The sequence below is a fragment of the Neoarius graeffei genome, chromosome 23, assembly GCF_027579695.1.
Source record: "Neoarius graeffei isolate fNeoGra1 chromosome 23, fNeoGra1.pri, whole genome shotgun sequence".
In the NCBI taxonomy this organism is placed as follows: domain Eukaryota; kingdom Metazoa; phylum Chordata; class Actinopteri; order Siluriformes; family Ariidae; genus Neoarius; species Neoarius graeffei.
The window spans coordinates 48,672,532-48,775,608 of record NC_083591.1 but is presented as its reverse complement, the minus strand read 5'-3'; the positions used below and the strand labels follow the sequence as shown (position 1 = coordinate 48,775,608).

The 103,077-nt window shown below is 42.0% G+C and overlaps 1 protein-coding gene and 1 pseudogene across 1 annotated transcript; one reads left to right on the top strand and one right to left on the bottom strand.

Moving 5' to 3' along the window:
• The first annotated feature begins 10,155 nt into the window (after nt 1–10,155).
• Nucleotides 10,156–69,624, top strand: LOC132871798 (homer protein homolog 3). The gene is made up of 10 exons (XM_060906309.1): nt 10,156–10,836; nt 16,855–16,904; nt 40,866–41,022; nt 46,532–46,663; nt 47,530–47,637; nt 59,771–59,904; nt 61,986–62,142; nt 65,855–65,962; nt 66,098–66,178; nt 68,336–69,624. The coding sequence occupies exons 2-10, from the start codon at nt 16,882–16,884 to the stop codon at nt 68,519–68,521; spliced, it is 1,086 nt and encodes a 361-aa protein (XP_060762292.1). The 5' UTR covers nt 10,156–10,836; nt 16,855–16,881; the 3' UTR covers nt 68,522–69,624.
• A 355-nt stretch (nt 69,625–69,979) lies between these two features.
• On the bottom strand, nt 69,980–71,145 carry LOC132871797 (ubiquitin-ribosomal protein eL40 fusion protein-like; annotated as a pseudogene).
• Between the last annotated feature and the right edge of the window lie 31,932 nt (nt 71,146–103,077).

Here is a 103,077-nt window from a genome sequence, read left to right as displayed (position 1 = left end):
AACTACGGGGGTACTCGGGGGATCCGAGATCCCCTGAAACAGACATGAGATCCCTTGAAAACATGACTTGGGAAATGTTGTGGGGTCTCTAAAATATTGTCAAAATGATGTTTATTGACATAGCAATCGTGTGTAGCGGGAAGCATTTGCATATCCGAAGTGAGCGCGCGATGGAGAGCCGCGCTCTGAGACAAGCGCAAGCATACCCCCCCCCAAGGGAATAAAGGGACCCCCCGAAAATATCGGCATAGTTCGAACACTGGTTGTACCAATGGTTTTTTTTTTTTTATTGCAGAGCATAACACGTCACAGCCACTGCAAAGTGGGGCTGGAGCCGCCGATGGGAAAACGAAACCTAAGCCGAACACCGTGGCTCTTCGGGGGAGGGCAGAGGACTCTGGCTGTGCGGGGCGTGGCATCATGTCACAGAGCGTTAATCTCGCGATAAAAAAAATTATCGCCGTTAAAATTGTCAAGTTAACGCGTTAATAACGTGGCATTTTTGACAGCACTAGTTTCAATGCATTCAAGTTGTGAAAGAAACGATAAAAAGTAAAATGTTTTGCCACTTCTATCAGCCCTCCTGCATAAACTGAGCCGAGCCGCCATTTTGAATCTTAATTCAAGGCTGTAATGCAAATTGCTTCCTTTTCAGTATACAAGTGCACTTCCATGGCAGGGAAAAACACTACGTTTTGCCACCTATGTAGTCCCCTATTTATACAAATAGGAGTCATTCAGGATTCAGCCATGTTTTTGCTCGACCCAAGTTCTACAGTAGGGTAGGCTAGGCCGTCTGCTTTTAATGGAAGTAGCCTAGCCTAGGACGTTATTTTCACGTTATTTCTTGATAAGGTGTTTTCACGTTATTACATGAAAATATCATGAAATATCGCTTCCGTAGATCATAACTCGAACTCTTGCGATATATTTTTTTTATTCGTTTAAAGATTTAAAACACTTATTTTATTATGATGTGTGGTATAAAGGATTCTGTGCCAAAATACTATTTTGTAAGATGTTTACTTGTGTTAATTTTTTCGAACAAAATAAAAAAAAAATTAAGAAAAAAAAAAACTGTCCTACCTACCAACCTTATTTTAGTATTTCATGTTACCGGAAACACTTTTTTTTTTTTTTTTTTTTTTTGGGCCTTATCAGTCAGACTCCAACTTTCTTGTATAGCAGTTGACAGATCAGCTTTGCAGGATGGAGCTGCGTCATGGACTTTTTTTTTTTTTTAATTTCCATCATAAATTTTCAATTGGATTGAGAGCCGGACTGTTTGCTGGCTGTGTCATTGAGTTGATCTGCCTTTCCTGAAGAAAAGTTTTAATGCTTTTTGTGCTGTGGCAAGGTGCGTTATCCTGAAAAATGACTACTTCATCACCAAAAGTACTTTCAATGGATGGAATGAGAAAAGTGTCCAAAAACTTCAATCTACACCTGTGCATTTACTGTAGAGGTAATTAATGACTGCAATCTCCCCGGGTCCTTTACCTGACATCCAACCTCATATCATCAGTGACTGGAAATTTGCTTGCTTTTTTTTTTTCCAGACAGTTATCTTTTATATATTTCGTTGGAACGGCACCAAACAAAACTTCCAGCATTATCTCCTCGGCCAATGCAGATTCGTGATTCATCACCGAATATCACTTTCATCCGATCATCCACAGTCCATGACTGTTTCTCTTTAGCCCACTGGAACCTTGTTTTCTTCTGTTTTAGGTGTTGATAATTTACATTTGGCTTTTCTGCCAAACGTAAACCATGTTTGGCGGCACGGTGGTGTCGTGGTTAGCACGGTCGCCTCACAGCAAGAAGGTTCTGGGTTCAAGGCTGACGGGGGCCTTTCTGTGTGGAGTTTGCATGTTCTCCCCGTGTCTGCGTGGGTTTCTTCCAGGTGCTCTGGTTTCCCCAACGGTTCAAAGACATGCCGTTAGGTTAATATGGGACGGCCTTGAGCGAGGCGCCTAACTTCCAACTGCTCCCCGGGCGCTGTTAGCATGGCTGCCCACTGCTCTGGGTATGTGTGCGCTCACTGCTTCAGATGGGTTAAATGCAGAGAGGAATTTCACAAGCGTGTGATGAATAAAGGCCCGTTTACACGAGGACGCTGTCGGGTAAAAACGACTAAATATTTTATCGGAAGTGCCTTTCGTCTACACGGGGACGGCGTTTCCGAGGCTGAAAAACGGAAAAAATTGAAAACGCCTTCCAGAGTGGATAAGTTAAAAACAGCCCCCGTTGCATATTCGTCTAAACTACCCAATACGCGAAACTCCGCTCGGATCTGCTCACATCGGGTACGCGTTTACGTCATACATATGTCATATACTGTACATGCCAGCCCGGGAAGTAAGAAAGTAAGTAAAAAAGTAAGAGCATGTCTGATTACATCGATCCAACGGACCTTCAAGCTGCTCTGGCAGCTTTAATAAACGTCCAGGAGTCCTTCGAACATCTATACCGAATCTGCACATATACCGTTAATGAACAGAGGCGGGTATAGTATGCTCTTACTTTTTTACTTGCTTTCTTACTTACCATAGCCAGAGTAGTCAAAGTTTTCGTGGCGCAGATGTGCAGATCAGACAAGACGGAAGACGTTGCGCATGCGTACAGACAGCGGAGGTCTTTCACAGCACCACCTAGCCGCCTGGCATGCACATCCAATTGAATTCCACACATTTATGCGTCACCGTATAGACGCAGATTTCCTCCTTGAAAACGGTCGTGTAGACGTGGAAAAAAGTGAGAACGAAAACGGACTTTTGCGTTTTTGTTTCAGACCATCCCCGTGTAAAGTGGGCCTAAAGTTGTTCTTTTCTGTATATAAATCCCCATTTCCTTCAGCCGATTTCTTACACTTCGGTCACAAACGTTTATTCCCGTTTGTGCATTTTGTATTTTCAAGCATATTGCTTTGAGTTTCCTGTCCTGACGATTTGATGTCTTCCTTGGTCTACCTGTGTGTTTCCGTTTTACAACCTTCCCATTTTGTTTGTACTCGCTCCAATTTTTAGACACAGCTGCCTGGGAACAACCAACATCTTTTATCACACTCTGTGTTGAATTACCTTCTTTTAAGGAGTTTTATAATCCTTTCCATTGTTTCAACTGACCGCTCTCTTGTTGGGGCCATGTTTCCTGTCAATCAGCCAGATGCAACAGTTTGTTAAGGTCTACAAGCGCACGCTTTTAACTGCAGACTAACTTGGATATTTAGGCTTGTGCGGGTATTTGTTTTAGAAATGCAAGTTCTAGGGTGAATTCATCATTGAGTGATTTCCATAATTTTTTTTTTTTTTTGGTAATTTCATTACATTTTTGAGGTATATTTTACAAAGCGGGCGGTACGGTGGTGTAGTGGTTAGCGCTGTCGCCTCACAGCAAGAAGGTCCGGGTTCGAGCCCCGTGGCCGGCGAGGGCCTTTCTGTGCGGAGTTTGCATGTTCTCCCCGTGTCCGCGTGGGTTTCCTCCGGGGTGCTCCGGTTTCCCCCACAGTCCAAAGACATGCAGGTTAGGTTAACTGGTGACTCTAAATTGACCGTAGGTGTGAATGTGAGTGTGAATGGTTGTCTGTGTCTATGTGTCAGCCCTGTGATGACCTGGCGACTTGTCCAGGGTGTACCCCGCCTTTCGCCCGTAGTCAGCTGGGATAGGCTCCAGCTTGCCTGCGACCCTGTAGAACAGGATAAAGCGGCTAGAGATGATATGAGATTTTACAAAGCCAGAATGTCCAGCTGTTAAAATAATTGTCATATCTGTTTTTTGCTACAAAGTAAAACAGCTGAATGATCATCTTCCAAAAGTAGTGATTTCCATATTTTTTTTTTTGATCGGGGTTGTAATATGTCAGATGGTGTTTTGATTAATTTTATTTAAATATTAGCAGCCTGACACAAGTTCCACCTGAAACGCAAGTCACAGGTTTATATTAACATGCTCATTCTAATACATTATCGTTTCAACAGTAACAGCATACACGCAAAGGATTTTTTTTTTTTTTTTTTTTAATTTGTAATTGTTATGGTGAAAAATTTTCCGTGGAGCAAAGTTTTGTTTTTTTTTTATTTAAGTGCGTCGGCTCGTAACAATAAGAAGTAAAGCTGTAACTTCTCTGACAGACTTTTCTCTTTGCAGTTTCTCAGTAATGACAAGCTGCGGTTTTTTTTCTTAACGTTGAGAGAAAAATACATACCGTAGGCTGCCGAAGGAATGACTATTTATAGCTGCTATAACGCAAGTGATAACAAGAACTAACTTGTCTTGTGAACTTCCCCCAGCATTAAATATAACTATCGGTGAACTGATGTTGTCATTCTTTATTTAATAAAAATTTTAATTGTCAATTTGATGTGGTAGAAGAAGAATACAATACTTCAGGACTTGTTTTTCAATCCTTGTCCTGGAGTACCTCTGCGCTGCACATTTTGGAGTTTTCCCTTAACCCAAGGACCTTGTGTTTTATTACTTACTTGATGAATGTCGGATTGATATGAAGAGGACACTAGAGGGCAGGACACATCCAAAACCACATAATAAATACTGTGTCAGTAAATAATGTCATATGCCAAATTTATCCATGGTGGTATTGAATTTCACCATGAGCCATGTTGTATGGTGGGAAAACCTTGTATCCAGAATTATGCTATACTCTGTTCCCTACAAGAAACAAAAAGCAGGTATGGTAGAATCCTCTCGAGTGCACAGGTTCCTTGAGTAAATGGTTAATAAACACTAAAATGAGCATGACAAGGGGTATTGTGTCCAGGGACTTGCAGAGGTGGACAGTAACAAAGTACATTTACTTGAGTACTGTACTTAAGTACACTTTTTGAGTATCTTTACTGTACTTTATAGGGACATGAACATGACCTGACCTGTATCTGGATGTTTATGCGCTGCTGCAGCATTCTATGTCAACTTGACAGACTCTTGTATTTGAAAATCGCAGAATATCACCAGTTCCTCAGATTTCTCAAACCTGGCCACACTCAGTCACATAATCAGTTCACACTGTTTCTGCATTCTGATGTTTGATAGGGAGAAGAACATGACCTGATCTGGATGATGTTTATGTGTTGCTGCACCATTCTATGTCAACTCGACAGACTCTTGTATTTGAAAATCCCAGAATATCACCAGTTCCTCAGATTTCTCAAACCCGGCCACACTCAAAGTCACATCATGAGTTCTACATTCTGATGTTTGATGGGGACATGAACATGACCTGTATCTGGATGATGTTTATGCGCTGCTGCACCATTCTACGTCAACTCGACAGACTCTTTGTATTTGAAAATCCCAGAATATCACCAGTTCCTCAGATTTCTGGAACCTGGCCACACTCAGTCACATCATGAGTTCTACATTCTGATGTTTGATCGGGACATGAACATGACCTGACCTGTATCTGGATGATGTTTATGCGCTGCTGCACAATTCTACGTCAACTCGACAGACTCTTTGTATTTGAAAGTCCCAGAATATCACCAGTTCCTCAGATTTCTGGAACCCGGCCACACTCAAAGTCACATCATGAGTTCTACATTCTGATGTTTGATCGGGACATGAACATGACCTGACCTGTATCTGGATGATGTTTATGCGCTGCTGCACCATTCTAGGTCAACTCGACAGACTCTTTGTATTTGAAAATCCTAGAATATCACCAGTTCCTCAGATTTCTCAAACCTGGCCACACTCAAAGTCACATCATGAGTTCTACATTCTCATGTTTGATCGGGACATGAACATGACCTGATCTGTATCTGGATGATGTTTATGCGCTGCTGCACCATTCTACGTCAACTCGACAGACTCTTTGTATTTGAAAATCCCAGAATATCACCAGTTCCTCAGATTTCTGGAACCTGGCCACACTCAAAGTCACATCATGAGTTCTACATTCTGATGTTTGATCGAGACATGAACATGACCTGACCTGTATCTGGATGATGTTTATGCGCTGCTGCACCATTCTACGTCAACTCGACAGACTCTTTGTATTTGAAAATCGCAGAATATCACCAGTTCCTCAGATTTCTGGAACCTGGCCACACTCAAAGTGACATCATGAGTTCTACATTCTGATGTTTGATCGGGACATGAACATGACCTGACCTGTATCTGGATGATGTTTATGCGCTGCTGCACCATTCTACGTCAACTCGACAGACTCTTTGTATTTGAAAATCCCAGAATATCACCAGTTCCTTAGATTTCTCAAACCCGGCCACACTCAAAGTCACATCATGAGTTCTACATTCTGATGTTTGATCGGGACATGAACATGACCTGACCTGTATCTGGATGATGTTTATGCGCTGCTGCACCATTCTACGTCAACTCGACAGACTCTTGTATTTGAAAATCCCAGAATATCAACAGTTCCTCAGATTTCTGGAACCTGGCCACACTCAAAGTCACATCATGAGTTCTACATTCTGATGTTTGATCGGGACATGAACATGACCTGACCTGTATCTGGATGATGTTTATGCGCTGCTGCACCATTCTACATCAACTCGACAGACTTTTTGTATTTGAAAATCGCAGAATATCACCAGTTCCTCAGATTTCTGGAACCTGGCCACACTCAAAGTGACATCATGAGTTCTACATTCTGATGTTTGATCGGGACATGAACATGACCTGACCTGTATCTGGATGATGTTTATGCGCTGCTGCATCATTCTACGTCAACTCAACAGACTCTTTGTATTTGAAAATCCCAGAATATCACCAGTTCCTCAGATTTCTGGAACTCGGCCACACTCAAAGTCACATCATGAGTTCTACATTCTGATGTTTGATCGGGACATGAACATGACCTGACCTGTATCTGGATGATGTTTATGCGCTGTTGCACCATTCTATGTCAACTCAACAGACTCTTTGTATTTGAAAGTCCCAGAATATCACCAGTTCCTCAGATTTCTCAAACCCGGCCACACTCAAAGTCACATCATGAGTTCTACATTCTCATGTTTGATCGGGACATGAACATGACCTGATCTGTATCTGGATGATGTTTATGCGCTGCTGCACCATTCTACATCAACTCTACGGACTCTTTGTATTTGAAAATCCCAGAATATCACCAGTTCCTTAGATTTCTGAAACCCGGCCACACTCAAAGTCACATCATGAGTTCTACATTCTGATGTTTGATCGGGACATGAACATGACCTGATCTGTTTCTGGATGATGTTTATGCGCTGCTTCACCATTCTACGTCAACTCGACAGACTCTTTGTATTTGAAAATCGCAGAATATCACCAGTTCCTCAGATTTCTGGAACCCGGCCACACTCAGTCACATCATGAGTTCTACATTCTGATGTTTGATTGGGACATGAACATGACCTGACCTGTATCTGGATGATGTTTATGCGCTGCTGCACCATTCTACGTCAACTCAACAGACTCTTTGTATTTGAAAATCCCAGAATATCACCAGTTCCTCAGATTTCTGGAACCCGGCCACACTCAAAGTCACATCATGAGTTCTACATTCTGATGTTTGATCGGGACATGAACATGACCTGACCTGTATCTGGATGATGTTTATGCGCTGCTGCACCATTCTACGTCAACTCGACAGACTCTTTGTATTTGAAAATCCCAGAATATCACCAGTTCCTTAGATTTCTCAAACCCGGCCACACTCAAAGTCACATCATGAGTTCTACATTCTGATGTTTGATCGGGACATGAACATGACCTGACCTGTATCTGGATGATGTTTATGCGCTGCTGCACCATTCTACGTCAACTCGACAGACTCTTGTATTTGAAAATCCCAGAATATCACCAGTTCCTCAGATTTCTGGAACCCGGCCACACTCAAAGTCACATCATGAGTTCTACATTCTGATGTTTGATCGGGACATGAACATGACCTGACCTGTATCTGGATGATGTTTATGCGCTGCTGCACCATTCTACGTCAACTCGACAGACTCTTTGTATTTGAAAATCGCAGAATATCACCAGTTCCTCAGATTTCTCAAACCCGGCCACACTCAGTCACATCATGAGTTCTACATTCTGATGTTTGATCGAGACATGAACATGACCTGACCTGTATCTGGATGATGTTTATGCGCTGCTGCACCATTCTACGTCAACTCGACAGACTCTTTGTATTTGAAAATCGCAGAATATCACCAGTTCCTCAGATTTCTGGAACCCGGCCACACTCAAAGTCACATCATGAGTTCTACATTCTGATGTTTGATCGGGACATGAACATGACCTGACCTGTATCTGGATGATGTTTATGCGCTGCTGCACCATTCTACGTCAACTCGACAGACTCTTGTATTTGAAAATCCCAGAATATCACCAGTTCCTCAGATTTCTCAAACCCGGCCACACTCAGTCACATCATGAGTTCTACATTCTGATGTTTGATCGAGACATGAACATGACCTGACCTGTATCTGGATGATGTTTATGCGCTGCTGCACCATTCTACGTCAACTCGACAGACTCTTGTATTTGAAAATCCCAGAATATCACCAGTTCCTCAGATTTCTGGAACCTGGCCACACTCAAAGTGACATCATGAGTTCTACATTCTGATGTTTGATCGGGACATGAACATGACCTGACCTGTATCTGGATGATGTTTATGCGCTGCTGCACCATTCTACGTCAACTCGACAGACTCTTTGTATTTGAAAATCGCAGAATATCACCAGTTCCTCAGATTTCTGGAACCCGGCCACACTCAAAGTCACATCATGAGTTCTACATTCTGATGTTTGATCGGGACATGAACATGACCTGACCTGTATCTGGATGATGTTTATGCGCTGCTGCACCATTCTACGTCAACTCGACAGACTCTTTGTATTTGAAAATCGCAGAATATCACCAGTTCCTCAGATTTCTCAAACCCGGCCACACTCAGTCACATCATGAGTTCTACATTCTGATGTTTGATCGAGACATGAACATGACCTGACCTGTATCTGGATGATGTTTATGCGCTGCTGCACCATTCTACGTCAACTCGACAGACTCTTTGTATTTGAAAATCGCAGAATATCACCAGTTCCTCAGATTTCTGGAACCTGGCCACACTCAAAGTGACATCATGAGTTCTACATTCTGATGTTTGATCGGGACATGAACATGACCTGACCTGTATCTGGATGATGTTTATGCGCTGCTGCACCATTCTACATCAACTCAACAGACTCTTTGTATTTGAAAATCGCAGAATATCACCAGTTCCTCAGATTTCTGGAACCCGGCCACACTCAGTCACATCATGAGTTCTACATTCTGATGTTTGATCGGGACATGAACATGACCTGACCTGTATCTGGATGATGTTTATGCGCTGCTGCACCATTCTACATCAACTCGACAGACTCTTTGTATTTGAAAATCCCAGAATATCACCAGTTCCTCAGATTTCTCAAACCTGGCCACACTCAGTCACATCATGAGTTCTACATTCTGATGTTTGATCGGGACATGAACATGACCTGACCTGTATCTGGATGATGTTTATGCGCTGCTGCACCATTCTACATCAACTCGACAGACTCTTTGTATTTGAAAATCGCAGAATATCACCAGTTCCTCAGATTTCTGGAACCCGGCCACACTCAAAGTGACATCATGAGTTCTACATTCTGATGTTTGATCGGGACATGAACATGACCTGACCTGTATCTGGATGATCTTTATGCGCTGCTGCACCATTCTACATCAACTTGACAGACTCTTTGTATTTGAAAATCCCAGAATATCACCAGTTCCTCAGATTTCTCAAACCCGGCCACACTCAAAGTCACATCATGAGTTCTACATTCTGATGTTTGATCGAGACATGAACATGACCTGACCTGTATCTGGATGATGTTTATGCGCTGCTGCACCATTCTACGTCAACTCGACAGACTCTTTGTATTTGAAAATCGCAGAATATCACCAGTTCCTCAGATTTCTGGAACCTGGCCACACTCAAAGTGACATCATGAGTTCTACATTCTGATGTTTGATCGGGACATGAACATGACCTGACCTGTATCTGGATGATGTTTATGCGCTGCTGCTACATGATTGGCTGATTAGATAGATGCATGAATTTGCAGGTGCAGCCTACAGGTAGTTTTTAATGTGCAAGGTCAAGTGTGTGAGTGTATATTGAGAAGGTTAGTACAGTATGTTTATTGTCTAGGGCGAGATTTGGGACGCAGCCCGGTCGCGTGTCCTCGTGCTGCCTGGGCTCGCGCCCTTGACGGCAGCAGGTGGCGCACGCGAGCACCTTTTAAAAAGCCCAGAGAGTCCGGCGGCGGCGCGTGACACCGGTGCTGTGTTGTCCAGCGGCGGCTCGGGTTCGCCTCGGCGACGGAAAGCGCGAGCTCAAACCGACGCCTTCTTGTTTAACGAGTTCTGGCGCTCGTGAGTGAGGAGTTTTTGCGCGCGAGCGAGGCGCGTGCGCGCTGAGAGAGTGAGTTTTGCTGCTGTCCGCAAGGTTACTGAAGTGCAGCCAAAGAAAGAAAGAAAGCAGGCAGGAGTGCGCCGGGAGGGGAAACCGGACAGAAAACTCCGTTCAGGATGGTCAGTCTCCATCTGTCCCGTGTTTGCGGTCGAGGTTTAACGGTTTTAGTTTAAAGTCTCGTTTGGAGCTGGCGCGAGCAGGCTTTCCCTTCGTCTCGCGGTAATTCCGGCTGCTAATTGGGACGCGTCCGGATTCGACTCCCGGGATTCAGGAGTCTCTGCGGTTTCTGCAGTTCCCTCCGTGAGAAGGGAGCAATGAGAGACTGTTAGTTCCTGTCTTTTTTACATTAACAACGAAATGGGGTGAGTGAAGTGTGTATTCAGTGTGTGTGTACTGTGTGTGTGTGTAGGAAAGCTGTATCTAGGCAGATGTGTTCCAACAACTTCTTGTTGCTGTACAGTATTTACAGTCTCTACAGTATTCCTCTCACCAACACACCTGTGTGTGTGTGTAACCTGAGAGACCTTATGCATTAAGGATGCACAATATATCACTTATTAACCATATCGTGATATATATATTTTTTTATCAGGTTATGGAACAAACCTGCCTCAAGTTCAAAGTGTTTATTGTCATATGCACAGTAAGGACGGGTCTTCTTGCACAATGAAATTCTTAGTTTGCTGTCCATCATGAATGCCAATTAGAAATAAATAAATAGGCGGAAGAAGTAATACAAAGTAAAGGCAATCTAGTGCAAAAAGAAAAGCAAAAGCAGCAAAATACAAACAAACGCCCAGGATGGTACAAAATAAAGGTAAATGTAGTGCAATGCAAAAATAAGGCAACGTAGCAGCAGACGGGCGGTAATGTGCAAACAGTGTAACCAGTCAAGGGAACAGCAGCGAAATGGGCAGTAATGTGCAAATATGTGCAAACAATGTAACCAGTCAAGGGAACAGCAGCAAAAAGGGCAGTAATGTGCAAACAATGTAACCAGTCAAGGGAACAGCAGCAAAATGGGCAGTAATGTGCAAATATGTGCAAACAGTGTAACCAGTCAAGGGAACAGCAGCAAGAGGGGCAGTAATGTGCAAACAATGTAAACAGTCAAGGGAACAGCAGCAAAAAGGGCAGTAATGTGCAAACAATGTAACCAGTCAAGGGAACAGCAGCAAAATGGGCAGTAATGTGCAAATATGTGCAAACAGTGTAACCAGTCAAGGGAACAGCAGCAAGAGGGGCGGTAATGTGCAAACAATGTAAACAGTCAAGGAACAGCAGCAAAAAGGGCAGTAATGTGCAAATATGTGCAAACAATGTAAACAGTCAAGGGAACAGCAGCAAAAAGGGCAGTAATGTGCAAACAATGTAAATGGTCACGTAACAGCAGCAAGAGGGGCAGTAATGTGCAAATGATGTAAACAGTCAAGGAACAGCAGCAAAAAGGCAGTAATGTGCAAACAATGTAACCAGTCAAGGGAACAGCAGCAAGAGGGGCAGTAATGTGCAAATGATGTAAACAGTCAAGTAACAGCAGCAAAATGGCAGTAATGTGCAAACAATGTCAAGGGAACAGCAGCAAAAAGGGCAGTAATATGCTATGTAACCAGTCAAGGGAACAGCAGCAAAAAGGGCAGTAATGTGCAAATATGTGCAAACAGTGTAACCAGTCAAGGGAACAGCAGCAAGAGGGGCAGTAATGTGCAAACAATGTAAACAGTCAAGGGAACAGCAGCAAAAAGGCAGTAATGTGCAAACAATGTAACCAGTCAAGGGAACAGCAGCAAGAGGGGCAGTAATGTGCAAATGATGTAAACAGTCAAGTAACAGCAGCAAAATGGCAGTAATGTGCAAACAATGTCAAGGGAACAGCAGCAAAAAGGGCAGTAATATGCTATGTAACCAGTCAAGGGAACAGCAGCAAAAAGGGCAGTAATGTGCAAATATGTGCAAACAGTGTAACCAGTCAAGGGAACAGCAGCAAGAGGGGCAGTAATGTGCAAACAATGTAAACAGTCAAGGGAACAGCAGCAAAAAGGCAGTAATGTGCAAACAATGTAACCAGTCAAGGGAACAGCAGCAAGAGGGGCAGTAATGTGCAAATGATGTAAACAGTCAAGTAACAGCAGCAAAATGGCAGTAATGTGCAAACAATGTCAAGGGAACAGCAGCAAAAAGGGCAGTAATATGCTATGTAACCAGTCAAGGGAACAGCAGCAAAAAGGGCAGTAATGTGCAAATATGTGCAAACAGTGTAACCAGTCAAGGGAACAGCAGCAAGAGGGGCAGTAATGTGCAAACAATGTAAACAGTCAAGGGAACAGCAGCAAAAAGGCAGTAATGTGCAAATATGTGCAAACAGTGTAACCAGTCAAGGGAACAGCAGCAAGAGGGGCAGTAATGTGCAAACAATGTAAACAGTCAAGGGAACAGCAGCAAAAAGGCAGTAATGTGCAAATATGTGCAAACAGTGTAACCAGTCAAGGGAACAGCAGCAAGAGGGGCAGTAATGTGCAAACAATGTAAACAGTCAAGGGAACAGCAGCAAAAAGGCAGTAATGTGCAAACAATGTAAACGGTCACGTAACAGCAGCAAGAGGGGCAGTAATGTGCAAATGATGTAAACAGTCAAGGAACAGCAGCAAAATGGCAGTAATGTGCAAACAATGTAACCAGTCAAGGGAACAGCAGCAAGAGGGGCAGTAATGTGCAAATGATGTAAACAGTCAAGTAACAGCAGCAAAATGGCAGTAATGTGCAAACGATGTAAACAGTCAAGGAACAGCAGCAAAAAGGGCAGTAATGTGCAAACAATGTAAACAGTCAAGGAACAGCAGCAAGAGGGGCAGTAATATGCAAATGATGTAAACAGTCAAGGAACAGCAGCAAAAGGGCAGTAATGTGCAAATATGTGCAAACAATGTAAATAGTGAAGGAACAGCAGCAAAAAGGGCAGTAATGAGCAAATATGCGTAAACAGTCAAGGGAACAGCAGCAAAAAGGCAGTAATGAGCAAACAATGTCAAGGGAACAGCAGCAAAATGGCAGTAATGTGCAAACAATGTAATCAGATGTAAACAGTCACGGAACAGCAGCAAAAAGGGCAGTAATGTGCAAACGGATGCAAACAGTCAAGGACTGTTTACAGGGAGGTAGTCCATGGTTATAGACTCCTGTCAGCTGTTCAGGAGTATGATGGCGGTGGGAAAGAAAGAGTTCTTTAGTCTGACAGTGTTACATTTCACACTCTATGTATTGATCTCTAACATGACTGTATTTGTATTGAACCAGTTTTATTCAAAAAAATTTTCATTCAGCACTTTGGCTGACACTTGTTGACTTGAAGTGTGCTTTCTATGGGAATCAATAAAAAAAAGAATTAATTCATTCTCTAGATCCCGTATCCATTGTGGGTATGCTGGAGTCAATCCCAGCTGAAATTGGGCGAGAGGTGTGATAGACTATATATCACGGAAAGACAGACAGCAGCACGGTGGTGTAGTTAGCACTGTCACCTCACAGCAAGAAGGTTCCGGGTTCGAACTTCATGGCTGCCAGGGGCCTTTCTGTGTAGAGGTTGCATGTTCTATCCATGTCTGCGTCGGTTTTCCCAACATGCAGATTAGGTTAAATACCCAGCCACTGGGGTTGTACAAGACAGTGCATATTTAGCGCTGGTCCCAAGGGCATGGAAGGGCATCTGGTGTGAAACCTGTACCAGATCAAATATGTGGAACTGATCTGTTGTGGCGACCCTGAACGTATAGCCAAAAGAAGACTATTCACAGCTATGGGCAACTTGGAGCAGCCAATCAATTTTAAACTCCATGTCTTTGGACTGTCTAAGGAAACCCAAACAGGTATAAGGAGAACATGAGAACTCCACACAAAACTGCACTGGTTGATGGGTTTGAACCTGGAACCTGCTGGCTGTGAGGCAGCAGCACTAACCGTTACACCACCGTGTCAACCAAGTGCAATTCAGTGAGCAGTAAACATTGCCACAAGGCAGCTTTATGGTAAATTCGTCTCCCTAATGAGACAAGACTGCTGGTGGTGGTGGTGGAAAAGCTCCCTGAAATTACCATGAAGAAACCTTGAGAAGAACCAGACTCCTGCCGAATCATTACTGTTCTACAGAGTACAGCGTACTAAGTGTGTTGAAAGGATGTTCAGAGTCTTGGGATGATGACTCCACAGGGTTTGATTACAGCAACAGTTCTTCAGTACAGTGAATAATCTAGGTGAGATTATTCTGAAGAATGGTGAATGCTGGGATCAGGCTACACAAATACAGACCGATTTTTGCCACAATATTGTCATGGCTGACAAATTTCCAGCATCGGGCCTTAATACGAACGTAGGGAATGATAAACAGGACTTGTAAGTGAAGAACAGAGATGTGGCATCTGTGACGCCCTGGGAAGAAGGTCTAGCATTTCAGATTATTTTTGGGGGGGGGTGTTTCTTGCCAAGTTTGTCAACTCCGGCAACGTTTCTTGATGTTCCTTCTGTAGCCATGATTGACAATTTCTTGACCCTCCTCCTGGACAACATGTGAACAATGATTGGGTGGGTTAAAAGTCAAGTTTATTTGTACAGCGCTTTTAACAATATTGTCGCAAAGCAGCTTTACAAAATTTGAATGACTTAAAACATGAGCTAATTTTATGCCTAATCTATCCCCAATGAGCAAGCCTGTGGTGATGGTGGCAAGGAAAAACTCCCTCAGACGACATGAGGAAGAAACCTCAAGAGGAACCAGACTCAAAAGGGAACCCATCCTCATTTGGGCAACAACAGACATGACGATAACATTAACAGTTTTAACTGTTTTTGTTGATAACTCGTCATTGATGGAAACTTGAGTGCAAAACTGTTCATGACAACTGCAGTCCTAATGTTGGCAAGTCAACTGTAGTCCTCAGCCATAAAAGCATTACTGTAAGAGTCCAGAGCGTCTTCCAAGTGTGACTTTCAACTGTCCATATGGGGCCGTCCTCCACATGAGCGATGTGATGAGACTCTGACCAGACATAGGGCACCAGGAACCAGGGCTTTGAACCGGTTCAAGGAACGAAAACGAAAACCGGGAACTTTTTCTATTTCACATGGAACAGAAACAAAACCAGAAACTTTATTATTTTTTATGTTCCGGAACAGAAACGCTTATTAAAAATAATGGTAACCGGTTAATACCGGTTTTTATTTCGTTCCTCAAAGTTTCCGTAGCCTACAAATAAAGTCATTCTTCTCCTGCGCAAGTTTCTATGACCCGCTGGGGTTCACGTCCTGTGTGACGTTCGCTGACTGAATGGAGAGAGCGGGAGGGTGGACTACTATCACGTCTCCACATCTTAAATAAGAGGTAAATATTGCAGTCTATCGTTATTCAAAAACGTCAATTTCAAACACGATATCAATATATTTGTTCACGTTAATGAGAGGCTCGCGAACATTAAATGACGTTAACCTCTGTTAGCCTATCAATGCATAGGGCCTGACTAGCCTTTGGTAACGCACTAAACGAATTATCTTTCATTTTTGGCCCTTTTTCTGTTTGTGTAGATGGGAAGACATACTGAGAATCCAAATCGTCAACATTTGAAATAATAATTGTTTTGAATTATTTCTTGTCTTATTTAATGAAGGTTGTAATAGAATTAGCCTACATTTGGCTTAAGCTGGATGAGACCGAGACATAATTTTATAGCCGTTTGTTAAACAGCTGACAGGGAACGTAATTAACCGTTCCAGGAACGAAATTTTTTTTTGTTCTAACTGGTTCAGGAATGTCTATTTAATGGTGGAACCCAAAACCGGAAACGTTAAAATTCCGTTTCTGTTCGGAACGAACCAATAGGAAAAAAAATTCTGGTTCAAAGCCCTGCCAGGAACATATAGAGTTGCCAGTCTTCCAACCAACACATGGCAAGAATTGATGGCACTGTGATTGCTTAATCTGACATGGTGTCCATCATGTAGTTAAATCCCAGCATAACAGGCTTCTGAATATTGGTTTTAGGATAAAGGTGCACTCGGGGATGTTTTTTCTTTTGAATGACTATATCGTACCTTGTTTTTAATGAGTAATGTAGTCGGTCTTTATTATGTCTTAATTACATTGGTGGACACACAATGAGTGTGTGTAATTGTGTCATAAAGAGGGGATGGGGTTATAAGCATGTGTTAAATGGTAGCTGTTGGCTTAAGGGCTCTTGAGTGAATTATACAACGTGACAATATGACGTATTTCAAAGTGATGATATGAGCAATCCTGTTTTCCACAAACGCTCAAAGCAATCACACTACATTTTCAAATTGTGTATAATGCCTTTTTTTTTTCTTAATCATGGCTCTTTTTTTTACAATTGCAGAAAAAGGTCCTCATCTGTCCAGTAAGGATGTTTCCGTCCCACAGAGAAAGGTAAGCTGTGCCAGATGCCCAATAATCATCTCTCCAGCTCCTTACAACAAGAATCCAACAAGATTCAGGTCACATTACATCCCTTTTTTCCACACGATTGAACTCTTGGCCCTGAAGCAAAGTGTGATGTATTTATAAAATATTCACAGGTATGCCATTTCCACTTTGCATTTGACACGAGTTTCATTTCTCAGATCTGTTTTTAACTGTGCTGTAGCACTTAATTAAGCTCCTCCAGAAGACCTGCGGTATGAATGGGTGGGGGTGGGGGAGACTCGCACCAAACATTTTATTTTATTTTTTTCACAGAGCACCACCAAAAGGTCATGGGATTTGCTCGGAAAAGCCAAGTCAGCCATGTTTGCTGTCAGCATCGACTAGAGCTTTCTGAAATGCCTGCTTCATGAGTTTATCAGCTCTAGTGTTCTATAGACTCGACCTTGCCTTGGGGAGTTCAGACGAACTTAACGTTGGTCTGTATAATAGCAAGAGAGCATCGGGTTAATTAGATCATGCTTTCTCGAAGCTCTCAAGGTGAGAGGACGGCTTGCTTGGCCTCGTTTCAAACTCGATGGCGCCGCTTGTCCTTCAAATGACCTCATGTGTCTAAACGCAGAGCCTCAGACAAATTATTCTAACATGGCAGATTTGGGAAAGTGTTCTCTCGTCTGTCTCTCCCCCACACTTTAGATGGTTGACATGATTGAGGTATTATAGCCAACATGGAAGTGGAGCAGTTCAGTGGAAGATGTGCTGTAGTAATGCAGTGCCGTCGCGGTCACATTTGAAATATAGTTTGTATGCTATCACGCTACTTGTAAACAAATGCTAATTTGCTTTAGAGGATTGGATCTGTCATACACATGATGTATACTGTCAATATAACCCCCCAAATACACACACACACACACACCCTCTTTATGCAGTGCTTCAGTTCAGTTTTGTCTTTCTGCTTTCTAGCAGTGCCAAGCAGTTTGATCAAGAGACTGTGTTGCTCAATAGCATTTGGCAGTAATTGCTTCATTAGGACTGTATATTATTATCTGACAATAAATCAATGGAATTTGTAGGCAGTCAGAGTAAAACTTGTCTCTTGACGGTTACATCAGCACACGCACAGATACACACTAACATGTCCACACAGGATGTAGCACGCTGTTCAGAGAAGTTTCATTTGCATTTTTTGTGTAGTAAGCGTAGTTCCTTGGCTGTTTGTTTATGGGTGTAAGTGTTTTATTGTCGTATTTAGATTTGTGTTGATGTCTGCGCATCCTATATTTTCTGCCCCAGTTTCTGAGGAACGCTGGAAACCGGTGTCAATTCTGGAACTAGTGGAAATGAAGCGCTTCTTTTGGTTGTCTCTGTCGCTAGGTTTACATGCACAAAATTATTATATTCCGTCCTTATTCTGAAAAGGAGAACATTCCATCTAAGCTGTTCACACAGCTAAAAATTAATATTGAAGTTATTCCATGAAATTGAGTCGTACGTGAGCTGATCACCGACGAGGCGCATAGCACTGAGTTGGTTATAAGCCATGTACGACGAGATTGAATGGAATAACTGTTTTATTCTATCTACATTCACTGGATTTTGAGAAACGGAGCCTTTTTTGCAAATTCAATAAATGAAGAAAACTTTATACAGAACGGCCAGCAAAATCATTTCCGCTTAGAATGTAAACAAACCGGTGAAATGACGGGAGCAATTTGTGAAAAATGCTGCTATGATGATTCTTGAAAATTAAAAAAAAAAAAAAGTTTATTCCATATTTTGCTGCTTTTTTGGGGGGTTTGTTTTTGAGTAGAGCTTTTATTTCGTTCTCGGGTGGTTCAGCAACAAGCGCCGCCATTTTGTTTTTCTCTACTCATGATATATGAACTGATAGTTTAGTAGTAGAGTAAGCAATCAGAGCATGCGATTGCTCATATCCAGTGAATGTCGAGAGTCTTTTATTCTAATATTCCCGCTTGCATGTAGCCATGCATACTCCAAAAGTCTAGTTGGGTTTGTGTACGACACCCAGAGTTGACTGTAAACAGGTAAGAGGCTGTGTGTCTCAAACCGCCATAAAAACCCTAATTGACACTCCGAATGTGCTGTAGAATGTTCCTGAAACCTGAGTAATATCGGCTTAATCAGAAAATGCTAAATTCGGAATAAGGCCACATTCAGAATAACCAAACGGAATCATCATCATCCACAGGCTGTTCCTGTTGGGGGTCGCCACAGCGGATAATGTCCCTCCATCTCCTTCTGTCCTCCGTATCTCTTTTTTTTTTTTTTTTTGGTAGCACAAACCATCCTCGTGTCCTCTTTCACCACATCCATAAATCTCATCTTTGGTTTTCTTCTTTTCCTTCTACCTGGCAACTCCATGTCCAGCATTCTTCTCCCAGTATAGAGATCTTGCAGTCACGTGACCGGAAAGTACACAGCCGCCATCTTGTCGGTAAAACCCGCCCGCTGAATACTGCTGCACTCGTGTACAAAATGAATAAATTTCAACCGACGGACTACACGGCTCATTTTTCTAATGAACAGATAACTAGATATATGTCTAAAATAAACGGCCTACAGATTAGTGACCCTTATGGCTTACCGGACATAGTTTTCACGACCGTGTCAGTGGATATTGAACTGCCAGAGGTGGAATACCCAGACGCGTATAATTACCTCATTAACTTTCCCTCGCTGTTCAGTGGTGAAGCACTGCATGCTTATAAATCTCTGGACAGTTATCTTTACAGAAATTCAGGATTTGTCAGCGACTCAGATGTGGCATCTTGTAAACAAGAAAATAACAATCCTCATTGGACGGGTAAGTCACTTAAGTATTACTAGTACTGATACTAGATATATCAGTAGTATCTGGTATAGCACTGACCAGCCGATAATAGAATAAGGTAATTCCAGCTGTAATTCCAAATCGTCCGTCTTGTTTACCATGGATCTGACGTTGGAGAGGTAGAGGCTTGGCAGTGGAGGTTTGAGTGGTTGTTTTCTGAGCTTAGTCAACAGGCCGGCTCTGCAGCCTCGCTTTTGCTTCCTCTCCCGACGCCGCCTCCTTCGCCTGCCAGACCCGATAACAATCCACGGAGACCCCGCTGGTCTCGCTATCTCGTCCGGAATGTTGTGCATGCGATGGAAATCGCTACAAACCGTCATTTTCTGCTGGAAACCAATGTCCAGTAAGTCCATACGGTTGTAGTGGATATTGAAGTCCGGTACAGACGAACAACACGCAAAAATACACACAAAAAACATAAACGTGCACAGGTAGGGAGAGCTTGTAGCCGCAGCCGTTGTAGTAGAATTGTATATAGTAGGGTTTTCCAGAAGAAAAGGTAGAAGTAGAACCAGAAGTAGAAGTAGAAGGCGGAAATATGGCGTTTGACCGACAAGATGGCGTCTGTTACAATCTGGATCGTCTGTGACGTCACATGCAAGATCTCTATACCCTGGATCTATCCTCCGTATGTATGTAAGTAAGTAAAATTTATTTCTAAAGCACAGTTTACACTGACCAAAGTGCTGTACAGAGTGTAAAAATAAATAGATATAAAATATATAAAGAAACAAAAACAACTGATTTAAACATCAGCAGCAAAAGACAAACACTTAATTTCTGACATGACAAAACAAAAACAGTTAAAATGTAGGGAATGCTAATGTGAAAAGGTGTGTCTTGAGCTTGGATTTAAAAACAGTAATAGAGGGGGCATTTCTAATGTCAAGAGGCAGAAGGTTCCACAGCCAAGGACCAGCGACCGCAAAAGCTCTGTCACTTTTTAGCTTAAGACGAGTTCGGGGAACATGGAGGAGACCTCTGCTTGAAGATCTAAGAGACATGGGAGCCTCCGGGGGATGAATAGCAGCAGCTAAGTAGTTGGGAGCCAAGCCATGAAGAGCTTTAAAAAACATTAACAGGATCTTAAATTGAATCCTAGACTGGACAGGAAGCCAGTGCAATGAGGCTAGGACAGGTGTGATGTGCTCATGTTTTTTTGTGTTAGTAAGCAACCTAGCAGCCGCATTTTGGACAATTTGAAGCCGTGACACCAGTGTTTGAGGGAGACCAAAATAAAGGGAGTTACAGTAATCTAAGCGTGAAGTTATAAAGGGATGGATGACTTTTTCCAGGTCATTGTATGACAGAACAGATTTAAGTTTTGCAATGATCCTTAATTGGTAGAAACTAGTCTTAACAACAGAAGAGATTTGTTTGTCAAGGCTGAGTTGGGAGTCTAGAATAACACCCAGATTTCTTGCATGGGTTTTGACAAATGGAGTAAGAGAGCCAAGGTTGCCAAAGATGGAATTTCTGGATTTTGGGGGGCCAAAGATTATGACCTCAGTTTTGCCTTCATTTAACTGGAGGAAGTTATTGGCCATCCAGTTTTTAATTTCTTTAAGGCAGTTCAGAAGAGGCTGCAAGGAATTTCCAGATTTTAGAGGGAGGTACAATTGGGAATCGTCAGCATAAAAGTGGAATGTAATATTAAATTTCCTAATGATGTTACCCAGTGGGAGCATATAAAGTCAAAAAAGAACAGGACCCAGGATGGACCCCTGGGGGACACCGCAAGACACGGGCAGGGGGCGAGGAGTATTGGCCTATGGACACTGAAAAGGTTCTTTGCTGGAGGTATGAGTGGAACCATTTTAGAGCAGAACCCTTAATCCCAACCCACTGTTCAAGCCAGGCCAGCAGGGTTGTGTGGTCTACAGTGTCAAATGCAACACTAAGGTCTAACAGGATAAGAATGGCATTATCACCAGAGTCGAGGGTGAGCAGCAGGTTGTTTGTTACCTTTAACAGGGCTGTCTCAGTGCTATGTCGGGCCTTAAAGCCAGATTGAAATGGCTCTAGGATTTCTGCTGAATTAAGTACGGGAAGCAACTGTGTTAAAACAACCTTTTCCATAATTTTTGAAATGAATGGGAGTTTAGAGATGGGCCTGAAGTTTTTTAAACATTTTGGATCAAGGTTATGCTTTTTAAGCAGAGGCCGGACTACCGCGTGCTTAAAACAGGTGGGAACACTACCGGTGGCAAGGCAGGAATTTAGAATGATTTGAATGCTTGGACCAATAACATCAAATACATCTTTAATAATCAGGGAAGGGATAGGGTCATGAGGGGCTGTTGAAGTTTTCATGTGTTTTACAGTGTCCCACAGCTCAGTGTATGAAACTGCCTGAAAGTGGTCAAAGGTAGCTGTGGCACTGGGGAGGTATGGGGGGGGTTTAAGATACAACCAAACGATGTGTCCAAACCATCTCAATCTCGCCTCTCTCACTCAGTGCGTTTACATGCACATCCAAATCGAGCTACTGTCGGTAATCGAGCTAAGGATCCCAGCAGGGGTGCCAGAGAAATCCAATCCTACATGCACACAAGGAAATCGGGCTATTGTGTGAGGTACATCGTGCACCCGAGCCACAGGTGGCGCTACACGCCCCATCGTGTTGGTACACTTCCGGTTGTCGTCATGAAGAAGAGCTATTCAAGAGTATAAACAAAGTTATCAGCAGTGTTGCCAGATACTGCTGACGTTTTCCAGCCCAAAACATGTTCAAATCTGCCAAAATGCACTTAAAACCGCCCAATCTGGCAACACTGGCAGTTCCGTGTTCACAAGTTCCATGCTCAAGCTGTTAGGCTTGGGCCGAATCCCATTTCACCCCTTGGACCAACCCCTCCATTTTGCGCGTTCACGTGAAGGGGGCTCTAACAGACTGTATGGCTACAAACTGTCCTGCGCAGACCACGGTTTTGTAAGACAACTTATTTTGCACAATTGTATATTTTTCTAAAGTCCATTTTTTGCTTACAAAAAGTGTGTGTGTGTGTGTATGTATGTGTATATATATATATATATATATATATATATATATATATATATATATATATATATATATATATATATATATATAATATATTAGGGCTGGGTATCACCAGATACCTCACGATACAATACTATGGCGATATTTTGCCCACGATAACGATATTATCACGGTACAGCGATTCTGCGATAATCGATATATTGCAAGAAATTTCAACCACATCACAATATCTGTGTCACTGAAGAAAATCAGAATTTATTGACCACTGTAAAGTTACATTTCACATACATAACTACACACTCTTGCCAGACATATATTTGTCTCTATTCCACTGCTGGCAAAACCAAGAGTTGCTTCACTACAACATACAGAAAATTCCCATTTCTGTGCTAGTATTCTCAACTTTTCTGTAAGCATGGACACATCAGTGCTGCTTAACAAGCAGAATCAAATTGTTTTATGAAAACTTAAAACTTGCACTGCAGACTGCACATACATTTCAGTGCTAACACTAATATCAATTTGTTCTTTGTAAACTTGAGAACATATACCTGAGAACATTTAACTTGTGCTTATTTTGCAGGAACAGCACACTGTCTGAAACACACTGAAAAGTGCAGTGGGCATCTTAATTGGAGCATCTTAATCAGGGATGCAAACAGCGCGCCTTTTGGCGGATGGCGCCTTTTTCACGGCTGAATCGCGCAGATCCGAATTTTTTTTTTAGGGGGGGGCGTTGGAGTGTCTGATTATAATTTCAAAGTAAATTCTGTATTAAAATTACTAAATAAGCAAATCCGTTACAGTCCATGAAACAGGAAGTATAAGGAAAAAACATTTTAAATCGGGAAGCTGCGCACATTTGCGCAGTCCTGCCGCTCAGGCTGCACAAATGTGCGCAACTTCCCGATTTAAACTGTTTTTTTCCTTATACTTCCTGTTTCATGGACTGTAACGGATTTGCTTATTTAGTAATTTTAATACAGAATTTACTTTGAAATTATAATCAGACACTCCAACGCCCCCCCCCCCCCCCCCCCCAAAAAAAAAAATTCAGATCTGCGCGATTCAGCCGTGAAAAAGGCGCCATCCGCCAAAAGGCGCGCTGTTTGCATCCCTGATTAATTTAATTGGAGCGAAACAGGTTTTGCAAAGTGCATTCTCTTTGGCCGGCTCACTTTTTTTTTTTTTTTCTCCTTTCCTTTGGAATCCAAAGTGCCTCTAAACATCTGCCTTAAAGTTCGGCGGCGTCTCTAGGTTAATGTTAACAGCCATGCTTGCCTGTTTTTTTTTTTTTTTCCTCACTGCAACCGCCGGGGAAAAAAAGAGAAGACGAAGAGTGCCTTGCAGTGAGGTAGCGGCACAGCGACACCTCGCGGAGCGGAGGTGCGGAAGTCGTACTGGATTTACAACCCGTCTGAAACATGATTTTATTATTTGAAAAAATATCGATATTCAAATTGAGTATCGATATTGAATCGGAAGACAAAGTATCGCGATATATCGCCGTATCGATATTTTTGCACACCCCTAATATATATATATATATATATATATATATATATATATATATATATATATATATAAAATATATTTTTTGCTTACAATTTAACTCGTGTCTTAATAAACACACAAAGTTCAATTTTTTTGTTTTTATTGACATTCTTCAGATGTTGAGATATATATATATATATATATATATATATATATATATATATATATATATATATATATATATATACATACATACACACACACACACACACACACACACAAATACAATGACTTGTTTATGTACACAATTCACAGCTATGCAACAGCTGTACAGATGTATTTGGTGATGCAGTAAGTGAGCTAAATTTTAACAGTGCAAACAATGCCACAAAAAGAAAAGATTCATGCCGTTGTCATGATTCATTGTCATGCCGACCGAGGCTGTTGTGTTTCCCGCTTGTGGTCTCGTCACTTCCGGAAGAGGCAGTGCTGAAGTAAGTAGCTCGACTACGTAGCTCGATAGGGTTTACATGCACAAAGTAGCTCGGCTACAATCGCATAATCTAGGTCGTGTAACTAGATTACGAGAAATCAAGTTCGGTTCGATTTCAGCCTAGCTAAGGTGTTTCCATGGCATTTAGAACTTTGATTTCAGTCGAGCAACGGCAGAAATTCGATTTTCTCTATGTGCATGTAAACACACTGACTTTGTCTCCAAGACGTCTTACACATCCCATCCCTCTAATGTTCTCGTTTCTAATCCTGTCCAACTTCGTCACTCCAAATGAGAATCTCAGCATCTTCAGCTCTGCTACCTCCAGTTCAGCCTCCTGTCTATTTGTCTCCAAACCATACAACATCGCTGCTCTTACTACTGTCTTGTACACTTTCCATTTCACTCTTGCTGGCGACCTTCTGTCGCAAATCACTCCTGACGCTCTTCTCCATCCAGTCCAACCTGCTTGTACTCTCTCTTCACTTCTCTTTGACACTCGCCATTACTTTGTACAGTCGCCCCCAGATATTGATACCCAAATGGAAGCTGCTGTCATATTCGGAATGATAGTGGAATATCAGTGTGCATGTAAGCATACTGACTGAATTTGGTCTTTTCCCCATTGCACAAAGCACCAGTACTTTTAGCATCAGGAAGCTGGAACTGGCTTTTTTTTTTTTTTGGGGGGGGGAGTACTGGTTTATGGAACTATTGGACAGGCTGAGAAGCATTGTTTTTGTTGCTGACTGGATATGAATCGGTTAAAGGAATACGCCACCCCCAAGTGAAATTGAGTCAGTCCCTGCAGTCCCTAGAGTTGGATGAGTGAGCCAAAGCGTTTTGTAGCCGACCCAGCCATTGTCCTGATCTGGAAACGTCCTGCTTAGCTTAGCTTAGCGTATTCGCTGTAATCCGGTGTGTCCAGATAGCATTGTCATTGCAAAAGTGAATCAAATAACTCAAGATTTTTTATAATTATTCCTCATGACCTGTACATTCACATCGAGTACACATCAATGCAAATTAACACGAAGGGATTTACTAGACCAATTTATATCTGGAACTATTTTCGGCCACGGCACAGGCAAAGACACCACGCAGCACCACAACTTCCGTCAACACATCAGTGTTACCAGGGAAACCAGGGTTTTCAGGTGCTGCGTGGTGTCTTTGCGCCTGCAGCGGTGCTTTGCCTGTGCTGTGGCCGAAAATAGTTCCAGATATAAATTGGTCTAGTAAATCCCTTCGTGTTAATTTGCATTGATATGTGTACTCGATGTGAATGTACAGGTCATGAGAAATAATTATAAAAAATCTTGAGTTATTTGATTCACTTTTGCAACGACAATGCTATCTGGACACGCCGGATTACAGCGACTAAGCTAACCGGGATGTTTCCAGATCAGGACAATGGCTGGGTCGGCTACAAAACACTTTGGCTCACTCATCCAACTCTAGGGACTGCAGGGACTGACTCAATTTCACTTGGGGGTGGCGTATTCCTTTAAAGAGGATAAAATGCTGTTCATGCCATCAAAAAGCAAAATTTTGCCCTTTTTTTTTCCCCCTTAAATCTAGCATGAATTTCTCAAACATGACAAATTAGGCAAGCAGCATTAGTCTGTTGAAATGAAAAATTTTTTTCCATCTCATTAAAGGCTTCATTTTGTTATTCCAGAAGAAATATGAAGTCTCTCTTATCAACACTTTTGTCAGAAATTTTGATTACTAGTCACAATCCTGATTATTTATGAAAAGAGATGTTCATTCAAGGTTTATCTTCACCCTTATCCAAATAATGGGGTTATTTTGCACTGTAATGATGTAGCCACTTTTACTGTTGCTGTAATTTATTCTAGTCAACTCTCAACCAAAAAAAAAAAAATTGTTGGTTCCTGTTTGGGCCAGTTTTTGGGAGCTGAGGAAAACCCAAGAAATCTGATCTGCACTTTCCCTTTACACAGTGTCTCTTCCAGTTGATTGCTTGATTTAAAAAAATTTAATTGATTACATTTAGCAGATGCTCTTATCCAGAGCGATGCACAGCATACCCAGAACGGGTAGGGGTTTGGTGCCTTGCTCAAGGGCACTTCAGCCATTCCTGCAGGAAACTGAACCTGCAACCTTTTGGTCTCAAAGCTGCTTCTCTAACCATTAGGCCATTAGATAATGTGCTAGATACTGGATGTATGAGGAGAATATAATATATAAGCTGGGTGTGAATGTTGCACTCCTCTGCCCCCCCTTGAGAGTTGCCCCAGGATCCAGAGGCGTGGTCGAGGAAGGTGATCTCATCAAAACGGCACTGTAATGATCTCGCCGATCTGAGAGTGTCAATGCCGGTGCTGGAATGGACTGTATGATTCGAGACACCAGCAAGGATTATGCAGAGATGAGACCATGAATTAGATTACTGCTGTAAACACGATCAGGCACCGTGCAGAGCTGAGTACGTAAATGTCTTTGAGAGTCTGTCAGAGGTGGAACTCGGACAAACAGATTTTGTATTCGGGAAAGAAAATGAACCCTACTTCCTACTGACTTTTTTTGCAAAATGTGTAGTATGAATGATTCGTCAGAGTGAAGTGCTCTGTGAGAAGGCAGAAAGATTTTCTAGGCATGCGGCCATGTTAATCTCCTGCTGACACAATCCTGACAGTACGTCATCTTGCGTTTAAACAGATCAAGAGAAAATAAAGATGTTCGCCATCTTGATCTGTTTTCTGTAAGTTTTGTGATACCGGGTTGTTTTGGACCATGCACTGTAATTTGTGCAAAGAGCTTGCAGTTAGTCAATACAATTATAAAAATTAAGGTCTGCTTTATAACCTGGAGCGGTCATCCATTACAATTATAAAAACCTTTGTTTTATATCCATACTGTGCTCAATCGCGGAGTATTGCCGTGTTTGTTGTAATGCAAAAATCTCTATTACATTCCAAAAGTGTTTTATTCCACTCATTACTAGTCAAGTTTATTTGTATAGCGCTTTTAACAATAAATGTTGTCGCAAAGCAGCTTTACAAAATTTGAACGACTTAAAACATGAGCTAATTTTATCCCTAATCTATCCCCAATGAGCAAGCCTGTGGTGACGGTGGCAAGGAAAAACTCCCTCAGACGACATGAGGAAGAAACCTCGAGAGGAACCAGACTCAAAAGGGAACCCATCCTCATTTGGGCAACAACAGACAGCATGACTATAACATTAACAGTTTTAACAAGAAGACAGTTTCGTTGATGATGTAACTCTTCATTGATGGAAACTTGAGTGCAAAACTGTGCATGACAACTGCATTCCTAAAGTTAGCAAGTCAACTGTAGTCCTCAGCCATAAAAGCATTACTGTAAGAGTCCAGAGCGTCTTCCAAGTGTGACTTTCAACTGTCCTCATGGGGCCATCCTCCACAGGAGCGATGTGATAAGACTCCAGCCAGACACAGGGCACCAGGATGGATCAAGCAGGTCCGAGGGGCAGAAGAGGTCAGCATCTCGATCCCAGGACCGACATGTAACTCGGAGGGACGGATTGGGGGGGGGGGAGAAAACACAGGTTGTTGGGTATGCCCTAAAAATGACACAAGTATTAAATCTGTGTGGTAGGCTCGCAGAGACGAGAGTCTTGACATCGGGCATAATACAAAATGGCATGTTAATATGGTTAAAAAAAATCATGACCTGCTCTGGCTGGATGCTTGATTGGGTGATGGGAGCACACTCCTCAGCAATGATGGGATGCTGATGGGACCCTTAGGGCTGGCCAAGACAATTCAGTTACATTTCACCGGGTCTGGGACATGCGACAGAATGTCTGACGGCCGATTCCCTGCAGGCTACGATAGCCAGTCGAGGTCTCCACCCTCTCCACCAAAAGATTTCCTGTTGATTCCATGTAACTCAGAGGGACCGATTTGGGGAGAGAGAGGGAGGGAAAGAAAAAACAGGTTGTTAGGTATGCCCAATGTCACCTGAATAAGTAGGAACAGTATACATATTGCACTGAGTACAAGCAGGGATTCCGGCAACTAACTATGACCGCATAACTAAAAGGGGAGAGCCAGAAGGTAACACGGGCATGAGGGAGCCCCGGGACTTAAAGCAGCCAGCCACTACACCGTCAGCAAACTCGAGTGAGCAAGCGAGTGGGGACTGACAGCATCCATACTTCCCAGTTTACCAAAACACTCTGTCTGAGGACCCTCCAGATCTAATACACCTTTACCTCATAAACACCATTAACAAAAGGCTTGACTAAACAGTAGGGCTGTAACGATATGCGTATCGAAATCGCGATACGCAGAGCCACGATCCGTATCGCGATACAAGAAGGCAGAATCGCGGTACACCCTTTCAAACTTCTCCTCAGCCCAAAAACAGAGGCGCTTCCAAACTTCAATTTATGAATACTTTACTTTTTATTTAAATTACATTTTAAACTTACTTAAATTACTTTTATTTTTTTATATCTATTAAGTCGTTTTTTTGCCGACCTGCGACAATCTTCTGCGAGTCACGCAACGTCCACACTCGCCACTGGCAGAGCATTAATTTCTTTTAAGCGGTCGCCATTCTGGTTGCGACACGGGGAGCGAATCTGTAAACAAGCAGCTCATTGGCTGGCTAGGTGTGCCACAAGCCAATCACAATCACTTGACCAGAAAGGCATGCAGTGTTGCCAGATTGGGCAGGTTTAGGTGCTTTTTGGCTGGTTTTGAACATATTTTGGGGTGGAAAACGTTAGCAATATCTGGCAACACTGAAGGCATGTCTGCTTGGGCGGAAGCCTTCTGCGGCAGTTACATTTTGACACGCGAGCAATGTTTCACCATAAAAATTCCGTAATTTCCATCTGTTTTCCGCGATCACAGAAAATCATTGGCCCTATGAGAGTGAGACAGTGAGAGAGCCACCCCCCCAAAAAAAAAATCTTAATGGATTTACACGATTTGGAAAAATGACTTTTTCAGAACCGAAAAAAACAGAGCTTCCGGCTCAACAGTATTTTGAGAAATAAAACAATCTTTGGATATACATTTGTTCATTTTTGCATACACATTACTCATTCTCTGCAGTGGTCTGAATTATTTGTTATTAAATAGTTAATGTAAGTAAGTAAATGTTAATAAGTCAAATTTACTACTTCAAAAAAAATTTTTAAAAAATCGTGGGCGTATCGAATCGTGGGTCAAAAATCGCGATACGAATCGAATCATGAGTTGGGTGTATCGTTACAGCCCTACTAAACAGATATGTTTTCAGCCGAGACTTAAACACTGAGACTGTGTCTGATTCCCGAACACTACTTGGAAGGCTGTTCCATAACTGTGGGGCTTTGTAAGAAAAGGCTCCGCCCCCTGATGTAGCCTTCACTATACAAGGTACCAGCAGATAGCCTGCACCTTTTGATCTAAGTAGGCGTGGCGGGTCCTAGAGGACCAGAAGTTCACTCAGGTACTGTGGTGCGAGGCCATTTAGTGCTTTAAAGGTCAATAGTAGTATTTTATAATCAATACGAAATTTGATTGGGAGCCAGTGCAGTGTGGATAAGACGGGTGTGATGTGGTCATATTTTCTAGTTCTAGTAAGGACTCTTGCTGCTGCATTTTGAACTAACTGGAGCTTGTTTATGCACTTATTGGAACATCCAGACAGCAAGTCATTACAATAATCTAACCTGGAGGTAACGAAAACATGAACTAGTTTTTCCACGTCATGTAGTGACATTAAATTTCTTATCTTAGCAATATTTCTGAGATGAAGAAAGCTATCCAGATAATGTTATCAAATGTGAGTTTCGAATGAAAGACTGGGGTCAATAATCACTCCGAGGTCTTTTACTGCTGCACGTGAAGAAATAAAGGCCATCCAGAGTCACTGTGTAATCAGAAAACTTACTTCTAGCTGTATGTGGTCCTAGTACAAGTACTTCAGTCTTGTCAGAGTTAAGCAGAAGGAAATTAATAAGCATCCAGTGTCTAATGTCCTTAACACATTTCCTCAATTCTATAAAACTGGTGTCTCTCATCTGGTTTTGCAGAAACATACAACTGTGTGTCATCAGCAGAACAGTGGAAACTAATACAATGTTTATGAATAATATCACCCAGAGGTAATACATATAGAGAAAAAAGCAGTGGACCCAAGACGAAACCTTGTGGAACACCAAACTTTACCTCAGTACGTCTAGAAATATCACCATTTATATCAACATACTGATAACGATCAGTTAAATAAGAGCTGAGCCAGGAGACGGCCGTTCCCTTAACTCCCACAACATTTTCTACACAGTGTGCCAAGACATGTCTTCGTCTAACAGAGATGGCGTTTTATATCGAGTGAGTAAATTCAGCCAGAACCTCCAGTAAGGATTTGTAGGTGACTGCTGAATAAATTCAGTGCTCTGTTCACGACTGTTTCTTTTTAGCAAACTCCTTTTCAAGCTCTTAAAGGAAAAGATTTATGTTTTTTTTAAATGACCATGTGGATATTTTGGCCATTTTTCCACAATGACTCATCAGGCACTTGCTCCGAATGTGTTTTTATACAGCTGTAGACCTTTTTATAATGTCAGATCAGATCTTCCCGATTGTAGTGTCAGATGTATTTAATTTTTTTTGGTTGTTGCACTGTGTCCGAAACATTCATGACTCGTACTGAATGAGTAAGTTTGAACTAGATTTCATGACCACTGTATCATGGTTGATAAATTAATTATGTAGTGCAAACAGATGCTCATCCTTTGAGTTTTTCCTCACAGGCAGCATTGTAGTCGAGTCACTAAGGCCCAATCCCAATTCTAATTTCTACCCCTCCCCCTTCCCCTTGGCCCTTCCCCCTTGAAACTGAGCTACAAGGGATAGGGCTTGAAATTCAACCCCTATGTATTGGGATAGCCCTTCAACGATCGCATACGTCATCGCGTACCTCCGTCAGCGTTTACGTTAGCAAAACGCGACCAAATGCGTCATTGGCTGCGACCAGCTGCTACAGTCAGAGCCAGAGGCAGAACCAGAAATCTCTGCTGGCAGGGTGTGATTTGTTAACTAACACCACTGAATGGGATATCTTTGGCGCTTCGTGCACCACATCCGACAGAATGAGGTGTCAGAACACTCATGTAAACAATAAAAGCGAGAATAACAGAACAAAACGTACGCAGTCAAGCAACCGAAAACAATACTCACTCCCAAAGCTTTTTAGCAGCACCTTGGATTTCAGAAATCGCTGCTCATTCTCAGCTCGAAAGCGAATCAAGCGGCGTGTTTCCTCTGGATAACAACTTAAAACAAGTAAATAATGGAGAAAATACATTTATGACAATCTTTCGCCGCGGGAACCGCCATCTTTCTGAAATCTGCATGAAATCTCGCTGAAATCCGCATGGCATTGTGGGAAATCACTCAAACCCCTTCGTTCGGAGTCAGCTCCAGGAAAATCTCCGTTTGGAGGGGTACAGAAGCCCTACCCCTTCCCCTACCCCTCCGCGTTAACTGGGATTGGGATACCCCTACCCCTTCACGTGAACGCGCAAAATGGAGGGGAAGGGCCAAGGGGTTGGTCCAAGGGGTGAAATGGGATTCGGCCAAAACCTCAAGTCAGAGTCCAGTCTCAAGTCCCCAGTGTTCAAGTCCAAGTCATTAAAGAAAATGTCGAGTCTGAGAACAAGACTCCAACCGCACATTATTATGGGACGTTACAAAAAAATAAAGAAAAAATCCGAGTCCTCGTCTCCAATTTACGCATCCAAATGTAGTTAATGTACAAGTCCAAGTCAAGTCACGTGCCCTTAAAATTAGGGCACGAGTCGGACTCGAGTACTACAGGCCTGCTCACAGGCAATGAGAGCAAATGGGTATATATCGCTTTGCATCATCTTTTCCACATCCAAGACCTTTCGTCTAAAATCGCACACTGTCCCCATCAGTGACTGGCAACATGATCTTCAAATTACACCGCCTTTACAGTAGAAGTTGTCTTTGCTCCATCGTGCGCTGTCGGTTTTATACCCGTGTCCATTTCTAAACCGTGTACAAAGATAAATACCAGTTTTGGATTTGTGACTTCAGAATGTTTTGACCACCGATGCCAGATCCATCTACTTTCTCCTTTCCTTTTGTATTTTCTTAACTTGTTCCATCAGAAGGGTAACACTTCCATCCCCATCACTCGGTGCGGTTCCTCTCTTTTTCTTCTGAAGTACAGATTATAGTGACCTTACATTTCTTCTTCCGGCTGAGTTTAATGCCGCTCCATGTTGACGTTGACTTTTGATGAGGTTTCAGTCTTTCCAAGAAGAGCTAGCCAAAGTAAGGCTACAGCTCTGAGATGTTCAAATATTTACCCTGTAACCAGGAGACATCCAGAACACAGTCACAGGGACCGAAAGGGCAGAAATGACCTGGACCAGGATTAGGAGCCTCTTAGTCATTACATGCTATGCATTTGTTAGTGTGAATACACGGTGTCCTGAGTTGCTGAAGTATTTGTGTACTTGACATTCACATTGGACTGTGGTTCTGCGCTGGACGTCAGCTGTGGGGCGAATAGAAATGTCCCTGGGATCCACTAGACTGGATAAATTTAAATGTGAAGAGCTAAAACTGCATAAACTAAACATTGCCGTGCATTATAGTCATCATTTGACTGGGGAAGTTATTCGTATTCTGCTATATATAACACTTCTCACTGTGATGCAACACTTTGAATAAACATGACCTTGTTTGTGATTCGAAGTCGCCCTGCCTTAGTGTTTGTTCATCGAAGGGTGGCATATCGCATTTGATTTTCCTCAATTACCTGATTTAATCAGAGCAGCATGCGCACACTAAACTTAGCCCTTTCACAAGCTACTAACCTTACAATAAGGCTGCATGATTAAGGAGGGAGTTAGAAGGTAAGGCTGCCCATCTTTAGGATTTCTACATGATCGGATTCTTTGGTTCAAAATCGTGGGTCACATCTGCATTTATCATACCCCTGCGGGGGGGGGATGGGATACTGGTTTACCTCTGTCCGTCCGTATTTCCGCCCGAAACGCCCTTTTTCTCAGCAACCACAAATCATAGTCACTTGGTACCAAACTTCAGCCTGGGGTTCTATACCGTGCAGGCTTTCGTCTAAACGGGGGAACAGGGGCGCTGCGCCCTCTTACTCTCGGCATGCGCCCCCTTACCGACTCCGTGAAAACATCCCAGCAACACTACGTGACAATGTGTCTGATCATCAAATACGTTATAATTGCTCCAAAAATATTCCAATCATAGTAGATACACCACCAGACGGTGCAAAAACAATCCGAATTGGCGTTTTCCAGACTGACGCGCCATGTTGTTTAGTTGTTTACTTGTCGCGGCTGCTCTCGCGAGATTTGACATGGGTTACATACAAGGTCAGCTGACTTGTAGAGCGAGATTTCTCGAGACTGAATGACCTTTCACCCACCGGCGTGGGAGCTTTTGACAGAAGTAGTTCACGAGTTGTTTTTGTTGACACTTGGGCATTTAAAGATGTCATCCCGCGGCACGAAGCGGAAGAAAGCCAAAGACTGTCCGGGTCAGAAGATGATTACTTCTTTCTTTTGCAGTGTTGACAGACAATTTGTTACAATTTCCCTCTCAGATAGCCTCAGAATGTCCCATTGGAGCATTTTTCAAAGGCTTTGCACGGCGGGGGGACAACCGGCACCCCCCCGCTTCGCTCCCTCGCCATGGTGAGCGCCCTCATACTAAATTTTTCTAGAAAAAACCCTGCCGTGTGTACCGTTTTCAGGTCTGTCGCACATCAACTTCCTGTTTACTGACTGACCGTATTTATGAAACCTATAGGGTGGATTCACAATTTTTGTAACTTTTTTCTCAGCAAGTACAAATCACAACTGCTTGATATTTGGTACAGAGCTTCAGCTTGGGGTTCTGTACCATGTATACCATTTTCAGGTCTGTCCCACATCAACTTCCGACTTACTGTATTTACGAAACATATAGCGTTTGATTTTTTACAAAATTTTAACACTCTTCTCAGCAAGTACAAATCACAACTGCTTGATATTTGGTACCGAGCTTCAGCTTGGGGTTCTATACCATATATACCATTTTCAGGTCTGTCCCACATCAACTTCCTGTTTACTGACCATGTATTTACGAAACACACAGCGTGGATTTTGACGCTATTTCAAGAAGCCAAATGCTATTTCAAAATGACAGTTTACCAGGATGCTACTTGAAATCCCTGGGGAGAGACACTGCTCTTTACTTACTTGTTTCAGGGTTCATTATTTGTTGAAGTCAACATTCATAATAAGTCTTGTTCCTTCGATTGCTTGCATTCTGATATAAGTGAGAGCGGCGTGGGGGATACGTAAGTGAGCAGTAGCTCACAGTTGATCTTGTTTATCCTGGAATATGTTTGTTTTATGCGAGGGTTCACTTCAGCGTATGTCAATAGCCTCAGTACCTCGGGCAAGCAAATTTCCTGTCTGGACTATTTGTTTTGCAGGATTTTTATTGTACATACAGTACATTTCTGGCAGATAAGAGGCTTAACAATGAGAAAAATCACAATTGTCATCCTTGTTGACTTCTGGGGGGGGGGAACCAAAGGTTATCATTTTATCATGTACTAAACAAAAGTATGTGAACACCTGACTATCATATCCACATGTTGGTCCCAAACTGTTACCATAAAGTTTGAAGCACACAGTTGTCTATAATGCTTTTTGTAAGTTCTAGCATTACCCTTTTTGCTGGTGTGGTGGAAAAGCATAAGGCTACGTTTACATTAGACCGTACCTGTCTCGTTTTCTTCGCGGATGCACTGTCCGTTTACATTAAACCGCCTGGAAACGCCGGGAAACGGGAATCCGCCAGCGTCCACGTATTCAATCCAGATCGTGTCAGCTCCAGTGCTGTGTAAACATTCAGAATACGCGGATACGCTGTGCTGAGCTCTAGCTGGCGTCTCATTGGACAACGTCACTGTGACATCCACCTTCCTGATTTGCTGGCGTTGGTCATGTGACGCGACTGCTGAAAAACGGCGCGGACTTCCGCCTTGTATCACCTTTCATTAAAGAGTATAAAAGTATGAAAATACTGCAAATACTGATGCAAATACTGCCCATTGTGTAGTTATGATTGTCTTTAGGCTTGCCATCCTTCCACTTGCAAGTGGTAAGTGACCTGCGCTGGGATCTCACACACACAGCGGCTCAGTCCCGAATCACAGCTTGTTCACTTCACTCGCGCGCTCTGTGAGCTGCGCAAGGCCGGAGTGCGCACCCTCCAGAGGGCACTCACTGTTCAGGGCGGAGTGATTTGGAGCGCAGGATGCCTGCGGAGCCGAGCATATCCGTGTATTGGTATTGCTGTGTGCACGCAAATCGTGTATTGGTGTTGCTGTGTGCACACTAATCGTTTTAAAAACGTTAATCTGATGATCCGCTGATACGGTGTAATGTAAACATGGGCTAAGACTCAAGGCTGTCAGGAAGAAACAGACAGAAAATATTGTAGTACTTCTTGCAAGAGGACTTCTCCGAATGGAAAGAATCACAAAAGAATTTCACCCAGAGGAGTGTTCTCTATTTTCTCACACACTGTTTACTGTTCACACACTGGCATCCTCTCTATCACTACTTCACCATCCTGACATGTATACATGTTTACGATAACCTAGAAGATAGAACAGTGTGACAGAAAACGGCATTCTTCATCTTGTATAAACATGATACACGACGTCTGACCTTCTTTTCTAAGCAGCTGAGAGGCACAGAAATTCTCTAAAAACTATATTTTCCCTCTACACTGGAAATAAGGGGTTCAAGCTAAAACCTGTTCCAGCATGACAAGGACTCCGTGCACAATGCGAGATCTGTAAAGACATGACTCCCCAAGGTCAGGTGAGATTGGTCAGGAGTCCACACGCTTCTGCTGGAGCTTCTGTCCTCAAGCACACTGGTGCTTCTACTTGCCCTTTGAGCAAACTTATTATTTATTAGTATGTATCAAATTTTTATGTGCCTCAGATAAATATTTGGAGACGAAGCCAATTTGAATGCTTTAATGCTGTCTTGTATTATAGAGTAAGTACCAAAGTTAAGCTCAAAGTCAAGCTTATAAGCAATATAATGAAATGCATTTTATTTGCCGATGATACAAACATCTTTTGCGCCGGGGACAATGCACAGCAGCTTATGGAAACAATCACAACCGAAATGAATAAATTAAAAAGGTGGTTTAACGTAAACAAATTGTCATTGAATTTGAGTAAAACAAAGATGATGTTATTTGGAAAATATAAGTCGAACCCTCAAGTTGAATTGAAAATTGACAACATAACCATAGAAAGAGTTTATGAAATAAAATTTCTGGGTCTGATTGTTGATCATAAAGTCTGCTGGAAACCGCATATTAATCATGTTAAAGCAAAAATAGCAAAGATTACTGCAATTTTGGGGAAATCAAGACACATTCTGGACTATAACTCACTACATACTCTGTATAATGCACTCATACTACCATATCTGAGCTACTGCGTGGAGATATGGGGTAATACCTACAAATCTAACCTGCAGCCGTTATGCACATTACAAAAAAGAGCAATAAGAATTGTCAATAATACGGGATATCTTGAGCATACAAACGCATCATTCGTAAAAGCACACACTCTGAAATTCACGGATCTGGTTAAACACAAGACTGCACAAATTATGTATAAAGCAAGACGTAACCTTCTTCCGGGTGAGGTACAAAATGCGTTTATGGAAAGGCAGGGTGGGTATAACCTGAGAGGGGAAATGAATTTTAAGAGAGTAAATGTTAGAACAACTATGAAAAGTATGTGCATAACAGTCTGTGGGGTGAAATTGTGGAATGGTCTGGAAAATGAACTTAAAAATAGCACCAACATAAAACTGTTTAAAAAAATTATATAAAAACATGTTAATAAAAATATATGAGAATGAGGACAGGCAGACTATATAGGTGATGATGAAATTGAGAGCAAGTCTGTGACTGGTCTTCTTGTATTTAGTGTATAGACCCTTTTCAGTCACGTGACCTTCGTAAACGCGACCGCCATTTTGGACATGTAGTGGACTTCGGCTCGAATCAGTTTGAATGCGAGGAAGGCGACAAACGAAAAACATAAAAGAAAAAGGAGCGAGATGCAGAAAACACCTTCACTATCCAGCGACGTAGGGCATTTACAGGGCGAGCAGAAGGAGAGGTATTTGCAAAAATTGAGGTTAGCAGGCTTGGAGAACGACGTTTACCTGCTTCCACCAGGATTGTTCACTGACGTACGGAAGTACACGAAGCCCTCGTCTTTACCTGACTTCGGCCCACATGATCTGTATACCTATGTCATTAAAAACCCATCACCATACACATACACGCCAACGTCCGAGGTTACGGCGCGCGCTCCGGCTTGCTCCAGGAGTGCTCCGGCCGAGGTTCCGGAGCGCGCTCCGGCTTGCTCCGGAGCAAGCCAGAGCACGCTGCTTAATTTGAGGGCAACCTCGGCCGGAGCACTCCGGAAGCAAGCCGGCGCGCGCTGCTTAATTTGAGGGCAACCTCGGCCGGAGCACTCCGGGAGCAAGCCGGCGCGCGCTGCTTAATTTGAGGGAGAGCAAGCCGGAGCGCGCTCCGGAACCTCGGACGTCGGCTCCGGCAGCTATTTACACTGGATCCGGTGTAAATAGCTGCCGGATCATAATTACAGTAAACTAGTAAATACAGTAAAGGAAAAACTTGAGACTGAAAGGTTTTAACAGTCATCCAAATGACTGAACGTAAACATTGCTACAGTAACATACCAGCTACTTGTTGACATTAGCTAGTCAACAATAGCTACTACAGAAGAACAAAGAGGTTACAATGGGTTATTTTAGCCTATTTGGTTACATACTCGCCGCCACAGAATGTTAACAGCAATGTAATGCCTTTTCTGGCTAATTTTATTCGTCTTACCTCCAACAAAGTGGTCACTACACAAGCGTTGGTATGCCGAGGGCTGCCAATCTGTTAATGGCCGCTATCCGTCTTCTCCGTCGGGATCCGATAAAATGATAAACCTTGCCTTGTTTGTTGATGGTTACTACATCCAGGTGCACAACAATATAGTGGCATGATGGAAGTCTTGCTGAAAGTAAAAACTTTCTTTGCTGCCGTTCCTCAATGTTGGCTGTGGTAAACTACTGGTAGTACACGTCCAAAATGGCGGCCGCGTTTGTCGTGACGTCACGTGAAAAGGGTCCATAGCTATAGGTATGTGTATATGTATGTATTGTATGTGTGTCTATATGCATAACACAAGTATCTGTGTATATGATTTGATTTGGTCGATATTATACCATGTCGGTATGTTGGTGTATGTTCTTTTTTTGTTTATTGCTTTTTTTCTTTTGTGTATATATAGTTTATTATGGTGGAAAGTGACATTTGATTAGCGGTGGTATAGAGGGTTAGGATTGGATAAGTTATTACTTCTTCCTAATCCTTTCTGAACATTGTTATTGCCTTGTGGCTACGCTATTCTGTTTGTTTGACGATGTTTTGATTATTGCATTTTTTTTATTTACATTTTTATTTTTATATCATCTTTATTGTTCAGAATAAAGTAATCAATCAATCAAAATCAATCAAGCATGGAAAATGCAAATCTGGACTCAAATTAAAGACCACTTTAAGTATAATGAGGTGTTCACATGTGGGCCATTGATTGAGATGCATTTTATTCATTCATCATATTAATAGAAAACTGCATATGCTTTAAGATCCAACGTGGAACTCCTTTCTGTACTGAACATAAAGATGATTGGGTTTGTGCAGGACATCACCATTTGGTTTTAAATAAGCAAATACTTGAGAGCCTTTGATTGGATAATTACTGCAGTGATTAATGTGTTTCAGCTACAACAGTTCTTTTAACCCAAACACTGAGTAGCTTCTCATTTCTTAAACAACTGTATCGGAAGATGTATCCCACGGTCATGGAGATGATGTTCCTCTGTTTCAGAAGGCTCAAGTTATTGGCCTGCATCAAGCAAAGAAACCACTGAGGAGATTACTGAAATGACTGGAATTGGGTTAAGAGTTGTCCAACGCATCATTAAAACCTGGAAGGACGGTGATGGGCCGTCAGCTTCACAGAAGAAATGTGGTTGGGAATGAAAAACTCTTGATTATGATCAGAGATCAGTTAACCACTTGGTGAAGTCGAATCATAAAAAATGGACATTAGAACTCTTGGCATTGCTCATTACTGAAAGTAAGAGCATTTCCACACACGCAGTATGACAAGAACTCGCAGGATTGGAACTAAACCGCTGTGTCCCCATAAAAAAACCACTTGTGAGCGAGGATAATAATGAGAAAAGGCTTCAATTTGGTAGGGAGCATAAAGATTGGACTCTGAAGCAATGGAAAAAGGTCATATGGTTGGAGAAGTCTAGATTTCCTCTCTTCCAGAGTGATGGGTGTGTCAGGCTAAGAAGGGAAGCTCATGAAGCAATGCATCTATCTTGCATAGTGACCACTGTACAAGCCTCTGGAGGCAGCGTTATGGATCTGGGGTTGCTTCGGTTGGTCAGGTCGAAGCTCAGAAATGTTATATGGCATTAAAATGAAGTTCACTGACCACCTGAATGTATTGAATGACCAGGTTCACGTCAGTTGATTTCCCTTTCCCTGATTGGATGGGCATATTGGACAACAATGCCAGGATTCATCAAGCTCAAATGGTGAAAGAGTGGTTCAGGAAGCATGAGGAATCATTTCACACATGAATTGGCCACCAGAGTCCTGAACTTAACCCCACTGATAGTCTTTGGGATATGCAGGAGAAGACTTGGAGTGGTTTGACTCCTCCATCGTCAGTCCAATAAAAATTAATGCAACTCTGGACAGAAATAAATGTAGTGACGTTTCATAAGGTTGTTAAAACAATGCCACAGCGAATGCATGCTAAAGGTGGTCTAACAGAATATAACTTGGGGTGGAATTTTTATTTATTTATTTATTTTTGGCCAGGCAGTGTATTATCCTGGTGTGTATGTTTTATTTATCATTCACTTTCTTAAGTGCAAAGTCACATTCTGATGTTACCATTTTCTGTTTGTCCTAGGGAGCAGCCCATTTTCAGTACCCGAGCGCACGTGTTCCAGATCGATCCAGCTACTAAACGTAACTGGATCCCAGCCAGCAAGCATGCGGTCACCGTCTCTTTCTTCTACGATGCCAACCGGCATGCCTACCGCATCATCAGCGTGGGAGGCACCAAGGTGAGACAGCCATTCCTTTTAATTATTATTATTATTATTTTTAATTGATGTAGGACCTGCTTTTCAGCTAAACATTTCTAAATGTATTTTTACTACATTTGCATTTGAATAGCTAAGTGCTGATTTCCAAATAAAATTGATATAAATTCAGTTAGCGGAGACTGTTGAGCCACAACGTCGCTCCTAGTTCAGGATATTAGAGCAGTGTGTGCACGGTGCCAAAATTTGTATTTAACATCTTGTTTCTACAATTTTTTTTTTTAAAACAGCATCCTAAATGCTCCAGGACGCTGGTGAAAATGATGGATTAAATTATTTCTTTCCTGTGCATTTTAGCCTACTTTTGGTCAGAAGGTATACAGTGGTATGCAAACGTTTGGGCACCCCTAGTTAAAATTGCTGTTACTGTGAACAGTTAAGCAAGTTGAAGATGAAATGATCTCCAAAAGGCATAAAGTTTAAAGATGACTCATTCCCTTTATATTTTAAGTAAAAACAATTTTTTTTATTTTCATCTTTTACATTTTCAAAATGACGACAAAGGAAAAGGGCCCAAAGCAAAAGTTTGGGCACCCTGCATGGTTAGTACCTAGTAACACCCCGTTTGGCAAGTATCACAGCTTGTAAACACCTTTTTGTAGCCAGCTCCCTTTTTTCTCCAAACATACCTTTTGCACATTGTGGCCAAAACGTTCTATTTTGATTTCATCAGTCCACAGGACTTGTTTCCAAAATGCATCAGGCTTATTTAGATGTTCATTTGCAAACTTCAGACGCTGAATTTTGTGGCTAGGACGCAGGAAAGGTTTTCTTCTGATGACTCTTCCATGAAGGTCATATTTGTTCAGGTGTCGCTGCATAGTAGAACAGTGCACCACCACTCCAGGGTCTGCTAAATCTTTCTGAAGGTCTTTTGCAGTCAAACAGGGGTTTTTATTTGCCTTTCTAGCAATCCAACGAGCAGTTCTTTCAGAAAGTTTTCTTCATCTTTCAGACCTCACCTTGATCTCCACTGTTTCTGTTAACTGCCATGTCTTAACATTACGATCTGAGGAAACAGCTACCTGAAAACACTTTGCTACGTTCTTGTAGCCTTCTCCTGCTTTGTGAGCATCAATTATTTTATTATTCAGAATGCGAGGGAGTTGCTTAGAGGAGCCCATGGCTGTTGATTTTAGGGACAAGTTTGAGGAGTCCGAGAATTTATACAGCTTTGAAATCTGCATCATCTGACCTTTCCTAACGAAGATTAGTAAGCTAATTCAGGTCTGGAACCTTGGTAAAAGTTACCTGAGAACTCAAATGTATTGGGGTGCCCAAACTTTCGCTTGGTGTTCCTTTTTTTTCTTTTTTCACTCTCCAATTGTACAAAACAAAAAATAATACACAAATCTTGCAGAAAATGCTGAAAAGAAATGTCGTCTTTACCTTTATGCCTTTTGGTGATCAGTTCATCTTCTGCTCACTTAACTATTCACAGTAACATTTTCAGTAAGGGTGCCCAAACTTTTGCATGCCACTGTAAAAGAAGGTTTTCTATCAAAAACACTATCATATATATTTCACCTTTTAATAAACAAAGGAGCAGAAAAAGTGGCGTTAGTGCTGAGGGATTTTGCTGCCCATTTGGCCAGCGTGTGTAATCAATGTCTGTTGATCGAGGCTTCTCTGGGTGGAGGAGCAGCGTTCCGGGGAGGAGGATCCTGAGCGATGGAAGTGTTGATCAATGAGGAAAGGCACAGGTCATCAATAGAATGCAGATTGTGCTTTTTGTGCAATGTGGATCCTTTTTTTTTTTTTTTTTTTTTTTTAAGCAATGGAGAATGAACGGACAGCGAATAGGAGAGTATTAGTTTAAGAGGAACATTTTGTGTTGTATGATCTAGAAGACAGGGACATACATTTTTAGGTGTACTATCTGGACTTGTTAATAGAATTGGATAAGGATATGAATTTACAAACTTTTAGGATGCCTTCATTCATCCTGGTCAGGGTTGTGCTGGATTCTGAGCCTATCCTGGGAACTCCTGAAGTGAGGCATGAATAAACTCTGGATAAGATGCCGTTCATTCACACAGTGTGGCATTTTATCATACCCAGTCCACCTACTGGTATATTTTTGGGAGGTGAGAGGAACTCCGAGAACCTGGGGGAAACTTAGACACGGGGGAATATGTGAAACTCCACACAGACCGTAACCTGAGGTCAGAATTGAACAGTGAGGCAGGAATGAAGAACCAGGATGCCCTGGGTGCCTTCACAGAGATAAAAATATCCAGTTAAGCCCTGATTCATGGTCAAAAATAGTTCATTTATGAATAGATAGAATGGAGACCGATATATAAAGTTGCAGAATAGAGAACATACCATAGTCACTTAGAATGCAACATGGATGTCAAAATAAGGATTTCTTAATTAGGATTAATAAACAAATTGTGTATAGTCTCCCATCTCATCTCATTATCTCTAGCCGCTTTAACCTTCTACAGGGTCGCAGGCAAGCTGGAGCCTATCCCAGCTGACTACGGGCAAATGGCGGGGTACACCCTGGACAAGTCGCCAGGTCATCACAGGGCTGACACATAGACACACAACCATTCACACTCACATTCACACCTACGGTCAATTTAGAGTCACCAGTTAACCTAACCTGCATGTCTTTGGACTGTGGGGGAAACCGGAGCACCCAGAGGAAACCCACATGGACACGGGGAGAACATGCAAACTCCGCACAGAGGGGCCCTCGCCGGCCACGGGGCTCGAACCCGGACCTTCTTGCTGTGAGGCGACAGCGCTAACCACTACACCACCGTGCCGCCCATTGTGTATAGTAATACACTATATATATATGAGCTTAAACATGGGCCCTGGTATTTTGTGCACTATAACTTTTTTTTTTTTTTTTTAAACCTTGTGCTCCTAAAGAGTGGTTAATGGGTGCTATGGGTATAAAAATGAATTAAGTACACTTATAGTGCTCCCCGCTGTCTCAACCCAAACCCCTACAAAGCTTTTAGCTGGTCATATAATAATGGCTTAGTGGAGTGTTTTACAGGTCTGCACTCCCTACACTCCCAAACTGACCTATATTTCTTCATTTTAATTCCACCATGACCTCACAGGAGTTCATTTCCCTTTTTTTTTTTTTTTGGTTATCTGCCAACCTGGTAATCTAGTCACAAGACCTTTTAGAAAGAGAACAAGAAGGGGGGGAAAAAAGAGAACTTGATACACTTTGTCTCTGATGCATGTTTAGTTTAAAGAAACTCCGTAGACAGCCTGCCAAACATGTGAGGATGGCCTTTAATTTCACATCAATGGTCTTGTTGATATCAAAGAGAAAGGATGATTGCAGACTTGAATGCACAGTAATAACCCTGATAGGTTCAAAGCTTTTATTATTTGGGTTCAGACGTCCGATTTATGCTTTGAAACTAAAGCAAGACACATTTTGCGTTTGTGGTGCTACCGAGTAGAAGGAATAGAAGCGTACACAAACCCAGCAGGCTGCATCCTGCATGTAGATTGATGTTTCAGAAAGTCCCTGAAACGTCAACTGATTTATGGCTAACAGAAACTGTAACATAGCAGATATTTGAAAGTCGTATATTCCTACGTGTGTTGAAATGACTGACAAAACATCATTTACGCAACAAGCCAGTCTTTTTGAAGGAATGAAGCCATCTGTCTGACTATCAGAGTAGTGAAGTAGGACAGCAGGGAATAATTTTCTGTAAAAGGAGCTTGGAAATGAATAGCAAATTGCAGCATTCTTTATTTTTGCATGGTGAAGAGTAGGTAAATGGCTAGTACTAATGGGTAGATAGATGGATATAATATGCATATCTAGAATCTTTGTCTAGATTATGTAACTGTCGATAGAAACAGTATTCATTAAGCAATATTCAGTTCAGCATTGCAGATCACAAGCGCTCATTGATTGCGTCATAAGCATGATGTGGGGTAAACTTTTTTTTTTTTTTTTTTTTATACACACGCACAGGCAGATGGACAGTCGAATTTGCGATTTTCTAACTTTCAAACTTCAAAACTTTCAAACTTTATTATCACTACGTTTTAAAATCAATGAATAATAGGTATTTCAATCTTGCGTGCCCAAAAAAATTGTAACTAGTATCATATATAACCTGTATACAGTGGATGAAGCACAAGAGAAACACGGATTACAATAGAGTTATAAAAACGTACAATGATTTTTTAAAAAATATATACATCTTGAAGTTTTGTGCCTAGGGGCTAAATGAACTGACAGTTATCTAGTTAACCCCCAGTTAATTTTTGTTAACAAAAATAATTGATATACGGTGAAAAGGCAACTATATATGATTTCAACAAAAGCCAGAAATTTACGCAAAGTTCTTTTTAAATAATTAAGATTTAGTTTTTAATTTGTTCAACAATTTGATGGCCTGAGTAAGGCTTTTTTTTTTTTTCCCCCAAATTTGGGTGGTAATGAAGGAAATCGTTTCTAAGTCTGTAATATTCTCCTGGTTTCATGTCCATTCATCCATCCATTCATTCATTGTTTGTAGTCGCTTATCCTGTACAGGGTCGCAGGCAAGCTGGAGCCTATCCCAGCTGACTACGGGCGAGAGGTGGGGTACACCCTGGACAAGTCACCAGGTCATCACAGGGCTGACACAGAGACAAACAACCATTCACACCTACAGTCAATTTAGAGCCACCAATTAGCCTAACCTGCATGCCTTTGGGGGAAACCGGAGCACCCGGAGGAAACCCACACAGACATGGGGAGAACATGCGAAGTCTACACAGAAAGGCCCTCGCCGACCGCTGGGCTCAAACCCAGGACCTTCTTGCTGTGAGGCGACAGTACTAACCACTACATCACCACCGTGCCACCCGGTTTCATGTCCTGTAACCTTTTCATTTAAAAAAAAAAAGCTTCACTCTCGCCTACAGTTCTGTTGTCTGTCCTTTTGTGTAAATTGTGCATTCATCTGACAATGTGTGTTTAATCTAGCGACTTTGTTTCTTCTCCAAATGCGTTTTGAGAGGTGGGAATGGATAATGGAGAAAATAATTCACCTTGTTGGCATTCATTACACCTGCAACCGTATTTCACATACACCTTCTTATGAAACTACAGTCTGAACTAGAAAGAAATCAGTCCCAACCTCAATTCTTCATACCATTTTCTGTGTGGGGTGGTTTTTTGTTTTGTTTTGTTGCATTAGTGGTGCTGTTGCGCTTGGTTCCACAAAAATCCAGAATAATCGGCCTTAAGACATTTCCTGAGCTAGCTCGTTTAAACCACTCACCCATGCATAAAAGTATTAATTCCTGGAATGGATTATGACCTGATGCTGATTAAATTTGATATCTCCCAAGCCGGTGTGTGTGTGTGGGTTTTTTTTTTTTTAAATCCATGAACGCAGGATACAACTTGATCACCGTGAATATATTGTAAGTATTTCACCAGTATCGGTTATCGGCCAAAGCTCAGAGCTGCTCTCTGTCTCTGCAGGCTATCATCAACAGCACCATCACGCCCAACATGACGTTCACGAAGACATCCCAGAAGTTTGGCCAGTGGGCAGACAGCAGGGCTAACACAGTCTACGGCCTGGGCTTCGCCACTGAGCAGCAGCTTAACCAGGTAAATCTCAGATGCCCCTTTTCCACCAAAGCAGTTCCAGGGCTAGTTCGGGGCCAGTTCTTAGTTTGGAACCGGGTTTTCTGTTTCCACTGACAAAGAACTGGCTCTGGGGCCAGAAAAACCGGTTCCATGCTAGCACCAACTCTCTGCTGGGCCAGAGGAGAGAACCGCTAACGTCAGTGGGGGGGCGGAGTTGTTAAGACCAACAACAATAAGACCGCGAAAGATCGCCATTTTTAAGCGATGAGAAGCAGCAGCTGTACAAACGCGAAGTCATCCATTATTATTGTTGTTGTTGCCGCTGCTGCTTCTTCCCTGTTGTTTTTGCTTTGATATTCGCGCCAAGGTTTATGTAAACGTAGCGCCGTAACTGACGTATACAGCGACGTAATGACATTTACATCGACGTAATGACGTGGCTCCGCTTAGCACCGCGAGCTATGGAAAAGCAAACTGCTTCTCAGCTGGCTCGCAAGTTGAACGAGTTGTGAACCAGCACTGGCCCCGAACCAGCCCTGGAACTGATTTGGTGGAAAAGGGGTAACAGACACACACTTTAACGGCCTCCATTTGAAGGCCCGAGGTTAATTTGGGAAGTCATTTTGTTCATGATCAGATGTGAAGTAAAGAGAACACGCTTTCTTTCAAACTAGGCTTTTATTGCACATTAAAACACATGATTTTGAATAATCATATGTAACAATATGCTTCTGCTGCAGTATGTATGCAATTTGATTTTATCTAATTACTTTTAAATTACACAAGTAATTTGCCGAAGAGGTGCAGGTGGAGGCTACAGTTGACGTTTAACTTAAATCCTACATTAATATGATGTAATTCACATTAGTATGGTATTTTTATTACAGTTTTCTGAGCGCTTTAAGGAGGTCAAGGAAGCAGCTCGGCTGGCTAGAGAGAAATCGCAAGACAAGATGGAGCTGGCTAACGCTGCCCTGAACATTGCAGCCCCACAGGTGTGTGTTCAAACACACTTATTGTATACGCTTGAATGGATTGCTAAAATCATCTCATCTCATTATCTCTAGCCGCTTTATCCTGTTCTACAGGGTCGCAGGCAAGCTGGAGCCTATCCCAGCTGACTACGGGCGAAAGGCGGGGTACACCCTGGACAAGTCGCCAGGTCATCACAGGGCTGACACATAGACACAGACAGCCATTCACACTCACATTCACACCTACGGTCAATTTAGAGTCACCAGTTAACCTAACCTGCATGTCTTTGGACTGTGGGGGAAACCGGAGCACCCGGAGGAAACCGACGTGGACACGGGGAGAACATGCAAACTCCACACAGAAAGGCCCTCGCCGGCCACGGGGCTCAAACCCGGACCTTCTTGCTGTGAGGCGACAGCGCTAACCACTACACCACCATGCCGCCCCTTGCTAAAATCAAATCATGCTAAAAGGTCAAAGCCATTCTGATCTTTGTCTCTTTTTATATTAAAACAAGCATGGGGTCAGAAGGAAACATCAGGATGGGCTACTAAAGTGTTTGGGGATCATAATTCTTGATGATGCCGCAGCTGTTTGTGGCTGGGAGTTCAAGAGAGGCTCTGTTCTGGGGTGGTGCATTCCCTGTTGATCCAAGATACACACAAGCCCGTCATGGACCTTAGTTTGCTCACGTACACAGAATGGGATCTTGTATACAGTGGTATGCAGAAGTTTGGGCACCCCTGGTCAAAATTGTTGTTACTGTGAACAGTTAAGCAAGTTGAAGATGAAATGATCTCCAAAAGGCATAAAGTTAAAGATGACTCATTCCCTTTATATTTAAAGCAAAAACAATTTATTTTCATCTTTTACATTTTCAAAATGACAAAAAAGGAAAAGGGCCTGAAGCAAAAGTTTGGGCACCCTGCATGGTTAGTACCTAGTAACACCCCCTTTGGCAAGTATCACAGCTTGTAAACACTTTTTGTAGCCGGCTAATAATCTTTCATTTCTTACCTGGGGGATTTTCACACATTCATCCTTGCAAAAGGCTTCCAGTTCTACAAGTTTCTTGGGCGGTCTTGCATGCACTGCTCTTTTGAGATCTATCCACAGATTTTCAATGATGTTTAGGTCAGGGGACTGTGAGGGCCCGGGCAAAACCTTCAGCTTGCGCCTCTTGAGGTATTCCATTGTAGATTTTGTGGTGCGTTTTGGATCATCGTCTTATTGTAGGACCCATCCTCTTTTTAACTTCAACTTTTTTACAGATGGTGTGATGTTTGCTTCCAGAATTTGCTGGTATTTATTCCAATCCATGCTTCCCTCGACCAATGAAATGTGCCCTGTGCCACTGGCTGCAACACAACCCCAAAGCATGATCAATCCACACCCATGCTTCAGAGTTGGAGAGGTGTTCTTTTCCTGGAATTTGGCACCCTTTTTTCTCCAAACATACCTTTGCACATTGTGGCCAAAATGTTCTATTTTGATTTCATCAGTCCACAGGACTTGTTTCCAAAATGCATCAGGCTTATTTAGATGTTCATTTGCAAACTTCAGACGCTGAATTTTGTGGCTAGGACGCAGGAAAGGTTTTCTTCTGATGACTCTTCCATGAAGGTCATATTTGTTCAGGTGTCGCTGCATAGTAGAACAGTGCACCACCACTCCAGGGTCTGCTAAATCTTTCTGAAGGTCTTTTGCAGTCAAACAGGGGTTTTTATTTGCCTTTCTAGCAATCCAACGAGCAGTTCTTTCAGAAAGTTTTCTTCATCTTCCAGAACTCACCTTGATCTCCACTGTTTCTGTTAACTGCCATTTCTTAACATTACGATCTGAGGAAACAGCTACCTGAAAACACTTTGCTACGTTCTTGTAGCCTTCTCCTGCTTTGTGAGCATCAATTATTTTATTATTCAGAATGCGAGGGAGTTGCTTAGAGGAGCCCATGGCTGTTGATTTTAGGGACAAGTTTGAGGAGTCCGAGAATTTATACAGCTTTGAAATCTGCATCATCTGACCTTTCCTAACGAAGAATTTGAACAAGCCACAACTCAGTAAGCTAATTAAGGTCTGGAACCTTGGTAAAAGTTACCTGAGAACTCCAATGTATTGGGGTGCCCAAACTTTTGTATGGTGTTCCTTTTTCTTTTTTCACTCTCCAATTGTACAAAACAAAAATAATGCACAAATCTTGCAGAAAACGCTGAAAAGAAATGTCATCTTTACCTTTATGCCTTTTGGTGATCAGTTCATCTTCTGCTCACTTAACTATTCACAGTAACATTTTCAGTAAGGGTGCCCAAACTTTTGCATGCCACTGTATAGCCTTCGTAGACGTTTGATCCTGTCAATCATGAGCTGCTCTTTATCATCCTTGGCAAGTTAGACTGCCCACCAAAGTTCATAATCATCAAAAAACTATACACTGATGTAAAACCAGACTCTTTGTGGATGGTGAATTAACCCAGTCTTTTCAATATAATAGTGGTGTTAAACAGGGCTGCAAACTAGCACCAACACTCTTTGGCATGTATGCAGCAGCCCTACTGTGGCTTGCTTTCAAGAACACTAAGCACACGTGCAGCGTACAGATTAGATTCCGCTACGACAGTGATCATTTCGATCTGCTTAGACTCGAGGCAAAAACTAAAGTCCTCACAGAATTCATCGAAGAGGCTCAGTATGCTAATGATATTGCAATATTCAGCGATCCTTCAGAGGGCTTGCAGCTGCTTTTGACGTCTTACAACAGTTTGGCAAAGATGATGGGTCTGGAAGTTAATACAGTGAAAACAGACCACGTGCATTGGCAACACAGCGGAGTTCTTCATAGATGGCATTAAGCTAGCTAATGTTACCCACTTCAAATACCTTGGAAGCACCAGCGACTGCTCCATGAGGGAAGAACTGACCTCCTGTATTCAAGCTACATCATGTGCATTTGGACGACTGCGAAAAAGAGTTTGATTCACACGACCTCACTGTTGCGCCTAAAGTCAGTGTATACGATCCGTGTCTGTCTAATGCCTCTCTTGATGTACGGTAGTGAAACGTGGACTCTGTACCAGCACAAAGTCAGGCAGCTCCGTACAATTCAGCAGCGTTATCTGCGTCTTAGGCTACGTTCACACTGCAGGCTGAAGTGACTCAAATCCGATCTTTTCGCCCATATGTGACCTGTATCCGATCTTTTATTGACAATATGAACGACACAGATCCGATTTTTTCAAATCCGACCCAGGCCGTTTGGATATGTGGTCCTAATTCCGATTCCTATCCTCTCTTTTCATATGCGACTTCAGTCTGAACCGCCAGGTCGCATTCATCCGACTTGCACGTCATCAACAAGCCACAAACGTCATTATTCTGCGCTGAAGTAGGCGGCGGGTCTCTCAAAAAAAGTTACAACAACATGGCGCATAATCACGGGCGCAGATAGAGGGGGGGACTCGTCCCACCCAGATTTAAATTCACCTCGTTCGGTCCCCCCCACTTATAGGGAGGAAAAACGTCTATGCTGTCTTTCTTTGTATAAGGCAAACCTCACGGAAAAATCAAAAGACTAATTACCATTCGGTTTATTGATGTGCACAGCAGTGTATACATAGTTGCAACAACTCACATAAAACAAAGACTGATATTCGGTTGGTTGAGCTGCGCAGACTGCACAGGTTGCGAGCTCGAGCTTGGTTGCTATGGTTACTAACAAGTTTGACAGGCATATCGGGGTTGGGGTTGGTTTGCTGGCAGCTTTGTCCCCCCCCAGTTTTTTGTCCCTCCCAGTTCAAAAAAATGTATCTGCGCCCCTGCGCATGACATCAATGCGAGGGACGCTTCGGGCTGTGAAGGTTCTGAATCTTCTCAATGGAAGGATGCAGAGGTTAGGGAGCTGATTTCCATTTGGGGGGATGCAGCTATTCAAGCTAGATTGGATGGGTCATACCGCAACCGGGCGGTTTTACTTCCGTAAACACTGGCCATGCTCACTGCGTGTGACGTCGTCGTATCCTGCAATGCGCATGCGGAACACTTTTAGGTCGCTTTTCGTTCATACTGAGGATCACATACAAGTCGCATATATTTGTTAATGTGAACGACCTCACAAAAAAATCGGATTTCACAAAAAAAATCGGAATTGAGCATTAAGCCTTGCAGTGTGAACGTAGCGTTATTCTGGGGATCAAATGGGATCACTTTGTAAGTAACAAAGAGGCATGCAGGTGCTGAAGACCGAACTGAAGCTAGTAAGAAGCCGTCTGCATTGGCTTGGACATGTCTGCCGACTGTATGCCCCGAAAAGAACTTTTTTTTTTTTTTTTTGTGAACTGGTGCATGGGTCTCGCCCAGTGGGCAGACCTAAGCTGCGTTTTAAGGACACCCGTAAGAACGCCCTGAAGTGTGGCCACATACTTGATATATGGCAATCTACTGTCAATAATAGACAAGAGTGGCGCAGATTAATCAGTGGCATCTGTGATAACCTTGACCAGAGAAGGAACGAAGTATATGAAAAGCTCAGGGAGAAGAGAAGGAACAGAGAACTGCGTAACGCTTGCTAGCAGGTCGCAGGCGTACATGTATACAGAATGGGACAGCTGACGTGCTCCTTCAGGCGTATTCAGTGTCACATGTGACGTAATAATGAATTCAGTCCAAAAAATAAATTAATCAAGACTTGAGACATTTATTCAAATTTTAATTACTTGTATTCTTACCACTGAGCTTGTAATAAAAATTAATTACATGCTAAAAGAAGAAAATCTGATGTATAGTTTGCAAGAAGCATTATAATTAATAATCAGCTATTAAACAACCATTTATCTATTCTGTTCTGAACTCGTCCTTTAGTCTACTTTAGCTTTTTGAAAGCTAGCAGCTCTAAAACAGTATAGCTATGTACTCTTATTCATGGAAGCACTGCAGTAAGCTAAAGGTTATTGAAGCCCAAACCCCGCCTCAGCTGGGTCATTCATCTCATGGTGAAGAGAGAAGAGAAATAGGGCAGCGATTTAAAATTATACCATGCAGTCCTGCGCCTTGGCTCAGTGTCTGTCTCCCACTGAAAAAAATCTGTTTTCAGGTCAAAAGCGTGATCAGAAGCAGTTAAACAAATCAGTGGGTTCTTCCACTAAACGAATACCACCACTCTTACCCTTTAGTTCAGTGCCTAAGGGCTTCCTGTGTGAATCATTGTTTTATTTTATTCTTATCCTTGTTACTTTTTTTTTTTTTTTAATATTGAAGCCTGGTGGAGTTGCTGGAACATTTAATTGCATCAAGTATTATATCTGTACAGTATTCACATCCTGGGAAAGTTAACATTCTGTACCCAGAGATGCATTCACTGTAATTGCCCTTTGTCCCTTTTTTCATCATGCTTTCCAACTGGATCTCGACAGTTCTCTCAGGTGAGTCACAATAAGTGTTGGTAGAATAAATAGTGATTTTATTTGTAGAACACTTTTCTTGTTATATTGCAGCACAGCTGCTCTGTGAGGATGTGTGAAAGCATTGCATATGTCTCCCAGTGCATCTTTTCAAAGCAGTGAGTGCAGCATACTTGGAAGACGGCGCTAATCAGTCAAGACTGCCAGACAAGCGTATAGGCGGCATTTCACACATCAGTACTGTCATCCTTTCCTCTCAACAAACATGCACGCAAGCAGCACAGTTGAGACTCGGAGTTCACACTGCTTATCGAGTACGCACTTGTCACTCGTGCAGAAATGGAGCCAAAATGAAGTGTCATAGGTTTATTACTACTACACTCACCATGTTATCGCAGTAAACACCTGAAGAATTTAAGCTGACAAAATTTTGAAGGAAAGTGGATTACCAGGGGTTAGATTGGAAGGGCCTGTGAACAGCAACCACTAAAAATATGGATCATGATGAGAGTAATAATGATGGACCAATATGTTTGTTTTTACACTGATTTATTATCTCAAAATAAGTCAAGACAGTCAAGTAAGTGTGTGTGTGTGTAAAACAGTTATTCCATGAAATCGAGTCGTACATGAGCTGATAGCCGACGAGGCACATAGCACCGAGATGGCTATAAACCATGTACGATGAGATTGAATGGAATAACTGTGTTATTCTATCCACGTTCACTGGATTTTTGAGAAACGGAGCGGGTTTTTTTTTTTTTTTTGCAAATTCAATAAATTTTTTTTTTTTTTTTTTTTATACACAAAACATCTGACAAAATTATTTCCGCTTGGAACGTAAACTGACAAAATGAAAGTAGCAATTTGTGAAAAATGCTATAATAATTTTTGAAAATTAAAAAAAAAAAGATACGTTCTTACCATCAACTACTTTTCATTCCATATTTTGTTGCATTTTTTTTTTTTTGGGGGGGGGTGTTTTTGAGTAGAGTTATTTCATCCTCAATTGGTTTAGCAACACGCTCTGCCATTTTAGTTTTTCTCTACTCACTGTATATAAGCTGGTATCCTAGTAGTATTGTAGCCAATCGGAGCGCTCGATTGCTCATATCCAGTGAATGTGGATAGGATAAATATACATGTATATGCCATCTTTAAAGCTACATGTGTTCAATTTGTGCTATTTTGAAGACTTGACTGCATGATGTATCTTTTATCAGAAAACTCAGGGGTTTGTTTTTTCTTTTTGTAAATAATTTTTTTTAAATGCCTAAAGGGCTAAAGAAGTAAAACTGAAAACAAGGTCTGGCCATCCAACTGTAGTTAAACAAAATTAATCCCTTAGGACAGAACTTTTATATAAACACTTTTTTGTAATTACATTACTGGATGTGATTCTACTGAAAGCTACATATAACATAAACTGAACAGTATCTGCATTTTTTTTTAATTAATTAATTTATTTTTTTGATGCCTACAGAAGACTTAAAGCAGCCCCACACACTAAATCCCAGTTTAACCCCTGACAGTTGCGGAGTTGCATGCTGTAAACTGAATAGCTAAATAAGCCATGCTTACTGGGTTAATCCTCGAGAAAACCAACATCACATAATAAATGAACAACACTAGTTGGTAAAGAATGGTTTGTTTTGTTTGGGGTTTTTTTGCACATTGGGCAGGGTAAATTGAGGACAGTAAACTATAATTCATTCTTTCAGGCATATAGCAATCAGTAGTAGTATCAGAAGAATAAAATAAGTTAACATGGGTTCCACAATACAACCATGGCTACCCTTTATTTAATATATCAGACACTAGAGCAAAATTGTGGCACTATCATGATCAAGTAAACACAGTTAACCCAAAACATCATAGTGAAAACAAAGTACTATGGTGGTCTGGTGAGGCCTGACGCAAAGTAGAGTTACGGTTACCATTCTGAAAAGTTGAGTATGTAAGGAATAATATGACGGACCATGCCCTTATGCAAAAAAAAGGCATGCTGGGGGGTATGATGTGGTGGGACATGCAGCGGAGTGCATTATTTTCGTACAACAGCATGGTCTGGAGTGTTATTCCGCTTATACCACAGCAATTTGCCAATGATTACAATGTTTTAATTTATTAACAAACATCACACATTTTTAATGGTTTATAAAGGTAATTTAATGTTGTGGAACGTCCGTGAGACATGTTAGTTCATGTCATTGTGTTATAGCTGCAGTAAACATTAATTCTGTCACCAGCCTCTTCCTTAAAATCAATACATACTGCCTATAATTTTACTGAGAAACTGGAAAGAATAAACTTTTCTGTCCTGCAGATTTTCCTGAATTGGGAGACTGACCGTTGCGAAGCATTTACAACCAAGACTCCTTCTATAAATGTTTTAATAAATGAAGTGAACAGCATTGATTAACTCATTTATAGTGGCACCTGTCAAGGGGTGTGATGTATTAGGCAGCAAGTGGACAGTTAGTTCTCGAAGTTGATGTGTTGGAAGCAGGAAAAATGGGCAAGTGTAAGGATTTGAGAGACTTTGACAAGGGCCAAATTGTAATTGCTAGATGAAATGGATCAGAGCATCTCCAAAAGGGTAGGTTTTGTGGACTGTCTCCCCACGCTGTGTGCAGTGGTTGGTCCGTACCAAAATTGGTCCAAGGAAGGAGAACTGGTGAACCGGTGACCGGGAAACCCAAGACTCATTGATGCACATCAATCCCACAGAAGAGCTACTGTAGCACAAATTTCTGGAAAAGTTCTATGATAGAATGCACCCAGTGCATTGCAGCTTGCTGCATATGGGGCTGTATAGCCATAAACTGGTCAGAGTACCCATGCTGACCCCTGTCCACCACCAAAAGAGCATACAATAGGCACGTGAGCATCAGAACTGGACCATTGAGCAATGGAAGAAGGTGGCCTGGTCTGAATCGTGTTTTCTTTTACATCATATGGATGCACTTGTGGGAAGAAGGTAAGCTAGTGGAGGCAGTGTAATGCTCTGGACAGTGTTCTGTAAAGAAACCTGGCATTCATGTGGATCTTACTTTGGCACGTACCACCTACCTAAACATTGTTGCAGACTAGGTACAACTGCTTCATAGCAACAGTATTCCTTAATGGCAGTGGCCTCTTTCAGCAGGATAATGTGCCCTGCCACACTGCAAATATTGATCAGGAATGGTTTGAGGAACATGACAAAAAGTTCAGGATGTTGACTTGACCTCCATATTCCCCAGATCTCAATCTGAGCATCTGTAGGATGTGCTGGAGAAACAAGTCGGATCCATAGAGGCCCCACCTCGCAACTTGCAGGACTTGAAGGATCTGTTACTAATGTGTTGGTGCCACATATCTCAGAGCTCTTGTGGAGTCCATGCCTCAATGGGTTAGAGCTGTTTTGGCAGCACAAGGGGCACCTACAAAATATTAGGCAGCTGGTTTTAATGTTATGGCTGATCATTTGACGAAAAAATGCACACCTGACCAATCAGATTTGAACATTCAGCCATGCCGTGGTGTAAGTAAAGTTACAACTTTACTTCTGACTGTTATAAAGCACTGACACTGGAGAGACCTTGCAAAAATGTTGAACCGAGGTCTTGAGCGGTGCCCCCCCCCCCCCCCCCTTTTTTTTTAAAATCCATTTATGTGGCTCATCTGCCATACAAGTTGTTGCTATTAGAATGGGTGCATTACTTAAAAAAAAAAAAAGTGATGTCAACATATTGACTTCAATATAAACCTGAAGAATTCAACAACGCTGTGGTATAAACGTACTTAGGATAAAGTTGTATGTTCAGCTTGATGACCATACTTGCGACAAAGCACCATAGTGAACTATTGTGAATTTGTACAAGCACTAGAGACACTCCAGCAATGCAGGAGCAGCACAGTTACCTGGGTCAAGAACTTCTGTCTGTCCTCTGCTCTGGTTTCCTTTAAGCTCTGTTTTAGTAATTCAGTGCGGCTGTTACAGAAATGTCTACCAAGAGCAGAATTATGGCAGCAAAAATAAGTATTGCTGTATCACACTAAACTGTCTACAGGGGCTACTGTGACACTTCTCTTACTAAAGCCTGTTGCATCCTACCACACTGCTGCAGGGACGAGCAGCTCTTCATCACGAGGGAGACTGGCCGTGTTTTGTCCTTTACTTTGTCCTTTAATGTCTTCTAGGAGGATTAATACAGGTTTTTAACTAGTTAACCATCCAGGACACGCATGATGATGATCTCTGCGTAATTGTTCTCATGACCCCTTTTTTCCTTCATTTCAAACGGATTTTGATCAGGTTTAGATTAGATATTGCATGTCCTTGAAACTTGAATAGAATGACAATGATACTGATACTAATCCAATCATGCATTACTGCTAGTTGTTAGATTGTTTGTGACTGGATACTAAAGTACCCAGCCTCAGGAGGAAAATGCATTCACCATCCACTTTATTAGGACACGCTGGGCACCTGCAGAGTCATGCAGTTATATTTAAACAGTCATGTTTCATGTAGCTTTGACCATGCATGGTTGTACTGCCAGATGGGCTGGTTTAAGTATTTCAGAAATTGTTGATCATCTGAGAATTTCATGGAGTTTGCACAGTATGGTGCAAAAAAAGATCCAGTGAGTCGCAGTTCTGCAGGTGGAAACCCCTTTCTGATGAGCAGAGTCGGAGGAGAATGGCCAAACTGGTTTGAGCTGATTGAAGGCAACTCAACCACTCTTTACAACCACGGTGAGCAGAAAGGCATCTCGGATCACCCAGCATGTTGAACTTTGGAACCTTGGTGGATGGGCAACTTCATCAGATTACCTTGGGTTCCATTCCTGTCAGCCAAGAACAGGAATCTACCAGATACCAGGAAGGAAGAGGATCTACTGGTAAACAGGAGTTTACCAGATTTCTGTTGAGTCCACCAACACTGGACTGCTAAAAAGGCTTCTTTTTTTCTCCTTCTCTTTCTTTTCCCCCTCAAATGATGGCGGATCTGGAGTCTGTCTCGGAGACATTGGGTGTAAGGCAGGGATACACTATGGGTATTCACATTCACAGTATGAGTTTTGCATAGTCAATCCATCTACTGGCGTGTTGGGAGGTAGGAGGAAACTAGACAATGTGGAGAATACCACATAGACAGTAAACCTGAGCTGAGGATTGGCAAGTCAAAGTCCCTCCCCTGCCATGATCTGGTCTTCCCAGGCAGTTTCCTGTCCCAGCTCTTGAAGCGCATGGATACAACACCTATCTCCTTTTCTATAGCCCTTGGCCTCTTGCCTATTATATAGCTAGGGTTACAATGGAGGGCTGGTCCTCTGGTAACCGTGAGAGTTTGACTCTCTACTTGCATCTGTATTGCGGCATGCCTCACCAGCTGGCCCCTATTTATTTATTTAATAAAATGATTGGGCTTTGGTATGATCCAACCACAAGTAGAACTCATAATGTTCTGGTTGAGAGGTGGACACGCTAACCACTAGGCCAACTTGCAGTGAGCTGAGGATTGAACTGACCTTAATTTAGCATTATGTACAAATCTCATCTCATCTCATTATCTCTAGCCGCTTTATCCTTCTACAGGGTCGCAGGCAAGCTGGAGCCTATCCCAGCTGACTACGGGCGAAAGGCGGGGTACACCCTGGACAAGTCGCCAGGTCATCACAGGGCTGACACATAGACACAGACAACCATTCACACTCACATTCACACCTACGGTCAATTTAGAGTCACCAGTTAACCTAACCTGCATGTCTTTGGACTGTGGGGGAAACCGGAGCACCCGGAGGAAACCCACGCGGACACGGGGAGAACATGCAAACTCCACACAGAAAGGCCCTCGCTGGCCCCGGGGCTCGAACCCAGGACCTTCTTGCTGTGAGGCGACAGCGCTAACCACTACACCACCGTGCCGCCCCATTATGTACAAATGCAGGAATAAAACGAAACCACAATTACTGAATCTTCTCTCCATAATATTCTACCTTTTGTTGAATCCAGACACATTATCTAAGCCTTTATATAATATCCTAGTTCATCTATCTTTTATTTTACTAAATATTCCTTGAAGAGTAGATGCATTGTTCAATATTCCCCTGAGGCAGCATTCATTTTTCAGTGTCAGCCTATTCATTCCAGTAGCGTATATCCCCTTTTGTTAAATACCTAGCCTGTATAGTATAATTCTCTGTATTGTTGCATTCATTAAATCACAAAACCATTTAACTCCTCAAAGTCTCAGCTTATAATTCAGTCATGCATCTTGAACAGAAGAACAACAACTTTATTTATCACACATACACTTAAGCACAGTGAAATTCGTTTCTGCATTTAACCCATCTGAAGCCGTGAGCAATGAGCACACACATACCCAGAACAGTGGGCAACTACGCTACAGCACCCGGGGAGCAGTTGTGGGTTAGGTGCCTTGTTCAAGGGCACTTTAGCCCAAGGCTGCCCCATGTTAACCTAACCGCATGTCTTTGAACTTTGAAACGTGTGTATTAAGCTATGGAGAGTGAGGAATGCAAGTCTGCACCAGTCACTGGGTCCTGAAAGGGTAAGTGGTTAACATCATAACGGGATGAGACCATTTTCAATTAACAGAGCTGTTCATGATGGCGTTACTGTGACAAGCAATCAGTATGGCGATCTGGTGTGCGTCTGGTCTAATATAAAGTGACTAAACTAATATAAAGTGTAAAAAAGAAAAGACTTGAGGAGATCTAGAAAGTTAATCCTGATCTGTGTATTGCAGGATCTCTCGGACGAATTGCAGTCACCACCGGTGATGTGTGTGAATGGGCCGGAGGATAAACTCTTCCGGAGCCAGAGCGCAGACATCACACTCTCATCAGAGAAAGAGCGTATCAAAAAGATGCTCTCTGAAGGGTAAGACCTTTATAAGACCCTTCAGACCAAACTTGGTGGGTTTTTTTTTTTTTTTGGCCTGTAGTGCAAAAGTAATATCCATTCATCCATCCATTATCTGTAGCCGCTTATCCTGTTCTACAGGGTCGCAGGCAAGCTGGAGCCTATCCCAGCTGACTACGGGTGAGAGGCGGGGTACACCCTGGACAAGTCGCCAGGTCATCGCAGGGCTGATACATGGACACAGACAACCATTCACATTCACACCTACGGTCAATTTAGAGCCACCAATTAGCCTAATCTGCATGTCTTTGAACTGTGGGGGAAACCGGAGCACCCGGAGGAAACCCCCGTGGACACGGGGAGAACATGCAAACTCTGCAAAAGTAATATTAGTTTCCAAAATAATTGCAATTGCAGTACACTCTGTTTTGAGCTTTAGCATATCTATCGCATCCTGCTTTGCATTTTTGGTGGTACAATGCATTTATTATTTGGATGGATCCTAACAGTAACTGTCTACAAGATGAAAACCTGATTTAATCATCACTACCATGACTGCTAATGCTGGAATAGACTCTGTTCACGAAGTACTTTTTTTTTTTTTTTCCCCACCCCAGTGAACTTACTCTTGATCATTTGAAACTATTCATAGTGTGAACTCGGGGAGGAGGGAAGAAGAACAGACATTAGTGTTGAGTCATAAATAAGTGCTGAATCCAGTGCATCTGTGACTGCACATGCACTCTCACGTTGAGCCATTTTTTTTCTAACCCCTTTCCACTTGGCTTTTTTTTTTTTTTGTCTTGTCTACCCGTTATTGGCCACTGGTGCTCTTTTCTAACAAGGGTTGCTATGGTGAGTCTTTGAACAGCCTTCTGCCCTTTCTCTGGTAATATTTTGACAAAGAAGTCTTGCACAGGGGTTCCCTTTTTATCTATCACTCCTTTTTGGAGATTATTAATTTGCGCTAGCAGTGGTAGCATAAATTGTTACACTCACTCAGGCTCGCTCGCTCTTCTTATTCTCCTAATGCTTTTTAGGATGCTATTTCTCCCTCAGTTTTCAACCAGTCATCACCAAATTTCACATGAATATCTCTGGGCTGAATTATGTTGCTATGACTTTTGGTGCTGATCCGGATCACCAAACCGGAATGATCCATGAAAAACAGGGTGTGTTTTTTTTTTTGTTTGTTTGTTTGTTTGTTTTCCTCCTCCCCTTTCCAATCACTTATAACTGTCAATTTTCATGATTTTTTTTTTTTTTCCCCAATCATTTTTTTTAAATTTTGTTCAGGGCAACAGGGTGCAACTTTTCCTTGACCTTCAAATAGACAAAGGTCAGCTAGCACAAATTACTGTGACTTTAATCATAGTCTCTATCTAGTCTATGATTGCTCATTCAGAAAGGCTGGTTTTATTCAGTCATGGATGTATGCAGTACATTGTATACATCGAGAATTTTCAGACTTTTTATCTCTGGTCCTGTTAGTGATCCATTGTCTTTGAAATCGGAGGTGCTCAAACTTTTTGTTGCTAGGGAACTGCAAGATAAATTATCGGAGCCTTTTTATTCTTGAACTTTGAATAACATGTTGGGCTGATGTATAGTCTGGTGGTTTTTTGAGTTATTGAGGTTTGGATTAAATAATAAGAACTCCATAATAAATATAATAACTCTGATTATGATGGGTTGTAATTTGCACCCCCCTGACTATGCTTTTTTTGGACTTCTGGTGGTCCTTGGCTCCTACTTTATGAACTACTGATCGAAATGAATTGTGCAAGCTGTGTACTTCGTGATGACACTTTCAATTTCTTGAAGGTTCAAATAACATGATTTATTAATACAGTTTAATTAAATGTTAATCAATTTTACTGGCAGTATAGCCACTGAAAGCTCTTTTACAGTCCCTGGACCTAATTATTAGCTTGACAAATGGCCCTGAAATCAAGTTCCAAGTCACTCCAACTCATCTCAAATATTTACATTGGAACTTTTAGCTAATTAAATTTTGAACCTGAATTGGGGGGAGGGGGGAACCTGGCCCTGATCCATATCTGAAAGTGACGCTGCTGCTTCTTGCGTGCTTGCCGCAGCTCCATCTGCGAAATGAACCTGGAGGCCGAGCTCTTCACCCTGCAGGACAGCAACGCAAAACTGGTGGCAGCGCTGCATGAAGCTAATGCCAATGTGGAGCAGTGGAAGAAGCAGCTGGTGGCTTATCAGGAGGAGACGGAGAGGCTGCGAGAACAGGTGATCCCACCATATTGAGGAGTAAATGCAGTCCTTGGATACTCGCGCACGCTCACTCAGTCACTCACTCACTCCAGTCTGGAAAAAAGGAAATGGTGTGTTTTGGATGAGTCATAATCACTTTTTTCTTTGAGTTGGGCTCAACATGTACAGTCAAAGAAACAAGTCCAAACATACAGTATGTGTGTTTTCTTTTGTTTTTTTTCCTTTTGTAAAGGAGAAACCATGAATAATCTACTTGTTAATTTGACCTGATACACTGATTGGCCTCATAACTGTTTGGTAGTTGCTTATGATGACCCTTTCCTTTGTGACACATCTCTGAATGCAGAGGAAGTGAATTCGGATTACTAGCTAAATCTGAAATGATCTGTAATTTGTCTTTCTTAACATAATGAAGACTTCATTTCACATAGGTGATATTTCACTGAACAGTAAAACAGTGTTCGGGCTTATTAGGAGTCCCATCGATCAGATCCCCCAGTTGCATTATTAGCCGTTATGGAAGTGCTAGATGTGGAGGGTTTCAGGTTGCAAATGAGGTTACGGTGCACTCTTAATGTTCCTCTTAATGTGGGTGATTTAGATGTATAATACAGAGTGGAGGGTAATTTGTCTGGAAACGGTGTGTGACCAGTTCCTGTCTTATAATCTGAAACTGCCTTGTTAACTTTTAACCTGCTGGGTCCCCGTCCCCCCCCCCTTTTTTCACCCCAGATCTAATCGGAACTTAAGCTATAGTCTGGTTCCTGGCAGGAGGCTAATGGTATCCCATTATATTTCTATGAAATTTAAACCAGTTTAAGTGCTTACTGAACCTGCCTGTAATGTCATAAACTCTATAATGGGTCTGTCAAGGTGGTCTCTAATGTTCATACCACCTCAGCCTCTTAGTCAACAGAGGAAATCGAGGCGTTAATGAATTTATAACCCACACGTTCTATAAGGGGCGCCAGCGGCAGACTTCAGAGCGAACTTGTTTGGTTCGTATTTGGCTTCCATTGTAAGTGTGAAGAACGTGGCTGTATTTTAGACACCCCCTCAGCAGTATGCAAGCTGCTGCGGATCAGTCATAAAAATGATCATCACTTATCACACTTAACGTTATAGGCATCTGCCCTAACTTTGTTCTCTGATCTTTTGATAAGGACAAGGGTGAGAAGAGACTTGAGCAAGCCCCTCTCTCTCTTGTGCTCTCTCTCTCTCGTATGAAACAGGCAGCCAGGTGGTTGAAAATGGTTCATGTCTCGTGGGACACAGAGAGAGTAGGGTTTGTAGGACAGCTATATCCTACTTTCAATGCCCTAGTTAGGAGAAATGAAAAATCACCAAGGGGAACTGTCAGCTCCTCATTTGGGGGATCTTTTTTTTTCCTTTTTTTCTCATTGCACATTACATAGTTAAAAATAAGCTAGCATCTCCTAAGACTCTCCAAATGGCAAAGACCTTTTACAAGTTCGCCGATTTAATTTGTTTCTTTATTCTCTGTGTCAATTCTGTTGACATGCAGAAAGGTGTGGATTTCCCAAGGGCAGGGCTATGACGGTTATCAAGGACGAGAGAGGAGATGGGGTCGCGATAGGAGACGAGGCTTAGACCAGGTTGACTACAAAATCCAGAATAGTTGGAGACTTCCTTTCTATACCTGGTTATTAATGTTAATATGCCTAGATATTGATAGTACTATAAATCGATGATGTTTGGTGAGCACATCACCTGTTAATTTCCAGAGCGTTCAGACCGAGACTGGGAAATGCATTATAAGTGGAACATGCATAAAATATACATGTAGTATAGAAAATGTACACATTTAAAAAAAAAAAAAATTGTATTGCAAATAAATCACTGATCAGAGAGGATAAGTATATGCAAGTAGGATGTCTCGAATAATGCAGATCAGCCAGCACAGGATTTTCCTGATGATGCCAAGACTCACTTTTCATCCGGATGGGATGCCAGTCTATTATAGGGCACCATGAACACACACATTCACATGCTCATGCATACAATATGTTGTGGCAATTTCTCTGAGCCACTTCACCTACTTATAGTAACAGCGTTTGAAATTCAGCCACAGAAAAAGAATGACTGGCTCTTTTAACATCGTCTCAAATAGTTCTGTTTTCACTAGGATGAAGGTATTGGCACCCTTGGATTTGTCTGGATCGCTTGCTGTGGGTCGAGACCTGTGATAGAAATGACCTCTTTTTTTAAAAAAAAAACAAAAAACTTTGTTTTTACAAAATAATTTTGCTAAATTAGAATAGTATTTACCAGAGGGGAATTGTCAGGGCCTTCTAGGCCTTCAGAGAAGGCCCAAACATATCAGCACTTCAAATGTTATATTTAATTGCTTTCATTATAATTATTCTCTTGTAATTTGGCCTCATTTTCTATCAAATTTGCTTCAGAAATGAAAGGGTTACTGTCCTGAAAACATTAAAATAGTTATCCAATGAGATTTTTTTGTTTGTTTGTTGTCTCTAGGCTGAGAAGAGCTTAGAGCTGGCTCACTTGTTGGTTAGGACTTCATTGCCAGGACAGAAGGCCATGGCAGTGTATGTTTCTGTCGGAAGTGACAGATGAATTAACCAATCAGATTTTGATTTCTAGTGGGAGGGATGGAAAATTTATCACCCTAGGCCCATCTTGAAGGCCAACACAAGCTTAACAGCAAGTCAGCGCAGCAGTGAAGTCACCTTCCAGCCAGTGTAGCATTCATCAGTAGTGTTAGCGAATGCTAATAAAGCAGTCAGGACAGTGAAACGGCCGAGAAACTGAGATTTCTGTCTCCAGACTCTTCTTCCACGCACGCTTGCCACAGTACTGTATTTTTCACTCGTACTTATTCATTTCCTGAACGACACACAATGGAGCGACCTGACAGCCTGCTGCTAATCCCTTGCAAAATCTTTTGCCCTGTTGCTGCTTTTTTTTTTTTTTTTTTTTTTTTTAAGTGTGTCTGGAAGTTTTGGCTGAGCTCAAGTCCCAGCTCTAATAGTAACAGTTCGCCACTGGAGCCATATAACTGCATTAGTAGCTGTAACATGCTGTGCCACAGAAGTGCTCTTGGGGCCCCCAAATAATCAAACAGCCATTGTATAAATGCATAGAAGGTTGTTTCATGATGTATTGTGTTGATTGATAAATTTGAAAAGAAAATGGAGAACAAGGAGAGCACTGTTGTGCTAACTATAGTATCAATAAGCATGTGCTCTGCCCAAGGGGGCTAACACAGTTTCACGCAGACTTTATGAGCTCATGATGTGTACGAGAGTCTGTGTAGTTCTCCACAGGAAGGTCACTTCTTTCTGATCCCATGTCATGTGATTTTTAACTCGTTTTCTGTTCAGGCCCATTTTAAGAGTTGACTGAAAGTGGAACGATATTAAAATTATTTAGTCTGTGTAAAAGAGGCCCTACTTTCAGTCCCTGTTTTCGCATAGCATTTTGAATATCTAAATAAATAGGAATTAGTAAAAGGCTTTCTTTCAAGAGCTCGAAGGTAATTTATCTTCATTACAGAGGTGATGGACTTCATTATGAAGGCGGCTTCAAAGAGCTGAATGGGATCCTGACTCTGACACTCTCACACCAACACAATGGTTGATCATTGCATAATGCAGGGGTTCTTCTTTTAAAATGTCAGGAATAAGCCTAGACACTATTAACCCTGGGTGAGTTTTGTGTGTGTGTGTGTGTGTGTGTTTAGGTGTCAGATTTGGAGAGCCATGGAGGCCAGGGGCCCAGCGACATGCTGAAGGATGAGCTCACACAGTCCCTGGAGGAACTGGAGGCTTTACTCAAGGCAAAAGATGAGGTAAAGGTTAAGAGCCAGACCGCTTTATGGAGATCCTGCACAGTTGAAACAGACTCCTTTTATCCAACCAGTACTTGATAAATTCCTTACTGTGAGGGAGTACCAACTCGGGAAGTGTGTGTGTGTGTTTTTCAGGAAATTCGTATTCTTCAAGCGAAGAAGTCTGATTTCCATGAGATGGAGCAGGAGAGAGAGGAAGCCATTCACAGATTACAGGTGCCAAAAAAAGAGCCTCAGTAGAAACACCCACACTGCCACAGCAGTCCCTGTGTGAGCCGCGACTCATAAAGCCAGCTGGTCATGATCAGGGCTTTTCAACCGAAACACTACAGCTAGTGTGTTGAAATAAATGAACAGCGATTTAAATGGTTCACTGAAAGTGTTGGTTCGGGTCAGGGTTATTCAAGTTTTGTCATTTTAATATTTAATTTATTCTAGTATAGTGTGTACATATAATGGTGTGTAATAATAAAATGCATTTAATTGCTTCTAGTATATACAAATTAAATCAATCTACCCTTAATGATCACTTCATTAGAAACGCTATACTCGTACTGGATTAAGGCATCCATTTGCTCTCAAAGCAGCCTCAGTTCTTCCTGGCATGGATTCCACAATGTTAGAAACCATTCCTTTGAGATTCTGGTCCATGCTGACATGATGCAATCTCTGCAGATGTTTCAGGCCCACCTTCTCCCGTTCTGCCACGTGGGTTCAGATCCGGTGACTGGGAAGGCCGCTGAAGAATACTAAACTCGTTGTGGTGTTCATGAAATCAGTTTGAGATGACTTCTGCTTTGTGACATGGTGCATCATCATGCTGGAAGTCACCACTAGGAGGTGGTAAATTGTGGTCATGAAGGGATGCACATGATCAGCAATAATACTCAACAGGTTCTGGCATTCAAGTGATGGTTGGTTGATTTGGTTGTTGGACCCAAAGTGTGCCAAGAAAACATTCCCCACACCATTACACCACCACCACCAGCCTGGACTGTTGACACAAGCTAGGTTGGGTCCATGAATTTGTGCCACTGGTGCCAAATTCTGATCTGTGTGACTTAACAGAAAGAGATTCGTCAGACCAGGCTATGTTTTTAGCTCATCTGGCTGTTGCCATGGCGTGTCGTCCGTCCACAATTCAGTTAAATCGTATCTCTTCCATCAATTCTCCACAGATTTCCATTCTGATTTTGTTTGAAATAACTCTTCACTCTGCTCAAAACTTGGTTGTCCTTTTTTTTTTTTTTTTTTTTTTTTTTTTTTTGGCGCTAACGCGTTAGTAATTAGGCCGAATTAACAAATTTTCCAGGTCTCTCACTAGAATTTTTTTTTTCTTTCCATCTCCTCTCTCATTTCTCATCCAATTTCAGTTCTGATCTGTTTTGGGTACATCTTCACTTGAGGAACAAAACTTGGTCATTGTTGATTTTCCTGTTGTAAACAATTTGTTTACAACTGTTTTATTTTCAGTTAAACCGTATCTCCTCTCTCAGTTCTCAATGGATTTCAGTTCTGATTGTTTTATTTGAAAGAACTAGTCCTTCTGCGTAACACTTGGTCATTGTATTGTCAAACTTTTACTAACAAACTACTAATTAGGTCAACTTCACGAATTTTGGGACTTCTCATTAGAATTGTATCTCCTGGGGGTATCCTCCCCCCCCCCCCCCCCCCCTCTCTCACTCATTTCCTGTCCTGTCTCTATACTGTCCTATCCAATAAAGGTGAAAAAAGCCCAAAAAAAAAAAGAATTGTATCTCCTCTCGCAGTTATCGCCCAATTTCAAGTCTGATTGTTTTGTGTAGATCTTCTCTCGTGGAACAAAACTTAGTTGTTTATTTTGATTTTTCCTGTTGTGAACAAATTGTTCACAACTTTTATTTTCAGTTAAATCGTATCCTCCTGCAGTTTTCAATGGAATTCAGTTCTGATTGTTTTATTTGAAAGAACTAGACCTTCTGCACAAAACTTGTTTTGATGGCAGGCCTGATGAGCTACTACGTTCTGGTTTTCAGCTGTTCAGTTTTGATGAGCCTGCACCCACAGCAGCCTTGGCTTTCTGTTCTTTATTGACCAAAGTGGAACCTGATGTGATATTCTCCCTCAAGGTGTGCTGTGTTAAGCATTCTGAGATGCTTTTATGCTTATTCTACAGTCAAACCTATCTGGCCATTGACTCCTCTCATCACAGAGGCGTTTCCAGTCGCACTGCTACTACACAGTTGGATGAACGAATAGGTGTATGTTTGTTCCTAATAAAGTGTGCAGTGAGCGTACATCAGTTTCTTTTAAACATTTTCTGTTGGTATCCAATTTCCAAATGCTTGAACTTGCATGCAAAAAAGATAAACGTTGTATGTGATTATTCAGGAGCTGGAGATGCGCAACCTGGATCTGGAGCGACGGGTGCAGAGTGCTGAGCAGAGTCTGGCTTCCACGCTGGAGGATCGAGACCGCACCGAGAACGAGGTCCAGAGGGTCATCCAGATCCTCGACATCAAGCTCTTTGACCTCAATGACTTGCGACAGAGCCTCGTCAAATTGCTCGAGAAGTAGAGCAGTCTTCTGACTGATAGAGCTGGAGCTAAGGTGAAGGTGTGAGCGAGAGCAAGCCAGTCTCTGTGCCCGGCTCGGAGAAACAGAATGGCTGCCGCTTGAGAGGCGCCACATGTCAGCACATAGTGTAGCTATGCTTTCAAATAGAGAATATCAGAGGCTAGTGACTACACATACACAATGATTTCTTCTGTAGTTGTTTATGGGTTTTTTTTTTCAGTTAAGTTTAGCAATAAATATCAGTTTGTCGGTATTCAGTTGATGATTTGGAGGTAAAGTATATTTTTGATACGTCAGGTGACGCACAGCAGAACGTTTCCTTTCAGTAGTGGGAAACTCAGTCGGAATAGAAAGAATATATAAAACGTTGCATTATACTATGTCCTAGTTGAAAACATTATAATAATCAGTACTATGGCACAGAAAAGAAAAAGCAACAGTTGGAGTTTATGGTGAGCATGAGTTATACCATCTGAATTTTGAAACTTGATATGAACTCAATTTTAAGATTAATTTTGATAAGTGTATGCGGTTTCTTTGCATCAGAGCCAGACACATCACTTTTTTTCTCTGAGGACTGTACTGCTCGGTTGGTAGAATGTTCTGGTCTGTATTTAATCTAGCAGTCATCCTGCATAAGTAATAATATGGGATGGAAGGAATAAAGAAAAATTGCTCTGAAATGTACAAATGTAGTTGAAATGTACTGTAGGTAATGCACAACTTACTCTAATAGGTTCATGTAGGTTGATATTTCTAGGCAAGTATTCATTACAAGTTAAGGCTATTTTTCCTGCATTTAGGAACGGCAGCTTGTGGCTTGGGTGGAACTTGCACTGTACTTTTCTAGTTAGATATAGGGCTTTTAAGCATTGTTCAATTTTGATGTCACAGACCTTGTACTTGTATAAGGCTGCATGGTCACGTATCAGTCACTGCTTCAGGAAACTTACTGCTTGAGTATTTGTAAAATGTGACCTGTGTATGACGAGGAAATGACTTGACATGTTTTTCCTCATACAGTACATACAAGACTTTGTCTGAGGGAAATAAATCCAAACGCAGGTTTTAAATAAAAATAAAGCAAGCTCCTCTGCAATGAACACGCCACTAGCATTTTTTTTTTTTCTCTCCACACAGCATATGACTTTAGAGCTTTACTCTTCAAACACAGATTGCCGACTTTGCTTTAAAATCATGATGGTGACTGATGTATATCAACAGCCTTACTTGGGCAGTGAGTAAGCAGAGCAAATGCACATTTCCAGCATCAATTTTAATGTTTTTGCCTGCAATTTATAAGGCAAGTGAAATTTTTATTGCGAAATTTAACTGTGCAGTGAATTACACACATGTAGGCAGCCTGGCCTTGAATGTTATTCATAGTCTCTTTCTGTGCTAAAATTACACACCGTGTGCATTTGTCACCTGTTCGAACTTAAAGTACTGAGACACTGATTTCTTTAACATTTTATTGTTAATCATATCTTTCAAGCGCACTTGTGCTACAGTTTACTTCAGCTTCTTCTTGGGGCGCAGGTTGTTGGTGTGTCCACACTTCTTCTTGCGGCAGCTAATGGCACGAGGATGAAGACGGGCGTAACACCTGAAGACAAAACCAGCACTCAATTTAAAACTAGTTTTGGAATACACATTAACTTGTGCATAAGTTTATCTACAGACATCAGAGTGTGATTAATACACCATGGATTACAGATCTTTTGGATTTAATGCTTAATTTGCACAGGTTTTATATCCAATATATTTAAGCATATTAGGATACAAAAATTAGGGCCTTACTTGCGGCAGATCATCATCTCAGTTGTATTTCTGTGCCAGCTGCCTGAGGGAAGGCTCCTCTCAAACGCAGCATCAGGAGCAGGGTGGACTCTGAAGTTTATTTAAAAAAAAAAGTCACCTCATTACCTTTCAACAAGGAACGCTTAAACTAGAACAAATTTATTTAACCAGGTGAGCTCTGATGTGTGCCATTTAGATACCCAAGTAGAGTTTCCAATTAATTTCATTTTTAACACCAAGAACACACACAGCATAGCTTTTCTTTAAAGCGTGGCACCATTACGCTGTAGACATTCAAGTCGCAAGAGTGTATGAGGATCTCAGCATCATGCTGAACATCTCCAAATTGGATTTGACAGATCATCTATTAAGATCAAATTTAATACTAGAACAAAATTCAAGTAACTCGTATACACAGTAGTTCTATACACCCTTATGCAAGTTGTCATACAAGCAACATCAATCGCTTCCATCAAGGTTATACCAGTCATTATACGCCTACTGACAGCACTGTTTAATAAGACAACTTGGAAATAAAGCGCGCACACCTTTCTGAATGTTATAATACGACAGCGTGCGTCCATCTTCCAACTGTTTGCCAGCGAAATTCAGAAGGTGCTGGTGAGGAGGGATGCCTGTAGCAAAACACTGGTGTTAATCAAATTACACAATAATGGACAATACAACTCACTGCCAATAATAATAATAATCACCTTTCTTGTCTTGAATCTTGGCTTTGACATTCTCAATGGTGTCACTGGGCTCTACCTCGAGGGTGATGGTTTTGCCGCTAAACGTTTTCACGAAGATCTGCATTTTTCTTTTACTGTTAGATTAAACAAGTAAAAAAAAAAGTTTCACTAACATTTCTGACATTTCATTAAAGCAGGGGTTCATGAAGTATAGCCAGAGATCCTTTTGCCCCACATTGCTGGGTTTCGGTCACAACTTTTCTTAGCGGTTTTACCGGAAGTGAAATAGCTGGTGGTCTAAACGGCTGCCGTAGTGCAAACAACTAGCGATAAAAGTATGCTCGTAATCTAGAAGCCACTGCTCGCTTTAGATATATTTAGAAGATTGCTATGTGCAATGGGATTGATTCCTACAGTCTGGGAAAGAAGGATTTGTTATACATACAATCTCGAAAACTACCCTTCAGTCGAGTTCCCCGACATTTCGAACTATCTGGTGTTGCAGACATCCTTCTACACCGCAAAACAGATGCGTGGAAGATTATGGAGGCTTACAACTTTTTTGTATGTGGCTGGGTAAAGGACCTCGGTATCAAGTCGCTGCCCAATGAATCCTGTATTGTTTTTGCCCTTGTAAGCATTTTTTTAAAGCTTTTTGTTCACATCTCTACAACAAAATGCTGCAAGTGAAAAACAGCTCATTTGATTCTCACTTGTGTTCGTTCTTATCTCTCAGGTAAATCAATCAATCATTCACAAAGAATCAGAAACCCCTTAAAAGACCCGGATCTTAGTTAAACAAGACGGAGAAGTGATCACGGCGCATTGTAACTGTATGGCTGGGTAAGAATTTTGTCTCGACCTTCATGCATATGGACTTTGTGAGGAGTAAACAAAGAAACAGCTGGGGACTTTAGCACTTCATGACTTTAAAAAAAAAAAAAAGTACGCTAAATAACACCACATAGCAAGAAAAGTACTTGGAAAACACTAATGACATAGCTGAGAGGGATATACAAACCTTTCACCAAATGATCACTGCAAACTCGAGCATGCTTCGATTTCGGTAAGAGGTTCAAAATCCACATTATCTTGACAACTTTTTGTGAAATCCTGCGTTTGTTCACCCTTTATTAGTTCACAGGGAACCCTGAAGAAACTTAGTTTCACGGTTTGATCGATTCAAACAACGCAAGTGTAAGGCATTTTTCATTTTTGAGGCAGATGTGACGTCACGCAAAACCCAGCAATTTTCTAACACTGGTAGAAACCACAGTGTCACATTATTAAATTTATATTTAGTCCAGCAAAGCCAGTTCAGCTTATCCAGAGCGATGTAGGGGAGTAGTTGGGGGTCAAGTGCCTTGCTCAAGGGCCCTTCAGCCATTCCTGCTGATCTAGGGAATTGAACCAGCAACCTTTGGTTTGAATGCTGCTTCTCTAATCATTAGGCAATGACTTCCCCATAACTTGCATATACATATTCACTCCCCCCATTTATTTATTTATTTTTTCCTGTATCTCTACAGACACACCAACTGCCAGAACCAAATTCATTGTGTCTCAGCATCCTTGGCCAATAAACATGGCATCAGTGGGAATTTCAGGGAAAAAGAAAAAAAAAAAAGTTATATGGCTCCAAATACAATATCATAAAAAAAATCATTAAATAAAATCTACACTACCATTCAAAAGTTTGGGGTCACTTTGAAATTTCCTTATTTTTGAAAGAAAAGCACTGTTCTTTTCAATGAAGATCACTTTAAACTAATCAGAAATACACTCTATACATTGCTAATGTGGTAAATGACTATTCTAGCTAAATTCTACTAAGGCTACATCCACACGACAACAGCAACGAGATTTTTTTTTTTTTTAATATCGCGTCCACATGGGCAACGGATCAGTAAAATATCAGGTACATATGGCAACGCAACGATTGCTGAAAACGATGCAATACACATGCCACACCTCTACGTGCGCTGTAAGACGGTCCCATCGGAGACACCAGAACAATAGAAGAAGTAGACACATGCGCATAAACCCCTTCTTCTGTAGCATCAGCCACATAAAGTTTTGATTATTAATCAGTAGCGTAAAATAGTATCTATTATCTAAGACACTTATTTATATTTCATATTAAAACGTCTATGTAAATTTAATACATAGAAAGCCTGGCCAGGCGCTGAACGTTCTTCTGCCTTCACTTTAAGAGAAATTCAGGGCAAGCATGAGCCTAGGTTCTTCCCTGTCACTCACCCTGTCACTGTCACACGCACACACCTTCTCACTCCCTATCCTATGGATATAGTCCCTTTAAGTCACGTGCTCGTTTTTTGAATGGAGACGCAGAAAGAGGAATGAACGGGGGTAGATGGAAGCCAGTACGCCAACATTCTGATATCCTCCAGAATTCTTTAATGGTCCGGAATAAATTGAATGCTACACGTTGATGGATTACTTTGTTCTTCTACGCCCTTTTTGAGGAATGTATTGTCGGACTTAAACCAACATCTGAAGAGGTGAGATCGCTCCTTTTTTTTCCTTTTTATTTGTTGACAACTCGCATCGAGTTCGTTACACTTCTACCCGGCGTGAAGCACTCACAGTCATGTGGTTGTGACGTCATCGTAAACAAATCCGTTCTACTCATCCAGACGACTTCGCAACGGCGCCGTTGCCAGATTTTTCCACTCTGGAACCCGTTCTCAAAAGATTTCGTTTTGGGGCACCCAAAACGTCGGTGCTGTGTGGACGCCAGGCCGAAACGATAAACAATTTTATTAGATTCACCTGAATCCGTTGTCGTGTGGATGTAGCCGTTTTTGGTGCAATATCTCCATAGGTGTATAGAGGCCCATTTCCAGCAACTATCACTCCAGTGTTCTAATGGTACAATGTGTTTGCTCATTGCCTCAGAAGGCTGATGGATGATTAGAAAACCCTTGTACAATCATGTTAGCACAGCTGAAAACAGTTGAGCTCTTTAGAGAAGCTATAAAACTGACCTTCCTTTGAGCAGATTGAGTTTCTGGAGCATCACATTTGTGGGGTCGATTAAATGCTCAAAATGGCCAGAAAAATGTCTTGACTATATTTTCTATTCATTTTACAACTTATGGTGGTAAATAAAAGTGTGACTTTTCATGGAAAACACAAACTTGTCCGGGTGACCCCAAACTTTTGAACGGTAAATGTCACATTACCTCACTAAAATACAACACAGACGCTTCCTTCAACCCTTAATAGTAAATATGCCCATTCAGAGCATTTTGTCCCGGGCCCAGCCAAAGCTGTCAGTGGCCCTGCTCAGACACATCGCTTTTCATGGAAACACGGCCAAGTAACCGTGATCTCAATGGGGTCGGGATTTTAACTGCAGTGTATTATTATTATTAATAGTAGTAGTACTGTAGTAGTAGTAGTAGTAATTCCATATTGTTTTTTTTGCTTATGTTAGCATTTCTTGCTTCAGCATTTAAGACATTACCTGAAAAACATTTTGACCTTCATAAATATTTACACTCCTCAAAAGCATTTCCTGAAAGTTTTGCTGAATTAGTAAAGACTAAGAAATTATTATAAACTGTACAGTAGAATGAGAGATACTACAGGGCTTTTCAAAGTGTGGGGCGCGCCCCCCCTGGGGGGCGCCAGAGTTCTTCAGGGGGGGCGCAACGTGAGAGACAAAATGGATCGATTTTTAGTACCTAAAGCTACAGTGAGTGAGGAGACAGAGTCTGGGCCAAGCAAAAAAACAGCGCCTCCAGGATGTTGCGATTTGCAACTATAGCGCAAATTCAACCAATCCCCACGAATTCAGGGCGGTGCTGCAATTATATCCAATCACCGCAACTTTCCCGCAAATTTGACCAATCGTTGGCGTCGTCTTGAGGTGACGTCGACAAACTACCTTCCGCCTTACTTCCGTGTGTCCAAGAGAAGCAGCATGCGCGTCGTGTTGCCAGATTGGGCGATTTCAAGTGCATTTTGGTGGATTTTGAACATATTTTGGACTGGAAAAACGTCAGCAATATCTGGCAACACTGAAAGTGTGTTATGTTTACAGTGAAGGACTGTGTGCACTTTATTTTTTTTTACTTAATACAAGAAGTTAATGGATGGCAACATTTCTGCCAAAATGGTATTTTATTTTCCATTGTTTAGGCAGCTTCAGCATCATACTGTGAGATTCTGTTCAAATTGTTTTTTTCTTCTATGAAGCCTGAGCCATTTATTTTATTAGTTTATAATTATTGTTTAATTTAGTCTTCAGGAGAGACTGCCTGCACACAGTACTAGTATTAATAGTTTTTTTTTTGTTACATGAAAGCTGAGGCATTTATATTATATTTTAAGGTAACTTCATGTTGTGCTGTGAGGTTCTCTGCACTTTAACTTTTGAACCAACAGGTGCATTTGGATAAGTAAAGCCTATTTTTCTGCATTTTTGTCGTCCTGGTAATCTTTTATATTGGTAAAGTTGTTTATAGGACCATTTCTCAGTGTCTGTTTTTTTTAATCAATAGTTTTTCAGTAATAACTTAATATTTAACATATCACTCAATTTTAATCACAAAAAGAGAAAATCGCAACAATTTCTCGCATCTTTCACTTCCTCCCGCAATGTAATCGCAACAAAAACCTAAAAAACACCAAAACTTTCATCGCAATTTTTTGGGAAACCCTCCTGCAACATCAGACATTTTAGCCCGCAACAATCACAAAAAAGGCCCGCGGAATCCTGGGGGACTGGAAAAAGAAGGAAGTATGACCACGATTATTTAAAGTTTGGATTTTCATGGACTGGATCTGAAGATGCTCCACTGCCACAGTGTGTTGTCTGCCAAGAGGTGCTAGCTAACGATGCTATGAGATGTTTAAAATGTGTAAAACAAGATGTTTTAAAAAGCACAGATGTTTAAAATGTGAAAAAGAAAAAAAATAATGTGTACAATATAACCATTTTTTAAAAATACGAATGGAACATTAAGTATAGCAACAACAAAAATTGTAAGGGGGGGCGCTGTTGTTTATTTGCTCTCCGAGGGGGGGGGGGCTGACTCTCCCACACTTTGAAAACCCCTGCTCTAATATATATTAAATAAAAAATGGCTACTAATGACAGTGTAGCACAACCTTTAACTGTGATTTTAACTGTGAGAATTATGGGATGTTGCCTGTGTACAGATGAGGGGTTTCCATTTTTAAAGTTCAAAGGAAGAATCATAGACCGATCACTCTTCATGGAGACACAGCTGGGTTCTGATGAGTCTGATCTTTTTCTCTGGAGTTTACTGTACAACATTATAAAGGAGGCATGAGACAGAATTTCATCATCTCGAATATCACAGTACAAAATACTGGGAGAGACAAATTTGCTGCTCATATCATGTATTACGATATTTCTGTTGAATATTCTTTATGAGCTCTACCTCTTCTTACACACTAGGTGGCAGCACCAGAGGTCGTAGCCCACAGAGCACAGAGTGGAAACCTAACTGTCTCAAAGCACGCTGACTGAACAGTCCAGAAAGTGAAGCTAATCAGGAGGAAGTGTTATGGCACATGGGTCAAACTCCAGGCCCACAGCCTCGTTTCATTCGGGCCGTGTGAACTTGGAAATAATACAGCTGAAACAGTCTGTAGAACACGACTGCTTAACATTTTCACGCTATCCAGAATTCACAGCAGATCTGTAGTGGAGCCATCTGAAGGTAGTTACAGTAAACCGCTGTATATACATATGTGTACTCCAGTTTCTATCACGGCTGGATTGACCACGGTCTGAAATAAACACCTGTATTTGACACAGGATCTGAATTTAACACCCCGACTGTATTGATATTGCAGTGGTTTGATTTGGGAAGCCAAGGCCTTATGGTTAGAGAAGCAGATTTGGGAGCATAAGGTCACTAGTTCAATTTCCTGGACCAGCAGGAAAGGCTGAAGTGCCCTTGAGCAAGGCTCCCAACCCCCAACTGCTCCCCAGGCTGCTCTGCAGATGTGTGTCACTCTGGATAAGAGCGTGTGTTAAATACCTGTAATTTACTGTCTCATACAACAGCATTTTTAATTTTATAAGAACATAATTTTTCTTACGGGGCGGCACGGTGGTGTAGTGGTTAGCGCTGTCGCCTCACAGCAAGAAGGTCCGGGTTCGAGCCCCGTGGCTGGCGAGGGCCTTTCTGTGCGGAGTTTGCATGTTCTCCCCGTGTCCGCGTGGGTTTCCTCCGGGTGCTCCGGTTTCCCCCACAGTCCAAAGACATGCAGGTTAGGTTAACTGGTGACTCTAAATTGACCGTAGGTGTGAATGTGAGTGTGAATGGTTGTCTGTGTCTATGTGTCAGCCCTGTGATGACCTGGCGACTTGTCCAGGGTGTACCCCGCCTTTCGCCCGTAGTCAGCTGGGATAGGCTCCAGCTTGCCTGCGACCCTGTAGAAGGATAAAGCAGCTAGAGATAATGAGATGAGATGAATTTTTCTTACAAAGAGCAGAATCTGGCATGTTTTCAAGTGGTTACTGCTAACTTTTCATTCTTAGTATAACTTGCTGTTTAGTTAATATTTTCATATATACTCACTACATATTTCAGATATGAACAGTTAATGACTAAAACATTAGAACATGGTCACTTACCACTTTTCTGAGGGTGGGGTCACATTATCTGTGTCCAGATCACGGCTATCAATTTTTGAATATTAGCGTATGGACACACGGCTCATGGACTGGCTGCTGATTCCTGAAGATGCTGATCTCTTGGATTGAATGAATTACACTACTAAAGATCAGAAAAAATACAAGCATGCTGTTCAAATTGGAGAAAAAAGACAAGTCATTGTGTGTCTGTGACCATCCAGACAGGAGGTGAGGTGAACAGTCATCAGAGGAGGGAAACTCCTGCTGGAAAAGAGGAGACACAGTCTGAAGTCCAAGCAGGTCAGCTGTGACGCCTTCACTAAAAAAGCTGAACCAGGAGGAGACTAAAATCATCTGTAGTTAATAGAAGGGCTACTTTAAGTCTAATCCTACTTTCTCTTTACCAGCGTTAAATGGGTTTTAGTTTGAATAAATTCTGATCCAGAAGTCAGTCAGTCTGAAGTCAGTTGCACTAACCAGAGATGATTTCTATGAGCCTAAAGTAGGGGTGTGTGATATGACTGTTTTACACCGTGAACGATCCATGATCTGTTTTTTACTGAGGGATCACATGGACCGTGATACTAAATAAATTTTGTCAGTTGTGCTGAAAATGCTGAGATGTGGCATCTTGTTTTCTGAGCCAGACTTTACTCTATTCACTAGTCCAGCTCATGGTCTCCCTGAAAGACACAGGAACAAACCAGTAATAACCCAGAGTCAGCAGCTCCTTGGGTTACGTTTCCTCATTTTGTTTACCATCAACATGGCCAAGAATACAGAGAATCTGGAGCCGAAAACATTCCACATCAGTTAAATGGAAATGTTGGAATTTACAAAACAGACACAGTGAAAACATGTGTTTGGAAAAATATGCAGAGGGAAGAAAGCAGCCTAAAGACACTCCTTGTGAGAAAACACTGGTCACTGATGCCAGGACATCTCATCTCATCTCATCTCTAGCCACTTTATCCTGTTCTGCAGGCAAGCTGGAGCCTATTCCAGCTGACTACGGGCGAAAGGCGGGGTACACCCTGGACAAGTCGCCAGGTCATCACAGGGCTGACACATAGACACAGACAACCATTCACACTCACATTCACACCTACGGTCAATTTAGAGTCACCAGTTAACCTAACCTGCATGTCTTTGGACTGTGGGGGAAACCGGAGCACCCGGAGGAAACCCACGCGGACACGGGGAGAACATGCAAACTCCGCATAGAAAGGCCCTCGCCGGCCCCGGGGCTCGAACCCGGACCTTCTTGCTGTGAGGCGACAGCTCTAACCACTACACCACCGTGCCGCCAGATGCCAGGACATTGCACCTGTATTTAGCCATTAAACACCTTCTCAGGTGATTTCAGTTCCGCTGACGGGACGCAGTTTTACTGCTGTTTTTACACAAGCTCAGTCAAATACAACCACATTTCTCTTCAACAAATCACTTACTTTTACTCAACACTCCATGTTGTGTGACATCAATGTTACCGTTTCTGCCTGGGGTTGAATTTTTTTTGTCCCCCCCCCCAACAGCTATAAAATGGTGTCGAGGCTGAAAAAGAAATACTTTCACCTTCAGAAAACTGATTCACTCCAAGTGATGTGAACAAATCGACTCTGAGTCAGACCTTTTACATGAATTTTAAACTGAAAACGTAAACAATGAAATTGAAATGTTTACTCGTTCAGGGAGACTCTTAACATTTTGTTGTTCTGAAGTTACACTGCAACATTATGTATGGGCGTGGTGTGAGACGGCTGCCTCTCCAGTAGCTCAGTAAATCAATAAACAAACTTTTATCTAATCTAAGTCCAGTCCACTTTAATGACCAAGAAATATAATAAAAGTGCTGTAATTAATAATCTCACATAAAAGCTGTTTGTGAAAAAAACAAAAGAAAGCAGCTGAGAAAGATTTCACATTTCATACTGATTATTACATCATATTATTCCTCATCCCAACATGCCATCTCAGTGCGTACTTTGACATCGAGGCCCTGTTAAAATGTAGCTTTTAATACGGCCTCATTCCACCCATCCCCACAGCAACATTCAGAACTCGAGGGTATATTCCACCGCTCGTCTCCCTCCTTGTTGAGTTGCCAGTAGCTGTTCTCCGATCTCCTTTCCCTCAGGGGCATTGTCAAACACTCTACTGAACATTGTGATGAAGCGGTTGCAGGAAGAGATCGATTCACTGCCTCTCTCCCATACAGCTGTCGACCACTTGAGGGCTTTGACAGTGAGCAAACCCAGGAACTGGGCGATTATGGACTGGTTGGAGGTGCCCTCCTGATTGGCCATATAGAGGAAGCGCTGAAGTAGAAATCCTCTACACTGGAAGGGTCTCCTGTGAACTTGTCAGGCTGCGGAATGAGGGGAACAACTTGTGCCACTGGAGTTGGGGATGCTGTAGGTGTGACTTGCTGGGTCAAAATTTGGGCAAGGGCTTCAGTGAGTGGCTAGACCTGGGCCTCAACCACTTGGATCCCTTGTTGTTACTCGCCAATGAAATGCCTTTGGGTAGAAATCACATTATGCTGAGCCTCCGAATCTGCTGCATCCATACTACAGGGTGAAGTAAGCTGTCACGCACAGGAAGAGGCACGGATACAACTGCAGATTAGAGTCTTTACTGAACACTTGGCAAACAGGTACAAAACATCAGGCAGAGGCTTGGTCAAAGACAGGCAGAGGTCATGCGATCAGCAGACAGTATAACGAGCAAAATCAGAGAGCAGAAACCAGTAATCAGAAGCAGGCAGGGCTCTACACTAACTTTTTTTTTTCAGGAGCACACATGCTCCTAAGTTAAAAATTTTAGGAGCACAGGGGAAAAAAATGGGGGCACAAGCACAAGTAGGTTTTCATTTTAAAGGTTTATTGCAGTGCAAACCTTAGACACACCAACACATAAAACACAAAATTCAATTGAGATTGAATGAATGAATAACGAACAACTGAATGAATGAACAAACAGTAGCTAAACAGAGAGCAGAGCTCAGCAGAGCTAACAACATCATCAAGGACAGCTCCCACCCTGGCTCTGAGTTCTTTGACTTGCTGCCCTCAGGCAGGCGTTACAGGTGCATCAAAGCAAGGCCCAACAGACTCAAAAACAGTTTTTTCCCACAGGCCATAACCACCTTGAACAATTAGCCTTTTTCACATTACGTCACTTGCAGGGGAACTCATATCCGTTTTCAGCCTTTTGAATGGAAGAAGAGGTATACGGTGGCAACATATGTTAACAAAACTGTGTCATTCACAGATAAGATTGATAATAATATTGCGCATTGTTGTTTATCATTACGCATTGTTAGTGACCATTCCAGTCACCTATCTGCCTTGTTTTGGAAAGGAAATTTACTGACTTTCTATGGTTTCTACTTGTTAGCCAGCAGATTAGCATGCCGCCTCTTCTTCCATTCAAAAGGCTGAAAACCGATGTGAGGTTCTTCTGCAAGTGACGTAATGTGAAAAAGGCTAATTACATGCGCTGACTGATGCCACTTCTGGCAGGTACAACAATGCACCAACAAGGACCTAAAAGGACAATATTCTCACACTTACCTGATACAGTGCAATACTTATTACAGTGCAACCTCACAGAGCAACTTTTTAGTTTTTATAGCTTTTGTATATTTTATATTTATATTTCTACATTTTTACATCCATACCCAATACAATGCCAAATACAGTGCAATATCCTGAGTTTTGTAGCTGAACTGAGTTTCTATAACTAATGTGCAATTAACATCTGCAACTCGACACGCCCAGTTGTATATATATTCTTTGTTTTTCTGCTGTGTTGCGATATGCACCATTTGTGTATATTATTTGTTTTTCTGCTGTGTTGTATGTTCCCATCTAAATGTTTGCACTGGGGTGTGTGCTTTCCATCTCATTATATAATTTTCCTGCACCTTCTCCCATCGTTCTAGCTTTCTTCCCTACACTTTCTTCCTCGTCCGTTCTTTTATTCTTGTTTCCACCATCATTGCTTTTAAAAAACGCCGTTATTCTCTGCATAGCGAATATATTTCTCAGCTCGGTCCGAACCAGCTCTCAGTTATCTCTCAGTTGAATGATCTGATGAATCCCTAAAAAGCACTTTTCCTACTTAATGCCACACCCACAACATACAACCGTGGGAAAGAGGGGCAATCACAGAAAGATGAGTAGAAAGAGGGAAATGTTACAGGGGATATTTATTGTGATAGTAGGCTATTGTAGCGTCAGCACAAAAGCACCAGACTCAACTTTAACTGAAAGTTTTATTCAGTAGCCTAAACTTATTCAAGCTACAGACCAAGAAGAATAAAAATGCTGAAATCTCATGTCCCGGTAAAACGCACTAGCATGGCAGAACAGCAAAAAAATGTAACTTTTTCACTCCCCCCCGGCTACCGTGGGAACCACCGCAGTGCAAGACAGAGGCAATGGATGCAACTACAGACAGGGAGCAAGGCGCAGGCAGAACACACACATGCACGCACGTACACAACACTGAACACACACACTTACAACAATACAGGCCGTTACTCGTTACACTGCCATGATGCTACAAGCCTGTGTCTCTCTGAGAGGGAGCAGCCCCTCCCTCCTGTGTGTGTGTGTGTGTGTGTGAGTGAGCAGCCCCTCCCCCACCTGCGCGCTGAGCGCAGAGACACAGAGTGGCACGCAGAAAGTGAAGGATTTTCTCAGAGTGCTCCCTCCAAACAACGGGGATTTACACGAAAATGGAAGGAGATATTCACAAAATTCTTTCACATTGAGCACTACAAGGCTCTGATGAACACATTGATGTAATTTTCTTGTCTCTAGTGTAAAAAATTATATTAGGTAGGCTATCCAGCGCTGGATTTACATACTTTGCAGTTTAACGTTTGATACATTTTAGAATGTTAAACTCATCGCGTCTGTGCTCAGTGCTTTCCTAAATTGTCGGCCACAAGAAGCCCTCGCACGAATGCGCGTGTTTTTTTTCATCGTTCGCATGCCGAAAAATTCGCTCGCAAATGCGAGTGAAATGTGCGCACTGTAGAGCCCTGAAAGTAGGGTCAAAACACTAATGATGGCTTGGTAATGTCAGAACTTCATGTTAACTGAGTGATTACTTTTCCGTTAGTGTGTCTGTGTGCAGTCCTTTAATGCTGTGATTAGAGACAGTTGTGTGTGATTAGAAGCTCAGTGAGCTTGAACGTGAGAGCTGTGGTGGGTTCTGGGAAATGGAGTCTGGAATGGAATCCAGTACAGATGTGACAATATTTTTCCTTGTTGTAACAGAAAACACTCTCAGAAAACACAGACGTATAATACTTGATAATTTATAATTAAATGTTCTTTTTCTTTGTATTTAATATTTATGATCTGCTGCATGGACTGTTCAGATTTCTGCAGGATCACTGCACACACAGCTTATTCTCTTATCTGGATCTGATCAATAACCTTGGACCTCCCAAGCTCCTCAGTGACAGAGTCACATTCCTCACTACCTGCAGTGTGTGTTATGTGTGTGGTTTGGTATGGGGTGCTGAATGTAAAAATTCAGTTATAGTTTTATAGCCAGCATATTTTGGATATTTAGCTAATTTTCCTCACATTTAGCTCATTTTTCTTTCATTTGAGACAGAAATTCATGTAAAACAATATGTTCTGTATAATTGTTAATGTGTATACATAAAAAATATATATGAAATATCAATGTTCAATCTAAATGTTAAATCTAATTCTAAATTGGTCACCAAGTATAAACCTAAATATTTAGAAAATATGCAAATAATTTCCATCAGCGCTCTGGTCAACGGCCTTTGCCATAGCCTCAGCTTACACGGCCTGCCCACACCACTGACTGTGGATCAGTAGGTGAGATGAGGAGAAGCGACACAAACATGGCCAGTTCGCTCCCAATAGGAGAGATTGATCAGGTGGTTATTGCCGGTATGCGGGCTGCACTCCAAAGTGCAGTTCCACCGGTACAGTTCACACCACTAACAGTAACTTAAGTAGTTTAAATTTAACATCTTAACTCATTCTGCATGGTCCAGTTAAATGAGAGTAACTCCGTCCAGAATTAGTTAATTAAGAAGTTAAAATTAAACTACTTAACGTACCATTAGAAGTGCAGACTATGGAGAGAAATATGTTTGGCATGCTTGAAATTAATACAGGCTGTTCTGATTGCTACTTGTTTTGGTTAGTTAAATCCTTAAAATTTAACTTTGCTTGCACATTCTGCTCTCTGCTTAATGAAGGTTTCTTTGACCAGTAATGTCTTTCTGCTTTTCTTAAGATTATGATCCTGATGGGTGATGTAATGGTACAGTACATAATGTCTGTCTTCTTTCATAAATTAGTGGAATCTAAACTAGTAATGTAATGATTCATCACCCATTTACATTATACATAGAAAACTTAGCTTTGTCAATCACACCATCATCATCATCATCATCATCCAATCACATAGCTACTACACACTAATGCATATGAACACAACATATGGGCTGTTACTTTTGACCCTGTTTGGATTAGAAAAAATCCTAAATAAATTCAAACTTGTGCACTCAATTCTTGTTTTTTGAAGTCATTAAAGATGTATGCTGTACAATCATTCCACCCTGAAAAAAGAACCGTTAAATGAAATTATTAACAGCCCAAAATTACCATGACAATCATGCCCATGATGAGTGTATGCAAACTTCTAACCACAACCGTATATCACTAGGTTTTATATTAATCTGTTATATTTGTGAACTGGCACTGTATGTGGACTAATCCCAGATCAAACTCCAGTGTGGTCAGGCTAGCTGTGTTTAAAATGTGAGTGTGTGTCTATTACACAGCAGTGACAGTGTGGGCAAAGCCCAGAGAAAGGAGCTGGATGTTTTATATCTATTAGAGCAACTGGAAACACAAAAGTAGTGGATTCAAGACAACAGAAAATCGCCATAAAAACAGTATCAGCTGAGGGATAGAGAGAGAGAATCCATGCATATTCTAAAACTATTTTACTGGAGTTTATTACAATAATCTGCAGCCACCTCTGTGAAGTTGACTCCCCATATGATGAGAATGTGAATTCAATTCATTTGGGCACATTAGGGGAACACCATGGTTCTCAGGGTTAGAGAAGCAACTTTTGGACCAAAAGGTTGCTGGTTCAAATCCCTGGACCAGCAGGACTGGCTGAAGTACCCTTGAACAAGGCACTTAACCCCCAACTGCTCTGGCAAGAGTGGTGGCATACCTTGTGTCTGATTAACCAAAGAAAAACTGGTGATGTGATTATTCAGGTGGTACCCAGCCAAAACTAAACTGGGCACAAAAAAATAAAACTTTCTGCTCAAACAGTTTTAGAGAAATTAACCATTAAATGTTTTAACGATGTTTTAATAACCCAGCACCCCATTAACACCCAAATGACTCCAAACATGTCTGATTCGTTTGTGCACAAAATAAACATACAGAATGTGCTTCACTAAAAAGGTTCCTGAGTGACATCACAAGTCAAGAAAATGATGTTTAATGACAAGAAATAATGAAGCACATGTTTCAACTCTGTACAAATGAATCAAACATGCTTGGAGTTATTTGGGTGTTAATGGAGTGCTGGGTCATTAAAACATCGAATGGTGAATTTCTCTAAAGTTGTTTGAGCACAAATTTTTAATTTGCATGAGCAAACGATACACAAACAAATAGAATTTTATTTACGTTCTCATCATATGGGATGCCAACTTCAGGGACGATCTGCAGCCAACTTTGTTTTTATTTTCTCTCTTTGTCTTTTAGTAAAACTGAAGCTAAATGTTCTATAATATCTGAAGTAAGGTATATTAATTGCTGCCTGTGTATTTCTGATGTTCTTACCAATGTTTGCATTTATTTAGTCATAATTATATGAAATCTATAAGGATAATACAAAAGCAGCTGATTGCTGATTAAAAATTAAACTGAGACATAAATTGTTACAGGCCAGCCCGTTACTGCCTGTCTGTGTTGTTTTGGTCTCTGTGTTTTACAGGGCAGAGTTAATGCACAGATGCTCCTCGTCGCTTGATGGTGGTACTGGGGCTTTAAAAAGGGCCACCTGGCAAGGGTTTGGCATTCCCTCTCTCCATTCCAGCAAGTGTCGCTTTTGGCGTTGCATTATATCATATGACTCATTTACGCGCTTATAAAATGCCATCACATTTATCCTGATGGCATTTTATTTTTTGGGATACTTATTTACTTTAATAAATAATTGTATTGTTAAACTTCATCCTTGCGTGGTCTCCCTTTATGTTGCTGAACCATACGAGCCTGGTCCGGTAACAAAATCCAACATGAATGTAAACAGAAAATGGAATATTTGTGACGTTCAGTTTTCAGATTGGGACAGCTCTCTCTCTTACACACTTTTTTTTACACACACACACACACACACACACACACACACACACACACACCTCAGCTGCAGTGTGAAAGATGACCTTGGACTGGTGTTGTGATGCATCAGGTTTCCTGGAGGTGGCCTTTGCTCGAATACGGAACACATTACCGGTAAGTCTTATAACATATATGGACCCAATGATCACATTGGAGTTAATAATCAATTCTGTGGAATATTTTAATCTGTGAAGCAGACAAACACATCATTGTTCTCAGGCTTAATGGAAGATTATTACAACTACAAATACTGAATAAAGTTGTTCCAAATCATGTCTTGTGCTTTAGCCATCTCCACATTTCTCCACGTTCCTCACATGAAACACAGAGAGTCACCAAGCAGCTTTTCCAAAGATCAGGAACACACAGATATCAGGAACACACCAATAAATAATCAATCATAATGCTTCATCTTAACTTTTATTTTCCTTCTGTTTACTGGGACATGACATGAAATGTTATTTAGTGTATGTTTATTCTGTTTTTACACAATTTATTGCATTAAATATACATCCCCGATTCCAAAAAAGTTGGGACAAAGTACAAATTGTAAATAAAAATGGAATGCAATGATGTGGAAGTTTCAAAATTCCATATTTTATTCAGAACAGAACATAGATGACATATCAAATGTTTAAAATGAGAAAATATATCATTTAAAGAGAAAAATTAGGTGATTTTAAATTTCATGACGACAACACGTCTCAAAAAAGTTGGGACAAGGCCATGTTTACCACTGTGAGACATCCCCTTTTCTCTTTACAACAGTCTGTAAACGTCTGGGGACTGAGGAGACAAGTTGCTCAAGTTTAGGGATAGGAATGTTAACCCATTCTTGTCTAATGTAGGATTCTAGTTGCTCAACTGTCTTAGGTCTTTTTTGTCGTATCTTCCGTTTTATGATGCGCCAAATGTTTTCTATGGGTGAAAGATCTGGACTGCAGGCTGGCCAGTTCAGTACCCGGACCCTTCTTCTACACAGCCATGATGCTGTAATTGATGCAGTATGTGGTTTGGCATTGCCATGTTGGAAAATGCAAGTTCTTCCCTGAAAGAGACGTCGTCTGGATGGGAGCATATGTTGCTCTAGAACCTGGATATACCTTTCAGCATTGATGGTGTCTTTCCAGATGTGTAAGCTGCCCATGCCACACGCACTAATGCAACCCCATACCATCAGAGATGCAGGCTTCTGAACTGAGCGCTGATAATAACTTGCTTCGTCCTTCTCCTCTTTAGTCCGAATGACACGGCATCCCTGATTTCCATAAAGAACTTCAAATTTTGATTCGTCTGACCACAGGACAGTTTTCCACTTTGCCACAGTCCATTTTAAATGAGCCTTGGCCCAGAGAAGACGTCTGCGCTTCTGGATCATGTTTAGATACGGCTTCTTCTTTGAACTATAGAGTTTTAGCTGGCAACAGCGGATGGCACGGTGAATTGTGTTCACAGATAATGTTCTCTGGAAATATTCCTGAGCCCATTTTGTGATTTCCAATACAGAAGCATGCCTGTATGTGATGCAGTGCCGTCTAAGGGCCCGAAGATCACGGGCACCCAGTATGGTTTTCCGGCCTTGACCCTTATGCACAGAGATTGTTCCAGATTCTCTGAATCTTTTGATGATATTATGCACTGTAGATGATGATATGTTGAAACTCTTTGCAATTTTACACTGTCGAACTCCTTTCTGATATTGCGCCACTATTTGTTGGCGCAGAATTAGGAGGATTGGCGATACTCTTCCCATCTTTACTTCTGAGAGCCGCTGCCACTCCAAGATGCCCTTTTTATACCCAGTCATGTTAATGACCTATTGCCAATTGACCTAATGAGTTGCAATTTGGTCCTCCAGCTGTTCCTTTTTTGTACCTTTAACTTTTCCAGCCTCTTATTGCCCCTGTCCCAACTTTTTTGAGATGTGTTGCTGTCATGAAATTTCAAATGAGCCAATATTTGGCATGAAATTTCAAAATGTCTCACTTTCGACATTTGATATGTTGTCTATGTTTTATTGTGAATACAATATCAGTTTTTGAGATTTGTAAATTATTGCATTCCGTTTTTATTTACAATTTGTACTTTGTCCCAACTTTTTTTGGAATCAGGGTTGTACATAATGTGTAGCATAATGTGATGACAGTGAACTAACAATAATCCCCCCCCCCCAATAATATGTATGTGTAGCACTGCTGTTACTTACTTAGATCACTATTATGATTCTTGCTATTTGCACATATTTTTACTACTTTTTTTCTGGTATTTATGAACTTCACACTATGAAGCATTTTGAGCTGCATTTTAAATGGATGAAAGGATACAGAAATAAATTTATCCTTCTTATTCTAATTATTATTATTAAATTTATGATCTACTGTGAACTGTGACGATTTTTAGAAGAGCCTATGGGACTGATAATTATATGGGATTTATGTGCTTGTGGAACTGGACTGAAAAATTGTATTGATTTTTATTAAGGAATAGAATTTGTTCCACAGTGTTGGGGCTAAGACGATTTTAAAAATAACAATAAATAAATAAAAATTCACCTGCCTTTGAAAAAAACCCTTCTCAGGGACCAGAAGAGGCTGGGGTCCACAAACATCTCAAAGCAAGGAGACAGAAATGTGGGGATTCATCCTTCTGTTCTGCCCAGAACTGCAAAGGGTCCTCTGATCTAGAAATGTTACACTTTTAAACATCACTTGGGAATTAAAACCTACTGTAAATATTGAAGATGTAATGGGATTAACAATTCCATATAAAAACCCATCAGAACACAAAATACAGGACATTTGACCTGATTAGTTGATCCAGTTGTAAAATGTTGTCAGACAGGTGAATATCTTCTTTTTGCTGCTGGTTCCATTATAAGGCTCTCACAAATAACATGACTTTACTCTGCTCGAACATTACAAACTCTACAATAGATTTAACCTTCCTCTAGTGTTCGGGTCGGCACCGACCTGTTTTTCGGTTTAGCATGCATAAAAGTACTACATAAATTTGTTTATTGCATCAAGACTTTTTGACTTTGTCGGGAACTTCTATTTAAACAAAATAAAATAAAAAATAATAATTTTACTAAATTATAAAATGCTCTGGTGAAAATTGTGACCTTTGTGTTGTTAGGGTCAATTTCGACCCAGTTAAAATATAAGATTATAAAACAATAATAAATGCCAAAACTGAAATCATAAACACACAATCAGCCAACAGCCTACAGCCGGCTCTTCCTCCAACCACTTGAGCTTCAGTCAGGGGCTTTTCTTTTTGCCTGTTTGACAGAACAAACAAAGACAGACATGTCCAGGCATGTAAGGCCAATTGAGTTGAGAGTTGGTGACTTGCAGAGTACACATCTCCAATTTACAGCATGCAACAATGAGAAGAGGACTGAATGTAAGCCAAGCTCTGGATCATATCTTTGCTGATAATGAGGCAGAGGACACAGAGCAGTATAGCGATGGAGATGAGCAGGTCTCTGAGGAGGAAGATGATGTGGCGTATCAACCGGAAGACACAGACACATCTGATCAGTCTGATGAGGTCGTCACCGGTGCTGAAGCTGCTCCCGCTGAAACATTCAGACCCAAAAGTGGCAACATCTGTTGGAGCTCAGTACCTCCTGACGTACATGGCAGGACAGCTGCTGCAAATGTCATCAAAATGACCCCTGGGATCACAAGGTTTGCTGTGACGAGAGTAAGTGACATCAAGTCAGGTTTGATCTGTTTATGCCATTGTCACTAAAAAAAGTCATAATTGCTATGACAAACCTTGAAGGAAAAAAAGTCCATGGCAACATGTGGAATGACATTGATGAGGAATGCCTGGATGCCTACATTGGTGTTCTTCTCCTTGCTGGAGTGTACAGATCCAGCAATGAAGCCACTAATAGTCTCTGGGACGCATCGACAGGCAGGAATATTTTCCGGGCAACAATGTCACTTCAGACCTTTCGAATGATATCAAGAGTCCTCAGATTTGACAACAGAGACACCAGAGCAAAATCTGACAAGCTTGCTCCCATCAGGGATGTCTGGGAGAGATGGGTGCAACTCCTTCCACTGATGTTCAACCCAGGGCCAGAGGTGACAATAGATGAACGTTTTCTCCCTTTCCGTGGAAAATGCCCGTTCTGGCAATACATGCCTAGTAAGCCAGGCAAATATGGCATAAAAATCTGGGCATGCCTGGATGCCTACATTGGCGTTCTTCTCCTTGCTGGAGTGTACAGATCCAGCAATGAGGCCACTGATAGTCAACAGAAAAAAAATACTTGTTTTTTTGCCCTTTTCTTGAAGTAAATATATATGGGTCGAAATTGACCCGAAACACCATAGATATTACTATAGTTGATAATATTAAAATTAAAATCTTTTTTTTTTAAATTTAAGAGATGTGATCTAATACCCCTCAGTAATAGTCAGGTAACAGAACAACCTTTTATTTTTGTTTACATTATTCTCCTGAGGTTCATTTGACCACTTTTTTATATTGAAAACGAGGGGTATGCCGTTAAAAGAAAGGCCCAGGGGGCCACAACAAAAATATTAAAACCAATATTTTCATGGATAAGGGAGCCTAACAAGGTAACCAAGAGGTAAGAAACAAATTGGATGATAAATAATTGTTTTTAGGGTATTTTATGGCTGATTTAAGACACGGGTCAAACCCGACCCGTTAACATAAGAGATAGTAACAGAAAGTTAACACCAGAGGAAGGTTAAATACAGTACAGATTTAATTTCCTGGAACTATTAAAAATTTTGGAAGATTATTTAGCCTGAAATGTGTGCAAGAATATTTTATCGATTTATTGAAGCCAAAGAGCTGTTTTAATTTTGATTTAACTTCCCACACATAGAACCCATTTTCATGAAAAATGTCATTAGATATCATCCAGGTGACATTATTTATAGGATAATTAAATAAATAATTATCTTGAGCTTGAAATGGTGGGTTTATGATTTCCATCACTGTTACAAAATGTGAACCACAGCCTTATCAGGCCCACTAATGACTAAAGGGTAGTGATGTATTGAATGAATGAATATCTTTGATTTAATAAACTAACTCTCAGCCCCCAAATCAGTGTGCAATGTGTTTTACCCTTATTTATCTCATCTCATTATCTCTAGCCGCTTTATCCTGTTCTACAGGGTCGCAGGCAAGCTGGAGCCTATCCCAGCTGACTATGGGTGAAAGGCGGGGTACACCCTGGACAAGTCGCCAGGTCATCACAGGGCTGACACATAGACACAGACAACCATTCACACTCACATTCACACCTACGCTCAATTTAGAGTCACCAGTTAACCTAACCTGCATGTCTTTGGACTGTGGGGGAAACCGGAGCACCCGGAGGAAACCCACGCGGACACGGGGAGAACATGCAAACTCCACACAGAAAGGCCCTCGCCGGCCCCGGGGCTCGAACCCAGGACCTTCTTGCTGTGAGGCGACAACGCTAACCACTACACCACCGTGCCGCCCCCCTTATTTATTTATTTATTTATTTATTTATTTATTTTTAAAAGAGATTTGTGCCCACTCCTGTTCATCCTGTTTAAATTCCTATAAAGGGCTTTAAACACCAAACTGTCAGGAACTGGCAAACATGACAAATCTCAGTGCTGTATGTGAAGGACGTCCTGAGAATAACCCTCCCTCTTTCACTCATAGTGCACACACATTTTTTTCCTGTCTTTCCAGTAAACAAGACTCCCCTTCCACCCTGTCACTGATAAGGCAAACTGATCTTTGTTCAAAAGTCATAAAATCATAAAATAAACACAGATAAACTACAACCCCAATTCCAAAAAAGTTGGGACAAAGTACAAATTGTAAATAAAAACAGAATGCAATAATTTACAAATCTCAAAAACTGATATTGTATTCACAATGGAACATAGACAACATATCAAATGTCGAAAGTGAGACATTTTGAAATTTCATGCCAAATATTGGCTCATTTGAAATTTCATGACAGCAACACATCTCAAAAAAGTTGGGACAGGAGCAATAAGAGGCTGGAAAAGTTAAAGGTACAAAAAAGGAACGGCTGGAGGACCAAATTGCAACTCATTAGGTCAATTGGCAATAGGTCATTAACATGACTGGGTATAAAAAGAGCATCTTGGAGTGGCAGCGGCTCTCAGAAGTAAAGATGGGAAGAGGATCACCAATCCCCCTAATTCTGCGCCGACAAATAGTGGAGCAATATCAGAAAGGAGTTCAACAGTGTAAAATTGCAAAGAGTTTGAACATATCATCATCCACAATACATAATATCATCAAAAGATTCAGAGAATCTGGAAAAATCTCTGTGCGTAAGGGCCGGAAAACCATACTGGGTGCCCGTGATCTTTGGGCCCTTAGATGGCACTGCATCACATACAGGCATGCTTCTGTATTGGAAATCACAAAATGGGCTCAGGAATATTTCCAGAGAACATTATCTGTGAACACAATTCACCGTGCCATCTGCCGTTGCCAGCTAAAACTCTATAGTTTAAAGAAGAAGCTGTATCTAAACACGATCCAGAAGCGCAGGCGTCTTCTCTGGGCCAAGGCTCATTTAAAATGGACTGTGGCAAAGTGGAAAACTGTTCTGTGGTCAGACGAATCAAAATTTGAAGTTCTTTATGGAAATCAGGGACGCCGTGTCATTCGGACTAAAGAGGAGAAGGACGACCCAAGTTGTTATCAGCGCTCAGTTCAGAAGCCTGCATCTCTGATGGTATGGGGTTGCATTAGTGCATGTGGCATGGGCAGCTTACACATCTGGAAAGACACCATCAATGCTGAAAGGTATATCCAGGTGCTAGAGCAACATATGCTCCCATCCAGATGACGTCTCTTTCAGGGAAGACCTTGCATTTTCCAACATGACAATGCCAAACCACATACTGCATCAATTACAGCATCATGGCTGTGTAGAAGAAGGGTCCGGGTACTGAACTGGCCAGCCTGCAGTCCAGATCTTTCACCCATAGAAAACATCTGGCGCATCATAAAACGGAAGATACGACAAAAAAGACCTAAGACAGTTGAGCAACTAGAATCCTACATTAGACAAGAATGGGTTAACATTCCTATCCCTAAACTTGAGCAACTTGTCTCCTCAGTCCCCAGACGTTTACAGACTGTTGTAAAGAGAAAAGGGGATGTCTCACAGTGGTAAACATGGCCTTGTCCCAACTTTTTTGAGACGTGTTGTCGTCATGAAATTTAAAATCACCTAATTTTTCTCTTTAAATGATACATTTTCTCCGTTTAAACATTTGATATGTCATCTATGTTCTATTCTGAATAAAATATGGAATTTTGAAACTTCCACATCATTGCATTCCGTTTTTATTTACAATTTGTACTTTGTCCCAACTTTTTTGGAATCGGGATTGTAAAAGGAACACGGGCACAAATACGAGCAAGGTGAATCCATCTACGTCCCAAATGATATCTAAACATGATGACAATATTCTCTGATCTTCGTCTTTCATTTTACCTTAAGATCAGTATTCAATTTGTATTTAGTCCTCAACACGAGGGGAAAGAAAAACGTGCACTTCATTTTCACTAAAATGTGATAATCAAAATGTATTGGACTGATATGATTATGCAACATATTGTACTTAGCATAGTCTGAAGTAAAAGAGATGTCAACGAACCCATGGCGGATATGATCAGCTGATACCAGCAAAAAAAAGTGAGGATCAGTTATCAGAGAAAATAAAGAACAGATTGGGTTTGATCCTTGAACAAAAAGATCTCAATGACAGTGACAGAGCATATTATTAGGAACACTAATTCATGCTGTTGGTGCCAAATTCTGACCTCACCATCTGTGAGCCTCAGCAGAAATAAGGTTCTTATGCTGGAATGCAGTGTTTTCCTTTCTCCAAACATAACGCTTCTCATTTAAACCAGAAAGTTCTATTTTGGTCTCATCCATCCACAAAACATTTTTCCAATAGCCTTCTGGCTTGTCCACGTGATCTTTAGCAAACTGCAGACGAGCAGCAATGTTCTTTTTGGAGAGCAGTGGCTTGCTCCTTGCAACCCTGCCATGCACACCATTGTTGCTCAGTGTTCTCCTGATGATGGACTCATGAACATTAGCCAATGTAAGAGAGGCCTTCAGTTGCTTAGAAGTTACCCTGGGGTCCTTTGTGACCTCGCCGACTATTACATGCCTTGCTCTTGGAGTGATCTTTGTTGGTCGACCACTCCTGTGGAGGGTAAATGGTCTTGAATTTCCTCCATTTGGACACAATCTGTCTGACTGTGGATTGGTTGAGTCCAAACTCTTTAGAGATGGTTTTCTAACCTTTTCCAGCCTGATGAGCATCAACAATGCTTTTTTTTGAGGTCCTCAGAAATCTCCTTTGTTCCGTGCTATGATACACTTCCACAAACATGTGAAGATCAGACTTTGATAGATCCCTGTTCTTTAAATAAATCAGGCTGCCCACTCACACCTGATTGTCACCCCATTGATTGAAAACACCTGACTCTAATTTCACCTTCAAATTAACTGCTAATCCTAAAGGTTCACATACTTTTGCCACTCACAGATATGTAAAATTGGATCATTTTCCTTAATAAATAAATGACAGAGTATAATATTTTTGTCTCATTTGTTTAACTGGGTTCTCTTTATCTACTTGTGTGAAAATCTGATGATGTTTTCGGTCATATTTATGGAGGAATGTAGAAAATTCTAAAGGGTTCACAAACTTTCAAGCACCACTGTATGTTTTGATCCCACTGACCACACAATCAACAGTTCCATTTGACTTGAAATAATTAACACCCAACTCTTAGCTATTGCCGGCAAACATATATCTATAAACTAAAGACAAAGTGTGTAAATTTGGGTCCCCAGCCAGCCGTCAGTCCCAAGGTGCAGGCCTGTATTGTCGCTCGGGTGCAGTGAAGCCTTAAAACAATATGGCTGCTTTGCGGCAAAGCCACAAAAGAAAAGAAGAAGTGCGCGCGTGGCTCGGCCTCCTCACCGTGATGGCGATGCTGTAGAGCTGAGACGTCGTCACTGCTGGTTCCTGGTGCTCACGGAGATCTTGGAACTGCGTACAGTCTTCTACTCTCGGGCAAAGTCCTCTGAACTCCTCTAGCTTGGTCTCCTCATTGTGAGCTCTGTCCGAGTTCTCCACATTTACACTGTTATAACACCATAATATCACTGTAGAATGTCTCTCAAAAGACTCACTGTCCGTGTGTCTCGGCACATTCACAATCATTTATCTCAACTTGGTATTTTACTCCTCAAACGCAGCAGAGTACCAGTGCACTTTTCACTCGCTTCCTCCTTCTTCTGCACCTCCTCTCGTTCTGTTCTCGTTCTCCTCACACATCCCTTCCTGTTTCCACGTGACCTTTCCCCCGACTACTAATCGCCTCACAAAATACACTCAAAGCAAAATCTCATCTCATCGTCTCTAGCCGCTTTATCCTTCTACAGGGTCGCAGGCAAGCTGGAGCCTATCCCAGCTGACTACGGGCGAAAGGCGGGGTACACCCTAGACAAGTCACCAGGTCATCACAGGGCTGACACATAGACACAGACAACCATTCACACTCACATTCACACCTACGGTCAATTTAGAGTCACCAGTTAACCTAACCTGCATGTCTTTGGACTGTGGGGGAAACCGGAGCACCCGGAGGAAACCCATGCGGACACGGGAAGAACATGCAAACTCCGCACAGAAAGGCCCTCGCCGGCCACGGGGCTCGAACCCGGACCTTCTTGCTGTGAGGCGACAGCGCTAACCACTACCAAAGCAAAATCACACACTTCAATTTATTTTACAAATATATAGAAAATAAAACATTCTCACAATATTTCCAGCTTCTTCAACTTAAAGAAACAAAATCCGTAATGTAAATATCAGAACACGTGACCTTGAGCCATGAAATTCAAAACCTATTGCATTCAGTGCAATACAAAACTCTGAATACTTTTAACCCTTTTAAATCCTATTTATGAATCAATGTGGCCTATTTTTCAAAGGGCTCCATACTGTAGTAGAGTTGTTATAGCAGCAATAAGGCCCAATCCCAATTCTAATTTCTACCCCTACCCCTCCGCCTTCCCCTCCGCCTTCCCCTTGGCCCTTCCCCTTGAAACTGAGCTACAAGGGATAGGGCTTGAAATTCAACCCTTACGTATTGGGATAGCCCTTCAACGATCGCATACGTCATCGCGTACCTCCGTCAGCGTTTACGTTAGCAAAATGCGACGCGTCATTGGCTGCGACCAGCCGCTACAGTCAGAGCCAGAGGCAGAAATCTCTGCTGGCAGGGTGTGATTTGTTAACTAACACCACTGAATGGGATATCTTTGGCGCTTCGTGCACCACATCCGACAGAATGAGGTGTCAGAACACTCATGTAAACAATAAAAGCGAGAATAACAGAACAAAACGTACGCAGTAAAGCAACCGAAAACAATACTCACTCCCAAAGCTTTTTAGCAGCAGCTTGGATTTCAGAAATCGCTGCTCATTCTCAGCTCGAAAGCGAATCAAGCGGCGTGTTTCCTCTGGATAACAACTTAAAACACGTAAATAATGGAGAAAATACATTTATGACAATCTTTCGCCGCGGGAACCGCCATCTTTCTGAAATACGCATGAAATCTCGCTGAAATCCGCATGGCATTGTGGGAAGTCACTCAAACCCCTTCGTTCGGAGTCTGCTCCAGGAAAATCTCCGTTTGGAGGGGTACAGAAGCCCTACGCCTTCCCCTACCCCTCTGCGTTAACTGGGATTGGGATACCCCTACCCCTTCACGTGAACGCGCAAAATGGAGGGGAAGGGCTAAGGGGTTGGTCCAAGGGGTGAAATGGGATTCGGCCTAAGACTGTGACCCTCAGGGGCGGTCCTGGGGGCGGGCCGACCGGGCAGCCGCCCGGGGCGGCATCGCGGGGGGGGGGCGGCACGAGCGCGGGCGCGAAAAAAAAAAAAACGGTTCCCCCCCCAAAAAAAAAGGTCCCCCCCCAAAAAAAAAACCGAAAAAAAAAAAAACCAAGACGGGCGGGTGTGTGTGTGTGAACATTTTGGATGGGGAAGCCCAATAGACCCTTTTCACTGACGTCACCGGAAACCTGAAGTAAACAAACCCTGCGCCATATTGGAAGACCAACAAACTCGTGATTAGGGGGAAATAACGGCAGCGCGCGGAATTTAAACCCACGAGGCACTTGATTCATCATAAACCTACAATGGTAAACTTTTGTGCTGTGTTAGGGTGTTCCAACAAAGCTGATGGGAAAGGTGAAAAGAAGTCTTTCTACAGAATACCAGCTGTGATTGAGACACAAGGGGAGCAAACCAAGGAGCTTTCTGCCAGGAGACAGAGAATAAGTGCATTACTGAGTGTCTGTGAGCAAAGGAGAGCCTGAACGTTGCAACCTCCCTATTGGCTGTTTGTAAAAATGTATCAATTGTTGCCCTTCATCGCGGACTCGAGAGACGAGACCTGACGAGTTAGTTCGTTGGTAGCAGAACAAAATGTCTGGACACAAATCGGGTTTTCAGAAAAGGAAAGAAAATAAACGCAGGGTCGAAAATACAAAAAAAAAGGAGGCAGAAAATGCAAAACGAGTTTTAAGGTAGGAGAAATGGTTACTTTTCTGAGGCAGCCCGCCGTGGCTGCCTGCAGGCTGATTTATTATAGCCCATTTAGTTAAAATAGTTGATATAAAATGTTTATAGTTATGTGATGGTTGTCCTGATTTAGACTGTTTTTTTTTGGGGGGGGGAGGTTGCGCGATGTTGCACCCGGGTCCGATTAGGGCAGAACCGGCCCTGGCTACATTTCAGGTGTAGTTTGTTTTATGAATGTATGTACTTGCATAGATGTGTACTTGGTCTTCCAATATGGCGCTTAACAAAATCTCGCGGCGCGGTGACGTCATGCGGTAGCCCTCGATACCAAAGTTGCGCAGGTGACGTCATCAGTGTGTGTGTGTGTGTGCCTAACTTGTCGTAGCCCCATAATATGCACAATCCCGCCAGCGGAACGTTGTACTAGTCATCAGAAAGACTTTACTACCATAGTACTACACTACTATGACATTACACAAAGTCTTAAGTAATACATTACGACTTGATCATTGCCATTCTGGTAACAGCAACTTTATAACGGGCCGCTTCCGCGACGTACAACACACGACGAGAAATGTTTAAACGACCATGTAAAGCTGTTAACATTCTGTTGGCTAATACAGAGCCCAACGCGCGGGCGCGAAAAAAAAAAAAAACGGTCCCCCCAAAAAAAACCCCGAAAAAAAGACGGGCGGGGGGGCGCCAGCAGGGGGTTTCGCCCGGGGAGTAAATCACTCTAGGATCGCCACTGGTGACCCTCAATCATTTCACACCCCCGACAGATTTATTTGTTTATTTATTTGATGTAGTTCCTTGTTGTTTAGTGATGCTGAGACGGTTGTGTTCTTCCATGTAGTTGTGGCTCACAGGGCGATGGAATGCGTTGGGAGAGGTTGTTCCTCCGTTACGCCACAAGGGGGAGTATGCGGCTAGGCACATTCATTGTGATGCGATGCGCCGAGCAAGACAAGCCTGTAAAAACGTGTGGTGTAACACTGCATTCTATCTGTATTTGGCAGAGTTTGAGTTGACAAAAAGCGCATCAGTAAACACACAGTCAAAAGCCACACTGAGTTTGGATTCTTCTTAATTCACGTGTGCAACACAAAGACACCGAGCTGTGTTCACTCTCACAGTGTCCCGGTCAAACCCTCTCAATAACAGCATCACATTCAACTCAAGCAAAGACACTTCATCACCGGATACACAGTTTTACCTTTGAGAAGGTGATAAAGGGAGATTGGGTTCAAAAAGAAGAGAAATAGTGTTAATAATCATCACAGCAATAAAGAGCACAACATTCCCCCTTTCCTCACTCACATCCGGCTTTAAGATGAGGCGGAGGAGCTCTGTGTTCTCCACACAGCAAAAAAGCTTCGACATGAACAAAAAGGAGATGTTTACTTTGTAAATTCACCACAACGCAAAGTAAACAAGGTGTAAAAACTTTCCCAGCTCCATCTCGTTTCCTGTGAAGGTGAATGTAGCCCAGCCTGCTAAAGGTACAGACAGAAAATAAATACATTTTCTCATCTCATCTCATTATCTCTAGCCGCTTTATCCTGTTCTACAGGGTCGCAGGCAAGCTGGAGCCCATCCCAGCTGACTACGGGCGAAAGGCGGGGTACACCCTGGACAAGTCGCCAGGTCATCACAGGGCTGACACAGAGACACAGACAACCATTCACACTCACATTCACACCTACGGTCAATTTAGAGTCACCAGTTAACCTAACCTGCATGTCTTTGGACTGTGGGGGAAACCGGAGCACCCGGAGGAAACCCACGCGGACACGGGGAGAACATGCAAACTCCGCACAGAAAGGCCCTCGCCGGCCATGGGGCTCGAACTCAGACCTTCTTGCTGTGAGGCAACAGTGCTAACCACTACACCACCGTGCCGCCCCTAAATACATTTTAAAATTAATAAATAATTTGTTCAATGCTGTTAAAAGCAATTAAGTTCATATACGGTGTTTATTTAAAAAGTTACAATACATTTACAAAGTAAAATAATTCTAAAAACAGTTGATAATGAGGCGGCACGGTGGTGTAGTGGTTAGCGCTGTCGCCTCACAGCAAGAAGGTCCTGGGTTCGAGCCCCGGGGCCGGCGAGGGCCCTTCTGTGTGGAGTTTGCATGTTCTCCCCGTGTCCGCATGGGTTTCCTCCGGGTGCTCCGGTTTCCCCCACAGTCCAAAGACATGCAGGTTAGGTTAACTGGTGACTCTAAATTGACCGTAGGTGTGAATGTGAGTGTGAATGGTTGTCTGTGTCTATGTGTCAGCCCTGTGATGACCTGGCGACTTGTCCAGGGTGTACCCCGCCTTTCGCCCGTAGTCAGCTGGGATAGGCTCCAGCTTGCTTGCGACCCTGTAGAAGGATAAAGCGGCTAGAGATAATGAGATGAGATGAGTTGATAATGAAATGTTTGTCATGTGTTAAATAAAGTTCATTGAAATTCAAATAGCTTGCTTGTCATACACAGGTAGCCTGGCTAACGCGACTTCAAAGCTCTCCGAGCATTTGGTCTGGCCAAACTATTAAGCCAAACCGTTTCCCAGAGCCCGCGGTTGACCCGCCTCCCTGAAATGCCTCAGTTTGCTACTGGTCGAAGCCAGAAAAGGCTGTGACGAAGCTTAAACCAATCACATCACTCTTTCCTCTGACGTATGTGATGCGACGGGGCTAACTGGTAGATTAAACTCTTACCGAAGCCGGTCGGGAGCAAGGCGAAAACGTCCTTCCTTTCAATAAATACCTCCAGGGCTGCTCTTTGCTCCGTTTTCAATGAGAACTTCCCGTTGAATGCTTTCAATACAGCATCTACCGCTGTGTTAAAGGCTTGCCGCTGCTCCATGTTCGTGATGTGAATGAAGCGCTTCCGGCATAGATTCTGTAAACAATCTATGGCTTCCGGTCGCAGTTCTACTATGTCACTGCCTTGAACACGCCTCTACCCAGGGCCGTTGGAGATGCTCAAAGTTGATTGGTTCCCGATTTTTCGGGAGCTTGGAAATGCTGTAGATAGCCTGCCTGGCCAGACTAAGCTCGGAACAGGCCCTTGTGTTGCGTCACGCTTAGGATGGGTGGGCCCAGGCTAGTACACAGGTAAAAACGCGCTCAGTTCCTCCCTGACCTCCATGCCAAACTGTCTATCTTGCTAATTCTTTAATTGTATTGGATGTGATAAACTCGGAGCCTATCAGATCATTGTTGGGGCGGGATGTCACAGAGACCCCGCAGTGTGTGAGTTTAGAGGAGAGAGACGAGAGACAATCAGCAGACAGACAGAGAGAATATCCGAGCCGGAGAATTATGACAAATCCCATGGTGGATGCAGAGTTTACCGACGGGCAGGGCTTAAGTTGAGCCGGAACATGACGGAACAAGATCCGGAACCTCCGTCGTCGGATCCGGCAGCTATTTTAATTTCATTCGGTGTTCCGGCAGCTATTTAAATGGATCAGATCACCTCCGTGACCATCACAAAGGGAAAAAAATCAAACAATAAATTAAATAAATAAGTAAATAAAAATTTGTTTAGTGTTCGGTTTTGATTTTGATATCTGTTGTTGATTTCTCTCCTATGACATCCACAAAATCTATGCGAAAGGGGAAGGGGGGGGGACATGGGGTGTATACTTCCGCTCAATAGAACACTGGGATTAGAGCCCTGCACTCCCGCGGACGTCCCGCGGGACTCGTGGGACCCGCCGCAAAGCAGCGCGGGACAAATTTTGAAAGCTCATTACGGGCGCGGGCGGGACCGGAAGTGCACATACGCGCGCGTGGGAGCACACATATGTGGCGCGGGCGGGAGCGGTGATAAGCTGCAGTCCCGCTAACTAAAAACGTGTTTGAAATAAAATTTATAAATTATTAATTTATGTCTGTCATATATAATTTGTGCTGGATATTTTATTTGGCATTAATAAAAACATTTTAAGATGCCTAAATTTGCAGAGAGAGTCAGATTGCCAGATTGAATGAGGAATGGCATCTTAAATTTGCCATTGATCACCCTAACGGGAAATCCTTTCATCACTCTAATGACTCGCAGTTCACACCCAGCTAGCAAGAGAACTATGAGTGAAGTGATTTACTGCTTGCGTTAGTCTACAACTCTAATCAGAGAGACAGGTTACACAGTGCCGGTAGGCTTGACTCAATGCTATCCCAGAAATCCTTCCTGTAATATGCAAATTTGGCTGTCCAATCAGAGGCGGCCAAATTTGCATATTACAGGAAGGATTTCTGGGATAGCATTGAGTCAAGCCTACCGGCACTGTGTAACCTGTCTCTCTGATTAGAGTTGTAGACTAACTCAAGCAGTAAATCAATTCACTTCTCTTACTAGCTCTGCTTTGCAATAAAAAAAAAACACCATTGGTACAAAGCAAGCCCATTCACTTTTTTATGCTGATCAGAGAATTACAATGGTTTCTCATGTGATAAAAATGTGTGATTCGCGATTAAATATTTTAATCGCTTGACAGCACTAATTATTATTATTATTAGAGACACTACATGCTGAATTCAGAAACAAGGTAAGTAATAACAAACGTGAACGTGAGCTGTAGATATTTATGCTCAAATCCACTCAAAGTAGGGGGCGGGGCACCATCACGCTGTGTCAAGACAAGAACTTTCTTGAGAAATAACGCGAACGTCTGCATCATGTGGGATTTGCGGGCGGGAGCGGGACAAAATATGGCAGGCGTGGGCGGGACTGAAAATCATAATTTTTTTGTGGGCGCGGGCGGGAGCGGGACTGAAAATCATAATTCTTTGCGGGCGGGAGCGGGACTGCACAATGCGGGCGGGAGCGGGACTGAAAAATCCAACCCACGCAGACTTCTAACCGGGATTTTGTAGCCGTTAGCCGTTAATTATTCTCTTTTTTGGGCTTTTTCCACCTTTATTGGATAGGACAGTGTAGAGACAGGAAATGAGCAGGAGAAAAACAGGGAGGGCTCGGAAAATCACCGCAAGTCAGAATCGAACCCGGGTCCCTGGATTTATGGTATGGCGCCTTATCCACCTGGCACTGCTTTTAAATCCCCTACTTAAATCCTTAAAATGAGTCATTTAACGCATGTCTTGTGTGATCTGATCTCCAATGGTGAAATAAACCGGTTGTGATATGAGTACAGTCTGTTATTTTAGAAGATAAATTTAATATATAGCCTAATAAAAAATATTTTATAACATATCATGACATATTACTGTCTGTAACTGTTCGTCACTAAAGCGTTTTCTAAGATCATAATGTCTGATATTATTATTAAAACCACCCCCCGCCTTTTTTTTTTGAGTCGCCGGACCCACCCACCTCCTGCGTTCCGGGA

Bases quoted from the DNA above. Each gene is read 5' to 3' on its own strand.
- LOC132871798 (XM_060906309.1), top strand. From the start codon at position 16,882: ATGTTTCCGTCCCACAGAGAAAG. The intron at 16,905-40,865 runs GTAAGCTGTGCC...TGTTTGTCCTAG, and splicing joins TTTCCGTCCCACAGAGAAAG to GGAGCAGCCCATTTTCAGTA. The intron at 59,905-61,985 runs GTAAGACCTTTA...TGCTTGCCGCAG, and splicing joins AAAAAGATGCTCTCTGAAGG to CTCCATCTGCGAAATGAACC.